The sequence below is a fragment of the Vanessa tameamea genome, chromosome 6 (genome assembly GCF_037043105.1).
Source record: "Vanessa tameamea isolate UH-Manoa-2023 chromosome 6, ilVanTame1 primary haplotype, whole genome shotgun sequence".
Taxonomy (NCBI): Eukaryota; Metazoa; Arthropoda; class Insecta; order Lepidoptera; family Nymphalidae; genus Vanessa; species Vanessa tameamea.
In genome coordinates this window covers 582964-727142 of record NC_087314.1, presented here as the reverse complement: position 1 = coordinate 727142, position 144179 = coordinate 582964, and the positions used below count along the sequence as shown (strand labels likewise).

The 144179-nt window shown below is 34.4% G+C and overlaps 1 protein-coding gene across 1 annotated transcript; it reads left to right on the top strand.

The window, feature by feature from the left end:
* The first annotated feature begins 70873 nt into the window (after nt 1-70873).
* On the top strand, nt 70874-122432 carry LOC113393465 (uncharacterized). Its single transcript, XM_026630353.2, has 6 exons — nt 70874-71103; nt 89587-89792; nt 106572-106707; nt 111654-111787; nt 117726-117930; nt 121787-122432. Exons 1-6 carry the CDS (start codon nt 71055-71057, stop codon nt 121879-121881), a joined length of 825 nt encoding a protein of 274 aa, XP_026486138.1. The 5' UTR covers nt 70874-71054; the 3' UTR covers nt 121882-122432.
* Nucleotides 122433-144179: the final 21747 nt, after the last annotated feature.

Sequence of the window (144179 nt, the reverse complement as noted above, 5' to 3'; positions counted from 1 at the left end):
TCTATGAACATTACTCGTCGGTATTTCTTGGATCTCATACGTGTGATTCGTTCTTGAGATATAGTAGACAAAAACTTACACACATACACACACATTTAAAAACGTGGAGACTCAATGAGAATTCGATTTTTGAAAAACGAGATGAGAGCAATTATTTTTCGTTCTTTCATCATCGATTTTCAAAATAAAAAAAAAACGTAAAACATTTTTATGGTAACGCCGTGTCCGACGGGCGATATTACGCAGAATGTGATCGTGAAAATCCTTTCGGCTTGGCTTGCTTCGTTCAGCTTTGTATGTCTTCTAGCTGAAATGATGGTAACCCCGTTTACTGCAAATTTTTTCTCTTGAATTTTACGTTCATAAATGGACGTGGAGACGAGAGGGACACCCAGTTGGAACGAAGTTGCTTTTGTTATATATTATGTATTAAATAATATAATTCAAAATTCAATAAATTAACAACATTTATTATTAAATAATAATAGCTATAAGCTTAAATATTATTATATAAGATAGAGAGATATAGAGGATGAGAAAGAACGGGTAAGGTTGCCAGGAAGGAGCATAACCTTTTTCTTCGAATTCATACTACAGTAAGCCGCGTAAAATAACTTCGTTTCAAAAATAAAAATGTTTTCAACGCAACATTATCATAATATACGAGTATAATAAAAGTTATTACCTTAATAGTCTGCTATAATCTTGAAATTTATTTCGTCTACAAAAATCGCTGATGTTCATTTCAGTTCTACCCATACAGAACATTCTTAGCCTACATTATAAATCAAGAAGCGTGTAGTAATTATTTTCAGCTTCATCAACGTTCAAAGGAAAAGATCAAACGTCAACTTTAACGTCTAGAATTTTTTTTTATAATTTATTACGATTTCTCTTGAGATACCGTCTTGTACGTATATGTTGAGCCGAGATGGCCCAGTGGTTAGAAGGCGTGCATCTTAACCGATGATTTCGGGTTCAAACCCAGGCAAAACTTAAAGGCGCTACTGGTTGGGTAAGTAGATTTTACCGAGAGTAATCGGCAAAAATCTTAGTAGTTACCATTTTCCACTATTTTAATAACAGAGTATAAACACTGCCTAGAAATCAATAAATACCTTAGTATTATGACTCATTCATCAATGTTTTTTTATAACATGAGCTTTAAATTTTTTAATAGGCCAGGTTAAAAATCACTGTGTGTGTTATTATAAAAACGATAATTGTGCCCCAGGAAGGCTGTTTACTTTGCAAAATCAGAAACTAGGTGTTATTATTTAACCTTTCCTCCTCATTTCTATACAATGAATGTCACCGTTTCTTACAAAAATATATTTATTATTGTGAATAAACATAATATTGTTGTAAATATTATTTTTTTATGTTATAGGGGGCAAACGAGCAGGAAGCTCACCTGATGGAAAGTGATTTAATTTTTACTATATTATTTTTAAAATATCAAGAAACTTTTTTTGTTTTGAGTATAAACCAAACTCGGTTGATTAAGTTACAATAAAAAAAAAAGATTTATTTAAAAAAAAAAAGAGTCTGCCCTATATATAAATATATATTAGTCATATTTATAATAAAATATTAAATTTTTAGAAGTGGTCGGGTTTTATGCAGACCTGTCTAGTACTCTGGTAGCACTCTAGGGGTTTTTCTATTGCCAAACAGAAATATTTTGTATAGCTGCGTCTTTCTCAGATCGCGTTTCTAATTATAACTAGTAACGCAAACATCGGTATGTGGTCTTATTTAAGTTACCTGAAGTCCAAACAAACGGATATTCTGATGAACCTTCCTTCTCAATCTATACTAATATTATAAATATGAAAGTACTCCGTCTATTTGTATGTCTGTTAGTTGCTCTTTCACGACCAAATCCCTGAACCGTATTTGATGAAATTTTGTTATGAAGCAAGCTTGAACTACAAGGAAAGACAGAGGCTAATCTTTATGCCTGACGTCCAACCTCTAAAACGCTAGGAAAGCCGCGGTCCACAAATAGGTTAAAATAATTATCACTATTAAGGCGATTTAGTTTGGAGATAATTCATACATAAAAATCCTTTGAATTTTTTCGTCTCGTACGTGTAAACTTGTTGAAATACGTGGGTTAAAAGACCCCGAATTGCGCTATTCCAGCCAACACTCAGCCAGTAGGGTAAGAGGGCGGCTTTAGTAAATGTTCCGTGTCGGACGACTGTCCGCATTTGGGCGACCATTACAGAAAGATTAATGGCGTCATCTTGTCCTCACAGACAATCACCGCTTTGAGCAATAACCACAATGGCAACTGACTACAACGAATTTAACCTCTGATTGTAATTTATAAGCCGAGTTTGCCCAGTGGTTAGAACATGTGTAACTCAACCGAAGATAGTGTGTTCAAGCCCGGGTTTGTCGCGAGGAAAGTTAATTTTCATATGCAAATGTAACAAAATCCATATTTTGGCAACTTGGCGGTAAAAACTCTGAACCATTTCCTCACTAGGAGTAAGCCTTTGACCAGCAATGAAACATTTAAAGGCAGTTCCAACTCTTTTTACACGTGTAATGTGTAATTTATACTCTTTCATAAATATATCAGTTAAATGTATGAACATACATAATATTTGTATTTTATATATTAATGACAAGCGTCAACAGCTTAAAAGCATAAGGGCTGCTTAGTGATATGTAATATTGACTTAAAGTGGCAATTTCCCGATTTTTTAACCCCGACGGCTGTTGCGATTCCCACTCAACATAAGCTTTGCGCTTAACTGGAGGAGAAAATGAGTAATTCTCGAGAAACAGACGTTGATATTATGCTTTTAAAGGAAATCACTACAGTTCCTTTTCGGCTTGCCCTTTATGGGATACGGCCAATTCCCATTTATTTAGGATTAATGTTTTCTGATGTTTGATTAGTGTTTTCCGTCTAACGATATTTATAACTTTTGTCATTTATAATCAGTTAGTTATGTATTTTTGAAGCCATCCCACACATAGAATTGTGTTTGTTTGAGTGTTGCACAAAGGTGAGGACCTCCGTGGTCGAGTAGTGTGTACATCGGTTTTCATGGTTACGCCATTCCGAGGTCCCGGGTTAGATTCCCGGCCGAGTCGATGTAGAAAAAGTTCATTAGTTTTCTATGTTGTCTTGGGTCTGGGTGTTTGTGGTACCGTCGTTACTTCTGATTTCCATAACACAAGTGCTTTAGCTACTTACATTGGGATCAGAGTAATGTATGTGATGTTGTACAATATTCATTATTTATTTATTATTTAAAGGTGCAAGCCCATGTAGGTAGATACCACCCGCTCATGAGATATGTTACAAACAGATATACTTAGTTATGCTGTATCCAGTTTGAAGAGCAGTTTAACTTAAAGCATAAAGGTCACATCGCGTTGATGAAGATGTTATGTATTCTTTTACCTGTATTTACTCATAAGACCTACCCGATTGATAACCTACATAACCTACCTAATGGATAACCGCTTTCTTTTTCTGAGGTTGTTTAAAAGGATATCATTTCTTACTCTAAATATCTTGGAACAGTTATATTTCGGTCGTTTATTAATTGCATGCCTCGTGTGCAATGTTTTAAAAGAAAAATACTCTTTAAATTTATCGTTATAAATTATGAAGTTTTTAGTTCTGTAACGGAATGATTTTTTTTTTTAAAACAGACTTAATTTACATTCAGAATAAGAAATGGTACTTTGAGTTCATGAAATTATGAATAAAATATCCGTGCACTTTCTTAGAGTAATATATAAGTATAATTTTATATACTTGGACTATGTGTTTCATATTAGAAAAAGAGTAATTACTGAGTTTATTGTTTGTTCTTCTGAGTAAATTAGTTTTCGAACCGGAGATTGTATTAAATTAAATCCTGTTATATGATGATGTAAAACGCGCTTGCTCTACTATTTGAAATAATAAAAACACAAAAAAACATATAGTTTACGCATAGCTTACTTGGTGGTAGGGCTTTGTGCTAGCCTGCTTAGGTAGGTACCACCCGCTTATCAGATATTCTACCGCCAAAGTAATTTTGTGTGCCGGTTTAAATGGTGAGTAAGCCAGTGTAACTACAGGTACGAGGGAGATAACATCATAGTTCCCAAGGTTGGTGGCGCATTAGCCATATAAGGAATAGTTATTATACTTACAGAGCCGTCGTCTATGGGTGGTGGTGACCACTTACCCATATCGTAAAAACAAATCTACATGGATCTAATCCATACAGATATTTATATTATAATATTTTAATTTACAAATAAATTATTTTGTGATACTAAACATTTTGTTTGCGTATTTTTTATTTTTGTGATAAATGATTTACTATTTGAAACTCAATGTACATACTACATATATTTCTTAATTTCCAGGCAGGATATTTATAAAATATGTAATATTACTTTATTGACATCTGTAAATAAGATGGTGAAGAAGAGTAACTACTGAACTTCCTGCCGGTTCTTGTCCGTAGAATCTATTTTCCCAACCGGTGATAGCTTTACTTTTTTTGAATAGTGTAACGTGACCATTCAAAAGTGATATTACAAGCCTATTTTTATAAAGAAAAATATTTTGTAGAACATATTTAAATGGAAATATTTACAATCAAAATTGAAATTTTAATACATAGTTACGTAAGTACAGCTTTTAATATTTTTATTAGGAGTTTAGTATAGTTTCATAAGGATTATAAATGTAAATTTGAAAGTTAAACCAGCGTTATATTTGGAGAATTTAAAATCCTTACTATTACATGAATAAGGAGTTAAATTGGTAAAATTTTATTCCACTTAAGTTTTCTCTGTGAGAATAATAGGCGTAAGACACACATTGCATTGAAAGCGAGCGGTTGGCGGGCCATTCCTAGAACTTCCCGCTATTTTCTAGCCCAAAGCCTTCGAAAATATAAGCATTTATCATTTTTAATATCTGAATATCATCAGACTAGCTCGAACGATTGACTTAAAAATCTAATCATATCTAAGTCTCTATGAACATTACTCGTCGGTATTTCTTGGATCTCATACGTGTGATTCGTTCTTGAGATATAGTAGACAAAAACTTACACACATACATATACATTTCAAAACGTGGAGATCCAATGAGAATTCGATTTTTGAAAAACGAGATGAGAGCAATTATTTTTCTTTCTTTCATCATCGATTTTCAAAACAAAAAAAAAACGTAAAACATTTTTATGGTAACGCCGTGTCCGACGGGCGATATTACGCAGAATGTGATCGTGAAAATCCTTTCGGCTTGGCTTGCTTCGTTCAGCTTTGTATGTCTTCTAGCTGAAATGATGGTAACCCCGTTTACTGCAAATTTTTTCTCTTGAATTTTACGTTCATAAATGGACGTGGAGACGAGAGGGACACCCAGTTGGAACGAAGTTGCTTTTGTTATATATTATGTATTAAATAATATAATTCAAAATTCAATAAATTAACAATATTTGTTATTAAATAATAATAGCTATAAGCTTAAATATTATTATATAAGATATAGAGATATAGAGGATGAGAAAGAGAGGATAAGGTTGCCAGGAAGGAGCATAACCTTTTTCTTCGAATTCATACTACAGTAAGCCGCGTAAAATAACTTCGTTTCAAAAATAAAAATGTTTTCAACGCAACATTATCATAATATACGAGTATAATAAAAGTTATTACCTTAATAGTCTGCTATAATCTTGAAATTTATTTCGTCTACAAAAATCGCTGATGTTCATTTCAGTTCTACCCATACAGAACATTCTTAGCCTACATTATAAATCAAGAAGCGTGTAGTAATTATTTTCAGCTTCATCAACGTTCAAAGGAAAAGATCAAACGTCAACTTTAACGTCTAGAATTTTTTTTTATAATTTATTACGATTTCTCTTGAGATACCGTCTTGTACGTATATGTTGAGCCGAGATGGCCCAGTGGTTAGAAGGCGTGCATCTTAACCGATGATTTCGGGTTCAAACCCAGGCAGGCACCACTGAGTTTCATGTGCTTAATTTGTGTTTATAATTCATCTCGTGCTCGGCGGTGAAGGAACACATCGTGAGGAAACCTACATGTGTCTAATTTCAACGAAATTCTGCCACATGTGTATTCCACCAACCCGCATTGGAGCAGCGTGGTGGAATATGCTCCATACTTCTCCTCAACGCGAGAGGAGGCCTTAGCCCAGCAGTGGGAAATTTACAGGCTGATTATGTTATTATGTTATGTTACGTATATGTTATTTTTAACGATTTTCGAATGGAATCTACCAATAAGACATTCAGGTAGAGATATAAAATAAGAACCCATTCCATCTCGTGAAAAGGAGAAAGAGATCATTGATCAACTCAACTCAGTTGAAAGTTTTCACACTGATATTTTACTTTCGCTCGATTCAATAAATACAGCAGACTTGAATCACACCGCTGGGCAAAATACTTTTTGCTCGTAAATAGTATTGAGTTTATTCCTCTCAAATACTTATAAATATGGGAGAATTTTTAAATCTTTATCGAATTATTATTTTACAAGCATTTTAAATCATATATCAGCATGATAAATAATATGTAGATGGCAAGAAACTTAATAATATTCAGTAATCTTAATCAATAATATGATTACACGTAATTATTTAAATATATGTAGGTACTAACCAACTCAACATATACTGTACCACCGAACAGTAATGCTCAGTATTATTGTGTTCCAGTTTTTAAGGATAAGTAATACAGAGTAAGTGCAGACACAATGAACATAACATCTTAGCAACGTTGTTTGGTGACGCATCGGTTATGTAAGAAATTGCTAAAATTACATATGGTGCAAATGTTTATGAGCAGTGGTGACCACTAAGCATCAGGTAGACTATTCAAACGCCCACCTACGGATGCCATAAAACAAATTGTAATATACACAAGACAGTGACGAATCCCCTAGTTCCTCACTGTCCTCTGTCCACAAATATTATTTCTTTAAATTTGTATTTTTTTTCTTTAAATTGATGTACATCGTGTACCATCTTTAACATCTCATTATATAATCAAGTGCGATGCTACTGAGATAAAAAAAACACACACACACAAAAAATGCCGAATTCATAAAAACCTTTGTTTTAATGGTTAATAATTTTCCGTTAATAAATGTATTAAAAACAAAATCAAAATATACTTTATTCAAGTAGGTTTTTACAAGCACTCTTGAATCGTCATTTAACAAACTATTTAAAGTAAAGCTACCTTAATAGCAAAAATTGTTTCTTAATAATAATAAATAATTAAATACTCCACTGCACCATTCCTCGAAGGACTCCTCTCCGGAAGGCGCTGCGTCCACGCACACAGGTTGCCTGAAGATCTTTCCTTCACATTGAAGTCACGATTGAATTACAATTAAACGAGTAAAAATTAAATGTGCCTTAATCGGGTTATGACTAGCGGTCTTCAATTGAAGTCCACGTGTTTTATCCACTGGTAAAATAAATAATACATAACTCTAATATTATTCGATTTACGGTTAAAAATCTTTTTTTTTTTAATATTCTTGCATAAATATACGTTCACGTGCGTTGCACTGAGTGCGCGCCTTGACGGTAATAAGAACGTTCCGGCGAAGGCCACTTAGTACACTGTTCCTTCCTTATACTTCGTAGATACAAACTGAGAAATTTACATAACAAGGAAGTGTTTTAAGCTTAAAAGTACTTTACTTAAACTTATGCAACTTCTAATATCGACAAAGATATAGCTCGGTTAAAAGAATAGTCTTTAAATAAAATAACTCTAAAAGTAGATATATTTATTCAAGAGACTTGATATATTTTATTAAATATAGCTCCGAGGAACATATAATGCAATGCACATGACATTCTATGATACATATTAAGTGTTCTAGGATACGCCTACGTCTTAAGGCATTATTACTATCCGGAATACTAACTTCGTCGCGTAGTATATGCTCAATGTTAAGATGAAGGGTTTCTTTGAGTCGAATTATTTGTAAGTTTTATTTAAATATTTAAATTGGTGGAAAAGATTTACGTACTATTTTGTTTCTTACCGGTTCTCCTCGGCTGAATTTACATTCTTTACCGCTTAAAGCATCACATTAATTTTAATACTAACATGAAAATTCAAAAACGCTTGTAAGACACCTTTGAAGTCGTAACTTACCAACAGAGCTATTCTATAAGAACCCTAAGAACACGATCGTGAAATATAATAAAGTTATATTCGACATTGATTATAATAATGATAAAACTTAAATGATACACACATCACAACAGACTCATCGAAGGCGGTTTCAAAAGTTTCACTAGTGAGACAATAATATGAGTTCTTGAATAACTGTAAAATTGCAATAAAATGCTGTCAGGCGCCCAAAGACAAAATCTTTCGGCTGAAATAGTACTAATAGATAGAATATTTTTATAACTCAACCCACGCTAAAGCAGCGAGTTGGAATAATCTCCAAGTCTTTCTTTAAGACTTATCATTTTTCGATGTTAACTTTTTTAAATTAACTATAACACTATGATATAACTAAGGAGACATGAAAAAGAATTTATCTAAGCATTTTGCTATTACTATTTCCAGCAAGTGGTCTCTACACTAACTTTGAATAAATAATACGCGTAAAAGCTTCGTAACCAAGATAGTATTACTCCATAATATATTATCCTCCTTGGCTGGCCATGTCTATGCTGTGGATGTTTTTTTCGTGTTTTCTAGCGAACATAACTGCTATTATGAAAATATATTTATGTCTTATAAATATAACTAGAATGCCGATGGTTCTGTCTTCCTTTATTTAAGCTTTTTATACGATATAGTAACATTTTCTATTCGTTTTAAAATAAAATAAAACACATTTTAAAATAATACAATGAATAATAAAAACAGTACAATACCTTTAATTCATTTCGCTACAAACTACTAAACGATCTAAGAACTTTAACCCTATTTTTAATAATAATTTATTTGACTACCTGCCTTGTTGATTTGCTTACATTTTAATAAATAGAGTCAAATGAAAATCATATTTACGAACAATGTATCTTACTTTTTTTAACATAACTTACAATAGGTACATAGGTGGCAAATGGGCAATGTAATGGTAAGTGGTCACCACCACTCATTAGCACTGTAAAATATTAACCCTCCCATGAGATATTATGTCCCTTATACCTGTAGTTACAAAAAAGGTAAGTATAGCTGTTTGGTGTTAGAATATCTGATGATTGGGTGGTGCTTACGTGGTACTTTATTCTCAATTTTAAATTTAAGCAAGACGTGTTTATTTTATTGGCTTAACAATGCGAAATGTAAAAAAAAAAAGTATTTACTATTATAGCTCATAAATACATCGCAAATAAGAAAAAAAATTGATCGAGCTCTTAAAAATTAACAACTTCGTTTGTGACTGTAAATCTGACTATAATTTTGAATCCTATCTCTCTGAATAATTTACTCGGATGTATTTTAGTAATGAGAAAATATACATATGGAATTTGAAACAGGAGTCTAGGAAAATTTAATTCTTTATTTTGTTATTTAATAATTATTGTAGGTTCTATAAAGTTAGACGGAAAGTACGGAAACTTGTTAAATAAAACTTCTGAAATTATGAACAAATAAAATTTATTGATCTGAGTAAACACTGAACGCTTTGGTCGCCTATGACGTCATCGACTGCCACTGACCAATGACCATGCAGATCGTTTAATCTGACTTTGATTAATTGCTTAAAAAACTGTACGTTAGATATTTACTGAGCACACATTGGTTGCCCATTGCGTCATTGCTACCGAACAATGACCATCGCATTATTTGATCGTATTTTATTTAAAAATTTACTAGATGTAAAGTGGTCACTACCAACGTATGAGTTTGGCGGTGAGATAAATATTAAAAAATTCTTACATTGTCAATACACCACACACCTTGGGATATATATTCATTATAGATTCACTTACCCTTTAAATCGGGTCACAAAAATAATAAGTTTTGTTGTCTGGCGGCAGAATATGTGAACAGTGTGTGTGTTTTTTTTTTGGAGGACGGGGAAATGGGCCACCTTTTGGTAAGTGGTTACCACCGCCCATAGATATTGACGCTGTAAGAAATAATAACCATTCCTTACATTGCACCAATGTGCCACCAACCTTAGGAGGTAAGATGTTATATCCCTTGAGCCAGAAGTTACACTGGCTCACTAACCCTACAAACCGGAACACAACAATACTAAATATTACTTTTTGACGGTAGAATATCTGATGATTGGGTTAACCGTAACTTTTTAGACCTAACTCTGATCTGACTTTGATTAGCGATTCAGAAACTGAAGGTTGGACTGTTAACACTTTCAATTTTTCTAAATTTACTTATATTTAAGTTACATATCAAAATAAATCGCTTTTTATATTTTATTTCTAATTTTGTAAGACACATAAATAAATTAATCTTTAGATATTTAATTTTTTCTGTTAGACTTTTTTTATTATTAATACTATTATATTTTATGTTATTTGTCATGATTTTAATACGAGTGATGTTTTAGAAATAACACACACTATGTGTGTGTTTGTGTGTGTGTAAATACTTAATACTTGTAAATACTTAATAAGATAATAAATTAATAAAGTACAGAGGCAGACTGATTTTAAAATAGGATGAAATAATTTTAATTTATATATATTTTATATGTGTTTATATTTATATGTGACAAATAAACAAATAAATATTAAAGTAATTAATATTTGTCGTGGTTTGCGGCGGCGTAAAACATCTTAAGACAACCTGCATGAATTGAATGAAATTTTACCACGTGTGCCCACCTCGAAGTGAGCTCCAAACCCTCACAAGATGAGAGGAATCTATTGCTCAAGAGGAGGATTTAGATAATGTTACTTCATTTTGTTAGGTAATATATTTTAAGAATAATTTCACTGAAAAGCAGCTAACATTAATCACGTTCCAAATATCACATAACATAATTCAAGTCGTTCGCAGAACGGAAAATTTATTTTTCCTGTTTAAGTTCGTAATGTCTTAATTAATTTGAAAAATTACATTGTTACCAAGAAAAAAATTGTTTGTGAAATGCTTCAATATGGACGGATTTATACAGAGCTGTTACAATTATATATCGACTTCAACAAAATATTCATATATTAGTACAGAACTTAGATAATAAACTTCAAAAAAACCCCAACTCGAAAATAATCCTCTAAAAATTTTTAATCAATCAATAAATTCCTTGAGACCATTGTAATGAGGTCGAGTAAGATACTCCTGCAATATCTAGGTGCGGAGAGGAGGAATTGAGTATTATAGATGATACCGCAGTTTCAGGTCAGGATTGCGTTTACAACAACTAGAAAATATCTTCAAATAGCAGATCAGATTTTCTAAATTAACGAATACTGTCGATCAGCTCTCAAACAAAAAGAACTAAATCAAAATCGACATATACAAATGCACACAGCCTATTCCAATGGAAGTAGGAAAAAAGATAAACAAACCATATATTTACGTTTTTCATACGATTTGCTAGTAACTCAGGTATATTGTGCACTGCTAAGAGTTTGTGATCAATATATTTTTATAATACAACACTATTACACTTTACTGTTTACTTCCACTTAAATTTCACTTCCAAAATTCCGATAACAGTTTCGCCGACGTTCAAAACGCCATTTTTTCGCAAATCCATATTTAATATCAAGCTCTCGACCAATGATATCGCGTCAATTTGCTGTCAAATGTTGTTATTTGGCTTTTTTCCTGTTATGACTGGAACAGAGTATAGATACACACATTAAACTTTTGATCCGTCTTTTTTCGCGACGAAGGTTACAAATAGTAAAGTTTATGAGTAATAATTGTTATATTTTGTTTGAAAGCGTTTTCTATCTGCATTGCATACACGTTTGGACATATAACCGTCGAAAATAAATAAGTAGAGTCGGTCAATATTTCACTCCCGACCAATATCCTAAAAGGATTTAAGTAGATGTTAAGATTTATCTCTGAAAATTTAACTATGGGTGTGTCTTTTAATATATATACGAAAAAGGTTGTAAATAATGATATTTATGTAATATTTTTGTGAACCGATTTGGTTCTGTAGAACACGCGAATCTAAACCGAAGATTGAGGGCTCAAACTCGGCTCCATTGATGTTTATAATAATAATTATATCATCAAATGATTACGATATAATGTAAATGTGACGATATCCTTAACTATAAATAATAATATAGCCGTACTATATACATATATAATAATAATAATATATACATATTTACGAAGTGTATTGGGTTTTAATTTCACTTATATTTAACGGTTTATAACATTTATTACAAAACTTTTTTAAGTCGGTGCCAAGTCCGATAGATAAAGAAAGATTTTTTACAAATTAACGCTTCATGTTCACGGATTATGGGTTTATGGCGAGGAAGTTAAATGGATGAGGACTTCGATCTTAATCAATTGGTTTAAAACCAAGCAAAAAGTGCTGCATATCATCTGCTTATTCATAGTTACTGTATATTAGTTTGTTAATGATCAACATCGTGAACTTGTGTCAAATAAAAGTCGACTACATTTATTTTATAAATTTTATAGGTTAAGATTTTTACAAGACATCGGTAATTACGAGTATAAGACTTCCATATTAAATAAATGGCTTTCTATTTACAAAATTTGTATAAAATTTTACGTCTTGCGTGTTCGCTAACCACAAACATAAATTTGAAGGTACTCAAAAAATCATAAGTGATTAACATAAAATCAGAAATAAATTTTCAACGGTACGAAACGATGAATTTCAAATATGTATTTTATATAAGAGCATCTCTCAAATAAAACACGATTACGCAGAGTAACCACGCGAGCGTTGCGACCCGGTTGTAAAAATTACAAAACGAAAAAAACGAAAGATACAAATCGTATACGAAGTTCGTATTAATGATGGTATCTCTCATTTTTATGATGTAACATTATTTTTATACGACGATACGGAGGCTTCTACATGCAATATTAATCGATTACCCTTGATTTAGGTCTTTGTATATCAAACCTTCGAATAATAAATTGGACTAGACATTTGTATAATGTTTAGCCGATGGAAAGATTATGTTTTTCGTGGTATATTATCGTATTTTAATTGGACTTAGACACACAGTGGTTAAAATACGTCAGTTTAACTAAAGATTGCAGGATCAAATGGAAGCTCTATGTATCGTGAGATTATTTCAGAAGCCGCACAAGTCGTTATCATATTTTTTGTGCTTTGATCTCTGTGATAGTTTTAAATACTTCTCGAAAGGTTTACGTACAAGTGGTTATAACTTTGCCCCGAGAAGATTGTATTGACTTTCCAGAGATGAAAACTTGTAGTTCGACGTCACCGACTTGAAAAATACGTTAACTACGTAAGTTTAATTCATTTAAGCAAATATTCGGATTAAAATTAATGAAAAAAATATGATAAGAAAATAATATTATGCAATTGAATTAATTGGCTTAGCGGTTTGATATTCGATACACGGCCATACCTTTTATAATTTACTTAGCACATAAGAATCAGTTGAGCATCTATACCACAAGTAAGGCTTCTCATAAACCATCTTTATTTTATATCATAAAAGGAATAAGTTGTAAGGTTGTGAGTACTTAAAAACATTTGTAAGGTGTCAATCTATCTTGTCACTCTTAGGTAATATATGCCTAATGTATTACACGATCAATGTTGTAACAAAATGTATGTTACAATAAATCCATTAACCCGCAACAAAGTGACTGGGCATCTACTTAGTGGTAGGGCTATGTGCAAGCCCGTCTGAGTAGGTACCACCCACTCATCAGATATTCTACCGCCAAATAACAGTACTCTGTATTGTTGTGTTCCGGTTAGAAGGGTGAGTGAGCCAGTGTAATCACAGGCACAAGGGACATAACATCTTAGTTCCCAAGGTTGGTGGCGCATAGGTGATGTAAGGAATGGTTAATATATCTTACAGCGCCTTTGTCTATGGGCGGTGGTGACCACTTACCATCAGGTGGCCCATATGCTCGTCCGCAAAAAAGGCTACTGACCTACATATGTAAAACAGTGAGGCAATTATTCCATCTATGGTGGGAACATTCGGTATCGACCCTTAATATAAATGGTTTAAGAAGATGAGAAGGTATATATCAACAGTGTTTATCTCAAATACATGGTAGCGTTTAAACTTTTTAAACCTTGTCTAAGTTGGTTTTTCTTTTTTATTAAAAACATCAGAGCCGATATAAAAATACAGTAATATTTATACTTACTATCTGTATGTACTAACTGTATGTAAATGCCTTTTTTATCCGCGTCTTAAATTCTAGTTAACATAATGAAACTTAATTAAGACTCTTTTAAGAGTATTTTTGCAGGAAACTCATTGTTTAATGTAGTTTTCATTAATTAATTATGTATTTTAATGATAATTACATTTATCGTGCACAGTACAATATTGTACGGTGTATTTTTGAAGATTGATTAATTTAGTTTGAATCTCGCCTTAATCAGACGTCAAGAATTCTTGTTCACCAGCATCTCTTGTTTTGCGGTCTTTACTGGGAGTTGGCAGCTGCGAGTGCACGATTAAACGTTTTTTGCAGCGATAAGATACTTTTTGCAATTTGTATGCAAGTTCCAGATACAGTATAAAAATGAGAAGCGAATAATAAATTAAATTTAACGTTGGAATCGCGATTTTCTTTTTCAGTATGAATCATGTCTGTGATTCTGTCCACGTAGACTTTAGGTGAAGTAACGTTCTTTTATGGTTGTTTGATTATTTCATTTCCAGGTATGAAATATATTTATTATGTTAATTACCAAGCCAAGTTTTCCTAACGGTGTTAAGCGGTCATTACGTACCGCGCTCTGCATTATTAAGCGATCATATTATCTAAAATCATCGACATAAAAATTTTTAATAAAATAAATCGACATTTTTATCTTTTTTTTTTTAAAGAATGTTTAATTAAGTATTAGAGTTTTATTTGTTATTTTCTGTTAACTTTTATTGGTGTGAGTTGATTGTATTGTCATTATAAACAGTGTGATTTGATTTGTACAAGTATTACGATGATGTTTCTAATACTAATAATTTAATAGATTTATATACCGCTAATCTCACTCGATGGCAAGGCTTTGTACGAGCCTTTCTCCCTTAAAATATTATATTTATAAAGAGTAATTGAGTAATCTACAAAATACTTAATATTGTTATATTTCGTTTGGTAAGCCAGTGTAACTACAGACATAAGGGGTATAACATCTTAGTTCTCAAGGTTGAGGGCGCATGGACGATGTAAGGAGTGGTTGAATTTTCTTAAAGTGTCTATGAGCGGTGGGGACTACTCATCATCAAATGCCCCATTTGTCCGTCGACCAAACTATTGCAAAAAGAAAAAAAAAATCTGTTGGTTAAATATATTATCGTTCAAGCGAACTATTCTTTGAACTTTACAGTTGTTTTTTTTAATAAAGTACATATTCCCTAACTCTGATATATCTATTGTTTCAAACAAGGTTTTCTTAGAAATACAAAATACTACTTAAAATTACAGCGTCGATACTCTGCTGAACTTTGGGTATAAGATATTTCCCTTCTATCTATGATAACACTTGCTCATTCACCCTTCAGATCTAATCAAAATAAAGAATAGGGGATCTTCCAAGCGCCACCAACCCACTTGACTTTTACTCCCGCAAAATTTTGAAACACCGGACCTCAGCACATTTGTCAATTACTTTCTGACATCATTTAGGTTTATTTAAATTCATTAAATTTAATTGACTTAACAAATAATAACAATTAAGAACACACATTTTTTTATATTCGTCCGATAAATCTGGAGCAACGGAAGAACGCAAGGAATCCTTGTGAAATTTTATCGAAGAAATTATGGAAAGCTTAAAAATATATCATCTATTCTAAGACATTTTATTAATCGAATACCGGCAAAGTAAATGTGATCGTATATAAAAAACGGAGTTTAAATCCTAAATTGCAATAATAGCTACCGTGAGCGGTTTTTAAGGTATTATAAAGGATTTATGCTTGATGCTTAAGCGAAAATAGCGACTAGTCCGCAGTGCAGTGTGTTCTTTTACCGTATAATCTCTGTCTTGTCTCGCATTCGTTCTCGTTATGATTTTTTTAAATTGTATTTAGGTAAACAAATAAATAAACCTGGCTATTTTCGCCTTTAAACAAAACACTACCTGTTGGTCACCGGAACGTTTCACCAGGATGAACTGGATAAATAAAACTTCTTTATCAAGTAGTTATCGAGACCAGTGGCTTCTGAGATGTTATAATAAGTTATTTATAATAATATATAAAAAGGTAATGTTTGTATGTTTCTTCTATGCATCCCTTTACCATTCGTCTGATTGTGATGAACTTTTATGAGTAATAACATACATATATAATTCTATTTAACGAACATGACTGTATTTTTAGATGTTGAAAAATAGTAACTACTGATTTTATCGCCGGTTCGTCTGGGTAGAATCTACATTCCGAACCGGCCGGTAGCTTTACTTAATATAGTTTGTTAAATGACGATTCAAAAGTGCTTGTAAAAACCTACTTGAATAAAGTATATTTTGATTTGATTTGATTTGAATTGTTCCGTGTACGCTCGGGAAGGTACTCCAAAAAGGTAGATTGTCTTTCTTGAAATAGAAACATTTTACCTAAGGTTATCTACTCGTACGAGTCTGAGATGGGTAAAATTATATAATATATTTTAGCTTAAAAAAAAACAACAATATTTTTATATTTCATAATAAAACTCTTTGGAGCTACTAGATGCAATTGTTATTTATCACGTCCTTAAAACTTTAGTATCGAAACATGGACAACAAGTTAGACCAAAGTCCAGCCTGTTTCATCTCGTTAATATTGAAACTTAATTGTGAACATTTTCGAACTATGCTTAAAAGTTTATAAGGTTTAGTTACATGATGTCGTTCTGACCGAATTTTGACTATAGCGTACATTTCAAAATAATAACGTGGGCAAATATATATGATATTATTATTCCTTTTTTTTATTGAATATAGGCAGATATTATATCTTAGTTCCCTATATTGGTGGTGCATTGGCGATGTAAGGAATGGCTAGTATTTCTTAGAGCACCAATGTCTACGCGCAGCGACGACCCTTACCAAAAGGTATCCGATTTGACAAAAAGTATTACAAAGACGAATATGTTTTATAGTTCCTAAGGTAACTATTAAATAGTTACTACAAGTATTTAAAACGGGATATCTACTGGGCCTTGTCCACGAGACGTCTCGTGAACGAGACATTCGAAGATAAAGTTCGAAGATAATGTTTCACCAAATAAAAATAAAAAACATGGTAAATATCTCGTTTTAAATACTTGTAGTTATAAAATTAAACATGTTAATTTAAAATCTAGTATTAAATAGTTGATTTAGTTTCTTCGCTACATAGTATAAAATAAAGTCGATACCCGCTGTCTGTCTGTTCTTCTTTATAAGCATACAGATCTTTAAAATACGCAACGGATTTTGATGCGGTTTTTTTATTAGATAGATTCATTCAAGAGGAATGTTTTTTTGTATAATACATGAATAATACAGAAACACTGATAATTTTAGAGGTATCTAATGTGATGTTGCAAGTAAACACTTTTTTGTGCTTACATTACAAACACTGGCTGAACCCTACAAGATAGATCATAATAATGTTGGCAAAGACATAGTAATTTTTAACTTTTTAACTTGTGGTCTCACTGGCTTTTTTTTATTACAGGCACATAGTTTTATATGTATTGTTGTTATCATTTTTTTTTTTTTTTTCCTTTTCTCAGTCTCTCTAATGTTATATGTGAGAACTGTTATTGGCCTAATAGTTATTAAGTATTTGTTATTTTTGTTTATCAACGGCTGTATGTTCTCAAATTAAATAAATAAATAAATAATTTACTACAGTATTGTACACCTTAAAACGGTCTACAAAAAAGTCTTGTGTGGTCTATCTCTTAGGCATAAGCCACAATCACAAACAATAAATAATAATAAGTAAATACAACGTAAATACGCCATTCTTTTTAAGAATGGCGTATTTACGAAATGATTTTAAGCAATACGATAGGGCCCTTTATAGCATGTAATTTAAATGAATATATTCGAAGATATTACAGAGTAAAATGAAGGACATGGCGGTTTATATTGTCTAATGACAACGTTGTGTATAAAGACTTTCTGCAGTTTATTTAGTATCAGCATTGCACCCGTGCGAAGCCGGGGCGGGTCGCTAGTTATTCATAAAAATAACGTAGTACAGTAAAGTCAAAAATGGATAAATATACGAGTCCATACAATACAAAAAAGGAAATTAGAAAGGCATGGCAAAATTTATTGAAATATAAATAGCACATTCCGTAACTATGTATGAGATGACGTGTCTATCAAAGAGTGTCTTGTCACTGGTACTCTAGCCGAGCATCGCGTCTCTGGTAGCGAGGCGGCCATTTTGATTAAGAGGAAATCGGAATGTCAACAGCGCGCCATGTCAGCGGTAATTCGATTTCTACTATTTAATTATTAGTAGTATTTAATATGTTTGTTAATCACTGTTACTTGGAGATTGTGGAAAATAATTAATTTTTACAGTTTTATTTATTGACCACACTCTACCCATGATAAGTTTTGGTTAAGGCTGTCCGGTGTCCTTATATACATTACTAGCTGAATCTGCGGTTTTGCCCGCGCGTAATTTATAAAACACAACTTGCAATCCCGTTTTACCCCCTTAGGGGTGGAGTTTCGTAAATTCCATTCTTAGCGGATCTCTACACCGTATAAGGCCTATCTGGCCTATGTACCAAATTTCAAGTTTGTAGGTTGTAGTTTCTGAAATTTCGTGATTAATCAGTGAGTGGTATTTCGCTATTATGTATATCTATAGATTAAATAAAATATATAAAACGAACACTATTTTTATTATATACAATATTTCTGTGTACATACATAAGTAATACTTATAAATTTATTTATATTCATATTGAAAATACCAGTACATTTATAAAGGGAGAAATTTTAGTATTCTTATTCCATTGTTTGTCTTTCATAAACATCGTAAGTGATTTATGTAATATCCAAGAAAATTTTTCAACGTCACGAATCCATGAATTTCTAACATGTTTTCGGATAAGGTTTTTTTTTTTATTTAAAACACGATTACGTAGAGTAACCACGCGATCGTGTTCCAATGAAAATTATAAAACGAAATAAAATAAATTTACATTAGACGTTCTACTGTGAGTAAACGACAGCTTATTATATTTAAAATTTTAAATTAGTTAAATAAACGACGTTTGTTATACTTGACATGAGAGAAAAACGGACAGCCTAAAATACTTTTAATTCAATCAAGAAAAGTATAAAATCTTGTTCAAAAATAAATACTTATTTTTTACTTGTAATATTATCTAGCTATATATTCCACTGGGCTAAGGATTCTCCTGTTGTGGAACTGTGGAAAAGCCAAACGCTTTGATGTGTTAAAATCATCCAACACAAGTAGGGTTCCCAGAAGACTCACGCGGACGTTAACGTGGGTGAACTCACGCGGACGAGTATATACTTAATTTATGCTTATAACTCATCTCGTGCTCGGTGGCGAAGGAAAATATTGTCAGGAAACCTGCATGTCATTTTCAATTTTATCACTGTCATTGTGTATGCAACATTCCGGATTGGAGCAGCGTGGTGGATTAAACCCTATAACATAGAGAAGAGGCTGGTGTCGATGTCGATGTTCCATAGAAGAATAGGCCTTACCTACCTACCGAGCTCAGCAGTGAGATTTAAATGCTGTCATTGGTATTTTTACTACTTATTTGTTAATTAGGAATTAGTACGTATAATACATTCTATTATTGGTTTAATTAGGTAAAGAGTATTTGAGTGAGATGTAAATTTGATTGCCGTCGCTATTGACTCGGAATATCATTATCCTTTACATACAGTTAAATTGATTTGAGTTAACCTTTTAGGTAGCTTTGTTTTCAAAGCCTTATTTACCCCTAATTTGAATGAACAGTTCTAAAATCTAAGAATCGATCACGTATACAAACATATTGAATTGTGGGGTTTGGCTTTTTAAAGCATGATTACAGTGTTCGTTTGCTTAATCCTACAGGCCTTCAAGGTCGAGTCTACACCAGCGCGAGCAGCTTGCTTCTCTTGGCGTTGGCGTAAGACAGATTACCCCTTTCCCTACATACGGTACTTAGAGGTACTGCTATATTTTTCGTCTAATAACTTCAGTATGAAAACACTTTATGCTAAGTACACTGACGATCCTTTAGAGTACCGTTTCCTTAGTTACACACAAAGCGTTATTTGAATTACCGTGTGATGCTTCCGAAGAATTTGAACAGTGAGTTGCAACCCATCGAACATTTTGTCACTTCGCTGTGCGGTATAATTGGATATCTTTTATAAATTGAATATCATAGGTAAGTGCTATTTTTTTTTCTATTTACTATGTTTATATCATTGCCTACATTTTTAAAAGCTGTTATAATATATTATCACTATATTTTATAAGAATATTTGATATAAACTGATACGGACTTAAAAGTACCATCAGGTGATTCTAGTCTAAAAAATATTGGGTTTTTATAATACACTTACTCGATGAAGTGGATATTTTGTTTTATCACAAACGAATGTTTTTTAATTTTTATTATTGTTCTAACCTATTTTCTTACTGTTTTACCCATTAAGATGGATATTACAAATACTGCTCTAATTGAAGCCCTTTCATTAGAAGAGCTTCCGGGCTAGGGTGGAAAATCTTCAAATACCCTCACCAAGAGCCTTCGAAGAGGCAACTGTGTCGCGTAAAAAAATGGGTCCAAGTTTGCCATTACATGCCTTGTAGCTGTCAAAGATTACAATAGTTATATGGGCGGCATAAATACAGCCGATCGTTTAAGAGTCCTTTAGTACATATATCGCACATCTCCAAGATGGTGGTACAGGTTGGTTTCGGTACAAATTGCGTGTCTATGCTGTTAATCGTTTAGGAGTTCCTTCTTTGGAGCTAATTCTGGACGTATAATCGAATCGTGCGTGACATATTCACTGTGCTATGTTATCGGGACTGAACTAACGTGTTAAAATTGAGCTGTGGACCATACGAGGACGTTGTTCGAACTCAGTTTGCAAGATTCAATATAAACACACAGGCAAGTTAGATAAAAGCTTATAAAACTGTGTGATCCTCACCTGAGTTTAGTACACATAATTAACACTAACTGTCAATCCCGACTGCGTACGGGTAAAATAAGGATTATTCTCGTGCTATTTTTATTTACCCATTGAAATATAAACATTTGAGAACCGATCTTTTCATCCGTACGGTGCTAATACTTTGATAACACATTCCGCGATTTTTTAAGCGTTTGTTCAAATACCTTTTATGTTTCTGAAAATACTGATCGAATTGCAAATTTTCAAAGACAATATTCATCTTCATTGTGTAGAATTAATATGTTTTAGTAAATTAACACTTTTGTTTTCTAAAATTGTATACAATTCAATATATTCATTTACGGTACAAATTATGATCGCGTCGAATGGAAGTAAAAATGGGGCAAAAAATTAACCAGACCCGTCACCAGTGGAGGCAATGATGTGAGGTGTTATACTTTAAATTAAATTAAATTTAAACTAATAACGACTTTTTCCGTGACCGGTTCTTAATACTGTTTATCTAATACGAGACTGAGCCAGTGCGGTTGCTGTTTCCAGGGAACAAAAGTCAGGCCATTAGGTTTATTGCCGACTAACCACAGAGCTGAACATAAAAATTAATTATTCTTGACAGTTAAATTAATCTAAAGTTGTCGTTATCTATATCCTATTTTTTAACCATAGAAATGGTTACTCTAATGTATCCAATATGGATTGGAGCATGTCGTTGGCTTTTTTAGACATCTACAAATCTCTTACACACAATATTTGTGTCGGTATCTGGGATAGTTTTGGTAGCCTTCTGTAGTATTTCTATATGATAATTTATATTTCAAAAAACATACATATGACATACATAATCCCATGCATTCTTCTATGTCATGTTATCCTATGTCATGTATTACATAGATTAATAAAACTAAACAAGGAGCAGGAACAGCCAAATAAATCCAAGATACTCTTGATTGAAACCGTTGTGAAAAACAAAATAATTATTTAATTAATTGTTTAACAAACGATGTTTCATGACACGAAAAGTCTCGTAATTATTCGTCAAACGAATCATTTGTACTTTTGTAGAACCAGTGGTTCGTGTAAGGATGAAAGCATGTTGCTTAATTTAGTCGAAAGTTGTTTGTAAATCGAAAAAATATTATTATTTTGTCAATCGACAGGATGTTTAGGTGATAATGACTTATTATTATTATTATTATATTTTATATTTCATTACATTACGTAACCTATATAATTAATACGCTAAGGCACCCCCCTCACCCCTCAACCCCTTCACCCCTTTTCGAGGAGAAAGCTTTAATGTTGCTTACACCTTTAAAGACGTATCACTTTGAATGTTACCCACATCAAATATTAATTTTAAGTGCTTAGTGATAAGTTAATGGTGTAACTTTTCCAATAAATAAATGATAAAAAATAATTAAATTATTTAATCAGGCATGACAATGCGGTCATTTACTTAAAAAAAAAATCATATTTTTTTTGTCAATTACAGATCCTTCACCATCGTTAACCAGTCTTTTGACCACAACTGAAGTTTATGAAAATTAAGTATTGATATATTAGTTTGAATCTCTCATATTGTATTCTAACTGTATCGGACAATGGATGAGTCCGACTGTTCACTGAACAGAAAACGTTCAACATAAACAACATACTAAATGTTTTTAAAACCGTAGTCCTTTTAATACAACTGCCACGTCCAGTCAAGGAAATGTTAGCTTTAATAGATAAATATATACACTAAGAGTAGAATATCTCCTCGAAACGTGCAAACTGCCACAAAGCTGTGTCCACAGCCACTATTGTCCTACCGGTTTACTGGTGACGATTTGTTTGCTCTCGCGTTGCGTTCAGTGGCTTGGTGGTTTCTCTTTGGAATCAGCATGGCGACAGTTACACACAAACTGCACTTCGATTTTAGCGACAAATTTGAGCTCAGCTGTTTTTACTAATGTTACTTATGTATTTCTACTATTACATTTATTCCAAATTCAAATTTAAAATCTTTATTCAATATAGAAGCGTTATACTTTGCTTTTGATTTTTAAATACCACCACCGGTTCGGATATATTTTATTAAAAGTCAACGACGAGGTGAATTGTAATAGCTCGGTTTTGTCAGATACGACATTTTGACAGTAAAATTAGATTTATGTTTAGAATAACAAAAAAATATAAATAGATAACCTCAAAATTATCGAAATACATAAAACATAAAACGTTACTTGTAAATATTTTATGTTAAACTAGTTGTCGCCAGCGGTCTTGCTAGAGTTATAGGAGTTTGTTGACCAGTTGTCTTGTTGTTTGTTAGGCATAAAAAAGTAGCCTTCTAGTCTTTCCTTCCTTGGAATTAAATCTTGATTCGTACAAAATTTCATCAAATTCGGTCGAGTGGTTTGGTCTTGAAAGAGCACCAGACAGACAGACTGACAGACTTACTTTCCCATTTATAATATAATCATAGATATTAGTATATATAATATTAGTATAGATTAAATGAATAGTAAACTTAGTAAACATCAATTATTATAAGACTATTAAATAATTAAGAGTATTGAAAACATTTAATTCTGTTGTGTATCTATGACAGCAATTACAAAAGACACTCGTGTAGAGCAATCATTGAAATGAAAAAGTGAACACTGCACAGGTCAACGTTTTCGTACGTGTAGTTAACAAAGTAGAGGAGAACAAGGCACCGGCTGCAATATGCTCCATTTCAGAGCATAAACAAGATAGAACACGAACCGGTTAACAAGTATCACTTGACATCTTTACCGTGTAGCCGCAGCCGAAGTATTCTGTTGGCGCTCTTTGTGTAAATAGGAAAAATGAATTCAACCAATTGTGAAGACATAAACGAGAGACATTTATGTAATTTTTTTTTTGTACTCTGCTCTGCATATTTGCAAATTTATTAAGTTTGTTTAGTGGAAATCGAAATAATAATGTACTTTATTCGAGTCGACTTTTGGATCGTCATTTTACGGAACTGTATGGAATTTAAAGGTACCAAATGATGTATGATTTGTAACCGATTTTTCATCAGTAATTTATTTCGCATTCAAAGGTCGATGATGATTGTTATTCAGAAGTGTTAAACGTTTCGAACGTGTCTTAAGGATATTTCTAAAATGATGTTTCTTAGGAAGCGGGTATGATTCTAATAAAATATTTTATTGAAGTAATATTTATTATATGTCTTGGAATATGTTACAGGATACGACGTCTTTGAGGAGGATGAGAGCCGTTATGGCCTTGCATTGTCGTATGTACTTACGCGGGGCGCGGAAATATTGACTTAAAGCTTCACGTTTGTACTAAAACTGACATAACTTCGAAAGTGATGTTTTTTATCAGGAAAATTCATAAAAATCTTAATATTATTACATCATTAATAATACCTTACTCAAAATATATTTGTATATAGTGAGTTTTTTGTTTCGGTAGGTATCTTATGGTATATTTTAATTAACACATCGAAAAGTATCAGTAGTATGTGTTTTTAATTTTTGAATTTTGAACACTTCTGAATAACAATCATCATCGACCTTTGAATGCGAAATAAATTGCTGATGAAAAATCGGTTACAAATCATACATCATTTGGTACCTTTAAATTCCATACAGTTCCGTAAAATGACGATCCAAAAGTCGACTCGAATAAAGTACATTATTATTTCGATTTCCACTAAACAAACTTAATAAATTTGCAAATATGCAGAGCAGAGTACAAAAAAAAAATTACATAAATGTCTCTCGTTTATGTTTTCACAATTGGTTGAATTCATTTTTCCTATTTACACAAAGAGCGCCAACAGAATACTTCGGCTGCGGCTACACGGTAAAGATGTCAAGTGATACTTGTTAACCGGTTCGTGTTCTATCTTGTTTATGCTCTGAAATGGAGCATATTGCAGCCGGTGCCTTGTTCTCCTCTACTTTGTTAACTACACGTACGAAAACGTTGACCTGTGCAGTGTTCACTTTTTCATTTCAATGATTGCTCTACACGAGTGTCTTTTGTAATCGCTGTCATAGATACACAACAGAATTAAATGTTTTCAATACTCTTAATTATTTAATAGTCTTATAATAATTGATGTTTACTAAGTTTACTATTCATTTAATCTATACTAATATTATATATACTAATATCTATGATTATATTATAAATGGGAAAGTAAGTCTGTCAGTCTGTCTGTCTGGTGCTCTTTCAAGACCAAACCACTCGACCGAATTTGATGAAATTTTGTACGAATCAAGATTTAATTCCAAGGAAGGAAAGACTAGAAGGCTACTTTTTTATGCCTAACAAACAACAAGACAACTGGTCAACAAACTCCTATAACTCTAGCAAGACCGCTGGCGACAACTAGTTTAACATAAAATATTTACAAGTAACGTTTTATGTTTTATGTATTTCGATAATTTTGAGGTTATCTATTTATATTTTTTTGTTATTCTAGACATAAATCTAATTTTACTGTCAAAATGTCGTATCTGACAAAACCGAGCTATTACATTTCACCTCGTCGTTGACATTTAACAAAATATATCCGAACCGGTGGTGGTATTTAAAAATCAATAGCAAAGTATAAAGCTTCCATATTCAATAAAGATTTTAAATTTGAATTTGGAATAAATTTAATAGTAGAAATACATAAGTAACATTAGTAAAAACTGCTGAGCTCAAATTTGTCGCTAAAATCGAAGTGCAGTTTGTGTGTAACTGTCGCCATGCTGATTCCAAAGAGAAACCACCAAGCCACTGAACGCAACGCGAGAGCAAACAAATCGTCACCAGTAAACCGGTAGGACAATAGTGGCTGTGGACACAGCTTTGTGGCAGTTTGCACGTTTCGAGGAGATATTCTACTCTTAGTGTATATATTTATCTATTAAAGCTAACATTTCCTTGACTGGACGTGGCAGTTTTATTAAAAGGGCTACGGTTTTAAAAACATTTAGTATGTTGTTTATGTTGAACGTTTTCTGTTCAGTGAACAGTCGGACTCATCCATTGTCCGATACAGTTAGAACACAATATGAGAGGTTCAAACTAATATATCAATACTTAATTTTCATAAACTTCAGTTGTGGTCAAAAGACTGGTTAACGATGGTGAAGGATCTGCATATGACAAAAAAAATTATGAATTTTTTTTAAGTAAATGACCGCATTGTAATGCCTGATTAAATAATTTAATTATTTATTTATTGAAAAAGTTACACCATTAACTTATCATTAAGCACTTAAAATTAATATTTGAAGTGGGTAACATTCAAAGTGATACGTCCTTAAAGGTGTAAACAACATTAAAGCTTTCTCCTGGAAAAGTGGTGAAGGGGTTGAGGGGTGAGGGGGGTGCCTTAGCGTATTAATTATATAGGTTACGTAATGTAATGAAATATAAAATATAATAATAATAAGTCATTATCACCAAAACATCCTGTCGATTGACTAAATAATAATATTTTTTCTATTTACAAACAACTTTCGACTAAATTAAGCGTCATGCTTTCATCCTTACACGAACCACTGGTTCTACAAAAGTACAAATGATTCGTTTGACGAATAATTACGAGACTTTTCGTGTCATGAAACATCGTTTGTTAAACAATTAATTAAATAATTATTTTGTTTTTCACAACCATTTCAGTCAAGAGTATCTTGAATTTATTTGGCTGTTCCTGCTCCTTGTTTAGTTTTATTAATCTATGTAATACATGACATAGGATAACATGACATAGAAGAATGCATGGGATTGTGTATGTCATATGTATGTTTTTTTAAATATAAATTATCATATAGAAATACTACAGAAGGCTACCAAAACTATGCCAGATACCGACACAAATATTGTGTGTAAGAGATTAAGAGAGAAAGGGCTTCAATTAGAGCAGTATTTGTAATATCCATCTCAATGGGTAAAACAGTAAGAAAATAGGTTAGAACATTGTAAACAGTATAGCATATTGAGTAATATGCGTTATTTATCAATGTATTATTACATGATATCTGATTAAGATTAATCTATTCACCCAACGCGCATTTGAGCATCCTTTGGAATCCAAGGTATTCGAGAAGAGAAGAAGTTCAGTAGTGGGCCAATGCATTCAGTAAATAGATGGTCTAAGATTAAAAAACCTAAGTTGGTTTTCTATTCCAAGACGCTGCTCATTGTATTAATTCGTTCTTGTTTTTCAAATGTCGCAAATAGAGATAAAAGTAAATTGGCTAAATATTTTTCTACTCGTTCCGCCTTAAGGACTGTGCAAGTTATTTAATAGAGTACACTGGAAACCGGTTAAGGAATATAATGAGAAACTAAGACTAAAGAAAAAGTATATTGTAACCGAAAAATAAACGACATTCGAATTTGTTTCGTGGCTTAGCTAATAATACTCTATGATATATTTTTTTTTTTTTTTTAAATCTAGTTACTGTAATATTTTGTGACATTCCTGAAACTAATAGACATTTAAGCTTCCTACCCACTGCTGGGCTAAAGTCTCTGCCTTTGAGGAGCAGGGTTTGTAGCGTATTCCACCTCGCACAAATTTAACACGAACTAGGCAGAATTTCATTTAAATTTCCACATGTAGGTTTCCTCACGATGTTTTCTATTCACAAGACCACCTCTGCTTTTAAGCTGACGATCGCGATTTCAAATCCGTTATATATAATTCATGAAGGCACGCCTCCACGATACATTAGTATCGGCGTACGTCATTAACCTTTGTGATTGAAAATATCTGTACTAAGTTATCATGTACACCTTTTGTTTAAGAGATGGTATGATGATCCTAGCCCAGCAGTGGGTTATTTATTTTTCTTCACGAAAAGCTTGGAGTCCAAACGCTGCTTAAATGCGCGTTTGATGAATAGATCAATTTTAATCAGACATAATGTCAAAAAAAAAATTATAAATAAGGCATATTACTCAATACAAGATTATATTTAAGATACGAAAGAGACTTGACGTGAACTTATTACGTATCAAATGATTTTAGAAAAAATATTGACATACTATGTTATTAAAATAGTAAATGGAGTTTCTTTCCGGTTCTTCTCAGAATCTACTTTCCAACTACTAGTTGGGAAAGTACATATACATTTAATTAAATACTGTAATATGACGACGACTGAAATAAAGAATAAATAAATAAATATTGTACAACATCACATACATTACTCTGATCCCAATGTAAGTATAGCACTTGTGTTATGGAAAATCAGAGGTAACGACGGTACTATAAACACCCAGACCCAAGACAACTTAGAAAACTAATGAACTTTTTTTACATCGACTCGGCCGGGAATCGAACCCGGGACATCGGAGTGGCGTACCCATGAAAACCGGTGTACACACTACTCGACAACGGAGGTCTTCACTATTTTGCTTTTGAATATAAATAATTCCAATTTAGATAATGCATACTCAGTGGTGCTTACCCGGCTAGAACCTAATATTCTTCGGTTGATGTTGTCACTTTTTAAACACTAGGCCATGTCTGATGGACTAGATGCATATCGTTGTGTAAACTGTGGAATTAATTTATGGTACGTGATGATTTAAAACGAAAACCATGAAACTGTTTGGGTCTATTGTATACATATTTCTTGATCTTTATAAACAAATCTTCTGTGTGTATGTAGCTTAATAATAAGATTGGACTCGGTAGGTGGCGCTGCGATCGGTAAGTAAATAAGGGCGCATTTTCATTGGTCGATAAGGCCCGCATTCGGGGTGCGGGAGATTTCTGTAACGCATGCCATAGGGCCCGCAAAGAGTTTATCGTTTTCACTGGTCGTCAGAGCCCGCATACGGGGTGCGGGTGATTTCTATAAGGCATGCGATAAGGCCCGCATGCGGGGAGCCATTTTCACTGGTCGTTAGAGCCCGCATTTGAAGTGCGAGAGAATTAGGTACCTACAGTTTGGCAGTGGGTTTTGAGATAAGCAGACGTACTCGCCATGGATCAACAATTATTGCTTTGTGGAGCAATTTTGACTGTTTGCGGTGTATTAAAAAAGAAATTAATAACTTTTAACTCTTTTCAATTTTTTTTAATTCTTGATAGTACGATGACCTTAAATTTTTAATTTTTTTTGGTATATCTTTGTCTGAGATGCCACTAATGTTTAACTTTTCCGCAATTTGTTTGTACGCACTTTGTCTTGCGTCATGATTTTTATACAAAGCACTCGTTACGTTCCACAAACATTCGTAGTCTCGATAGATCTCTATGAGTTTTAGCATTTGTGAATCCGAAAACCGTTCAGCCATTTTCTCCCACGCTGCGTAAATAAACAGCGTTAATAATATAAATAATGCGCGTAGTATTGATGACGTCTAATGAATGACTGAACGGAGGCGAGTCACCGCATGCTTTGTATCGACCGAGTTATCGACTGACTAGTTTCATTGGTCGTTATCCCGAATGCGGATATCACCCGCACACGTTTAATCGACCGAGTTATCGACCAGTCGATTTCATTGGTTGTTAGCTCGCATGCGGGTACTCCCCGCAATCGGGCTAACTACCGACTTATCGACCAATGAAAATGCGCCTTAAATTTCTTATTTTACCCGGAAGTCGAGAACGACTCTTATATAAATATATAATTCTGTACGGGTGCATATACGTTTTGGGTGTGTTTGACTCTGTTCCAGGGTGTTTAAAATGGACCAGGAGCCACGATTTTTTTTAATTGAAAAAAGTCATAATGTTCTTATTTTACCTGTACTAATTCTGGACGAGCTAGTATTTTATATATTTATAGTTGTGTGTGTGTATATTTGTATACATTTCCGAAATGTTGTTTGTGTGTAAGTAAAATTTTATTTTGCACACATTCAAACGTCATTCCTACATTTCCTAAGGTTGGTTGATAGAGAAAGCTTTTAGCATTACGGCCCGCCTTTAGTATAACGTACCTATTGTTTTTCGTACTGTGAAATAAAGTATTGTATATAAAATAGCAATTTGTGTGAAGCACCTTAAAGTAAATATTTTGGTTGAGATTATATAGAAAATTGTAAATACTGTTAGATTATTATAATTAATCTATCTTGTGCGATTGTAAACTTACAATAAAACGTATTAAATTTCGATTGTTTATTATTAAAAACATTAACAGCCTGTAAATTACCCACTGCTGGGCTAGGGCCTCCTCTCCTTTTGAGGAGAAGGTTTGGAGCATATTCCGCCACGCTGCTCCAATGCCGGTTGGTGGAATACACATGTGGCAGAATTTCGTTGAAATTAGACACATGCAGGTTTTCTCAAGATGTTTTCCTTCACCGCCGAGCACGAGATGAATTATAAACACAAATTAAGCACATGAAAATTCAGTGGTGCTTGCCTGTGTTTGAACCCGCAATCATCGGTTAAGATGCACGCGTTCTAACCACTGGGCCATCTCGGCTCTTTTCGATTTTTTATTATCTTTCTGTAAGCTTAGAGTTTTTATAATTAAACTGAAATTCGCTTCGATAGATAAAAATCTACCTAAAACTAATGCGTTAAAATTGAAGGAGTATATTACGTTTCAAAATATTCGTAATGACGTACCTAATAAACGCCACTAATTCATATTTTTAATCCTTTCAAAAGATGAGTGTGGATGACTTCAACATGACTGAAGCACAACTTCATAAATTCCAAAGAGTGCATCCGTTTTTTTTTTTTTTCATTTTATCTGCCAGCTCATTTTCATTTTTACAGACACCCCGGCTTCGCTAATTAGGATGGACCACATAATTAATTGAATTAAACATTGCATAATAGAGTGAGAGACGAGGAGTTTGAGATCTGTAGACTCAGAGGGCATTACGGAGGCGAAACGTCTATTGTCAGAGCGCTCGAAATTCTCAACAAGGTACTATTTTATGTATCTAGTTTATGCAAGTAAGGCTCCAGTTTCATCTTTATTTAAATAATTTAGGACTGAATATATTAAGAAGGTAAGTTTTATGTTGGAGCTGACACGTTAAATAATAATAAATTTAATACTACGATCGCTTGTTTGAAATTACAAGTAATACCTTCGGTTTTCTTTCGTTGAAACATTATTTAAGGCTTAAGGTTTCTCTAATTCTAATCGAATACATGCCATTCATTGCTAATAAAATGATATTTATTTAAATAATCATTAAACTGGTTGAAATTATAACGATTAAATATAAATTACTAATGGTCACAGCTTCACTTGCGTAGAATTTTGTTTATCGCGCCATAATTTTGTATCTGTCAAACTCTTCTCCTCAAACTCATAAGCCAAATATATAAAATTTAGTCCGTACAAAGATCCGAAATATCACTAATGAACACGTGAATTTTGATTGATAATTGCGAGTTCAGACCCGGACAGGGACCACTGAGTTTCCATGTTTGTAATATTCATCTCGTGTTATGTGTTGAAGGAAATCTTCTGACCGTTTCAAACGAAATTCTGCCACCGGTGTGTTTACAAACACGCTTTGGAACAGCGTGGTGAACTAAGCGTCAAATCCACTGACCAATAGGAAGAGACTTGGCTCTGTAGTCGGGCATTGCGCCAATGAGCCACCGACCTTGGGAACTAAGATGTTATGTCCCTTGTGCCTGTAATTACACTGGCTCACTCACCCTTCAAATCGGCACACAATAACGCCAAAGATTGCTGCTTTTCGATAGAATATCTGATGAGTGTGTCATATCTACGCCTAACCTATCACAAATAGTTCTTACATTTAAAGAAACTCATATTAAAAATACTGTCTCATTATACATCGGGTACGATTTTCGTTAATTACAGCCAGAAAATATAACCACGGCTTGCAACCACGGAACTCGCTAAAACACATTTTATGAAGTAATAAAACACTGACAGCGTTGTTTAAAGTTCAGGGAGCCATAATGAATTAAAATACTTTGGATGCCGGTCGTTTACGAAAAGTTCATGTACTTAAATAAATGCTTGCCCAAAACATGATCATATATTTAATGGTTTCTATAATGACCTCATAAAATAGGAACAGCAAAGCCTTTACATAAATACTTAAATGCCCTTTTCATGGGTCAGAAAATTCCATTTTTTTTTACTTGCTATGAATTATTTGTTTCTTTCCGCGGAATTGAGTTAAGCGGTGAGGATTTAATGAAAATTCGTTTATACCTTGAAATATATATTTTATTGAAATAAATAATTTCAGACTTACAGTATGTATGTATATTGTTAGTTACAAATATATATAACACAAGGGACATAACGTCTCAGTTCTCTAAGTTGGTGACGTATTGGTTATGTAAGAAATTATTTAAAAATACTTAATTCATATAATATACACTTTATGTATGAATAGTTTATATTTTTTCGTGCTTGTTATTCCTTCAAAACCAGACATCGCATTTGCCTACGGTTTTCAATTTAATTACGTCACCAGTGACATCATAATATATATTTAAACTCCACATATAACTTAATAACAGTAATGATGATTATTGTGAATAGAAATATTTAAAATAATATAAAATAAAAGGCAGATGAAGCGTGTGGAACATTATAGTTCAGCAATAAAAGCGAATACAAAATCAAGCGAACGAAAATCCCGGCAGTTTGTGAAACAATTAACAATTAGTTAATTAATACGTCAATAAGTAATAATTACCCTACTGACGTATTAAACAAAAAGATGCGTTTCGCTAAAATCGCTTATAATCCGAGATCAACCCATCGAACAAATCAAACACATCAGTAGCAGTAGCACCAACGATAATATTGTCTAAGTAATAATTACGTATACATTCAGAAATTACACGACCACAAAGACCGCGTCGACAACGACTATTTTGTTTACATAGTATACGGGGTTAAAATCATTACAGTATCTCATCATTTCCACTCGTAACGATCCACGAAACAGTTAATTAAAAATATAATAATCGCTTGATGTATTTATTAATTCAATTTCTTACAACGAAAAAACGCGAACTCTGAAATAATTAGTTCCGAAATTCAGGCGTAACAATGTGCTTTAAACTTTATCCAGTCCATATTGGCATTGTCTGAAACTGTTGACCTGCTTTTTAACCATGATATTAATGTATGAATATTTAATTTACAATATAACCCTTTCATGGCAATTTAAATCAACCCTCGTTTCTATAAATAGTTATATTTTTATTTATAGCCTCTCGTTAGACAGATACAGCGTTTGTGCATTTACCACAGACTATGATTAAGCAGATAATTGAAACAGGTCTAAGGGATCGACCCATTAATTCATCAGCTATGTTTAGTAACATTTTTTTTTTCGGTGATTTTCGGTAGAAACCGCTAGTAGATTTACATTTAATTTAATATTGTAAATAACGATTTTTTTTTTCTGTGATTGTAAATATTGATACTTTTTTATGCTTTTAGTTTTATTTATTGTATCGTATAATATATTTTTTTTTTACTTGAATAAAGTTTTTGTTACTTTCAAGTTTTTTTTTCTAATTTTATTTATTGATTTTAATATTAAATTAAAATTAAAAATAGGATAATTCCTGACCATGTAGAATGACGACAAGTGTGCCAGCCATTTGCCAGTTATTTTCGATTCCAAGATTTCGCCTCTGAGCCAAAAACGAGCCCATTTTTCGCCAGTGGAAGCTATAAGACGGGGTATTATATCTTTTATAAATTAATTTGCCCTATTACTTCGAAATCCAAGAATTACAGCTGTAAACAGCACTTAGGTATTATTTGGTCTTAAAGAATATTCGAGAACTTTTTTTGCTTCCGAATTTTCAACTGTGTCTCCTTGACATGAAATAGTGCCAAAGTTTCATAAGTGTTTGTGTGTGAGTGCAACGTTATTACACTGTATTGAATAAAAGATATCACATTTACTTATATCGATAATTCAATAAAGTTTTGATGATAAAACCAAATTGGAAAAACATTTAATTGAACAAAACAAAGTCCTATTAGATTCAAGATGTTATTTGCAAAAATAATATCAAGAATTTTATAACATTTACCAAAATATAATGAAGACAAATAAAGATAGTAAGTTCGAAATAAAAACTACGTAATACGAGTAATAAATGTACTTTAACAATCCAATACAGTGTACACAACCGCGAAACGATAATTACACCATAAATAACACTGATTAATGTTTCGATAAGGCCGGGACGAATGAACAGTAATAAAAATATCAGATGACTCCATAAGTTTTTATTAAATACTTTATTTACGGGATTACTTGAAAAGTAAACTTACTTCATGCATTTATACTGATATGGACGGACCAACGGCACAGTTGTTGTGAACGCGTTGTTTCCAGAAATTGTGACGTCGTACTGTAAACACCAAGAACAAGCTTGAACGTGTAATATCTATTACTCGATTACACAGATTGAATGACGAATTTTGTGGGTCAATGCACTTGTTTTTACAGCAGAATCTTAGGTTACAATAAAATATCAACTGGAAAATTTTAATTAATCAAAATGTTACAGAGTTAAATTCAACGTTAGAAGTTAAGGATATTCCAAAAGTAATAAATTTTTAGACGATTGCCTACCTCGGGAACGGAACGATTGCTTTCGGGCTATTTGTAATAAAAAACAATGTACTTTATTATTATTATTATTATTGTATTGAAACCCATCGTTGTTAAATATTTCGTTCGCCGGTTTGAGGTGTTTATTTTCTAACCAGTGGTAGAATTTTTGACTATCAATATGTGAATCACTGGCTTCTGTATCGAATAAAGATTTTGTTATTAACTTCGTTAGAACATGTGAATCTTAATCAATGATTCCAGGTTCAAATCGAGCACCAAATTGAAAGTTCTTACTATTGATTATAATATTTCTTGTTTAATTAATCATCTCTTGCTTATCAGTTAAAAGTATAGTGTGGAACTCTGTATGTGGTGTAAGGTCTAAACCTCCTCCTCAAAAGAAAAAAAATCTAAGATCAGACGTGGGTGGGACAGGTTGTCATTTCCCTTTTACTTTAATTTATACTGATAAAAAAATAACTATTAAACAGTAATTTATTTTGGTATAGTTTAATGTATAGAATGCATGTATTATGCTGGTTTAAATCTAGACGAGTTCCGATATTTCATTGATAGCGCGGGGTTAATGTCGAAGCTGTGATATTATAATTTCACTCGTGACGTTTACAATAGGACGGAACCTATCTATCGGTTCAATTCCATACAATATCACCGATCCCCTTCAGTTAAATTGAAAATTCAATGTCCATATTTATGTTACTTTTCCTGTTCGATGGCGAAAGAAACCTGCTTGTATAAAATAATTGCCAACCATTTCAATAAACAATAGAAGATGCTTTAGTCCTCTTGTGGGACGTTTCTAGGCTGGTTAATTACTGATGTAACCATATTTTAATGTAGTTAATAAGCATACTGTACAATAAAAATGATAACATGAAATAGTTGAGGTTAAAAGAATATCCCCATTCAATTGTAGCTCAAATTCTTGGGCGGAAAACTAATTTAACCTATCATACTTGTCACTAAATTTAACTAAATTTAAGGTTATTTTTTAACCATACGAAAGGTGTTGTATTTTATAACATTAGCTGTTACTTTGAAATTATTCGTATCAATTGCAAGGACTGGAAATATCAGTGACAAATGCGCGTACATAAGCCTGATACGTCCGGAGCACGAAAATCTGATACAACCGAATATAGTCCAAGACCCGTGAGTTAAACACTGTCAAATTCCCAACTCCGGTCTGATTTTAATAATTTTCCAATACAGAACACCAAATTTTTATGTAACCTGATGTTAAGTGATCACCAACGTCCATAGGCATTGGCACTGTTGGAAATATTAACAATACCCTACAACGCAAATGCGCCACCAACCTTGGGAACTAAAATGTTATGTCATTTGTACAGTCGGGGTAGGAAAAATGTTCGTCACCTTAAGATCTATTTTCGTTTGCTCAGTATGAGCGATAACCTGCTTTACCGATGGAGTATGACATATTGTGTCGCAATGTCATTATAAGTCGAATCTAGCAAAGAGTATATAAGCGTTTAAAAGCTATAATAATAATAAGGAGAAGCCGTCAATCGGTATGATAATTACCAACTTTTCACGAAACCTCATAATCCTTCATAAATGCTCGTGTAACATAGGAGATGAGGGTATTGTCTTGTCTCTTATAAAAGAGAGTGCATAGTACTATTCCTACTTCCTACTAATATTATAAACGCGAAAATTTGTGTGTATGGATCTGGCTGATTTCTCTGAGGTGTGGATGGATGTTTGTTACTCTTTCACGTAAAATTTACTAAACGGATTTGGATAAAACTTTGCACACAGATATAATATGTACTGGAATAACGTATTGGATACTTTTAAGGCCGGGAAAACATAAAATCTTTGGGAAGGCTGGTGAAACCGCAGGACGGAAGTAGTATATAAAATAGTAAAAATAAATAGTAATTATGGTAAAATTTATTAATTTAAACAAATCTTATTTATGTTATTAAAAACGAGTATATCCGCTATTCGTATCAATCACAGCTTGTAGTCGCTGTCGCATTGATCCAACAAGGCGAGAGTATATGTTGATTCCTCTGAAGCCCTCCCAGACACTTCGGCAATGTTCTACGACAGCTGATTTGGTTATATCGTTATTATTTATCCACCGCTGCATCATCAAACCCGATAGATTTTCGACAGGGTATATCCGCCGCTTTTGCAGGCCAAGGAATCACCACCACTTCCCGGTGCTGATGGAACCACTCATCACATGTCACGTCATTACATTAACCGTCACTTAAAATAGCGGCCGAATAATATTACAATCGTTTATATTCTAAGATTGCAAGATATTGCAAGAAAGTATATGACACTGACAGACTTTGACAATTGACAATTAAGATATCATATCTACAAAATAATTAAAATCTTCTAATCACTAATTAGGCCATAAAAAAGTTTTTATGTTGATATAACACTAGAGGTAGTCCAAAGATGTTACACTATTTTGAACCAAGTTATCATACTATGTTAGTTTAATTTTATATGCAGTTGTCTGTTTAGTGCTTTAGTTTCAAAAGGTACTAAGAGTTTTTGACTTGATAAAGGAATGAATTTGAAAACTGACGAAGGTTTTCTTACTCTGACTGTACATATGGTTACATTGGCTCACCCTTAAAACCGGAAGACAACAATACAAATAATTGCTCTTTGGCGGCAGAATGATGACGTGGCGGAATCTGATGAGTGGGTGGTGTCGGCCCAGACTTGCACAAAGTCCTACCACCAAGTAAAGTGTTTTATATTGTTTTCGAGGTTAATATAAATATATATTCTATGAGGTCATTAAACCAATGGCGCATATCCTCAGTAACAATGATCAATTTCGATTTTTTTTTTTTATGTCATAGGTGGCAAACGAGTAGGAGGCTCATCTGATAGAAAGTGACTACCACCGCACATGGACATCTGCAACACCGGGGGGCTTGCAGGTGCGTTGCCGGCCTTTCAGAAAAGAGTACGCTCTTTTCTTGAAGGTTCCCAAGTCGTATCGGTTCGGAAAAACCGTCGGCGAAAGCTGAAATATAATATCGAAATTATATAAGATTATATAATTAACTAGGGTATTCCTAGCATGGATGGCTAGTGTGAATATGGATATGCGTTCATTGGGTTAATATGGATAAGGAATGGAAAAAATATATTTGTTCACAAAAATATTTTTATACTTGAACAACAGACCGATCATAATTCAATTTCTTTGGTGTCGATGCGAAAATATTGTCGATTCATTGACTTAGAAATTGGCTTGCATCTTGGATGAATTGATCCATATTTTTAATTAAGAACGATTGGTTCAGCGAGTCTGGTTACATAAAACTTACTGATTTAAATTTACTTCTGTCAAGTACTTAGTGTTGTGTCCCGGTTTTAAGAGCGAAAGTCAGTATATCTAGGTGGTACAACATCTTAGTTCCTAAAGTTGATGATGTAAGGCATGGTTAACATTTATTACTTTTCTAATATCTATGAGTGAAGGTAATCTCTTACAATCAGCTGGATTAATTGTTAGTCTGCAAATATTAAATTAAAAAATACTTTATGTCCCTTCTAAAAATCTTTTTTTGTACAATTCTGGTAATTTACAATAACTTCACTACGGTGAGGACTTCGTGCAGGCTATGGGCTTTGTGCTGTAATGCCGGTTAGTAATCATTAGCATCGGTGTTCCAGTTGAACCGATGAATGAGGCCACTCAGGTGCTTAACTTGACTTAACTATATTGATGGTTCAGGCTATACTATAAATCTTTTAAAGTGGTAATGGATGAAAGGGACTATTTGACACACCATCGGATGGTCCATTAGCTCATCAGCCAAAAATTTCTTATAAATATTTTATGGATATTCTTTTCCGTCATGATATATTCGTTCTTTTTTGCAATAAATTGTTGATAATTCTAATACTGATAATTTCTCACCGATAACCTTGAATGATTAACATAAACTATGTTTACACACGCTATATCAATACAATTTGCATATTATCATTATTGATGTAATAGCAATGCGATATTGCACTTAATTACAAATTAACACTTTGGTAAAACATCTGAAGCGAATATAGATTTTGTTTGTTCGAATTAGATAAAGAGATATATATTGACATGTTATCATTTCAATAAAAATAAGACAATCTTGCTGACTGACATCGAAATTTTTAATGCATTTTCTGCCTCGTACAACTTACTCTGTGTAACTAGCTTTCGCCAGCGGTTTTTCCCGATCCGATTCGACTTGGGAAAGGAAAAGATCCTATTTATTCCTCAGAGGCCAGCAACGCAAGAACCCAGTGTTGCAGATGTCCATAGGTTGTAGTAGTCACATAAAAATGACTTTATTCATATACTAAATCCAAAAATATGATAGTTTTGTTACGCTCTCACGTCTTATCTACTCGACTGATCATCAAGAAATATTGAATACACGTTATGAGAGATATAAAAAATCGACAGGGATACGACATAGGGTACCTAACACTTGCCTATCCCCTTTCACGCAGGAGAAACTATGGACGGTAACTAGAAAAGAAATAGCATAAAAAAAACTGACTTTAAATTTAATTTAGCCGAAATGGTAAGTATTCCAAACAAAAAAATAATCCAAATAGTTTCATAAATTAAGGAGTTTTTTGAACATTAACATTAACAAACATTAGAAAAACCAATCAAAGCGATAACCTCCTTGTTTTTTTGAAGTCGTTTAATAAAAGGTGAAATATTAAAAGAATGTCTGAACTATGTAGTTTGAGATGTATGCAAATAGTTTAACCGCCCGCTGTCGTCCTAAGTAATTTAATTTTAAATGACAAACGTCACAAGAAATGTAATTAATGCACCCACAGAATACTCTGTCAAGTTACATTGCACATTGGAGGGGAACCTAAAAGTTCAACTTAAGGTTAAGTTGGATAATGTTTCCTTCCAGCGAGCTTCCCGTTGATTACTTTGGAACTAGTGATAGTCAAAGTGCAAAACTGTGAAATGTATACCGCAAACTTTTGTCATGTTACGGCCAAGTAAGAATACTTTGAAGACAACAGACTGTAGATATGTTGTGTTTATTTATTTCAAATCGGTAGGCAAACTGAAAAATTAACCTGATTATAGGTGCCCTGCTAATGCCCTGTAAGAAATATTCATCTAGTTTTTTTTTTTGTTATCTTTTAATGAAAGTATAATATTGAATATTAATTTTATGTTTACTGTCTTAGTTCATATACAGTACATACATCAAGTATGTTAATACAATAGTTTAATGAGAAGTTGTATTGCTTTGATTGGTTATAGCAAATATTATCACATCAAAAACATAAATGTAAAAATGAGAGCCAAGTCCAATATTATGATATATACCTTGGTCGTTGACTTCAACGACAAAAGAAGTGAGATCTAAATGGGTGCCAAGTTCAATGGTCCTTCCTGAAATGTATTTATAACTACATAAAATATCATTTCTTCTCATAACTTAGGACAATATATTGTAGCCTGAGATCTGTCTTGGCTAGTTCTTATATGTTCATAAAGACAAATTGTAGTTTGTGTTTATAATAACAAATTATAACCCAGGACATCTAAGAAGAATGGAGGACAGCTCAGTATTGCTTAGTTAGTATTAACGTACATTAAGAGCTGCGATGGTCCAGTCACTAGAAAACATGAATCTTAACCAGATATTGCGAGTTCATATCCAGAGAAGTACTATTGAATTTTTGCGTGCTTAATTTGTGTTTATAATTCATTTGTAACATGCTTAGAACTTGCGAAGGCTATAATATAATTCGCATATATACTCGCGAGTCTCAATATATGAACCAAATTTGACACGTTTTTGTCAGATAGTTTTTGAGTTATGAGGAGGTCAAAAGTGGCTCCAAATGGTTCGTGTAATATTACACACGGTGCTGCTCGCCAGTTCTGTTACTTGAACTTGGCTGACACGCTACCGCGTGTAGATTCCTTAGTTTATGTTAGTCTTAACATACATAATATTTTTAATTGGTGTAGCTTTTATGTAGTTATTAAATCAATATTAAATGAAAATTTGTAGTTATAACCGTTTATAAATGACCCAATAGACAAAGGTCAAATATTTTGGTTAAAAAAACTGTACAGCGCTCGTTCTACAGCTCTGTAACATTCACCAAAATGAATGTTACACCAAAAGTATAATTACACATTAAGTAGTGTGTAAGTTTGGTATATAACTATTTACTTCCCGTGGCTCCGTCTCTCTTTGTGAGGAGAGGCAGCTAAGTATCAGATATAATATATCTGACTCATCGAGACATGAACAATATTTGCGTTGTATAGCAATCATGGTATAAAATTTAAACACAAGCTAACGCAAAAAAACTTATAATGAGATTAGTGCTGACCCGAATTTAAAACAGCACTCTCTGATTAAGATCCACGTTATATCCGCTTTCCCAGCTCAGCTTACTTCGTAAATAGTATTAATAAGATGCTCTCCATAGAGGTTTTCCTCTAACGGTAAATAAGTTTTTGTAGTTCAATATTCGTTGTTGATTGTCGTGTCTGTAATTCCTCCAAATTATAATAATATTTTCACATTTCACTTGGTGGTAGGGCTTTGTGCAAGCCCGTCTGGGTAGGTACCACCCACTCATCAGATATTCTACCGCCAAATAACAGTACTCTGTATTGTTGTGTTCCGGTTAGAAGGGTGAGTGAGCCAGTGTAATCACATGCACAAGGGACATAACATCTTAGTTCCCGAGGTTGGTGGCGCATAGGTGATGTAAGGAATGGTTAATATTTCTTACAGCGCCTTTGTCGGCGGTGGTGTCCACTTACCATCAGGTGGCCCATATGCTCGTCCGCCAACCAATATCCATAAAAAATAAATGGCGTGTCATTTTTAAGTCATGTGACTTAAAATGACATTTACTTAATATTTAAATATGTATTTAAATATTAAGTGGTTCTACTTTAAGGAAAACTATTAACACGAACCATTCGAATTGATATTTATCATAATGACAACAAAAGGTGTTCCGTCTTGTTACAACTTTATAACGCAAACGGGACTGCGCAAGTAAGTCGTTGCGTGTAGCTGGACCATTAAACTTAACACCATTTATTCCGACACAACTCCAAACACTAGCCGCATGGAGACAAAGGATTAATACTCATACTACTCATTTTAGTCAAGTCACACTTAATCCCTTAAAATTAAAGTAGACTTAGTAAAAATTTAGTTCGTCAAATGCTCATTCACATCTCGTAACTCATACCCTGTTATTCAGACTTATGATTTAAGCAGGCTATGTATGTTTGTTTGTATTATAATCCTGTTCCCGTATATATTCTGGACTGCACTAAATTAAATCTGGCGTCATCTAGAGGACATCAAGTGAATTGAGAATATTTTTTGTATTGTGGGTGCATTGAATCTCAACTAAAATGGGTTAATCGGCACATTTGAAATAAAATTACAAGCGTTTGGTCGCTATTTTGATTGCATATAATCTATAATTGCATATTTCTTCGTGGGAGAGCTCTGTTACAAAGCCGTCTGAAGTTTTCCTCATCACATCAGGACGTCCGGCGTCCGTCCATCACCTTACAGCAATAGTTAGTATTGCTCTATTCCGATTTGAAGGCAGATTGAGACTTCGGCTCTTTACTTCCCGCGGTAAATTACACTGGTAACTACAGGCACAAGGGACATAATATCTCGGCTCCTAAGGTTGGTGGTGCATCGGAGTGATGTAAGGAATGGTTATTATTTTTTATAGCACTAATATCTATGGGTGGTGGTGTCCACCAGGTAGCTCATTTGCCCGTCTGCCTTACTATTACATAAAAAAACCTGACGAATATGATATAAATACGAATGTATGTTGGGGTAGCATGATCATAGTGAAATTTTGCATACATGTTGCAAGGACCATTGAGAAGTTCCTGACATATGGATCCCTCTTTGCGCTCGGAAACTTGTTGTGTATACTGATGATCGTTTAGGCTCTAAACGTGATGGATACAAGTTCTGACTATATATTTTATTTGAATTAAAATGACGTGGAAATATCACTCCGGTCAATAATTTAAGACCAATCCGTAACATAAGTTCGGTTTGTTTGCGGCCGCGCAGAGCGCCCATGGGAAATTAAAGTTCGATGGATGAAGGTCGCAGGCATACGGGAATTTCCTATTAACTGTACTCCATTGTTACCTAAAGAAATGTTTACCCTATTAAAGATGTACGCAAAGCGTCTTACTGAATTTTGTAGCACTTCAATCGCTTCAATTTGTTTTCTTCTCTCAAAAGTGTTTTTCTATTGTAAGGTGCAATCAATCAAAATTCGATGTAGGAATAATTATGTGATAGACTACTGATTTAAATCATCCTAGACGAATTATCAAAATAATGGTATAACTGTAATGTACAGGAAGGGCCAAGCCCAAAATGTAGAAAAACTGAATAATTATAATCAATATTCGCAGGAATAGTGGAAAAACCTTATTAAAGTATGACACCTTACCTTATTGTCTCCACTGGTGACAGGAGGGCTGGGTCATTGTTTGCCAAGAGGTTCGGAATTGCAATTCAACGAAATTACTGCTAGCGTTCTAATTTTAAATTAACTTTTTTATTAATATTTACAATGCACATATAAATAAATAAGCTGTTGAAAAGATTATGTATTTATACAAGTATAGAAAACCTGCATTATAAGTCGGTAGACATTTTGCCATTTGTATATTTAGCAATCGATGTTAGGCAGCGCAGAGACACGACAAATCTGTTACAATAACAAATATACTACTCGCTACATCACTAAGAAATAATATACTGGGTGTTAGGCGTTAGGTACCACCTTCTTATAATATATTCTAGCGCCAACGGCAATACTGTTGATAACATCTTAGTTCACAAGGTTGATGACGCATTGTTGATACAAGGAATGATTAATCTATCGGCACCACTTACCATTAGGTGGTCCGTATGCCAGTCCGTCTAATTACATGAAAAAAATAATATATTAGACTCTTTTAGAATTACTAAAATCGACATTTTAGAATATTAAATTAGATGTAAATCTACCCCCTGTTTAGAATGCAGATTCTACTGTAAAGAACCGGCTCGAAACTTAGTAGTTACTAAGTGCAATTGAATGTACATTTGTGTATAGAATGTTATATTTTATTTAGGGGTCAGTTTGTGGTCTCTTTATCTCTCCCAAGTGAACCTGACAGATGCCCTTGAATCTTTAATAGCTCAGCATACTTTAGTTACGCAGCATCCCACCTGTGTGCTTGCAGTAAATTTTATTAGCCTACATTATGTATAGCTGAAGAGAAAAACTACGTGCTTATTTCTAAATTTAATAATAGCATTATTTTTCTGTATATGTTGTAATTTATAAATTGACAACCAACACTGGAAATCTCAGCTCAGCTCCACCAAATAAAAATAAAAAACATGGTAAATATCCCGTTTTAAATACTGATAGGTACATATTGTTTATTATATTTTAGGTTTAAAGAAGTATTTCTATTATTTTGTTTTTGTATTTATATTAATGTTGATATTCTTGTAATATCTGTTTTGTGGTATGTTTAAAAATAAAAGATTATCATATAGTAGTCTTAGTATATTTATTATTATAGTATTAATATATTTTGTGTTTGTTATTATTGTACAATTCGAAGTAATAATTGTAATGTAATTTTTAGCTAATTTTAGCGATAGCGGATAATTTCAAGGACTAGCCAATGGGATGTAAGATATTTGAGTGCACGAGTGTGCGTGAACACAGATGTCCTCTCTATTGCGCCTCTCTTATTGTCCAATGGTAATTTAAGATACGTGAGCTTTACAGCCTGTGGCGTTTGCGAAGTGTCCAGGTCTGTTCACCACAACGTCTTATCTCACACCGATCAATTGAGAAAAGGAATACGTCACTATTTCCGCGTATCGACTATATAATGTCATGTAAATGTGATCGGTAATAATATTATATCAGATATTTTTTTCTAAATTAAGCTGAAGGTTCCTTTGCTGTTGTATTATTTTTAATGTCAACATCAAAAATAGCATCTTTCAATGGATAGCTCAGGAGCAAAAAGGGAATAACTACGAAAACATAGACTTTGCATATTTACATTTTTCTATTACTTTTAATTGCTATTATTAACATTAAAATTATTATAATATTTACTGATACTATCATTGCTGTTTAGCCGTTGAATAAATTATGTCAAGACTATAGATACATATTAAAAATTAAAAAACCATCAATTACCAGTATTCTCTAATAAGTGACAGTTAAAATATATACACAAAATTTAATACTTTATTTAAATAAGCCTTTGTAGGTATTTTTAGATCAAAATGTTACAAAATGTAAACTTACTACTGATTTCAATTGCAGATACTTCTTCCAAATTAGACCATAACGCAATCGAAGAATTTCTTCTTTTTTGTTTCTCTGTATTGTAACATTGTTCAGTTAGATTTATTTGTTTTAATTAAAGTCTATATAATAATTTAACGAATATTATTCTCCTTCGAACTCTTCGACTATGAGATGGCTGAATTAAATTGCTTATACCTTCTATTTTTTAATTTGTGTTTAATTTATCTTTTGTAGGTGTGATTTTGGAGATGAAGCTAAAAATTGATTGGTATGTGCCGTTTGAAAACAAAACGTTTCTGAAAAAACGTCACTCAGTAAACAACAAGTTTCTCAGTTCAAGCCTTAAGATTCCGGAAAGTTTACATAGAACTGACTTATCCTATATTATACCGCAAAACAGAAATACTAGGTATGGTTTTGTTTCATCCGAAGGGTGAGTGAGCGCCCAAGGTTGTTGGTGCATTGACTTAAAAGAAATGGTTGATTCACCTTACATTGACAATATAGGTGGGCTGAAAATACCACTTTGAATCAGGTGACTCATTTGCCAGTTCACCCTACTTGGAAAAAAAAGACAGTTATGTTCCTAGACCATAAATACTAAAATATACCGAGTCTTGATTTGCTTACCTAGAAATGTTAGTTTTATAAATCGAATAAAATTTTTAAGTTACTTATACCTTAAAATTAAACCGTCACATAATTTAAATTTACTCGCCATGTTTAACTTTATGAAATAAAAATATGGATTTTCATTACTTGGTGGTCACGCACTGGTTTGGTCTTTTTATTGCTTAAGAAATTCCTGTTCCTTTTATATTAATGTCGCTTTATCGTTTAGCATGCTACTAAACTCTCTTTCCTAGGCCACTAGAATAGAGATATTTAGAAAACTTCTAAAACAAAATCGAAGATTATTTCTACTATTAATAAGTAAGTCTTCACAAACTTTTGTCTTTGACTTTTTTGGAAAATTTTGTTATTGATTTTTTTTTTTTTATGTCATAGGTGGCAAACTTGCAGGAGGCTCACCTGATGGGAAGTGATTACCACCGCCCATGGACATCTGCAACACCGGGGGACTTGCAGGTGCGTTGCCGGCCTTTCAGGAAAGAGTACGCTCTTTTCTTGAAGGTTCCCAAGTCGTATCGGTTCGGAAAAACCGTCGGCGAAAGCTGGTTCCACAGAGCGGTTATGCGAGGCAGAAAATGTCTAAAATTTCGAATTCTAATCCTGCTAATATTATAAATGCGAAAGTTTTGGTGGATGGATGTTTGTTACTCAATCGTAGCAGAGCGGTTGAACGGATCTCAATGAAATTTGGCGCAGAGATAGATTACAGTCTGGAATAGCACAGATACTTTTTACCCCGACACCTTCCTCCCACACACGGGGGTGTAGCTGCGCGTGGAAACCATTATACGACTAATTCATTAAGTATTATCTGATGGAGTCATGAAAGATCAAACATTAAAAACGATACAAATGAAACTCAAAAAGGTATGAGCGCAAGAGTTTATAGCGAAAGAAATTTAATAAAAAAATATATGCCATGGCTAACATAATATACAGTAATAAAATAGTAGCAATTCTCAATTCAGCTAAGAGTGGGATGACAGTTGTGCTATTGACGCTCAATAATTATTTCAAACGTATATTACACCAATGTCAAAGTTTTATACAATAAAATATTATAAAACTTATAATTCCGGTCAAGTATTTGTATAAACTTTGTATTTAATTTAGCACCGTTAGTTACGAGTATCCTATACATAAGTCTAATTCTACGTGACACGAAATCTTAAATGATAGGATTCATATTGTTTGTACAAGATAAATTTTGTGTCAAATAAAAAAAAATACTTTACAGAAGTAAAACTTCTTTTCTTTTTGAATGGTTACATCTACAAAAGTTACACTCATGATTGACCTTGAAATTCCACTTCCAAGGCGTCCAAGCAATAATTTCTAATTTTATAAATATTTTTTTTTATGTTTATGTACTTAGGAATTAGGTTTTTTTGAAGGATATTATTTTTGTTCCTTCATGGCCCCATAGTGGCATATGTACAATTACTCTTGGCGGGGAAGGCGGTACATTTATTTGTCAGCAAAATCGCGCTCGCCATTACAGAACAGAAATCGTCAACACGCAATAGTTTTCACGACTTCGACAAAGTCGAGAGTGGCTTATGTTTATATTTCATACGATTTCGACGATAATATCGCTATGACCTTTTAAGTGGACAAATATTTTAATTTTAGGGACAAAGAACATCCGTATTTCTTTGTGAGTGAATATTTTTTGAACGGAGTCAAAGTTTATTTCATTTGAGTTTACCATCGATGTGAAATGTTGATTCAAAATAAAGAAGCGACGCGTTCTAAGTATGAACTTCTTACAAAATTACTTATTTAGATTTTATCGTTGATCGACTCACAACTATTTAATCGTCGACTCAGTAATGATCTAACGGTAGGTATTGTGGTTTACTAAATCTATTTTTAATCATTAAATTTAATATTGATAGCTCTAAGCTCTACCAGTCATGAGACTGTAGTTCGTGTTCGTTCAAATGAATATCATTAACTGTACTTCAATTTATAATTACTTAATAATAATTTTCTATTGTTATCCCAATTTGAATTACTATTAATTAAATAACCGAAGTTAAGTTCTAAAAAACCGAAGGTTTAATTATTAATATTAAAATAAATTTAATCATTATAATATATATTGTAAGAGTTTTTAACTTAGGAGCCCACTTATGCGCCAGGTCGCACTACAGATCTACGCGCGTTTTTGATACGCGACAAAATGCGGTGCCACAGAACTACATACGAAATTAAACCGCGCTCGACATGCAGCGCTAATAAATTATGCTACTAATACCAGAGTACATCTTACTAATCCTAATTCTAAATACATCATTAGCAGCCTGTAAATTTCCCACTGCTGGGCTAAAGGCCTCCTCTCCCTTTGAGGAGAAGGTTTGGAGCATATTCCACCACGCTGCTCCAATGCGGGTTGGCGGAATACACATGTGGCAGAATTTCGTTGAAATTAGACACATGCAGGTTTCCTCACGATGTTTTCCTTCACCGCCGAGCACGAGATGAATTATAAACACAAATTTAGCACATGAAAATTCAGTGGTGCCTGCCTGGGTTTGAACCCGAAATCATCGGTTAAGATGCACGCGTTCTAACCACTGGGCCATCTCGGCTCTTCAGGCCATCTCGGCTCTTCAAAATACATATTATATTCTAAATACATATTACGATATAAATTATATACCAAGTTTCAGCAGATATCACAACTGCCTGTGAAATTAATAAAACCTATATTTTGCATAACTATTGATAACCAAAGTGTTATTTGAGAACAATTAATTATTGTAAAATATTTTGCTATTATAGCTATTAATATTTATTAATTTCATAAAATTAAAATCAAAATATTCTTTATCAAGTAGGATCATAAAAGCGCTTTTGAATCGTATGTTACACTGTTGATTAAAATTTAAATTTGTTACAATAATACAAAAATAGCGACAAATTTTATTTTAATGGATGATTTTGATTGCTGAAATATTTTTTATTCATTATAACCAGATTGCCCAACTACGTAGTACAATTATATTGCATAAGCTTGTGCGCAAACACAGGTCTATTTAGTCTTTCTTAATCCGACCGAACGTCGAATCCGATGCAAACGGAAAGAGTTCAGGTACAGGACCAACGGCTTTACGTAATTTCCGAGGCAATGGAATGTACACACTTCCAACGACCAGACTTCAGGCTGCTGCTAAGATTTTTTCAACAGAAAACCCTAAATTTTAGTCGCCTGACCTGACGCTTACACCCAACACCTCAGGGTCAGCAGCATTTAGTCAGTAGACCAACGATGAAGTCAATATAAGGCACGAACATTATCATTAAGTACACTCTTTTTTCCTTCACCTTATAATCGGGACGCAATGTAATACGACCCGAATGACCTTGACCCGGGGGTTTGAACCCAGCACCTGTGGCCTAATAAGTTAGCCATTAACCAAACGAGGCGGTCTGAGAAATAGGACAAATCCTTTTATATTAGAACATTAAGTAAGTACTACAAAAAAGTAAATCATACCTTAGACTTTCATTACGTTCGTCACGCCATGTTTCGTTTTACGTTATTTTTACTTTTTGACATTATTTTCAATTTAATATTACGAAGTATCGAAATATTTAACATTGAATGGATTAGAAATTCTATTTGATCATATTTTGTAAGTGTGCAGAATATTACGATCTGTGGATATAATTATTATGAGCCTGAATCACGCTATTAATATTTTCTGTAACAATAGCTTCTTATACGTAAATCAACTGCTTCCTTTTGGAAGATTTTTTCGTATCATTTGTACTACTCTAATTGAATATTATATATTGGCGATATATTTATAATATATCCTCACATATTTTACCCCCCAAACATATTTACTTAGTATTACAATATATACAGTACATACAAGAAATATAACATCTTCCTTGTCAAAATTGGTGATGTAATGTGGTAACATTTCTTTCAGCTTAAATATATGGGCAATAGTCTGACCACTCATCATAAGATGGCCTACCCAAATGTGCAGGATAGTCTAATTCTTAGATGTTAGAATATGGGGGGGGTGGTAATCCAACACAACCGGACAGAGATTACGTGTGGCTTAAGGTGCTTATATTGAAAACTTCCTAACCTCCTAACAATCTGCTTTTGAGATTTTACGGAAAAACGTTTTTCCATTCTAACAAATACACGATGTTACATGTGAAAATATTTTTTTTATGATTAATTTATGAAGGCATCCTTCATAAATTAATCATAAAAAAAAATTGTGAACAAGTGCTATTTTTGCTTAAAATCAAAATTACAGTGATGCATTGTGATATTGCAATTGTCTGAAACAACAATTTTCAGTAATTAATAAATTGAACCGAGCGAAACTCGAATATCATTTGTGTACAGAAGTTACCACATCACTGCTCTCAAAATTCGTGTAACCTGCCATTTTTACACGCTCAGCAGTAATATGACCTGCATCTGTGTATGTGTTTATCTTGCAATTCATTTTTCACTGCTACGCTGGTCTTACCTTATGCAGGAGAAGATAGCGGAGCAGAATCAGCAAAAGGCCGATTGGTCTCGCCCCTCCCATACCTAGTAGTCAAAAGAAAACCCGAAGACATCTACACGTGAGTCATCCCTTTATAGGTGGCCCTAAGGAGGACGGCAGCTCTGACGGCACTCTGAACCCGATAACTTTTATCCGTTAAGAATAGCTGCTTTATTCGTCAATAGGACAGCGCCATATATAATAGGCATTTATATTTCAAATTAGAAAAACACATCTGAATATAATCTTTATAGATAGATTATGAATAGATATATAATAAGATTGGAGTGTCTGTTTGTAATATTAAAATAACGGCTGAAACGATTTCGACGGGACTTTCACTGGCAGATAGCTGATGTAATAAGGAGTAACATAGGCTACTTTTATATTAGAATTATATGTAAAATAATGATAAAGTCACGCTTTTTTATTAAATTCAACCGCGCACGAAGTCGCGGGCACAGCTAGTATAAAATAATTCCAATAAGTATAAAATATTTATATATAACAGTGACTTGCTCGAAGAGCGCGGTGTATTTGATACCAGTTGTTATTTCAAACTTTTTACAACAGCTATTTCTGTAGGTAAAGTCAAGGAAATGTAAGTAGAACGTATATTTTTACTCGACTACGGTAAAGACCCTAGGGGCCGTTAAATAATAACTTTAAATACGCTAAAGTGAATTGTTAAGTAGGCTAGGTGGCATGCGTCCCCTCTTAACATCACTACCTCAACGAATTATGTGTTAAATTCTTATTTATATTTTTTGTACATATTAGATGAATAAATAAATAAATAATTGAATATTCAGTAGAAATAATTACTGACAAAAACATTTTCTTGTTTCGTATTTTACAGCAATTTTTTGCTGTTTTTTTTTTTTTAATTATTCATGTGTCTTATTTCATATTCTAATTACATCCATAACAATGATGCAATTTATTATTTAAATATTAAACAAATTTTAACTAGAATAATGTATTAATCTAAATAATGGCACAAAATAAGTTTTAGAAATAGTTTTACCAATTTGCAAAATGTAAGTAAATTGCCAGCGGTGAAAAAATACACCCTAAAAAACCTTCATGTGTCTAATTTCAACAAAATTCTGTCACATGTGTATCCACCAATCCCCATTAGAGCAGTGAAATCCTCCTCAAAGTGAGAGGATGCCTTAGCCTCGCAGTGGGCCATTTACAGGCTTACTTTTATTTTTTTTAAGTACTTTTAAGCCATGATAATATATTAAAACGATATAGATACTTATAAAATACGAGTTTCTGCTATCTATATAAAATGAAGCCATCGTGATTATAGTACATCGCTGTTCTTTAGAATCTAGTACGCCGGTTACAATAATATAGTTTCTTTATTGTGGCGGTAGGTATTCTCTTGGGAAATTAGCGATAGATTGCAACGTCAAAAACTTGATCACATACTGTACTGATTCCAAGCATCGCTTACTCAATGTACATATTACTCGAGTAACTACATGATTAAATGTTATTATCAATATAGCCCGTAAATTTCCCATTGCTGGGCAAATATTTCTCCAATTGAGGAGGCGATTTAAAGAGTATTGGTAGGGAAAGATCATTTTTTACCATCAAACAACAGACTCATGAATTCGTTTAACGACTTGTCATCTAACGGCTCTTTCGTAATAATAAAACTAATTTTATTAAACATTCCAAAGATCTCATTGTTCGATCTCATACTTTATAAGTATTAATACTTTTTAAAATTTTCTTATTTCCTCAGTACAGTATTTTATCTTTGTTGTCTTAATTTCAATTATTAAATAGGTTAGGTTCGTTTGGTTTATATAAACTATATCAAAAATATTTTTGAATATCAATGTTGTTTACACCTTTAAATACGTATCACTTTGAATGTTACCCACATCAGATATTAATTTTAAGTGCATAGTGATAATTTGATGGTGTAACTTTTTCAATAAATAAAATAAATAAATACCTTATGTTAAGTGGCGTTATAGATATTGACGCTTTAATTTAAACTATTCTTTACAACGCTAATGCACCACCAATCTTGAGAGCTAGGATGTTATGTCCCTCATGCCTGTCAAGCTGTACTACTTGAGTAACCAACGCAAAATCTTTCCAATTTGTAATACGAATCAATATTTACGAGGTCTGTGGTTATTGACTAACTAGATCCTCGTAGTAGCGTTTCGTTGATTGTATTATAGGTATTCTGCAAGCTTTTATGTATCTTCATATGTTCGTATATGGGGAATAAATCTTTTAAATGAATAGTAAACTGGTCTGATCAATCCACTGAGCTGATATTTACTTTGAATTCATATTTGCAGCTGGTAATACTATTTGGTACATTTTTTATTTGACGTAGATTAAAAAAAAAGATTGCACTTTATAGTTTTTTAATTGAATTATTAGTCATAAGGTGCTAGGTATAAAAAAGAAGTCGATGTCCTTCTTTGCGGTTGAAGCTTGCTTAATACCAAATTTTATCTAATTTGGTTCAGCGGGTTGGCCGTGAAAGTGTAACAGACAGACACACAGAGTTTCACGTTTATAATATTCTTTCGATAATAATGTCGTATTAGAGCTGATTTGTATTTGGTCGACGTTTTTCGTTATGATAAATGTAACTGATGTAATTTTGAAGGACGCGATAAAGTTATCCGCTACGATATGTTTACTGGACATTTTATTACGATTTATACGCTGCATGAAAAGCCTTTTATTGGTAAAATAGTTGTCCATCCCGACTTCATACGGGTAAAATATCGTACAAAGTAAACAATCTCACCCCCTTAAAATTGAAATTTCCAAAGATTCGTTCGTTTCCTTAGTGAGCATCTTCGCTATGCTAAATTTCAAATCAATCGGACCAATAGTTTCAGAAAGGTCCTAATAAGTAATAAGCGATGTGTCTATCCCTATGCCGTCTAATGACACATTGTCGTAAAACATCTAGCTTACCTTCTATTAAACGGTTTTATTTAACTTGCCCTGTTTTTTCTTTGGGTTAAATTTATTATATAATTTGATATTTGGTACGCAACTTTAGTTTTGATGAATATCAATACGAATGAATATATTCCTTAATAAATAATAATAATTATTATAAATAATAATTTATATTTATATATATTTTGTTGGTGGTAGGGCTTTGTGCAAGCCCGTCTGAGTAGGTACCACCCACTCATCAGATATTCTACCGCCAAATAACAGTACTCTGTATTGTTGTGTTCCGGTTAGAAGGGTGAGTGAGCCAGTGTAATCACAGGCACAAGGGACATAACATCTTGGTTCCCAGGGTTGGTGGCGCATAGGTGGTGTAAGCAATGGCTAATATTTCTTACAGCGCCTTTATCTATGGGCGGTGGTGACCACTTACCATCAGGTGGCCCATATGCTCGTCCGCCAACCAACGCCATAAAAAAAAAATCCGTAGAAGATGGCTGTTGCACAAAATGACGGATTTCAATTTTGTCCCATAACCTCCACAATATGAGTACGAAATGAAAAATTGTGGGGCGTAGCATAACTTGAGCAAATGTACGCCCCACGATTTTATTTTTGAGTCTGATTAATGCTTAAATTCAATGAAAAGAAATACTAAGTGTGACGACTTGTATCAAGGACCTACCTCATTTTTTTGTAGCTCTTAATGCATCATCTACAGCATTATTACCTTTATTTTTAATAAAACCGCTTAAATTAATTATTTTTAAACATTTTAATAGCCTGGTCAAATCGTATGCAATATTTGTGCAGAGTAATATTTGTTCTTTATTTGTCGATAAAAGACCAAGCTTCATTTACGAACTCTGCCACACATTCGACTTCATTGAAGTTTGACTTTCAAGTTTGTTGTATTTGTGGCTTTGGAGTGATGTTCAGAACGACCGTTAACGTTATTCAACTTGTCCTTCCCTACATTAGACACAAATTCTGATACTAACAGTGTATCCAATCTACGTAATTATTAATTAATTATTATAAGAGGATCGTGTAATTTTCTCAAAAGTAATATTTAGGTAACTAATTTAAATAAATTTATAAACGAGTGAGTCTTGATTAAGGCATGGGATAAGTTCAATTTTTTAAATTCAATTTAAAGAACGCGTATAATTTTACGTTTTTTTTTTTATTACTTGGATTAGTCGCTTCTGTTAATCGAATTTCTTAATTAGGTACATTTTTTTAAATTGACTTTTATATATTTTATGAAACTGTTTAAAAATTTAAGCCGCTAATTTGAAGTAACATCAGATATATGCCTTCATTAGTCCATCTAGTAGTCTATTATATTGCCACTTTTAAACATAGGCCTACCCTAACTGGTACTGTTCCGGGGGCATCGCGGGCTTTTTCTAAGTTTTGATATGCTCTTAAAAATGTATGATTTAAAAGGCATTTACAAATATTATGTTTCATTATAAGAGACCATAAAAAAGTACATAAATATAAAATCAACGTAACGTTATAATAATTAATGAGACTTATTTAAATTCCTAACTCCAAAAATAAATTAAATATATTTAACATAATTACTTAACTTTACCTGTAAAGTCGGGAACCTACTTAATTTACCTTTAAGTTTCGCTTTTAGGGTGACAAGGAAACCTTTTCGTCTTCGCTCAGTAATAGGACAATGATACAAATTTAAACAGTGTTTTGCACTTAACCGGTGAAATTCGTTTGGAAAGGTAACATACTTTAGGAATTACTTCGTATATACGGAGTATTTTTAAGTTTAATTCTTTAATTATTTTGGAGAGCGCGCCAAATGCAATTGCCATCCATATTCTGCTTACAAAATTAAGGTTAAGATTTTGGTGTCGACGACGATTCGAACGACGAGAATTCTAGCATATATGTATGTGAAAATATGTACCACAGATAAGAAATGGTCTAGGCAATTTAAAAAAAAATATTTTTATGAATATAAATCTTAGTCTTTATTAAGATAAGGTACGTAATCAGGTTGAAATTACTAAACCTCAAAATAACGATGTCCAGGCTAAGAATAATTGAAATAATACTTTCACTCAGGGGAGCTTTGTACAAGCCCGTCTCGATAGGTTCTACCGACTCTGCTACGATATTAGACATTAGCGCGTTAGAAATATTAACCATTCCCCACTTCGCCAATGCACCACCAACCTTGGAAACTAAGATGTTATGTCTCTTGTGCCTGCGGTTACACTAGCTCACTCGCCCTTCAAACCGGAACATAACAATATGAAGCATTGACGCTTGGCGGTTGAATATCTGATGAGTGGGTGGTACCTACCTAGACGTACTACAAAGTCCTACCACCAAGTATGAAGTAAGAAAATTTTAAAATTGCAGTGGTGAATCAATTAGACACGTATTTGTGTATTTCTATAGAGCCGAGATGGCCCAGTGGTTAGAACGCGTGCATCTTAACCGATGATTTCGGGTTCAAACCCAGGCAGGCACCACTGAATTTTCATGTGCTTAATTTGTATTTATAATTCATCTCGTGCTCGGCGGTGAAGGAAAACATCGTGAGGAAACCTGCAGGTGTCTAATTTCAAAGAAATTCTGCCACATATGTATTCCACCAATCCGCATGGAGCAGCGTGGTGGAATATGCTCCATACCTTCTCCTCAAAAAGGAGAGGAAGCCTTAGCCCAGCAGTGGGAAATTTACAGGCTGTTTATGTATATGTTATGTTATGTATTTCTATAACAACTTTATTAAATAAAATTAACGAGATTAAAATCGACATAGTCCATGTTTGTACCATAGTAGCGTGTTGCCTTAAAATCAAGTCAGAAATGTATTTATAATTTACGCGAAAATATTTTTTTTAATGAATCAGACATTCTCTACTTTTATAATTAAGTGGAAAAAGTACCGATTGATATTCTTCACGATTTTAACCGGTTCGGAATATTCTGTATTAGACGAAAATTAATAATATTACACCTAAGCGACTCAGTTACATAAGTATCAAAAGTATACGAGTTGCGGTACTTTTAATAGAAAGCCATAATATACAACATTGTTGAGTAAATCTAAACGTCGACTTTTTATCGATTTTTCGTGTCGCGTTAAAAGGCCTCATTTGGTTTTATTGTATAAAATGGATCGGAGTGTAATTTGCATTGAGTCAGTGGTCACGCACGTAGAAGGGGACTACCTTTTTATTGTACGTCTATGCCTTTACCGTTCCTTTAATGTAGGGGTGGGCCAAACCCCACATGGAAGTTAAGGGTTATATCTGACAAAACACTTTTTGCGGTGAATATTTCACACCTTTGTCGTTGAAACCTGCTATTAAATTAACAAAGTGAATGTGAAATACGTGTTATTCGGGATACATTAGTTCTATATTTACTTACGGAATCACAATATTATAAGTTTTGTAGAAATTATCGATCTCACTATATATTCAGCTTACAAGAGAAGTAAAACAAAATAAACTAAAAATTTAATATTTAATTGCGGCGATATCATTGCTCGTGTTCTTTATTAATGATATTCATTGTAATAAATAAATAAATATAAATAAATATTGGACAACATCACATACATTACTCTGATCCCAATGTAAGTAGCTAAAGCACTTGTGTTATGGACATCAGAAGTAACGACGGTACCACAAATACCCAGACCCAAGACAACATAGAAAACTAATGAAGTTTTTCTACATCGACTCGGCCGGGAATCGAACCCGGGACCTCGGAGTGGCGTACCCATGAAAACCGGTGTACACACTACTCGACCACGGAGGTCGTCAATTAGGGATTCACGAAAATATATCGTTTTGAATATCGACGAAGTTGTTATCGGTACTTGGGAAGTCAAATTATAGCGGATATAAGGGTTGGAGTGGAATAGTGTTGTTATATGTAAAGATCAATAATCATGAACCATCTGTAGTGCATCATATAGCAGAGATTTTAGGAAATCGTTTAGAAGTAGCATCTCTACTACTTCGATGATTGGAAATATATATTTTTGTCTTAAGTAGACTTGCAGCTTATTTATAGCGCCGGTTCAAGGTGGTCATGGTAAAGCAAAGGTACTATTGGGCTAAGGCCACCTCTCCCTTTGAGGAGAAGGTTTGCGGTATTGAATGCAGGTTGGCGGATACCCCTGAAAATTATGCACATGCAGGTTTCCTCACGACGTTTCCTTTACCACGATATTGCTCTACATATTTAAGAGCCCATTGCTCATTGATGGGCATGGTATTTAAGTAGCGATAAATCCATCGATGCTTTCCGGTTTTGAAATATAGTCTTCAGTTAGAGGTCATCGTTGACCTGGCTTGATTGGTATTGATACCGATAAATGTACCGCACAGAATCTAGATATCTCCTGTGCCGGGGAAAAATGTCACAGGTCCGTTCAGCATAACGTCTCATCCCGTGCTGATTTATTAGGCTGATTTAAAAATATATTCAGCGAAAATAAACCGAAGGTTCCCGTAGTATTAAGTTACTTAATATTCCAATTTAAATTAAAAAAACAATCTTGTGATGGGTAGCCTAGGACAAGGAGCGAATAATTAAATAGGAAAGGAAACAAATGCTATATATGATTTACATATACGTCAACTTAATATATATGTTTTTATTTTCTCCGGTAAATATTACTGACAAAACCAGGATTAAATGTTGCTCAAATTAATCCATTACGTAAATCCACGCTTTAACTTCCGCATATGTACTCTACGAATTCGATGTATTTAACGTAATATTATTAATAAAATAATTTCACTTTAAAATGCTTTTTAAAATACGCCGAGTTTCCCCAGTAGCTAGAACACGTACATCTCAGCCAATCATTGAGGATTCAAACCCAGACAAGCACCACTATTTTTTGATATGCTTAATTTGTGTTTATAATATATCTCGTGCTTAGCGGTGAAGGAAAATATCACGAGGAAACCTGCATGTGTATAATTTCAGTGAAATTGTGCCACATGTATATCCACTGAACCGCATTGGAGCAGCGTGGTGAAATAAGCTCCAAAGCCTTCTCCATAAAGAGAGATGAGGCCTTAGCCCAGTCGTGGGACATTCTCTCTTACTATAAGGCAACGTATTTATTTACACATATGCTTGTTGTCGCTTAATGTATTTACATACTAATGTCATTTTATATGAATCAGCCCAATGCATGACAATGATAGATTCGAATATAACAAAAGAAATGAAAACTTTACCGTCTAAATCACGCTGAGCCGTACCTAATGGAGTTAATGCATACAAAACAGTGAACAATAGATTTTAATAACGGTTTATTGTATTTCAGACAGTCTTTATACTCTATTGTCATTTAACTGAATGTTACTTATTGCGAAATTATCATTTTAAAGGTCAATTTTACGGTAGATTTGCTTTAGATTTAAATATTTGACATATAATGATGTTTGGAAATGAATTGAAAAATGAATTGATTGGAATTGAATTGAACTTGAACTTATAAATACTTTAAAAGAAATAAGAACATCATGGAAAAATCTATTGGCGCACTTGGGGTGTAGGAGTGACTACACGAGTCGCTCCTACACCCCAGGTGCGCCGTCAAGCCTCTCTCCACCGTCTCTACCTCGTGTAGTGCGTACGCCTCTCTATTTGATTGCAGTTTATTTGTCGCATTCTAATATTTATTTTTAATATTTGAATTTATATTTATTAACCTTATTATTTCTAATTTAAATATCATATTTATTGGTTTCTTTCATTATTAATTCTTAAAATAACTATTAATTTCGACAACGAGTATGTCGAGCCGGGACATTTTATTTATATGTTAAGTCAGCCCAGTGGGTAGAATCAGAAAAAACAGCCCGGGCAAGCATTATCAACATAATTTTTAAGTTTCTGGTTGCTTTAATTATATCATGCAACCAAATTCATAAAGTTGCTTTTTTCATCTTTGATGGTAAATAGGTTTGCTGATGTCGTATTAAAATGTTTAAAAAAATAATAATTGATCAACCACAACGATTTATAAATGGCGAAGATATTAATGAGGATACTCAGAATAATTGTTAAATCGACTATCCTAAAGCATTTTAAGAGACTATTTGAATATATATATATATTTATTTTAATACCATCAAATAATATGAAGACGCGGCTTTACAATTTATAGTTAAAACAATATCCGGAATTTATCTTGCTAGTTAGAAGTTACAAAACAAATCTTTGTTGTCCGGAGATATTTCACCGATGTTTTAAAATATCTCAAATGCTTTATATATGGCCTGTGTAAAACACATCGAGGTACCAGGGGAGCATTATTTCAAAGAGTTGCTGAACACAGTCGTAAACCGCTAACGACTGCCCGGCCGCGATAATGAATTCACTCTACACTCAAACCGGCACCACAGTTGATTCTAACGAGGCTCAAAATATTTGAATACACACCCTGATACTAGCAGTAACATAAAATAAAATGAAAAACATCATTAAAAATAAAGATTGCGGGATCTAGTCGGAAATATATAATTTTTTATTTTAACCGACAGATATGTGAATATTTTAAAATTTCGCCTCGATGTTAGTTTTTATGGTTATAACAGAATATTTACGATGGAATAATTAAAAAATGTTCTCATCCGAAAGTTAATCGAATCAGCCGCTTCAGGACGCGATGAAATAAAATACATCGATACCTCTAACTCTGGAGATAAACTAATTTACACGTAGACCCTCGAAATTTCCGATAGCTCACGCTCAAAACATTTACGTCGACCCTTTTAACATAGCCATAAAATAACAGACCGAATACGGTAATTAGTACACCGGCTAATTAGTTCCCAGTCGTTTCACATCTGTACATACGACCTAGATTTTATTTGAGAGGTCTAATTACCCTAAACTAGTTGATGCTCCCTTTATATACTTATACCTCACTGGACCAGCAAAACGTCATTTCCATGACGTTTATCAAAAGGAAAAAAAAATTGATACGGGTCGCAACTTAGTGCCAATTATAATATGTTTGTAAATTTAATATTGAAACAGTGTTTAGAACACAATTCAGTCGTTAGCGTGTGGTTGGCAATATGCATATATAAAACCTCACAGGCAGCCTTGTAACTCCGTCACATAAGTACCCTGTACCACAAAATATGAAAGGCAACTGACTATATTTACTCACGTGCTCCGACTTATACGATTATTACTAATAGCAAGCACTGCCTTAGGTAAAATAATTTGCATAAAGCATTTTCCTGCTTTATAGCTCGCGTCACGGCATCTATAATAACTGAGGAGGTATTTTGCGACGCCTTTAGCTCCGTAATTAGAGGGTGCTATAAAAATTTAAAGTTCTCTCGAATGAGTAAAGAAGCTTGAATTTTGTTGCTCGTACTAATTTATCTTCGTATTATAATCAACTGTGTTTTAGCTCTATGAAATGAAAGGATTAAAGTCTGTGAGCATGGCACGGCTGGACTTAAACGTCTTTTGAATGTAGAGAAGGTTCCGATGTTATTCATATATATATATTTTTTTCAAACTCAAATACCTTTATTAATTATAGGAGCATTACACTTACTTATTTATAGTCCAATTAAATACTACCACCGGTTCGGAAAAGGAAACACCCTGACCCGAGATGAACCGGCGAAAGAAATTCAGCGGGTCTTTTTTTTGTCAAACTAATTGTCAAATTTAATTAAATACATATATTTAATATGAATAGAATTAGCCAGGATGCGGTAGTTTCATTCTCAAAGTGTGCTATCAACCAGAAACTCACTAATTGTATAGTGAACTTTCGCACACAAGCGTTCCTTAAGATTTTTTTTAAATTTGGCAACAGAAGCATTTTGAACGATTTCTGGGATCCTGTTGTACAATTTTATTCCACCAATACGCTTGTGGTGTAGATTTTTATCACTTGCAGGTTTCTTCACGGTGTTTTTGTTCACAGAGCACGAGATTAATTCAGTGAAAAAAAAAATCGGCGGTGCTTGCCTAGGCTTGAATCATCATTACTTATGATTCAGGCATTCTAACCATTAGGCTATCTCAGGTATTCTTTAGTTGACTTAGTTGAAACGGAATATGCTTATGATTCCCAACATTTTTTGTATCAAAATAAAAATAAGCGTATACGCAAGCGATACAGAGACTTTATAGTCAGCCGTCAATTATTAGTTTTAGTTAGAATTCCGGCATGCTCAGCACCGGTGAGGTCCACATACCTATCCTCAAATACGTTTTTCCACCTGAACACCAAAAAAATATATCGAGATGATGATTACCGTTTGGATACGATTCCATAATAAAGACTCGAGACAGCTAACTGTTATGTGACCCCAATTATTTCGATAACAATAGCTTTTTCGTAACGGATTCAGGAAGGCCCTTAAAATTTGCATGACATTGGCAAACACCAAACGCGATTTGTTTCCTGAATGCCCAAGTGAATTTAGACTTTAGCCTCTTATAATTTTATGTATGAATATTATGCGATTAACCAAACCAAAGCCACTTGACTGTGATCCACCAAAACAAAGCGGATAATTGGATGCGAGGTTAATTCCATCGATGCTCGTGTATTAACATATTAATTATTTAAAAAATATATCACTTGGTGGTAGGGCTTTGTGCAAGCCCGTCTGGGTAGGTACCACCCACTCATCAGATATTCTACCGACAAACAGCAGTACTAAGTATTGTTGTGTTCGGGTTTGAAGGGTGAGCGAGCCAGTGTAACTACAGGCACGAGGGACGTAACATCTTAGTTTCCAAGGTTGGTGGAGAAATGAGTAATATTTCTTATTGTCTTTGGGCAACTGTGACATATTACTGTGTGGTATATTTGCCAGACCGTCAACCTATAATAAATAAATATATATTAGTTTGCCAGTATTGTACTATTCATTTTTCTTAGAAAATGTGTTATTTAAAAAAAACCGTACGAAACGAACGTAAAAGTTCGCAATACCTAGCGTAGTTGTGTCATATTCAAATTTGACATAAAAATACGTGACTTTTTGCGACGATTTAATATTGACTAACGCGATTCTAACTAAAAGTCCATATCTCTGTTCACTACATAAATCATACGTAAATAAAGGACCTCATAAGCTGTCAACGTAATGCCATTCACGGCAGGTTGGGGTGCGTAATATCATAGAATAAATCACCTAGGTACTGGTAAAATATGCTGCTATACTTACTGTTGAATGTGAACTTTCGTTATAATAAAATAAATCATTATTATTCTTTACATAACAATGGGGCTTTTGTTAGAATAATTGCTAATTATCCTTTAAGCGTATGCGACGAAAGATGGCCTTCATTACAATTCACCATAGTCAAATCAAATCAAAATATTCTTTATTCAAATAGACTCACATATTTTTACACTTTTAAATTAAATTGAAAGCTACCACCGGCTAGAAAGTAAATTCTAACGAGAAGAACCGGCAAGAACTTCGACAGAGTATAACGATCTTCCAGTAACAGTTATTAACAAAATATTAAATGAATATTCTAATGATTAAATACAAATCAGCAAATTACCGCTGGCGTAACGAACTGGTGACCTTCCGATATCTTCTCAATCAAAAATGGCCGCCTCGCTACCATAGAGGCGTTTCTCCCCTAGAGTGCCAAGCAAGACGCTCTTTTCATGGACACGCCATCAAGTACCTACATATTTCATTTATGATAAACCCAGCGAATTTACTGACGACAAAATTTTTTTATTCAAATAGACTCATAAAAGAATATTTAAATAATCATACAACTGTATTTAATTATGTATCTCAATAATAATTTGGATAATTGTAATTGAAACAGTGACAAACATTGTATATGTATAAACACAAGAAGTAAATAAAAACTTATAACATCAGATTTCTATCTCAACAAATTCAGACTTCGTCGGACAAGATGTTCGATTTCATAGTAAAATTCCTCAAATATTTTTAGCATGGATAATAAATTGAAATAACATTTTAAGTCTTTAATTAATAAGGTACTTTTCTTCATTAAAGATTATATAGATGATACAAAATGTATAGTTAGCATTCGTTTTACTTAGTGGTAGGGCTTTGTGCAAGCCCGTCTGGGTAGGTACCACTCACTCATCAGATATTCTACCGCCAAACAACAGTACTCAGTATTGTTGTCTTCCGGTTTGAAGGGTGAGTAAGCCAGTGTAACTACAGGCACAAGTGATGTAACATCTTAGTTCCCAAGGTTGGTGGCGCATTGGCTATGTAAAGAATGGTTAATATTTATGATATACAATATTAGCTCTAGGACATCATTACGCGAAAAATTTAAAGAAATAGGTGTATTAACAGCTGCTTCACAATATATTTATGATAATATAATGTTTATACAGAAGAATATACAAAAGTATTCCATAAAAGCTGATATACATACTATTAATACAAGAAATAAGAATAAACTTGTAACCCCTACTTTCCGTTTGCAGGTACAGAGAACGTTTTTGGGCAATGGTATACGCATATATAATAAGATACCGGGAAATGTAACCAATTTACCATTTACGAAATTTAAAAAGTTTATTAAGACTAAATTAATAAATAAGTCTTATTATTCATTAAAAGAGTACTTTTTAGAAAAAAACGCCTGGATTTAGGCTCGCGTTCCATCACAGGACACTAATTATTGAAAAAAACAGCATTGTAAATCTGTTTATTTGAAAAGAGCAACTATGCGAGTTTCTTGCCGTTTCTTCTCGCTGGAGGCTGCTTTCCGAAACGGTGGTAGTATTTTAATATTGACGATTCAAAAACGCTTCATTGTGAAGCTTACTTGAATAAAATTGATTTGATTTGATTTGATAAAAAAAAAAATCGTTGTCTTTATTGCAGGAGCAGTAATAACTCGATTATTATATTTAATAATCTGTGAAATACTGAGTCTTCTGCCAGTTCTTCTTGGTAAAATAAACGAAGGTCGTGACTGTACGAAATTTAGATTAGAATTTTAGCTTTAAATTTGATACATTTGTGTAAAATCTTAGTTCAAAAAACTATATTTTGTTTTGAATAATAATTATACATACAAGATTGATTTCTAGTTATAGATCTATTCATTCACGTTACATTATCGGTATTTTAATAAAAGTAAATACCTATAAAAAATATAATCTAATTTATATTATTCTGATGTATTTACTCTTAAATTAAAATTATTTTTTATTTATTCAAGTAGTCTCCTTAAAACACTTTTGAACCGTCATGTTACAGTTGAATTAATTGTGAAAGTCCTACCGAAAAGTAGATTCTACCGAGAAGAACCGGCAAGAAAATCAGTAGTAATTTTTTCCACCATTTTAAGTACAGAGTAGGTCAGTAAAGTACATTTAATTTTTTATATATCCTGTCTAGATATAATCAAATACTAAGTCCACGATTTTTTATCTTTAGTATAATCTTGTATAGTAATATGTCTAATTTATAAATGTTTTTAATAAGAGATTTAATGTTTAAATAGAAAATAATTAATAAATATATCCGTCGCAAGAAGGCTCTAACGTAATGATAAACTTTGGGCTACGCGTCGTTTATAACAATAATTAAATAAACTTTATATGGTACACAAAAGGTGTGACGTATTTTTTTAAATTGCTACAAATTTACAAATACCGTTAAATTTGTGTTCTATACAAAGGATTCGAAATGAATTGTGGCTTTTTCGGCTTAACAACATAGCGCTTAGCGTACGCCATAACGGATTTCATGATGACGTATAGCCTTGTCAACCAAAGAATAAAACGTAATCCAACATAACCTTAATTACTACTAGGTAAAACTCCCTTTTATATTCGAACAATTATACGAACCAGTAAAATTAAAAAAACCACAAACAGTAACAGCCTGTAAATTTCTCACTGCTTGACTAAAGCCTCCTTACTCTTTGAGAAGGTTTGGAGCATATTCCACCACGCTGCACCATTGCAGATTGGTGGACACACATGTGACAAAATTTCTTTGAATTAAAACACATGGTTTCCCCCTACGATGTTTTCCTTCACCGCCGAGCTTGAGATGAATTATAAACACAAATTAAGCACATGAAAATTCAGTGGTGCTTGCCTGGGTTTGAACCCGCAATTATCGGTTAAGATGCACGCGTTCTATCCACTGGACATACTCATATATGTGAACGAGCCTGTGTGTAAGTACAGGTGCCCTCTCTATATCCTCACTATTATAATACGATGGGACGCAAATCCGACACGGCCGGAAAGGGTGCAGGAGCAACGTCTTTTGTGCTTTTCGAGGCTCGGGAGTGTACCTATTTCACTTCACTTCCGGGCTGTTTTTTTATCGGCCCGATACGCAGCTTGAACCAAGGACCTCGGACTCAGCGATCTTATATCTAGCCAATAGACCCACGAGGCATATAGATTGATAATTAGACAGGTAGACGCGTAGTAATTTTGCAAAAACAGTTTTGTTATATATAACGTAACTACCTGTAAATATATACATACATTAATTAAGGTATGAACTAAGACGAAAAAGATAATTATATCTTTCAACTTTTTAAATAAAAAGAGACTTGCTAGATGCTTGTTAGTTGGATATATACATATATTCCAGTATACTTTTATGTGCACCGATGGAAAAATAGGTTGTGGATTCAAACTCTGGCAAGCATCTTCATTGTGCTTATAATTCATCTCGTGCTCGGCGGTGAAGGAAAACATCGTGAGGAAACCTGCATGAGCCTAATTTCAACGAAATTCTGTCACATGTGTATTCCACCAACCCGCATTGGAGCAGCGTGGTTGAATATGCTCCAAACCTCCTCAAAGGGAGAGGAGGCCTTAGACCAGCAGTGGGAAATTTAGAGGCTGTTAATGTGTGATCAAGTTCGACAACTGGGCCAAAAGTATTAAATAATAATTCTACCTTCTTATATAATAGCTTTTCCATTAATTTGCGTTTTAAATAGAATGGCGTCTCATTGAATAAGAGCTGTTTGTAATTTTACAAATTCATATTTAATTATTAATATCACATTTCGTATTGTTACGTAAAATACATTAATTAATCGTAATATTGTAAGGACAAATTGGATTTTAATTATAATTACTGAATAAAGATATTTCTCAATGAATATTTTTACAGTGTGTTTAAAACGACGTAGCGGCCATTTTCATTTCCTACTTTTTTCTAATTATTTATTTATTATTATTACAATTAAAACTGTGAAATAGTAGCAATGTCCCATTTTAACGGATCAGTACTATTTCTATTAACCCCTCCAATTAAGCTTAAAGCTTAGATAAGAGTCCTCCGGTAAATATCAAGGACAATGAGATTTAGACGTAGACAATTTTTGCTATTCTTCACTAATTTGATATTTATCCGTAATTAATTTAAAATAGATAATATCCGTTAACATCAAAGTGTTGTACGAAATTAAAAATTCAATATTTTTGCGAAAAATGTTAACGTATTTCTTTGTTTAATTAAAACACGCTGCCATGTTAAACATAAGTTACAGCTCTAAAGTATTTCGCTAGGCTCCGTCCGTTACTTAGCAAGGTATTTGTACCAAGTGAAGCTGGCTGCTGGCCAATGGTGATGATATTATTTCTTGTTATGTAGGATACTTAGAAGACAGCTGAAAACCTACAAGTAATGAGCTATATTTAGACGCTATACATGTAAATAATATAGTTACATATAACACACACATACAAATCTCCTTACATGTATGCGTGTTCGTCCTACTTTCTAATGATCTATTATATTTATTTACTTTATTTCCTAAGCTTTTACTTGTATTTAAATTTGAGTCATATACATACAAATGAAATTTGAACTGCCTCTCTATCGCAGCGTATTGCTGTTTGAAACGTGAGTGAGCCAGTGTATTAAGAGGAAATTAGAAACAGATCTCGGTTCCCGTCAGTGATATGAAGTGGTTTATGGCTAACGTCAACCGTTTAGAAGGAGACAATCTACTCGTCTAAGCTTACAAATTAAAATATCCATATAAGATAAGCACCGACTTCAAAACTATGCTTACTTCCTGTATGTATGCATAACATAAAAGTATCGCTTTAAAGCGGTTTTGAATCAAGCTCAAAAATAATCATCAAAATTAGTTCACACAAAAAAAAGTTATACGCAAACATACATATAAAACAATATACATACATACGAAATGAGTATCTTTTTTTTAAAGTTTTTTCAATACTCCGTGGAAGGGCGTTGTGCAAGAGTGTCTAAGATCTAAGGGTAGATGCGTAGATAACCTACGAATTTATTAATTAAACAAAAAATATACTTTGTATTGAAAAAAATATATGAGAAATAAATAAAGGAAATAATATCACCCTGTAAATGTCCCACTAGAAGGCTGACCTCCTCTCGATTGAACCAATATTCATATTTTTAAATGGTAGTGAAGACTCTACAATACTACATCAGAAATATTTACGCTTATGTCAACAATATGAAACCTGGTCGACGTTTCAAGTCATTCGAATGATCAATGCGTAACGTACAAATATAAAACATAACAGATATACTGAGAAACATGCATTACTTTTTATATAAAGATAAATGCATAAGCTTACTTGAATTTCTTTATTGAAAATTAATAAAAAAAGAATATCATAACTCGAATTTTACGTTACGATACTTTCTCCCTCGTGAAAATCTCATAGATGTGGTCATAAATCGCTTCACTTGACATGACGGCGCGAAGGGCCTCGATTTATGCATGTTTGATTTAGAATGAACCAAATGCTATCATCATATGAACATTAAAGGGGCAATTCCAAAAATCAATTAAAATCTAAAACTAAATGTACTCTATAGATACAAGTTTTTTAAACATTTTATAATTTTCATTTCCGAGATATTATTTAATGTAAAGCTTCTCGTTCTTTTAGCTTGGATTATAAATTCTACTGTTTTATTGCATTAAATATATCTTTTCTTACTAATATTATGATTGCGAAAGTTTGGATGGAAGGATGTTTGATACTCAATCACGCCTGAATGACTGAAATGTTACATGATATTTGGCAGAGGGATAGTCTGGAATAGTACATAGGTTTCTTTTTATACCTAGCACATGACCGTGTCATCACACGCGTGCGGAACGGACGGAAACTAGACAATTATAAATAAATAAATTTCTTTAAATTAAGTATAACGATATGAATAGTTTCAAAAGATTTATTTAAATAAGACAATTCGTCCTTCTTAGCAGTCCTTAATGTTCAATAATTACTATTAAGCCAATTACTTCGTTAAGCTAGCTTTGATTTTTGATCGCCAACTTAAATTATGAGCTGGGCAATAGTTATTGAGCTTCTCTGTTAAGAATGTCAATCAATAGTGGCTGAAGATTTTATGTGGGCTGCTTTTATCGTAGACAACAAAAAAGCCGTAGGCTGTGCGCCTAATCTCTTGTCAAATCAGCTGGCCCATCCCATTAAGAGGAAGAGAATACAGAGCACATTTTTGAAAGTCTTAATTATCTTTCGTGTTCGATATTTGATCAGATTAATTTCTTTATTGAAAGGAACTTTATTACTTAGAAACTTAGATATGTTTTGCAGCAGGCCACATCGATCCATCACGGTGTTTTTTTTTATGTATTAAAGTCTTCTTAATAGAATACGAGGATCTTAACAAAGATCGTGAGTTTTTCTTTAAGGGAAGACTTCAACCAGTACTGTTTTTTTTTTACAGATTAACAACGTTTTTTACCAAATTACCATCTGACAATAGTGAAATAATTTTTTCCTTCTCGAAATTAAATATTTCAAAATTTTATTGTCGTATAAATAAAGCTTTAAAGATTACACAGTTCATTTATGAATACATATATTCTTCAAAGCGAATAAGAGAGAAAACAAAAGATTTTAGTAACATTCAATTGATCGAAAGCTAAAACGTTTAATAAGAATTTAGATATACGTATTTCCTCGACTCTAATAAAAATATCGTAAAACCAACAGTCACTTTATGTTTCTTTGTAATCGGAATTATTTATGTTATTCATTTTTGGGTTCAATTTCTTTTTCGGTTACTTTATATTCGTCGTGAGCTTGGGAAATTAATCATCCAATGATGATTTCGTTTTCGTGCACCCAAATGGGTTCTAGGCAATACAGGGTATCCGAAATTCAGGGCACGATTCAAATTAAGTGATAAAGCGCTGGGAGTTCTCCGCCTGCGCCCGGCTGTCACCGGGTAATGCGCAAAGACGCCACGTGCTGTTCTACGACTGTGTTATCAAACCGATCTAATGCAATTATGATTCTGTCTGTGAATTTGAAATGCTTTACCGTTGCAATAATTAACTGATATCACCATGAGTCTGAAACATTACCAGCTCGTGAATGACTCACATCTTGACAAATGGCAGGTTAAACGATTAAAGGGGAGACTTTGTGATGCGTCTCATATCTGACTCGGTTCAGTCAGATCTATTACGTTTATGCTCTAATAAAAGCCATCAAGTACCATATTTTCGTTGCAATTGAATACCATATCAGACTTCAGAACATACCGATCTATTTGTATGCGTGGCGTACCCTCAGGACTCCTGTTAGTTTTATGCTTAGATTCTTAAAATCGAACTAAATATGACATGAATACACTAAATATAAATCAATTTAACCAAAAGCGAAACGACGGAGCAACAAATGTAATACAATATTCCTTCAATTGTATTACGTTCTATCAAATAACGATTACGAAATTGGGACATTAAAGGTTAGGGTGAAGAATTTCTGAGAGATAAAAAGCTGTTTATGATTTTATGATACTCTTCTATTTCCCAATATGATATCATAACGACAAAGTGTTATGTCTTTCCCAACGTGGCGAGGATAAGGAAAAAATGTTACACGAACACACGTCTTAGATATAAAGGGTATAAGGGCTAATGATATTTACTTTAATAAGAGGAACATCGATGTTGACATCACACCTTAATAACGTGATAAAAGAAGATAGAAGATAAAAGAAGAAGATAAAGGAAAAGGGACGTTTGGTTATGTTAGTAAAGCCATACATTACGTTCTTATAAGGTATCTTAATTAAATTGATATTGCTCTGCGACATATATTAATATTTAATATCTCTAAGAAAAACACGTTCGGTTTCAAGTAATATAGTTATCCCTGAAAATTGTTACTTGAAATATAATAGGGCTACAATATTTTCCTCTTTTAATGGTATCCATGGATATTCGGATATATTCCAAAGATTATATTGTATACGTTAAAAAAAAATTTAATATCGCTCAAATATCCCTCATATAATGAATTGAAAATAACCAAGACGGCCCCGCAATACTCGTCTCTGATCAAACAATAAACTAAATCAACTTAACCTGTAAGATCATAAAAATGTAAAAGGCTCTTTGTGACCCAGGCTAGGTGCGGGGCGAGCGGTCGTGAACTTCGCCAAACGTGAGCGCTCAGTCGAGTAGGATCTGTCGTCGCGAGTAGACGTATTCGTTGCTGCATGTCGCTGAATTCGAGTTACGTGATGCTTTTGATGTTGATGTGTTATTAAATTTGCCTAATTGTGATTTGTGATAAAATCCCTACAATTAAAAGGGAAAATTGTGATATGTGATCGGACTGGTCGGGTGATGAAGAGGATGTTTGTTTTATTAGCGGTTCTCAGCTTACTTATAAAAGGTAATTAAGTTTTATTTTGAAATTATTATATAACACTTATATTATTTTAATTGATGTAACAATTGGCGCCCAACTTAATAATGTTGTTGGCCACAGTTGGGCGCCAATTTTAATAATGACTTTCATTTGAGACATAGTGTTATTAGTGATTCTGATTTGAAACGTGTCCTGTTTTTTTTTTTACCTTGTAATTATCTTAAAATATTGTATATAGCATAATAACCTAAATTCACATAAAGTGTTTAAAATCATTAAAATTTTTCATTCAGTTTTTATTTTTATATTAAGGAGTTACATAAGTATAAGCCTATGAACGTTATTTAAAACGAAAAGAAACGTAAATAAAAAAGTTATTCTAATTACTTCCTCGATAAGATACACTTCGATACTATTTTCTTTCAATTAACAATATCCACACACCCTGTTTATGAACCACGGTTACAATAATAGACGCTCCAGCGAGTCGCTATAAAAATATATAATATTGATAAGGTTTTATTTTTCTGAACACAACTTTGATCTTATGTAAATACAATGTTATGTAGACATCATTAATAGGGCATCGGTTATAATAATATTGTACTCTGTCCTCTGACTTTACTGACGTTAAAAATCAATTATAGTATAATCCTATTTTATAAATATCATATCAAATCAGTTATACCCAGAGTTTGTGAGGTTAGTTGAGGTTTATGAAAAAAGTGGTTTGAAAGTTGCTTATATAGGTGCGTTTAGCCAAACAAACATTTCAGTCTTAAAACACAATGAATTTTGAGTAACTTAAAAAAAAATTACAATTTACAATCTTAAACATATTATAAAGTCCTGTATTATTGCGACCACTGGTGCCAGGCACATGGTGTTTTGTGTGTGCTTATTTTGATTTTCGACTAGAGAATCAGAATTGCAATTCAACAGAGATATAGCTAGCTTTCATACACAGGTAATAAATTAGTAGTTATTATGTGTTTATAATTTTAAAAGTTTTTTTTTTTATTTTAATGATTCTTCTGGGATCTGTAGAGCAAAACGAATCTCACATAAATTATAAGTTAACTTTCTTGAATTTTGATACAAATATTTTTTTTTTTTTTTACTTTATTGCATAAGCTTTGATTAAACGAATTTAAACAATTTATATCCAACTTCACTTCAGTCAGTTTTTATTAAATATTTCAGAGGATGTAGTAAATAAATAAATTTTGTATCGTTTTTTAAATTACTTTTTCCGAATATTTCAACTGTATACATTCAAAGCATCTGCACTATTTATATGAATGTAAAAAATTACTTTATTTTATGTTTCTTTAAAATTCTCGTGTTTTGTGTGTGCTTATTTTTAGAAGCTTATTAAATCAACGTTAAAATCATAAATCAAAACGATAACGTATACAGGTTGATGAAAATAGAAAGAATCAGTTTCAAAACTTTTACTTGTTGAAAATTTAAAATTAACGTTATATTATTTCGTAGAAATATAATTATATCTTTACCTTTAATACTCGTAGAAAATTAAAATAAATGAAAGTACGTTATTTAAGTAGTCCTATAAACAATTTTAAGTCATTTTACAAGATTGAGTTTAATATAAGGGTACCAAAAAAGCCTGTAAGATTGTATATGATACTTAACTATGACAATAAAATAACAATTCTATTGCCTCCACCGATGACAGAAGTGCTGGATGCATTTATGCCCAGAGGATTGGAATTCGATTCAATGGGGAAATGTTGCTAGCATTCTTGCCACCATTCAAAACGGTCATAATTTATACAGTAACTATTTTTAATTCTTATTTATAAATAACTATATAGAAATATTACTACGATAATATCTATTAATATATTTATAATAAACATTTTTTTATTTTAAGACGTTAACATTTTTTCAGTTAACCCGCGTAATAAATTAAATTATAATTATTTAGATCAAAACAAGTAGTTATGCTATAGAATCATGTATTGTATTGGTTATCGTTTAAAATACGTCGACCTGTGACGACATTGGATTGAATTACGAAACGCTTAATAGAAATATATCCCCTAATTTATCCAGAGACCGTATAACATGATACTTTATAACGAGAATCACTAGCCGTTTGATGAGATTAAATTATCGTTCACAATAATTAGTGTCTGTAAACACAGATGCATTCTATTGCTTCACGCTAATTGTCCGATACGACAGCTAAACGACATCACCGGAATGAGTCAACGCGTATACATGTTTCCCGATGCATTGGTAAGCATTACCGACTGTGTAACTTCTGGCTTCTGGAGAGAATCTCTTGAAAGAATGCCACAATAATCGCATATAATATTTTTTATAAAATTGTTGTCATTCGTTGCGTTGTGACTTGTTAGTTTATACACACAAATAATAATTACCAGCCGCTATGTAAAACTATTATCTTAATTACGTAATAAATTTGTTTCAAATTATTACCTACTGACAGTATTTAAAACGTAAACACTGGTTACCACTACCACTGTCCACTGGTAACCAGTGTTTACGCAGCAAACGTACGAGAAAGGAGGTAGTCCGATATGGACACTTCTAATTCCGTCAACATCTACCCGCAAACGTCAGTCTCGTGAACAAGACATTCGTAGATAATGTCGAAATATCGAGCTCAACCAAATAAAAATAAAAAACATGGTTAATATCCCGTTTTAAATACTTATAGTAATAAAAATAACCATGTTAATTTAAAATCTTATATTACCTACTGATCACAATTTACACCACCAAACAGAAATACTTAGTATTTTTGTGGGCTGCGTAGTGGACGAGTGAGTCAGTCTAACTGCAGACACAAGGGATATAACATCTTAGTTCCTGAGATTATCGCACTTTCAATATAAAGAATGTATAATATTACTTGCTGCGCCAATTTCTGTGTTGGTGATCACTTTCCACTAAGCAGCCCATATTCTACCCACATTAAAAATGTTTCTTATATAGGATAGCTTGGTACGGTGAAAAGTAATTTATCATTCACGTCCACATGGCAGTAATGCCTACGGCTATTTATATGATAACCACTTTAATACGACCCTTAAGTTACGATCAATAATTATTCATTAAGAAGCCTGGATGGAAAATTATGATATTCCAATTATTTTAATTCGCAATGCAACCAGCATTGCAGACAGTTTTAATGTGAGTGATTTTGCCACATACATAGATATATATAACTTAGATCTAACTTCATTAAGTTATAATAAAGTCTTTAGTTACTTAAGTTTCTCTTCAAGTGAACAATGTGAAGTTCTTTGAGAATTAAATTTATTTGAATCTAGTCAGGTGAACTGTCGAAAAATTGTGACCGTCGCATCATATTTTTAAAAAAAACTATCACACGAATTTAAGCTACCATAAATATGTATGTTAAAAGTAACCGGTTATTACAATTTTATGTTAACCTTGATTCCCAAATTAGCGTTAGCTATAAGTACCAGTTCCTTCCCAAAACTTTACGATATAAATATTTATATATTATTATATCAAGGTAGAATAAATAATATAATTAATAAATATATTATTTAAAATTAAATAATAACAAGTTTTATATATGGAAGTGACTGCACGCGTGTGTAGAATAAGTGTGTGTCTGTATATGTGCGTTTGTGGGCCACGTGGTGGGCCTTCCTGCCAACCACTCAAAATTCTACTGGAAAGCTGGAATATTTAGGATTTTTGTATTCCAGTGTGAAGGACGAGTGATAACTACAGGCACAAGAGACATAACATCTTAGTTCCTAATGTTAGTGGCGCATTGGCGTTGTAGGAAATGGTTAATATGTCTTACAGCACCAATATCTATGGGGCATACTGATCCCGTCGGGCAAAGCACCACCAACCTTGGGAACTAAGATGTAATGACACTTGTACCTGGTAGTTACACTGGCTCATTCACCCAACAAACCGTTGCAAAAAATACGAAATTTTGCTATTTGCAGAATACCTGATGAATGGGTGGTACCTACCTAGACGGACTTGCACAAAGCCTACCAAGTAACATATTTATACAAAAAGCTTTATATAATATTATCGAAACACGTACAGTTAAAATAATACTTTTTTTTAGTATTAAAACATAGTTAAAAATAATTTACCAAAAAATTCGGGTAGAGTCTAGATGAATTATAATGAGTTGTCTAAGCTTTTTACCGCGCATGTGAGTTCGAATGTGATTTCGATTCTTATAATCATAATAAAAATTAGTGTAGACCACACGAGTGTTCGTGACTATTCGTGCATATTCCGGACCCTAAGTGAGATCGTTGTAAAGCATTTTATTTCACGCTTTTACTTAATAAACTACTCCAACTGTTTCAATAACATGTGGGTCAATTCTTGCAACTGAATTTCAAACCACACCGTTTGAGGTAAAATTTTGCACACCGTTGCTGCATTAGTATACTAAATATAATACGTTTTAGTAAATGAATTTAGTAATACTTTGTTTTTAATAACGCACTGTGGGTAAGATCGTGTGCTGTGACGGCAAACAGCACTCTCTCTCCGGAAATATATCTTTATATGAAACGAAGACGAATGAGAAAAATATACTTATTACTCAATCAATTTGAATCGGTTATTTGTTTTCTTTTATTAATCATTATTTTTATTAGCAATGCGGGCGTTTAGTGTCGTGTTTTTTGTATATTATAATAATCATGTTTTTATATATTATAATAATCATGTTTTTATCTTTAAACTATCAACCGTTGGCAAGTTTCTTTTCCAACTGTTTTTATGAAATTATTCTTTTATTAGTGTACGTAAAATTACAAAACAATTTGTTTTACATCATACCGTATTAAATGGAAACATTTTCATGAATCGAGGAGATGTTTAATTTAATATTCTACCTGTCGCGAATTAATTAACCATATTTTTTGTGTCCTATAGCTTGCTTGCGCAAATGGGCAACCCGATGGAGCGGTGTGTCGAATCTGCCCATAGACATTGTTTCTATTGAATGTGTTAAATTTAAAAAATGTGTTAAATACTTCAGTAGGTATTCGACCGTTAGCCGACCGACAGCAATGCGTAGTATTGTTTGGTGGTGCGTTGGCGATGTAAGGAACGTTAATATAATATGTCTATATATATATGTCACCTATTTTAGGCCTTAATTTGTACTTCTATACTTAATATTATAAATGTGAAAGTAACTCTGTCTGTCTGTCGCTCTTTAACTACCAAACCAATGAAACGAATTTGACGAAATGCGGTATGAAGCAAACTTGAGCTCCGAGGAAGGACATAGGCTACTTTTTTTGCTTAAAACATGAAAACCAACCCCCTAAAACGAGCCAAGCCGCGGGCGACAACTAGTTATACTATAAAAAATAAAAGTAACCAAAAACCTTATTAACCATATAACAGTAGCAATGTTTTTTTTATGATATCGGTAGGCGAACGAGCATACCTCCTGGCCACTGAGCAAAACCTGGGCCACCTGATGGTAAGTGGTCACCACCGCCCATAGACAATGGAGTTATAAGAAATATTAACCATTCCTTACATCACCAATGCACCACCAACCTTGGGAACTAAGATGTTACGTCCCTTGTGCCTGTAGTTACACTGGCTCACTCGCCCTTCAAACCGGAACACAACAATACTGAGTACTGCTGTTTGGCGGTAGAATATCTGATGAGTGGGTGTTACCTACCCAGACAGGCTTGCACAAAGGCCAACCACCAAGTAAATGTTTGAAGGGGTAAAGCAGTGCGGATTTATTAGTATAATAAAGGTTGTACACAAAGGCGAATTGTCGCTTCATTGATAACACATTCCACGAACTGATGTGTTAGCTTTGTGTAGAATATAGAAATTCATAGAATCGTTGGATATAATGTCGTATAAATGATTTGTTATTTATTTTATACCTATAAATTTCTGTAAAAAGTTGTAACATAACATATATTTTTAACACAAACAAAATAAAGATTTTCGTTGAAGATTTATTTAATTTGTTGTATCTCCTAACGTAGCAAGCATTTTTGTATCGTTACAGAACTGTATTAAGCATAAAGCTACCACTTATATAATATATCCTGTATGAAAATCAAGTAGTATTAGCGCCACGTGATCTTATCATCTTTATTATAAACATAGTATGTTGAACAGTACGCCTTATTTATTAATATTATTTTAACAAACGAGTTAGATTTATGAATCGGCGAAGTTAAAAATATCAGCGGAATTTTATTATAGAAACCAGCACCAAGAATTTATTGACTTTGCGGAGTCGGAAACTTGGCTTTACTTTATTATTATAAATAATTTAAATAAATATTTTGACGGTATCTACAAATTTATTTACAAATTCTAATTGCTTCATATTTTAAGATATCTGGGAGGAATGTTGCTATAGAGATTCAATTTGTCTTATTATATATTCATAAACAAATGATTGGAATAAACAATTTAAAAAAAATTAAGTTATTTTAAATTGCAATAAAGTCAGTTATAACACGACGGTGAGTGAGGGTAATGATGTTTTATAAAATTGAATTTATTCAGATAGCCGTTGGCTACAAATTGGTACGATGATCGTGCCGGCCTTAAAAGCAGGACGATAGTTTAAAATCCTATATTTTATAAGCACTGTATATGCAATGTATATACTCGTAAACACATACATATATATTCGAAATTGCTTCATTGTAATATATCTCGAAAAAATGAGCTTTTTCATTAATAATGACCTTTTAATTATATAAACAAGCTACCTTTTTAGCTACAAACAGCTTTACTTTGTTTTATAGCATGTAAAGGTACTTTAGTTAACGTGTTTGAATATCTGATATAACATGAAGATATTAACTATATTTGTTTCTGTAGCATATTTCAACAAGAGGACAAAAGCCAAATAAACAACATTTGACATCGAATTGATGCAATATCATTGGTCGAGAGCTTGCATTAACTATGATATTAATTATGGATTCGCGAAAACATGGCGTTTTGAACGACGATTCGACTCGATCGACTGTTATTGGAATTTTGGGAGAGTCATTAAAGTACGTTAAGTTAAGTTTAACAGTATTTTGTTATTAACTAGCGACCCGCCCTGGCTTCGCACGGATGCAATGCTGATACTAAATATACTATACAACGTTGAACAGGTTCTTTGTCATTAGACAATACAAACCGCTATGTTTTTAAATATGTAATATCTTCGAAAATATTTATGTAAATAACACGCTGTACACGGTCATATTGATCTATATTAAATGCACAATATATATAAGGTACTTTATTGGATATGGATTGATGCTGTGTTGCTTAAATTGCTTCGTAAACAAGCCATTGTTTCTCGTAAAAAGTACAAAATAAAAAATGATTATTGTGGGTTGTCCCTAAGAGACAGACATTTACTTTTTAGGGTGTACAATACTGTTCTACATTATTTTGATCTATCTCGTTTGTTTTAGCCAGCGTTTGCAATGTAAGCTCAAAAAATGTGTTTATCTACGACATCACATTAGGAATCTCTAAAATTATCAGTGTTTCTCTACTATATTGTGCATGTATTATACATATAAATCTTCCTCTAGAATCACTCTATCTATTAAAAATACCACTTTGTTATTTTAAAGATCTAAGCAAACACAGGGACAGACAGTGGTAAGCGACTTTGTTATATACATACTATGTGATGATAAAAATATTTTAATGAAATATTGTTAGTAGTGCAGAGTATAGCTTAGCTTTTAGCAAATTGCACGCACTTCATATAATAAAGGATTGTTTCTTAATTTTTCTTCGATTGGAACAGGCAGTTGTCAGTTGTCTTTCGAAAACGTAAAATGGTTACTACAGTTAATTCTATACTAATTCTGATAATTATACTATGGTTTTCATGCCTTAAAAACGAGTTCTAGTCGAATTAATTTATGCAATGAGAAAATAATTAAAATGTTAGCTTTAAACTCAATCTCAATATAAATATTTTTCTCTATAATGATGTTATCTAAAATTGAATTATTTTCCATCATGGAAAATAATATTATTCAACGAATCGTTCGTTTAATTTATATTCTATGATTATTTTGTAACTGTTTTGTATTATTTCGATCATTTAATACATCTTTGAAGATCTGTATAGGCTGTGTTATTAAATAAATTATTATTTATAATGAGGGGAGCCACTAACCTTTTGGGTTGAACACGTGTATCTTAATATGAGTTCGTGCTTATAAGGCCAGTCATAAATCAGCTTAATTTCTGTTGTTTAATCATCTCGTGTTCGGTGTTAAATATAAAGATTGTGAGGTAACCTGCATATTGTGTTTTACGGAATGTAACAATTTTGTTTTTACCCGCAGAGCTGAAATAAACTTCAATCCTTCAAACCTCAAGCAGAACCTTAAGAATTAATATCTATTAGTCGAGTAAGAATTTCACTCGCTATTGTTTATTAAAAAATATAAATAATCCCAATCGTCAGTTCCAAATGAGCTTAAGATCGAGTTCATAAAAGATTCTACTGTTAATTTATCATAAAAATTCTTTAAGCGACCTAATAAAAGGGTAATTAAGTTCCTATGCTTATTACGATTGAATATTTGATCAGTAATTGATATTACCTAATAAACTTAACTATACGTTTTATTAACTATGTATTGTTGTGTTCACGTTTAACGTGTATTTTAAAAACTGGGCAATAATAGCCAATGTCGGTTGCTCTATTTGGGCATAAACGATGACGATAAAAATTAAAAAAAATAATAATGCATTTATAATATTAAACGGGAATTAGGGATGTCCTCAATTCATATAAAACTATAAGATAGTGTACATATATATAATTGTTCTTAATAATACATAACCCAACATGATACGGATATAATTCGATTTCCCCTGCGAAAATAGATCTCTCTTAATGGTTATCACTTATACCGAAATTCCGATGCATATACATTTATTGAATATTTTATTAATTTCGGTAATTAATTATTATTATTGTTACATAGTTTTTATTTATTATCCAAACATTGCAAGTTATTTTAATATTAATATTTATAATGTTTTTCATCGTAATAGAATAAAACATCTCTATTTTTGTTTTTTGTTTTTATTTTCTGTTTTCCTGTGGAAGGCCTTGTATAAAGTTTTCTATTCTTTTCTTTTCTGTGTTTTTGTAACATTATATTATTATTATACTGCATTTTTTGTCACCTCTATATGCGTGCCCAGTCCACTTTACTTAAGATATTTAATTGTTGGCTTATCTTGTACTACGTGTAATACTTAAATTAAAGTTATTCATATATCCCAATTTTTAAACATCAAAACGTATAATATATCTGTTTTCGTCTATCAGTTTTGTCAACGTTCTCTTCATATAAATAATATTATAAATAAACTATACACGTATGTCTAATGTCCATCTTGAAATTATAACTTAGCTATAATTAGTCTTGTTGTGTTCCGGTTTGAAGGGTAAGTGAGCTAATGTTATTACAGGCACAAGGGGCATTGGTGCATTGGTATATCTAAGGAATGATTAATATTTTTAAAAAAAAGCTACAAAGCTTTCGCCGGCAGTTTTTCCAAAACAATACAACTTGGGAACCTTCAAGAAAAGGATGTACTCATTCCTTAAAGGCCGGCAACGCACCTGCAAGCCTCCCGGTGTTGCAAATGTCCATGGGCGGTGGTAATCACTTCCATAAGGTGAGCCTCCTACTCATTTGCCAAATATAAAAAAAAACCAAGGTCTGTGTGTGGTGGTGATCACTCATCACCAGGTAGCGCATTTGCCCATCATACATACATACCTGAACCCTGAAAAATACATCTCTCACAGCAATCGGAATAATAATTAATAATCATATTTTTATTCAAATGTATATTACTACAAAAACAATAATATTATAAACATTTTTAAGTTCTAGAAATTGTCCCAAGAAAATTTGATCATAATTATTTTAACGTCTTGATACCTTCAAGTTTGTATTTCAAATATTAAATTGTAAGACTTTATTATGAGTTAGTCGGTTCTTACGCCTGTGTTTACTTACTTTAAATGACTACTGGGTCCGACCCACAGTACCTCAGGGGAAATAAACGAGAATAGAAATATTTACCGACAGGTCTCTCTATCATGAGCTTGAAACTACGTTCATTTATTATAATATGATATATTCGTCGCGCTGTTTTCGTCCTGACATTTTCACTCGTAAGGGAGACGTAGAACACGAAAGCCAGACTAATACTGTAAGCGTTTCAGTTATATTAAAAGTGTAAAATGTTATTCGTTGTCATATATTATGTAGGTACATTTTGACACGATAAAATACTTTGGGAATTAAATATTGAGATAATTTCAAGTAAAAATATAGTATGATTCATTTTATGTAAGAAAATTAAATAATCACGTTGACTTTGTTTCGTCCAGCAGCAGATTTTTCGTAGACAATTTACAGGTACCTAAGTGTTACGTTAACTATAATAAAGAATTACTTAACTTGCGTACACGTACCTGGATAAGTAATATGGATGATATTTTTAGATAGATGGCTTAATATATTTCACTACTGAACCAAAAATCATAGGGTCATACGCGAACCGAGTTTTCACATGATTAATTTGTGCTTAAATAACATAACATAACAAAACATAAACAGCCTGTAAATTTCCCACTGCTGGGCTAAGGCCTCCTCTCCCGTTGAGGAGAAGGTATGGAGCATAATCCACCACGCTGCTCCAATGCGGGTTGGTGGAATACACATGTGGCAGAATTTCGTTGAAATTAGACACATGCAGGTTTCCTCACGATGTTTTCCTTCACCGCCGAGCACGAGATGAATTATAAACAAATTAAGCACATGTAAATTCAGTGGTGCCTGCCTGGGTTTGAACCCGAAATCATCGGTTAAGATGCACGCGTTCTAACCACTGGGCCATCTCGGCTCAGATATATCGTGCTTAAATAAGCGTGGTTGAATCATATTTTATAATATCGATAATAGAAGATCGTTATTGGACTTGGTCTTTGACTAGTTAGTGTATAAAGGTGCAAATTGAGATCTCGGTACAAATTATGCGTCACTAATAAAAGTTTTTCTGTCAGAAATTTCCAAAAGTCGGCCTTTATTTAAATTACATGAGCTGACGGACGGTCACCCTAAGCGATCTGGTGATAAGTGGTCATCCCTGCCCATATATTTTGGCACTGTAAGAAATTAACATAAACATAACATAATCAGTCTGTAAATTTCCCACTGCTGGGCTAAGGCCTCCTCTCCCGTTGAGGAGAAGGTATGGAGCATATTCCACCACGCTGCTCCAATGCGGGTTGGTGGAATACACATATGGCAGAATTTCGTTGAAATTAGACACATGTAGGTTTCCTCACGATGTTTTCCTTCACCGCCGAGCACGAGATGAATTATAAACACAAATTAAGCACATGAAAACTCAGTGGTGCCTGCCTGGGTTTGAACCCGAAATCATCGGTTAAGATGCACGCGTTCTAACCACTGGGCCATCTCGGCTCTAGAAATTAACCATACCTTATATCGCCAGTGCGCCACCAACCTTGGAAACTAAGATGCCCTTTGTGCCTGTACTTATACTGGCTCACTTACTACTTGGCGGTAGTAAATAATATGCTGACTGGGTGGTACGTAGCCAGAGTTTGCACAGTTCTACGATTTAGTAAAAAGTAGTCTACAGGCAGTTGGTTGTGCTAAAACTGGTGCTTCGGAAAGCAATCGTAGCTATTGATGTCTGAGTTTTCTTCAGTATTATAAGTATATCGTCTTATTTGATCACAAGTGTAACAGCATAACGAGTTTCTGCTAGAATCCGTTCAGAATGTCAACTTTGGTCCCCATCAGTCAGAAAGATTCCATTATCAACATTTAAAAGAAATCTATGCGTATTTTTGTTATAAAACTCTCATGAAGCTATGCCTTAAAGTATTTGTATGTTTTTCTTGAATGTAGTTATATTACTTGAAAGGAGAAGCCTATTCCCAATATAGCCATTTCATGGCCATTCAACAGTTACAACTTATATTTGAGTCACTTTTTTATATTGCTGAAAGGGTTTTCAAAGATAAGCTTAAAGTGAAAGTGAACGATCACGAACAATGTAAAGCTTTTTCATTTTATAAAGTCGAACTGGGGCCCACTTTTCCCGTAAAGAGAAGGTTTGGAGCTTATTCCACTACGCTTCTCAAATAAACATTGGTGGATACGTGTTTGATAAATTATTTATTATTTGGCAAAAGTAAGTTCCTCACGATGTCTCCCCTTTGCCAATGGGCACAAGATGTATTACAATCTCAAAATATAGTCACATATTCTAATCACATCTGTAAGCTCGTGGAAATATTTATAACCATACAATTTATATATTCTTTCAAATATCAATTTGTTTATTATAAATACATATATTAAAATATTAAAAAGTTTCTTTAAAGATATATATTAAGACCCAATGATAAAAAATTCCAAACCTTCCTATTTACTCCTCAATTTAAGCTTAAAGTCTGTGTTAGGAGTGGAGTCGACAATAGCCCTAAGGGTCAGGATCGATCCTGGGGCTTTTAACATCGCTAGGGGGCCGATAAACTAATACGCTATTGACACTTTTGACGTTTGTTTGAACATGCTTATTTTAGAAATTGCCAATCCAATTTAAAAACAAAATATAGTGTAAAATGTAGACGCTAAAAATCAAAGTAGGCTTCGCCATGAATGACTAGCTAAATAATCCAAATTTGTATAAGTGTTACTAGAGTTCGCGAACAATATATTATTTGCAAAGGATTGTTTTTTTGAAAAAGAATACAATGATACTGATACACACAAGTGTATCAGTCACCACGCGTACACTTTTCCTCCTCCTCACACGTCTAAACTCACACTTTTAGACAGCTCTTTACGACCGGAGAGACATCAGCCGGAAGATCAACTTTCTAACTCTACCCTGTGACTTAGAATTTTTCGGCAGGAAAGCCTAATAAATTTTATTGGCTCGACCCAGGACGGCGCGCCGCCGCATAAGACCAGCCATTACACCAAGTCGGCAGTAAATAAAGTTAGGGTAACTTACATTACTTTTATTCTTCACGAGTGTATAAAAAATGATAACATAGACGGTATTATTATAAACATCTCATAAGACTAGAGGGTTGAATAGTATATTTTATCTTCCAGTGAGTTCCTATTTAATGCTTTTGGATGTACTTCAAAGACGTCCTAAAATAATAAACATATAATCCTGGAATGTTCATGTAAGGCAAGACTGAGGTTTAAGTATTTTTTTTCAAGCAAATTATAAGGAAACACTACTGTTATTATAATATTTTATATGCAAACAATCTTTAGTTCATATAGTTTCGATAATATTTATTCTAAAATCATCAATATTCGCCTCAATATTTTTTTACGCTTGCTTTTAAATGTTGACTTAATAATATAATCTCAATAATGGCTGCAGGTCTGTCCACTGACCATCAGTACTTGGCATTCGTTATCTGAAATCACGGCTCACCTTATCCTGCGCCAAGTTCTAGTCTTTGGACCATACATTGGACGTATGTTATCGTCAGATATTTTTCCTGTAAGTTGAAATATATAATGAAAATATAATTAAGGGATTAATTTAATTTGACGATCTTTAAGTGACAATGACTTAAAAAAGAAAACGGCCAAATAAATCTCAATGTAATGTTAAAATACCTCATACTTCAATAAATGCAATAAAATGAAACATTATTAGGAAATGTTTGTTTGACGCAACTAAGGGAGTATATATTTTTTTAAATTTCAATATTCATATTTTAACTTGGGTTGTCTATATTTCTAATTTTATTAATATGTGGCATATGACAATATATACAATATATCCCTACATAATATAAAACATAGCTTCCCATCGTCTGTACGTTTAGATGTATTGAACTACGCAACGGAAGTTAACGCAGTTTTTTTCAATAAATTGAGTGAATTAAGAGGAAGGTATATATATATATTTACATAAATGAATGTTGTAGTTCAGAAAATCTGCGATTATTAACTATCCTATTAAAAAATAATAATAAGAAAAATAATTTATATTTAGCTTCATATTTATTGCACCCCTTTGAAGCTAGGACGCCTAAATAAAATTATATCTTTAAGAGTAATTAATATTTCTGGGTCCGAATGAAGATTTCATCGAAATAGACTAACAAGAAACTCGATCGTTTTTGCTTTAATCAGACTCTGACGACATTAGATTGTAATGGAAGATTCATTAGACAATCATCAAGAAATTATAATACTGCTGTGCTATTGAAGTTGATATGTATCATTTGAAACCATCAAATTATTTGTCATCAAAAAATTATGTTCGACAATGTCTTTCGCTGTTATAGAAAAGAATATAATTATTACAAGAAGAATAAAATAATAAAAATACTAGACACCACAAATTACTTGATTGGGTTTTGTGCAAGTCTGTCTGGGTACCACCCCACTTATCAACTCTACCACCGAGCAGGAATGTTTAGTATTGTTATGTTTCGGTATGAAGGATGAGTGAGCCAATCTAACTACAGACACTACATTGTGGCGTGAAGAAATGATTAATATTTCCTGCAGCGCCAATGTCTATGGCGCTTGTAAGCACTTACCATCAGATAAACCATTAGACATACTATAAAAAATACCAAGTACAAGTTTATTTTTAGAGGAATATGTGTATATTGCTAATATTTGTGCGATACGGTGCTATGCTCACCCAGTTAATAAAGATTCTTCTTCGTTCCGAAGAAGTTCCATTAGTAAGAAGTAACTTACAACCGTAGCAATCTTCGTCGGAGGTAATCTGATAAAAATTGACAAAGGAACCGACGCGGAAAATAATTATATCGTACTGGCAAGCCTTCACCATAGCAGAAATATATTCTTCTTTTAGCAGAATGTATTTAGCTGTTAAATTATCATTCACCAATTTATGTCATTATATTTGAATAAATCATTCGTTTTACCAACGACAATAATTCATATTGAATTATTGTTGTTTATCGTCTGGGATCTTTACTATGAATGAAATTTGAGCACGGCTGAATATGATGTGTGCTCAACGAGCGAGTTACGCACGTTTACAGCTGCCGTAACGCATAATGCTCGTTACGGTTGCTCCGTTACGATAATACTATGTTAATTAATTTCTTACATTTTCAGATTTTATACTCAATTTAAATTATGAAATCAATTCATTTAAGTTAATTATGAACTTTCCGCTGGGAATAACTTTGCAAAATCGATAAAGTTAGCCATCTATGTCAGCTGTGCTAATTATTACAAAGTTCACTCACGATTCCAACTATTCCCAGTAATTTGGTTTGGCTTATCTTGCAAAAAGTTGGCCATTTCTGTAGTCGTGCATATTCAGACATTAATCATTTTGCATTATTATATGCGTCATTTAAAATTATTGAGGAATGAATTTGGTCTGATCTAAATCTGATTTGGACTATAATTAGTCTCCAAAGTCAGTTAATTTCCGCCGATGTCTCTAAATAGTCGTCTGATTAAAACGTTAGGTCCGATATCTGGGTTGTAGGCTGTTTGCGATGATGTTCATTTTACAGGAAGAGGAAACTCTTTGCAAAATATAATTACTATTTTGCCGAGTATACATATTTAGCAAAATTTTATAAAATCATTACGACCATGTAGTGCGTTGAAAAAATATTTCTTCACAAACAATTTAAAACGTATTGTTACCTTTTTACTGTGGGTATGGATTTGAAGAAAACAGTTTTGTTATATAACCATTTAATTGTAGAAACCAAAATTTATAAATCTTACAATAAGTTTAGTTACAGCTTTTGTCCTATAGATAATTAAAAAAAATATGCCAGCTAGACTCAGCGTGGGTCACTTGGGATAAAAGGATTTTTTGAAAATTCAATGCATTATAATTTATCTTATTAAACATTAAAATGTAGGCGCCACTGACGATTCAAAGATTGTATGTTTATTTATTTAGTACACCGTTCGCCAGGCCGGTGTAACTAAGTTTGTATAAAAAATTAAAGTGGGTACATCACCAAATTTCCAGCTACACGTGGATATTGTTTATATCTAAGGGAACAGGCATGCCATCCTTGGAGTTGCACCAGCAGCTATCTGGACATACTCAACCAGGAAACTGCAGCCGTCCACACTTAATATTTCAAATCCACATGGTGGGTAAAAAAAAAACCTCCTTCTGGAGGTTCAAAGTCCTGCTTACTTAAAATGATGATTTCAACTCCGGAGAATCATTCCAATGGGTCGAAAATCAATTTTTTTAAGGTCGGTAGAAATATGTTGTATAAAGTTTTATCAAACTTCAAAACTCCATTATTAATATATTCGATATATTCAGTATATCGAATTTGAAGTTTGAATTCGGTGTTAAACCGAAGATGTAAAAATGTAAAAAGCACGAAATCGAAAGTTCTTGAAATTTTTAAAAGTGCGGATGTGTGGCCAGTATCACCACCAGAAATAAATAGGAATCATATCCATATTTAAATCAAAGAAATAATTATGAAATAGTTATTTTATTTAATAAAAGCCAATTATAAGGCAAAATAAATCTGTCATAATAAATGCCGGCATTTCCATACAAATACTAACCGTTTATTGGATGACAGCTAATAAATTAATCTGAAACGATGCAAAATCACTTCCACCAAATACAACAAACGAATTAGATAATAAAATCTAATTTTAATAATTATTTCACTGCACTGATAATATAAATATAATTTATTTTATTATTTAAATTCGAAGAAAATGCCAAAATTATGTGTTGGGCTAGCAATACCGATAAATGGGAAGTGGGAAATGAGTTAACGGCACGGATTTTAGCGAATTGAGACTTTTGTGACGTTTTATATAATTAAAAAAAAGTTAAAATTATAAAAATAATTTTGTATGTAACAGTATTATTATTCCGTTGTAAAATTTAATGAATTTGAAGACAATAAATATATGAATAAATATCTTGGAGGTAATTTTATTAAGCCTATTAAAAATTTATAAATATGATAAATTTTGACAAAATTACTTACTTAGTTTCTTTATCCGGTTGTTCTCTGATCTGGGATTACTATTTTCTGGACCTATGGTAGTTTCTACTAGTTGTAGCATTTGACGATTCCATAAAATTAATGAAGAGCTAGAATTTAAAATTATTCATATTATTAAGACTTAATGTGAAAGACGATATGGCTAGAAATAATGTTACTTGTGAGATGACGTCTGACAGAGAAGTATAACAGAAGAAGACATGCTGCGCCGACCCCAAATAAAATTGGGATGAGGGCAGGAGGATGAAGATGATATAAATTAATTATGGTTAAAAAATATTTTATTCATTTATCTATATGAGTTTACATTTTACATACTCACTCTTAAAGTACCATTGCTTCAGGTATTGCACAATACTCTTAAATAATTACAACTATTGTTAGAACAATGTAAGAAGAGGCTTTACGAAGATAGTTGAATACTACTTAACCATAACATCATGTGACTTTTATCACTAGCATCACATTCAAAGAGTTTCTCTTTGGATTTGATGCGAGTCAATTTTCAATGTCTCATTTGATTTAAATAATTCTATTTATACGTTTACATTAAAAAAAATTAGAATGGAATAGGTTTTTATTATGCCAAAGTTATGTACTTTTAGTCTAGCGCTTTAAGTATTTTAATTTTCGATTGACTGGTTTTTTACGTGGCTGATCTGCCTAATGAGATTTTCATAAATGGAACTCTTTTGTGTATACATTTAAAAAAAAAGATATATTCTTGTGGCTTTAGAAACTATGTGGTTTAATATGAACGTATGTAAAATATTTATATAATTTTCCTACTATACTTTTGGTCTTGACGATCCGAAATGAGACTGCAGATTCTGGGATCAAATCCAGAATCGGTTCAGTAGAATAGCAAAATTCTAATAAACTTGTCATGTAACACGATTATCACAAAATATCTCTGAAAGGATCTTGTGACTCCCCCCAGGCCTCAAATTATATATTTGACGAGCTCAACGTCGGTCTCGGTTGTGAAGCGACCCCTTGTAAAACGAAAAAGTTGTAAATATTGTCATATAATATTGCAAGATATTTTAATAAACATATAAGAGTAAAACATGTAGGGTCTTCGGTTAGATGTATTAGCACATGAGGTATAGATGGATGAATCATTGTGTTCTTTGGTGATTGAGTTGGGAGTGGGAACGATATTCGGGATTAAACCTGGGACTACTATGCTTTTCGTTTAGCGTTAAACTATTGAGGCTCATTCGGTCAAAAAACAACTTATTTTTATGAACGACCCACCGAGTCGAGCCGAATTCACTTGATTTACCGCAGACACTAATACTACCCACATATAATAAATGATCTAAAAATAATGACCAGTAAAATCCTTAAGAAGATTAATTTTCTTGTTACAGAATCCTTATTACTAAGGATAGTTCGTGTCTCGATCCCTTCACATCGATTGAGGGGTCAGCCAGCGCAGTTGGATTGTGATTACGAGCTGGGAGATGACACGCTGTATTCGGTAAAATGGTACAGAGATAATGAAGAGTTCTATCGATTCATGCCGAAATATGACCCTCCTAAGCATTCATACAAACTTGAAGGGATCAAAGTCGACGTAAGTGCCTTCTTTTAATCATTTTAAGCGAAGAATGCTTTTCGATATAAGTAGGGTAGTTGAATATAAGGTCATTTCAACGATTTATTGATTGTAATTTATGCTAAATTTAGCATACCACTGTATACATTATCGAAATTACTCATGTAATATGTTTACTTGAGTTATTTTCTGCTTTTCAATTCTATTTAGAGCTTGTTTATAAATAATAATAAGTAATATTGTATTTATTGATGTGAAACGCGAAGGTTGAACTCTTACGTTTCTATTGTATGTTAAATTTGTGTTAAGCCCTTTTGAAAGTAATCGGTTTTTGTAACAGAAAAATACATTTTCTTAAGCTAATCTGAAAATGTTTTTGAGAGAAAAATAAATATTGTATGCGCGAGAGAAAAGTGGACTGTAGTTAAGGAAAAAGGGGAGTCGTTACCTCAAAACTGTTAGCTCTGACTTATGAAGACACGTTCTTCTTGGGAGCGCTCCCTTGGTCTTCATACACTCGAAGAACACACCCAAGGGATGGGTGACATTACAGGAGAAGGATAAGTCCGTTACACAAGCTAATTCCAAAAGCGCGGCGCACTCACACAACACACGTTACCGCGGCTCACACGAGAAGGGAAGAGAAAAAGGAAGTACGTCATACGTCAAATCATTCCATAGACAAATATTGACGTTTCAATGTACGCATAAACCTAAATACGCTACATACCGCCCGCCTTAGAGTCACTCTCTAATATAAACACTCGAACGTTTTCTACACTACACTATAACTAAACTATAATATTATTGACTAAAATACAAAAATACATTATTCACTATCCGGGAGCGGACACACTTTAACAACTGCACGCTTGCAAACACCTTGTGCAGTGCGCACAGAAACCACTCGAACCACACCATCCTTGCCGGGATGCGTATTCTGAATAACACCGAGACGCCATAGCAAGGGTGGTAAATTTTTCGCTTACCAATATTCCTCGAAACATTTGTTACAAAAACTGTCTCATGTAATCTAAACCTCAAAAGAATAGTTTCAATATCCTTCTGAAGCTTAGGCCCCACCAACAAACATTCATTAAGCGACACACCATTACCCGACTTCGCAGAACCATCGAAGACAACGCGTAGCTTAGTCGTTGAACTAGACTCTTTTATAACATGATGTGGAATGTAGTTAGGCCTAAAACTAACATCCAAATTATTTTTAACCAATTCCATGTGACCCGAATCCAAATAATCCTTCATAAAATCACTATATGCCCTTTTCAATAATTCATTTTTGTTTCGTTTCTTTCCTTGTAAAGCTAATAAACGCCGCAAAGCGATATCCCGCGTATTACCTAAGTCCGGTCGACCAGTTTTAAAAGGCAATCTAATTCTATATCTCCCATTCTTTTCACGAGAATGAGTTGAAACAAAATGATCTTCACAGCGCCTCTCCTTCAGGCTTAAAAAAGAACCAACAACTGGTTCGGATTCAATCTCCCAGAACCTTTTCAAAATTGAATCGAGGTTTTCATCAGATATAAAATTAGACATAGATACCTTCTGCAGGTTCTTTAGATTTTTATTTCTCATCTCTCCCATAACCAACCAACCAAACAGACTGTTGATAGCATAGGGACCCCCACACGCACCTACGACACGATCGTCTCTTATGATAGAGGGAAACACCTCAGCGCCCAACAAAATATCACCCTAGATGGAATATTAAATTTTGAATCGGCAAGCATTAATGGTTTTAAATGATCCCACTGTTCGATAGGAACATACACATTAGGTATAAAGTTCGTAATTTTATTTAACACTAAACATGACATAATCTGAGAATTATTATCACTATTCTCAGGTAGTATCTCACACGACACGACACCATTCGCCTTACACACATTAGACATACTGAGACCACACACTGGCACACACACCTGCCGAATCGGTAAGCCTAATCGACGAATGAAACTAGAGGTTACGAAAGACGACTGTGAACAGGGATCCATCAACACGCGAGCCATCTCGCAGGAGCCGTCACGTCGCCTCACTCGAACCACGGCAGTGGACAACAAAACTGTTCCCGAGCTCGCACACACAGAGCCTTTAAGGGACACCACAGCCTGTTCTCCGCTGGCATTCACACACTCGCCAGACACTCGCCGTACACCACTTTCGTTTTCACGAACACGAGAACACTCTTTCTCATTCACACTATCTTGCTTAAAGTGCAAGAGTTTATTATGTGACATACACACTTGTCACATTTGAAGTTTGATTTACACTCAGAAGCAACATGATTACCTGATAAACACAAAAAATGCAATTTATTTCGCTTTACCACTTTCGATCTATTATACGGAGACAAATGCAAAAACTTGGGACATTTATCCAACTCATGATTAGAATAACACATTACACACTCATTATTATTTTTAAATCCGGTTGTAAAAGAAGAAACATACTTATTCCCTCTTAACACTCAACACCCTACGCATCGATCCTTGACTCGACGCTTCACAAGCACGTATTTGCTTATCTAAAAAATTTAGAAGTTGAACATATGTCGGATATTCGCGATCATTTTCTAAGGACAATTCAAAGCGACGTCTCGACTCACTATCTAATTTTTTTAACACTAAGTGAAGCAACAATAAACTCCATACACCGATAGGAAAACCTAAAGCCTTCAATGCACTTAAATTTTCTACCAAATTATTTCTTAAACGTTTCATACCTTCGACGTCTATGTCACTACGCAACGAAGTTAAATTCAACAATTCATCCATATATTTATTTGCAATACGACGTTTATCGGAGTAACTTTCTACAAGGGAATTCCAGCCTACAGAAAAGTTATCGGATGTTAATGATAATCATTTAATTAAATTATATGCTTCACCTTTTAAACTTCCACGTAAATATTGAAACTTTTGTATTTCCGATAAACTATTATTACCGATTATGGTTGAATTAAAGAAATCAAAATAACTACACCATTCTGAATACTCACCGGAAAACGTTAACAACGGCAGCTTAGGTAACCTAATACTTGTACTCGGAGCACTACACTTTCCACAATCAGATTTACGCTCAGAATTATTATCACTAAAACTACGCTCAATAATTGACTTACGCTTTAAGAATTTATTATATTTTGCACGAATTTCGATCACTTTGTCCATAAAATTTACACGGATTTCCTCCTGTTCGGATTCTACAAATATTTTTTGAGATATTAAAGTTGATTCGATTTTAGTCTGCGTTTCTTCAAACTGAGAACGAAGTAAGTCTAAATCACCATAACTCGCGTCGAACTCATCAATTAAATCCGAACTTTCGTAATGCAACATACGGTCTAATTGCTTAACGAGAAATGTTCTATGAAATAATAATTGATTTAAATCCATATTTAACACAATACAATTATTATTTTACAAAACACGAGACTAGCTAAGGAATAAGATTTATATTAAATTCAAACTGAAAAACAAGTTGTCCTAAGTAAACAAACACAATTATTATGACACTAAATATAATACTAAACCTTTTAACTCGACTGCGTTATAACACGACGCGTCCGGTCTATATTGTGCGGTTGCGCATCGACCGACAATATCACAAAATATGAAGGTACTTCGAAAAATAATCGACTAAATTATTTTTATGTAAAATAACTACACTTTTCTACAATGCAAATAATACGTAATTAATATAAATTACGTAACGTTGTAAAGCGAAATATAAATTAACACTATTTTAAATTACACATTAGCTCCTAACGAAAGTATTATCCGTTTCTCCATGGAATGATTTTGAAGTATTAACACGCGATTTAAAACACACAAAATCGCCGATTAACACTAAATTTTAAATCTTAAATTTGGCTACGAAGGACCAAAATGTACGCGCGAGAGAAAACTGGACTGTAGTTAAGGAAAAAGGGAAGTTGTTACCTCAAAACTGGGCTCTGACTTATGAAGACACGTTCTTCTTGGGAGCGCTCCCTTGGTCTTCATACACTCGAACAACACACCCAAGGGATGGGTGTGTTTTTTTTTTTTTTTTTTTAAAAATTAACTACATCCACGGGCTCGCATTTGCCCGTGCCTTTTTTTACAGTTTCATATTATATTGCGACAATTTTTTCATATTATAATGCGTACTGGGATTTACAGTAGTTACTATTCTAACAATGCTAGCTTATTAACTACTGTAGATCGAAGAGCTGCGAAGATCTTCTCCGCCTCCGATGTCTTCTTGCCGGAGGCTCTCGCCCGTACTGACTTTATGATTCTTTTTTTTTTTGTTTTTTTTTTTTTTTTTTTTTTATTTATTATTGTTATTTTTATACTTATATTTATAATTATTATAGTGATATTTTTTAGCCTATTATTGTGTTGTGTTTTCCTTAACAGTAAGTGATTAACATTATTTGTACAGTAAATTATCGTTACACCTTATTATTAATTAAATCTACTTAATTTTATGCAGAACATTTTGACAATTTATTTTTATTTGGTACTTAATTTAAAACTATATGCTATGGAACAGCGGACCCTGCCCCATCACGAATCAGGTTGAGCACAGCCTCAGCGATGGTGTTGTTACGCTGGTGTATTGCCATTTTTAAGCTGTGCTCTAATAATGTTTTGGTTGAGACCCCGATCGTTCGGCTGATGAAGTTGCCGATTGCGTCGTCACAGTCATCCGTGTAATAGACACAGGTGTTGGTGTGTCTAGTGATGGCTACCACGGCGTGAGGCACGCTTTGATGTACTGTGAGCCTCACACTTTTGGTTCGGACAATGATGACTTCCTCGTAGGTCTGTCCCTGTGCCTCATGGATGGTCATGACGCGAGAACCTTCACCGTTGCCATATCCCTGGTCCATCAGAAGTTTCTTTTCCTCCTGCGTGTGGACCAGGTATAGGGTTCTGGTTAGGTTGGATGGTATTTTCGCGCCAGTGAACCTCTCCATTTTTAGGGAGTGGACGACGGGGTTCGCTGAGTAAATGGCTCTGTAGACGTCGCTGATGGCGTATGCGACGTCCATGGGGCATCGGTATGTGCAAGACAACTCACATGTGATGGTGGTGGTCAGGTTTGGCCGGCAATACCTCATCTCGAACAGATTTTCTCTGTCGATGTAAGGCAGCTGGTTGATGTCTCCGACGAGTATCACTTCCTTCGCCTCTGTTATGCGAGCCGCCATAACTATGGCTCCAAAATGGTTCATGAGGGCTTCGTCGACCGTTAGGCGGTCGCACCTAGTGCCTTCATGAAGACCATTAACTAGGATTGAAGCCATAGTTCGTACCCTTGATTTGACTTTGGGGCCAAAACGGTGTATTAGATGTTGACGGAGATCTTTGGCGGACTCTAGAGTGGTGGTGGCTATGATGTCAGTGTTCTCGTCGAAGTTCCCGACGATGTGAGTTGTTTTTCCGCATCCCGGTACCCCATTGATCCAAGATAATCGCGGTAGTACCCAGTCCACAAGGGGTGCTTCGACTTCAGAACCTATTGAGATGGACTTGGTCATCCCCAGTATCCTGTCATCTAGCATTATCCTCGTGCATCTGGCGACCACCACGATTGGGTCTTCAGGTGGTGTGAGGAACTTGATGGGGGGGTCTCCTCGCCCGTCTGCCTCGACCAGGCCCACGAAACCACAGGCAGCGCTGTAAGCGGCCATGTACCACCCCGACATCTTCCCTTTGATGACCTGGGATGTGTCGTTGTTGTATATGGCCGCCTCTGCTTCATTGAGCTCCACCTCCAGCAACTTATCGTTTGATCGCTGGTAGGTCTGCATGATCTTCTTGCAGGTGGCTAAGTGTATGTCGCGATTCGCCCTTACTATAGCCTGGAACTCTATGAATGCATTCACTGCGTGGTCCCGTGGGTTTGACGCTGGTCTCAGCTTTGGTGGTGAAATTTGTCCCCGGTCTGCCCTTGTCGACCCTGAGCGTGTCGTTTTGGGTTTTCCCAAGTCGTCGGACTTAAGGAATTCCCTGATCGCCAGCGCTTTTTGGTCTGTTGAGGTCGACGGCCCGGGGGCAAGTTGGGGCGATTTTGACCCTTTGTTCCTCGGTGAGACCAGATCTCGGATAGTTTTGATCAGAGCCATTTCTCGTACGGGGGGGCACGGCTCTCTGCGGGTGTGTAAGGTTTGGGCAGGTTTCTGCGCCGCCATCTTCTGCTGTAGTCGCTCGGATCCACTTAGAGGGGACTCCATGGTTGTCGGCTCCGCAGGGGGGAGAGATGGTGTGGCCTTAGGTTTTAAGAATCCTAGGTCTTCCCCCCTGTCTTCGTATATGACCATCTCGTGTATTTGAGATGCTTTCAGGCAGCCGAAGCGGACTGCTACGTCGCCTTTTTCAGAGCCAACTCTCATGGCGTCCACACTTATCCGACGTGGGGTACCATCCCGGGCCCGCCCTCTGAGTTCCAAGAGCTGTGAACATGCCAATGCAAATGAGGTTTCCCTTTCCCATTCGAAAAGTGCGACCACTTTGTTTTGTGATCGCACCAGTCGGCAGGTCAGGGCTCCCGGCATCTGCATGGTAAGCGCTTCGATGGTGGTGCGCTTAATGCTCACTTTTGAAGTGCTCCCTTTGATCAGCAGGGCCAGTCCAGGCGACACCGTCACGCGGTCCGAGCTTTCGTGGCGGCAGAAACTGATGCCCATCCTTTCTGTGTCGTCGCTCATGAAGAGGGCCACGCCTTTTACTATAATCCCTGGGACGCCACATTCTCCTACGTCTTGGAGTACTTCTGCAAATGTGGCGTAGTGGGTGGTTTGTAAAGGCGCGGTAGGATGGTGTCTCTTCATGAGTATTCCCCGCATGGTGGAGGAGAGAGTTCGTATCCCCCGGCTTAGGCTGGTCTGCGTGGGTATTTGCGTCGGTTGAGTCTGCTGTGTGGTTTGTATTTGGGTCGTGTTAGGTTGATGTGTTCTGTCAGTGTTGGTTGGTGTGTGTGTGGTGCTAAGTGGTATGTTGGGATGGTGCTGGGATGGGGGAATTGTGGTTGAAGCAGATGGTTGAGCATTTGAGCTGTTTCTTTTTGCGGCCACTTGTACGGCTTTTCTCGCGAATGCGATGAAGGGTGTTCTAAGATCCTCCTTCTCCATGATGACGTGGAGCGAGGACTGGGTGAGGGTGATATTTGTTCGAGTTTCGAACTCCAGTCTATCTCTGCCGAATCTTGGGCATGCCAGGATTAGGTGGAGGATCGTTTCATCGCATTCGGGATCGCAGACACACGAAGGACTGTCTTTTAATTTGAAGCGATGGAGGTACGCCGCGAACCCCCCGTGGCCGGTCAGTAACTGGGTGTCGGTGGGTGTTAGTACCGACGTTCTTACCACTTTTTTTGCTATTTTGACGTCGGGTAAGAACGCTCTTGTCACTGAACCGGTTTCTGAGGAGCTGTAACGCGCCTGCCATGCCTCGACTGTGGTTTCGCGTATCCGCCTCCTGACATACGATATCGGAACTTTATCGTAGTCAGGTGCCGTTTTTTTCGTGAGGGCCGCTTTTTTCGCTAGCTCATCCGCTCTTTCATTGCCCGGTGTTCCTACGTGGGCCCTTAACCAAAAGAACCGCACGCTTCCGCCCTCTTCTCCGATCTGTCGAATGCACTCCTTCATCTCCAGAGCCAATGGATGAGTGACTAAAGGGCTCCGAAGCAGATCAAGAGAGGATCTCGAGTCGCTCAAGATGTTAGCGGAGCGATGTTTCGATTTCCTCACCATCTTGATAGCTCTGAGGAGTGCATACATTTCGGATTGGAAGACAGTATTGTGCGGCTCTAGGCGGAACGTGGATTTTCTGGTTTCCCTCCCTTGATCCCACCATGTTAGGGCAGCTCCGACTTTCCCCTCTATTTTGCTGCCGTCGGTGAATATTAGGGGGCCGACAATATGGTGTTCTACAAGGGTTTGTGGGTCCAGATTTTCTAAGCATGCATACTCTGTTGTTATGAGTTGCGATGGATGTGGGTTTTGTAGAGGTCCCACTCTTTGCTCTATTTCACGTCCGGGGGGTATAAGGTCCACGCAGTAGCCTTTCTTGATCTTAAAAAGGGTGGCAGCCTCTTTGACACGGAGGTCGAGGGGGAGTTGGCCTGATAGGATGAGTGCCGATGTCAGAGATACCGTCCTGTGCGCCTTGCAGATCTTTTGAGCGAAGCCTCGTTGCAGCGAGTTAAGCTTACTTTTAATCATAAGCTTCTCCGCTGCAGGAGACCAAACGCTTGCTGCGTATAGAACGATAGGCTCTATCACCGCCACATATATTGTCCTGACGATTTCTCCGTTTAGACCCCAAGTCACCTTCGCCGCGCACGCGAGTTGTTTATATATGTCCGCGGCCTTTTTACAAGTTGCGGACACATGCGCATTGAAAGTTAGTTTAGAGTCTATAATGAGACCCAGTAATTTGATCTCAGTCACTAGGCTAAGCGGAGTACCGCACATATGAATAACAGGGGCATCGTACTTGAGCTTCTTAGTTAGCACCATCGCATTTGTCTTGTGCGGTGCGAAGCTCAGTTTGTTTTCGATGCCCCATTCTTGTACGGTAGCTAGGGTGGATTCCGCTGTTGCCTGTAACTGGCTGGTATGATGGTTGGAGAAAACCAGGACCACGTCATCCGCAAAGGCCTGGCAATAGATCCCCTTAGTTGCCATTTCGTGAAGTAGCGAGTCCAGGATGAGGTTCCAGAAGGTCGGTCCACCGATTGAGCCCTGGACGCATCCCTTCGTGGTTCCCTTTTCGCTGGTCGCTCTGGCATAGTTCACTATGACTCTCCGGTCTTGGAGGTATGATGCCACCAAGGCGTATAAGTTCCTCGGGCAATGTTTGTGAACCAACTGCTTTTTAAGGGCAGGCCACCATGCGTTATCGAAGGCGCCCTCTATGTCAAGCGATACCAGAAGTACTATTTTTTTGGATCTTATTTCCTTCTGGATATGCCCAACCAAGTCGTAGAGAGCGTCTTCTGTTCCGCGCTGTGGCATGAATCCGTACTGGCTGGAATGCAGGGTCGGGAGAAGATGGTATTGAAGCCTACCCACCAAGAGTTTCTCCACTATCTTGCCGAGAATTGATAGAAGTCCTATCGGCCTGTAAGATTTCGGGTGGGTGTAGTCCTCTTTGGCTGGTTTCCGGAGGATGCACACGTGGGCGACCTTCCACTGATTGGGGAAGTACGACAGCGACAAGCATTTATTTGCCAACGCCAAAAATACCACCCTGTCACAGTTTATAGCCGCAGTGCATATGTCGGACGTCAGTCCATCCGGGCCTGGAGCTTTCTTCGGATTCAGGTTCAAAAGGACCATTTCTAGTTCCGCGGCGGTGAAAGGTGGATCGTCGTCCGACAGGTCTTGAATTTCCTCTGGTGTTTTGTTCTCAGCGATCGCTCTTATTGATCGCTGTTTGTCGTTTTCGGTTTCTACAGAGTCGTCGGGGTAAAACGTACGCGCTAGAAGTTCAGCTGACTTTTCAGGTGGTAGTGTTTCGCCAGCTGAATCTCTTAGGAGTAGGTCTTCGCTCCTTTTCGACGTTTTCCTTATTACCCTGTATACACCGTCCCAGACACTTTCACGGTCCTGGGTCGAACAAAACTCTTTCCAGCTTTGAGTGACAGCTTCGATCTCTCGCCCTTTGTAGTTTTCCCTTGCCTGTACGTACTCTTGGATCGCGCAATGCCTTCGGCAGGGTGCAGCATTCCGGATTCGGCGTTTTTTCCTAAGCACATCCTTTCTTAGATCTTCTAGGATGGCGGACCACCATGGTGGCCTAGGATCGCCTTTCCACGCCTTCATTTTGGGGATCGTGCTTTCGCAGGATCCATGGATGATTGATGTGTAGGTGTTAAACATCTCCTCCAGCTCCTCGGATGTTGTGAGGGCTGAGACGCGTTCCAGCGTTATTCCACTGTCGACGAGCTTTGTCCTGAAGTTGGTGGAGAAGTCAGACCACTTTGCCTTCTTGGTGTTGTATTTGCGCGTAGAGATGGGCTTCAAGGGTTCTAAAGCCCTCTCTAAGCGCACGCTGAAGGTAATGGCGTTGTGGTCAGATGTTATGAGACTCCTATCCACTCTCCAGCCTTCCACTCTGCCCAACAGAGACTCGCTGGTCAACGTCACGTCCACGCAGCTGGCGTACAGCCTATCCCCTCGATAAGTTTCGAAGGTCGGCACGCTGCCGGTGTTTAAGATGTGGAGGTCCATTTCGGTAATGAAGGCGTGGTATTCCGCTCCGCGATGGTCCTCGGAGTTGCTGCCCCACCAGTGGCTCCAGGCATTCACGTCTCCTGCCACCAGCAAGTTGTTGGTTGGAACTTTGTGTATGGCTGCCCTTATCTGATGCAGGTAGGGGAGGAGGTCTTGGTCTCCCTCGAAGTACACGGACAGCAGGCATAGCCTCAACTGACCCGCTCGCAGGAAGACAGCCGCAACATTCTCGGTGACAATCTGGGGGTCGTGAATGACTTCCAGCCTATCACCGAAGACGACAATAGCTGCCTTCACCGGTTTTTGACGGCTCAGGGTGCACTGGATGACTTGTGTGCCTGGGTGTTGCTTCATCACACCTGTCCTTCCTACGTAGGGTTCTTGGACGAGTGCGACTGTTATTCCCTTATCTCGAGCCGTCTGGAGCAGCTCAGCTGTGGCCAGCCTTGAGCGTTGCAGGTTTACCTGTATAAATGATAGCCTGCCCGCCCTGCCGTCCGCGCACTGAGGTAAGACCGGTGTAGGGGGTAGGAGGGAGCCCTTAGCAATATTGGATCCTGGATCTCGCTATGTGGTCCCATTTCTGTCTTTCCTGGCACTCTTCGCTGTAAGCCGTGTGTGCCAGGTCAGAGGCGTCCCTTTTGGCACGGACACAGTTCGCGCAACGCGGTGCTTCGGCTTTTGCCCTGACGGGACAGTCCTTCCCTACGTGGTCGCCGCTGCAGAAGCCACATGTTTCTGTTGTGGCCTTGCAGAGATGTCGGGTGTGCCCGTAACCCAGGCACTTGGCGCATTGGATAAGGGGAGACTGATCCTCTACCGAGCATCTGCCGAAGCCCACGTAGATTTTGGACGTCTGCGTGAACCGCCGCCACACTTCCGGGGACACCTCCAGGACTGGGTGACATTCGTGGGGGTTTCGGGCACGCTTCCTGTAGCGTACCCTCATCTTGAGGTCTGCTTCACCAACGCCTTGCAGGAGGTGTTTGTTCTGCGATTTTGTGTATTCTATAATCTCTTCGTTGGTGAAGCAGGCCAAGACTCCCCGCACACAGACGAGTGGGTTCCGATTTGCCGGCTCCTTGATGTTTAGGTCCTTGTTGGTTTGGACCCGGCTCCTCACTAGGTTTAAGTCCTCTCTTGTTGCGCACCTGAGGACAACCTTCTGGTCCCTGGCTTTTCGGACCCTGTCCACTCTCGCCCCGGTGGTTTTCAGATCCAGGGCGGTTCTGATCTTAGTGATCACAGCTTCACTGGTCTCTTCCGGATTTTTGGAAGAGATGATCAGCGTGTGATTGGGGGCTTGAGCGGGCTTTGGTGGTTTAGCAGCCGCTTGTGCGAAAGTGAGCGGGCCGGTTGTCGGCTTTTCGCTCAGCTCTGTAACCCCCTTTTTAATGGTGGCCAGGGTCTGCTTCACCTCCTGTACCGCCAGTTCAGTCTCTAAGGACGGTCTCGGAGGCGAAGCGGACTTGGGTTTGGTTTCTTTCAGGGTGCGCAGGTCTGAGGACATTGTTGTCAATGTTTTTTTCAAGTCCTGTAAGTGGGGAGTCGGGTCTTGCGGTGGAGTATGTGGCTTATTCTTGTCTAGTTGGGATTGTATTGCTGTGAGTTTTTGTTGTAGTATTGTCATGTTTTCTTTGAGGCTGCTGTCGACCTCAGGAGGGGATGGGGGGACGACTATTTGTGGCGTAGACGGGAGGTCTGCGACAAGGCATTTGGTCTTCTCCGCCTCCTGTCGCAGGGCATCGAGCTGGTTACTTAGGGAACCGATACATCGTTGGATCCCTATGATGCCGGCCTCCATCTTCTCCCATCTCTTTTCGTTTTTTGTGGTGGTGGTGATGGGAGTTTGGGTTAATAGTCGTCCCTCCATCCTCCCCTGCACCTCTCGGATCATTTTGATGTTGGCGAAAGGCTCTGCGGTCTCGTATCCCAGCCAGCTTCGGACCGCCTGGGTTTCCTTCAAGACCTCTTTAATAGCCTTCCTGGTCTCTAGTAATTCTTCCGCCACAGATGCTGCTTCGGCCTGGAACAGTTTGATTTGTTTGTTGTGCGCCCTCTCGGCCTGCACCAGTTCTCTAGCGTGCCGGGAGCGCTCCTGTTCCAGGTTATTTTTGTGGCGGTTTCTAGAGTCCGAGAGGGAGAGTACGGTCTCATACAGCCCCTGCAGACAATCGTGGACGGCTATTTTTGCCTCCTTTTTCATTGTAACTGCAATTTCCAGTGCCTCCTTGCCCTTTCGCAGGAATTCATTAGCTGCTCCCGTAACCATGTCCATTTCGACTCCGGTGCCTCTCCTCGGAGTTGTATATAGGAGACTTACTCTCCTTTTGTAAGCAGAGGCACCCGAACCGACTGAGGAAGTCTCCATATCCTCGCCAAGGTCCGATTCTACTTGCTGTAACCGGTCCTCTAGATGGTGTGTGAGGTCGATTTCTGCCACGTTTGGCTGTGACGGTTGTGGCTGATCGGAGGTTGGTCTTGATGGCTGCGAGGATGCTTTTTTGACTTTGGTGAGGACCTTTTGTCTTAGTGTCCTTTTTTCTGGGGCAGCGTCCGCAGTTTTGCGTTGGTTGATAATATCAGACTTGGATGACATTTTTTCTTATTTTAATATACTACAATATAAGGCTATTTTTAAAACTATTAATTTGGTTGTTTTGGTATTACGTGTTTATTTATTTATTTATTTTTATTTATTTATTTATTTATTTTTTTTTTTTTTTTTTTTCAATATGTCAGTACGGGCTCACCTTTTATTGAAGTTGTCTTCGAGATGACCCGCTGAGTACGCCGAAAAAATTAAAAAAATCGCCGCGTATGGTTGTTCGCGTGACTTGCTCGTGATCCAATCCGGAAATCCGTTGGGGCCAGATGATAGGGTACGTCTTCCTGGTTCTAACGAGCCCAAGCTCGGTATGCCTAGGTGGCTCCGTTCCCGAGTTATGGCTCGCGGGGGTGAGGTAGTCCAACCTTGGAGGGGGGGGGGGGGGGCGAAGGTCTCGTGTGTCACACGAATATAGGATAAAAATTTTAAGAGGAGAAAAGTGGGGGTGGGGTGGGGGTGGTTTGTTGGGGGTGGCAAATAAGGGTTACTTTTGGAAGGGGCTCCTCACGCCGGTTCAAACGAGCCGTCGCAAGAGGGGTTAGGGTGCTGGGAAGGTTGGATTCTTCTGATCCTCACCTGCCGGCCTGTTCTGGTCGTTGAGAAACTGCTCCTCCGATGGGGCGAAGTCTTAACACTGTCTCGGGTCTGCAGCGGCGTCCTACGCGGTGACAGCGCTTGAGCACGTGTGCCGCTTGATTGAGGTTATGTTTGCAGACCGCGTGGTTTTAAGGTTATATTACTAAGATTTATAACCTTAATATCTTCGCCAGATGTTACCCGATCTTCTCGTGGAGGGTGTCGCCGGAAAGGTCTTGTTGTCCTCTACTTGGGGATGATTTTTGTTGTTGTTTTCAGGACACCTCCTGGGAGCAGTTCAGAGCCAACTTTGATGTCCTGTGACTCGGGAATCCTTGATCCTAGGATGCTGCCAACGATAATCCTCACGAATCAGACACTTACTATTCACGCGAACACTTTTTTGTTGCGATCGGCTCAAAATTCAAATTTTTAGCGAATTTTTTCGCGGAGCCGATGTGTTTATTACAGATGTTAGGCGTGTACTTGGGGATGGGTGTGTTGAACATTACAGGAGAAGGATAAGTCCGTTACACAAGCTAATTTCAAAAGCGCGGCGCACTCACACAACACACGTTACCGCGGCTCACACGAGAAGGGAAGAGAAAAAAGAAGTAGGTACGTCATACGTCAAATCATTCCATAGACAAATATTGACGTTTCAATGTACGCATAAACACGCACACACACACGAGTTAACCCAAATACGCTACAAATATATATATTTTGTTATTATTTTATTCAATTTACGCCTGTCACGTCAATAGTCTAAATTTAAATCGGGTATAACTCGGAGGCGCAGCTATTGATATACTGATATATCTTCTAGCACAAATTTTGTTTGTATTACTTATGTGATTCTTTCGGTTTCACATAACATAAATCGCCTCCTCATTTATTTATATAGATTCAGATATCATTATATAGATTTATTTCTACAACAGTTAAACATAATATAAGCCAGGGCTATTTTCCAATATGTTATTATTATTCCTATTCCTCCTTCGTTTAATTGATTAACGTTTAATACTCTGGGTAAAATAGCCTGAGGGGTAGGGGATATAAAGGCAGCGTTACCCTTAATATTAAAACTTTCCGTTACATTTTTATGACTTCATTGAGTTGTTATTAATATTTATTTAGACATTTGATCAAGTAACAAATGATTTTCATTATAATTTGTATTTGAAAAATATGTTTATTGTTGTTTTATATATTTTATTTTTCAAATAATTTATTTACGTGTTTTGTAAAGTAATTGTGATACATTCGGTTATAATATGAAATATATATAATTAGTTATTACATAATCTTTATTTTGGATAAATTATATAATATTTGTCTTGCCGTGATAAAAAAAGTATTAATATTTTCCATTTAAATGACTCAATGGAATGAAGTTGATTTTTTTAATGCAGCGCTCCAATATTTAGCAAGATAAATATCCTACAAAGACTTATTAGAGTGATTCTATAGTATTTTTTTATTGTAGTTTAAGTTCTACATTATTATTCTACCTATATCACAATAAGAACACGTTTGCGAGGATTGAAGAAATCGAGTTAGAATTTCGTACTCTCCCTAGGTACATTTACAGGATTGAAATGCCTATCTTACAAGAAGATCAGTCTGTCAATTGTTTGATATCACAATCGAGTTTCCTACAGTTTTGAAAGACTGCTCTATCACCCTAATATAGAGTTCCGTTTTCATATCGAAATAACAACTAAATTAATAAAGTTGACAATATGCTACACAACGCCCAAAAGATCCAGTGGCTTGGTTACGTGACCTTTAACAGTAGATCACCGGTTCCAACTCAGGTAAATCCTCTCTTCTCTGATTTTAGTGGTCAATGCGTGTTTATGATTCATCTTATGCTTGAAGAAAAACATCGTGAGGAAACAGGAATAGATCAAGTTATCCAGCAATGGACCAATTTATACTGTTACTTTTATTTTCTCCTGTTAAATGTCGGGTGATATCAGTTTAGTTTCAATGTCACCATTTACTCCCAACATATACAAAGAGATGTATTTAGAAATGAGATATAATGTGTTTTAAAAATATAAAAACAAATTATTGGGCACCACACAAATTGTGTTTTTGTTAAGGTTTCCTATTCAAAAAACCGTAACCACAATACAATAACTACCAATCGAAATAGTAAATACTTTCGGTTTTTGTATCGACATGCAAGGGATGTGAAGAAATCGTACAAAAGTCAGTTAGACCGTAGCGAGGGTTCCGTACTATTCTGTATCCTTGAGGGAATTTAAGGGCAGGATATTTAAATTGCTTGTGCAAAGTGTGAGGGAGCGTAAAATATGTATATTTGTTTATCTAATTATTCGACAGACGGGTAGAAGGGCCACCTGATGGTGAGTGATCATCACCGTCCAAAGATATTGCCGCTGTACGAAATATTAACCATTCCCTCTATTGCCAATGCACCACCAATCTTGGGAGCTAATGTTATGGCCCTTGTGCCTGTAGGAACATTTGCTCACTCACCCTTCAAAACGGAACAAAATATACTAATTATTTATTACTGTTTAGCGGTCAATCTACCCAGCTGAGTTTGCATAAAGCCCTACTACAATGTAAATAGTTTATATATAATTTATTTTTTATATAGTACATTAACAACCTGTAAATTTCCCACTGCTGGGCTAAGGCCTCCTCTCTCTTTGAGGAGAAGGTTTGGACCCTATTTGACCACGCTGCTCATTGCCGGTTGGTGGATACACGTTTGGCAGAATTTCGTTGAAATTAGACACATGCAGGTTTCCTCACGATGTTTTCCTTTACCGCCGAGCACGAGATGAATTATGAACACAAATTAAGCACATCAAAATTCAGTAGTTTTTGCCGGGGTTGGAACCCGCAATCATCGTTTAAGATGCACACGATCTAATGACTGTGCCATCTCAGCTCTTTTTAAATTAATAAAAAAAAATATTTTCTCTTTATTTTATTTGGAAAAATCGCATAATAGCCCTTTCTTTTGACACGTCACATAATGGACTAGTATTTCCCGCAAAAAAAACTACTTCCAAAGATCAGAACTTCTTTTGTTTCCAGTGCATTCGTTCGTGTTTAACTTCATATGTTATGAGTTTAAAAATTCAACTTTTTTGGTGTCTATAAATCTTTAGAAAATGAGCTGTGCCAGACTCACAGCCAATCAGATAGACATACACAAGATAAGGACTTTTTACAGATGTATAAAGTCCTTAAAGATTGCTGGCTCGGCTGTCTTACAGATTATTTTTTTACTATATTAGTTACATATAAAAGTTTTGTTTTATGGGTATAGTTTTTACACTCATTTAAAAGCCAATTTTTTCGGCAGCTTTCAAAATCTGATGACAAAAAAGTCGTCCTGCATCCGGTGACGTTGAAATCATCAGGCTTATACCGATGTGAAGTATCAGCTGAAGCGCCAAGTTTCGCATCAGCAGCTGGAGAAAGCAAAATGGAAGTTATATGTAAGTGACTTTTTATATTTCTTTGAACCGGTAAGCATATATTGTGTGGTTCCTAGCAAAGTACAATAGAACATCATTTTAATCCCACTAAGGATATTTTTGTGAATATCATGCACTGTTCTTGAATCGTGAACCCAAAATTGATATCAGAAAGAGTAGTTGGTGTCAAGCAGGCATCTCGTTGTAAATTACCTACTTTGAGCTTAATTATTTTCATGGGGCTAATAAATGCTATTACTTTTATACGAATTTATAATATTTATACTAATATTGATACTGGTAATCACACAGTCTAATTATCTCTTCAAACCGCAACATAGCAATACAAAATATTAATATTTAACGATAGATAAACCAATAGAACTGATGAGTGGGTAATATCTAGGTGAACTATCTTAAAGCCCTGCGATCGGTAAATGATATAGACACGACCGAACCTTCTAGATTCAACAAACTTGCTACAAAGTTCATCAACCCAATCGGAATCCTGAGTAGTATTTATCCAATACAAACATTAGTGTTACTTGAAGTTATAAGGCACAACTAAGGTTTGTGTGTGCATCGAATAGGTCTTTAAGCCAATTTAATTTATAGGAGATAGTGTTTGTGTTACGAAATGTCTACAATTTATTGTAATTGATCTAATGATTGAAAAATGATTCGAAACAGAATTTTTAACTTACTGAATAGATTATACAATCGATCGCATGTTCCGCGGTGAAGAAAATTGGATGTAATGCCATATGCGTATCAACATATCCGGACTTAAGAATCGTCATGAATAAGTTCCAAATTCCAATATATGATGGTAGAGCAATATATTTTTCCGGTCAGTTGGATTTATAGACTGATACTGGATATGGACGTAAAATGGGTATTACTCCGTAAAACTTAATAACTTTTCAGATTCGCATTAAAGTAATCAAAGTTGACTTAGGTGAATGCCACAATATGAACCTTACGTTAAAGTCTGTTACAGAAACGCGTTTCTTAGAAGTTGCAGAAATGTATACCGAATATAAAATATTATAATCAAAGAAAAAGCTTTGTCATTATTATGATAGAAGAACCAAAAAAAAAGGAAAATTCCATATTTTATTTTATTCAACTCTACTTATGTTACAATAATTGTAATTAATCATTTTTATTTATTTTTTTATGATATTGGTTGACAGACGAGCAACTGATGGTAAGTTGTCACCACCCATAGACAATGGCGCTGTAAGAATTATTATCTATTCCTTACATATCCAATGAGCTACCATCCTTGGGAACTACGATGTTATTTTCCCTGTGCCTGTAGTTACACTGGCTATTTATTTATCGAAGTCCCAAATTTAACAAATAACTTTTTAAATATAAAGACAAACATGATCAATGAAAATATTTAAAAGAAGCAATTTTCATATTAGATGTTGAAAGAGAGTAACTACTGAGTTTCTTCCCGGTTCTTCTCGGTAGAATCTACATTCCGAACCGGTGGTAGCTTTACTTTAAATAGTTTGTTAAATGACGATTCAAAAGTGCTTGTAAAAGTCTACTTGAATAAAGTATATTTTTATTTGATTTGATTGTTTGTTAGTAATGTGTATTTTTTTTAGTAATGTTAGTAGTTCATTGTTAATTAGATTTCATTGTTATAATACGACAGGTCTCGCTCTACATTCAACATTTTCAAGTAATTAACAAAAATAATAAACGTTGAACGTAATTACCTAAAAATTTTACTTAGTGGTGCCCTACCACTAAGTAAAATTTTGTGCAAGCCCATCTGAGTAGTTAGCACAAACATCAAATCTTAGTATTGTTGTGTTAAAGTTTGAGGGGTGTTTGAGCCAGTGTAACTACAGGCACAATGAAAATGTTATTCCCAAGTTAGTGGCGCATTAGCTATGGGCCATTGACCTAAGAAGCTGAGAACACTTATTTCATAAGCTGTGTGACGTCAATATAAACTCAATATGACACCCACTAGAGGATAAAATGACCAGTATTTAAAAAAAAAATTAAATATTATTTTTTATACGATGCTCTTAAATCCTTATATCCTCATTTGAACCCATGATGATGATGTGTTCAAATAAAATGTTTCGGTAAGTTATCTATTTTTAGCTGATACAAATTGAATAGTTTATAGACAGACAAAAATATTTTCTTGTTTCGTTTTGTTTTTCAGAACACGATCAGGGATTTTCCGTAGTTGAAAACTGTCTTATACAGGGTTATTGGTAATTCGACGTATTCCCGTTAGGAGGTGATAGGGTTAATTATTTGCAATAATTTTAACCCCCATATGCAAAAGTGAACCATTTTTGAGTTATCGCGTTTTTTAGATTTTTTCAAAATAGTCAATATGGCCCTTTACAGCATATGATTTAAATGAATATTTTCGAAGATATTACAGATTTAAAAATTGCGGAACGTAGCGTTTGTGGTGGTACCGACCGGCCGGGGCGGCGGGAGCGTGCTATAGGCCCGTCGGAGGCCGCGGTTTTCCCTGTAGCACTTTGAATTAGCAGCGATCGGACGCGGTTCCTATCGGAGCTCTCTAGCGAGGGAAATAACAATCCATACTTCCATACTAATATTATAAATGCGAAAGTAACTGTGTCTGTCTGTCTCACTTTCACGCCAAAACTACTGCACCGATTTAAATGAAATTTGGTACACAAATAGTCTAGAGCCTGAGAAAGGACATAGGTTACTTTTTATTTGGAAAAAAGTGCTGTAAAGGGTTGAAAAGGAGGATGAAAGATTGTAAGTTGTTAAAAGTATTGTCATATTTAGAATTTTTAGAACTAGAAGCATAAAACTTATATTTTAGGCTGTACATTTATAAAATAACATATCATGACACCCTCTCAGGAGGGAATTTTGGATATTCTACCCCTAAATGGGTGAAATAGGGGTTGAACGTTCGTATGGATTTTTTTAAGTTAGAAACATGAAATTTTATTTTTGGGGTACTGATTAAAAAGGAGTAGATACTTATTTAAGTGTTTCTGCATATTCTACCCCTACGGGGGTGATATAAGGGTTGAAAGTTTGTATAGAAGTCCGTCATTTTTAAGATAGAAACATGAAACTTTATTTTTGGGCTACTGATTAAAAATGAGTAGATACGTATTTAAGCGTTTCTTGATATTTTAGGCCTAAAGGGAAAAATAGGTGTTAACATTTCATATTCAGGCGAGTCTGGAAGACTGTCATTTTGAAGTTAGAAGGTCGAAATTTTATTTTTGGGCTACCGATTAAAAATGAGTTGATTCGCATTTAAGCGTTTCTGGATATTCTACCAAGGGCTGAAATACACACCAATGTGGTTTACAAAGAGGTATTTATTACATTAACGTAACATAGTTAATTTGTAAATATATTCATATTCTACGCGGGCCAAGCCGCGGGTAACAGCTAGTTTGTATATATAGCTTATATTATGCTCGGGGTGGGTGAAGGAAAATCGTGAGTAAGCCTGCATTTTTCGAATGATAATATGCTACGTGTATACACGAACCGCATTGGAGCAGCGTGGTGTTCACTTCAAAGCTTCTCTCCAAATTGTAAGAAAACTAGTGGTGGAATATTATCCTTATTTTTACTTTTTTTTAATGTATTATTCGTATTAAACAAGCGATATTTTAAATAAAACATGTAGAAGTTTTTGCTTTCAAGATCAACCTTCAGCTCTAACTCACTAACTCACTAAGTACATACGAGAACAGTTTTTTTTTTACACCCAGTTAACATGTGATTGATAAGGGTTTCCATAATTCAATCGAGAAAATTATTAAATATTTCTTATGTTATACAGCTGTGTCTGAAAGTCGGGTATGTTTTAGCGGGAATCCCCTGACGTCTCTGAGAGAAAAAGTAAGACTTAGCTCATTGATTGGGTTTTTCAAACATTTAATTATCTGAGCGCTAATCAAGTCACGAAATTGAATTGTCTGCAAGCAAAAAGTAATTAAAACTATGGTTGGAGTATTTCAATGTACAATGTACAACTGAAAGAAGAATTATTTCTTATATTTATATCGTACCATAGACATTTGGATCCCTGTTTTCAATGGTATTTTTTTAAAACATACGTGGTAAGCGAATGGGCAAATAGGCCACTCGATGGTGCGTGGTTAATGTCCATGGACCACCAAACATGGAAACTGAAATGTTTGTTTTATCCCTTGTGCGGTTTGAAAGTGGGTGATCCAATAAAATCACCTACTTTCAAACCGGAATGTAAAAAAACTGAGTTTTGCTGTATCATAATGAGTGGGTGGTACCTAACAAGACGGGCCTGCAGAAAGCCGCACTACCTAGCATTTAACAGTAATAAGTTCAAACGCAGTTTTTTTAAAATCTTTAATAGAAAAATAAACTTAAAAAATATATATATAGACAATTAATTATTATATTATACAGACGATAATTATAAAAAATACACGCCGTCCAAAAGATTGTCCTTTGGTATCCCAAGGGCGCTGACTATTACCGTTCTGAATCGCAAGGCTTAGTCTCTAAGCAAAGTACATAAGTGGCAGCTCGTGAATTACCAGATGTGGACAAATTTATTAGAAATAAACTATAAATAATGTTTTATTTTTTATTGATAAATGTTCACCGTATTTAAACTCAAGGTGCACCAATAACAAATCCCTATATACTTTTACAATCCTTTTTTTTCAGTGCAGAATATTGTAAATAAATCAGATTTACGTCCCGGTCCCTCTCGGTGAATGTATATCTTTTAATATTACATGTTATTTAATATATGTTTTCTACTTTAACAATTCTTCAGAATGTTACCAACAATTACTTACCAGTTAATTGATATTATTGACGCTTGATTATCATGATAGATTTTGTTACCAACCTGTGTCGTCAACACAAGTACCAGTGTGACGTAGGACTAGAACCTATATAAGTTATATTTTTATTTTTCTGTGCAGACTTACCTCGGGAAGGCCCGAGAATAACAGGCAACGAACAAGAGAACCGACGCGGGGATTCCCTTTTCTTGAACTGTACGTCAGGACGGTCATACCCGGCGACAGTGCTCAGTTGGGACATTGACGGTGAAAAGGTATTTATTTAAGTTGCTTACTAAAACGGTACGATCTAATAATAGACTAGTTGATTCTTTAGCTGTTAACTTATAAGACAAACCTGAGATCCTGAGCTTGTATAGATTTGGGACACTAAAAAAGTATTGATTTTCAATGTCACGAATAGATAAAATCAATACTTTTTTAATGTTGTTGTACTGTTGTAGTACTGTCTGGGGGAAATGAACATTTTTCCATACAGAGAGAAGCTTTTCCTCGGATAGTATGAAAACCTCTCGGTTCAATCAATCTCAGGTTGCATTGACAATCCTAATTTGCTATCGGGCGAGATCGGGACAAAGAAGGGGTAGACTGTAAACTCGTTTTTATATAACAATGATCGTCGGATAGGCAATTAGGCCACCAGATGGTAAGTAGTCACTACCACCCATAGACATTAGCGCCGTAAGTAATTTTAACCATACCTTAGCCAATGCAACGCCAACCTTGGGAACCAAACGATATTATAGAATAGATAAATCATCTTTGGAAGGAAGCGATCGACTTCTACTTGTTGTTATCATAATGTATTGAATATTGTAAAAAAAAAATGCGTTTTTTAGCGAAAAAAATGGTACCACTTACTCATCAGATATTATACTTAGTATTGTGTTACGGTCTGGAGGGTGAGTGAGACAGTGTGACTAAAGTCACAGGGGACATAATATCCTAGTTGAAAGTTGGATACATGAAGGAGGTGCATTGGAGATGTAACGGATGATGTATATTTCTTATAAAATCAATGTCTATGGACGATGGTGACCACTTACCATCAGATGTTTTCTTGCCCATCTACCTACAATCTACATATATAATAAAAAATATAAAGATATTAATATATAAACTGTTCATTGTGATGCATATAAACGCAGACGATATTAATAAAATATGATTTTGTCATTCATACGTTAAATTAAATAAACAACGAATTCTATGAACAATCGTGAACACAAATAAATATTTAATTCATATCTAAAAACCATGTATATCTACAAAATATATATTTGATTAATACGACTATATAGTAAAACTTTATTAATATTTATATAATTCGCTCTGATAAAACATTTTTCTATTATATATATTATAATTTGTACGCGGTCTCACAATTTACTTATATCATATTTTGAGAGTTTTTTATGATAATGGTGTGGAAAAGCAATTAATAATAATTTAATAAATTGCAATCAAGAATCCTCTTGATTTTTCTGCACAACAACGGCTGGAGCTCTTCAAAATGAGACCATAACTAACTTTTATGTGCAGTTATCGTCCCATAATCACTGGGACAAAAATCGGCTCACGCTATTAATATATAAGATATTTTAGACATTAAATAAATATACTTAAAATACAAACAGCTTGTGTATAACTAAAATAGGCAGATTTTCATCCAACACATGCTGGTTTGCTCGCGAAATTCCCCTTACCGCCAACCACGAAATATATCATAAGAAAACAGCGGTGCCGTGGGTTTAAACCCACGAACATCTGTTAAGATTCACATGATTCAATCTCTGGGCCGCCATTGTTCAATTCGAATTAAATTTTGTATCAGATTCTTGTTTCGAATATTATATCGGTTGTAATTAAAAACATGACCTGATGACGTCATTATTGATTTCTGTATAACAAATTAAAAAAAAAAAATACAGCACAAAAATTCAATATTTCAATATAAAAGCTAGACACACATAATACAGACGTAAAATTCATTAATTTGATTAATGAACTAGCAAAGGTCAAATTCAAACATGCTTTTCCATCAAACCTTTTTGATATATTGATATTTTGTCCTACTAATATTATAATGGTTTTATTTTATATTAACACAAAAACTACTAATACGATTGATACCGATGTACCATTTTTTATAAGCTTGTACTTTAAGGACACACAAAAGATACAATTTAGGATTATTGAGAAAAAGTTTAATAAATATAATATTTTCTCATTTTTTTTGGACCTATTATTTCCATATTTAATAAAAATGGACAAAATATGAACGAATTAAACTATTATTAATAAAAGTGACATTGAGCCTTAGCAATTTTTAATTAGTAGTTTTGAATATGATATTAATATTTGAGAAAAAATATACCGGAGTTAGTGACTATGCGTAAAAGTGTAATTTTTTTATAACATATGTTGGCGGATTATAAATTTAAACCATATCTTACAACACCCGTGCGCCACCAACCTTGGGAAATAAGAAGTTATGACCCTTGTGCCTGTAGTTACACTGGCTCATTCACCCTTCAAACAGCAACACAATAAAATTAAGAATTGTTATTTGGCGGTAGAATATATTATGTGTGGGTGGTACCTACTCAGATGGGTTTGAACTAAGCCATCAAGTAATTAAATAGCACTTGGCATACATTGTATCTATACTAATATTATAAAGAGGAAAACTTAGTTTGTTTGGTAATGAATAGGGTCAAAAACTACTGGATGGATTTTAAAAAAAATGTTCACCATGGAAAGCTATATTATCCACGGGTAACAGGCTAAATCTTATTTTGAAAAAAATAGGGTTCCGTAAGATATTTGGGTTTTTCGGATTCAAGGTGTAAAAAATCAAACAAAAAAGTTACTTATTTTGCGTACGCTGCCTAAACTATAAAAGATAGAACCATAAAATGTTCAAATTAATTGTAGATCTTATAAATATCTACAAAAAATTCCGCGACACACTATACCTATCTATGTCGAGGCACAACAATCACTTTTTTTATTTAAAAATCTTGAATTTTTTTTGGACTACATTTAAACGCATTTATTTTACTCATGCTATTAATCCTTATCAAAATAATTTCTCCCAGGAATGAAACAGTCAACGAAATAAACAATTTAATTATGCAGAAAGTACCGGGTGAAGTTAAGTGCTATAAATCCATAGACACCCTCACTAGCATCGAGGACACAGTGCACTACCCCCAGGAATTTTTAAATTCTCTTAACCCCGCTGGGCTACCACCTCATGAACTATCGTTAAAAGTTGGCACGCCGATAATGCTTCTCAGAAATTTAAGCCCCCCCAACATGTGTAATGGCACGAGACTTCTTATAAAGGAGCTAAAAGATAATTTAATAGTAGCGAATATTATTATCACCGACTGTTGGCTGGCAGCTGGTGAATTAGCTCATATACCAAGAATACCCATGATTCCTACTGATTTGCCTATACCCTTCAAAAGGCTCCAATTTCCAGTAAAAATTTCTTTCGCACTAACGATAAAAAATCCCAGGGCCAAATATTCAAATTAGTAGGAATTGATTTACGAAAAGAATGTTTTACGCATGGGCAACTTTACGTTGCCCTATCACGGGCCGGGGCTCCCGACCCTAATTTTAATTACCTAAAAACAATTTAACATCAAATGTTGTGTATAGAGAAGCTCTACAATAATCGCTTTAGTTATCTATCCTAAAACAACGGGTTGCACTCCGGGACTGCCGGCAGAAGTGAAAACTTAGTATTAATTACATTTAAATATGTTCATCATTAACAACTTTAACATCCACATAAAGACAATCTATGCACATTACATTACATTAACAGCCTGCCCACTGCTGGGCTAAGGCCTCTCCCTTCGAGGAGAAGGTATGGAGCATATTCCACCACGCTGGTCCAATACGGGTTGGTGGAATACACATGTGGCAGAATTTCGTTGAAATTAGATACATGCAAGTTTCCTCACGATGTTTTCCTTCACCGCCGAGCACGAGATGAATTATAAAGACAAATTAAACACATGAAAGTTCAGTGGTGCTTGCCTGTTCTAACCACTGGGCCATCTCGGCTCATTTATGCAGCCTGCGGATAATGACTGCATCGTCGATGTTAGTGTCGGTGTCTGTGAATTGACCTGGGAATCATTTTGCTGACCGTGTCTTTCCTGGGTAGGCTTTTTGCAGCGGTAACCGACATCCACGGGCGGAGCCGCGGGCGACCGCTATTAAACATATAAACATATAAGAAGCTTTGAATTTTCAAAAAATATTTAATGTACACCTACGGATTCGGTCGATTTACTCCTTAATTATATGTATAGATAAAAATTGTCGGTAAATAAGTTTACAAAATCAAAAATCAAGTCATAATATAACTATTTACATCGCATCCATGATCTGTATAGTGCTATAAAGTTTTCATAATTTTCGCAAAGTTTAAAAAAAACATCTTCTTACTTCTGTTTATTTAAAAAAAATATATTTTGTATCTCTATGGGTTATTTTGATTTCCGTTTGAGATACGCAATCCTGTCACAAATCCGAAATCTACGCGGACGAAGTCGCCGGCAGAAGCTAGTCATAGTACAAAGACGAGACGAGACTAGATATATATATTTTCTCGTAAAGTCAAGTTAGATGGGCTAGTAATATGATATTCCGTTGATAGAATGGATTAAAAGTAAGATTCTACTTATATGACATTCTTCCATAAGTGAAAAGAAAAAATGGTCTCAGAAAGATATCTCAACAAATAGCTTAGGAAATTATGAGGTAACGACTCGAAAAACGGGCTGCGGCGAAGATAATTTAGATTTTTTTCTTGGGTTTAACTTTTAAAAAGTTTTGAATACTTTTCTGATTAACAATCTGATAATGGCTATAATCTTTCCAAAGTTCTATTGTTCGCGGAGCCTGTACGACCTTTCGGCTCTTATTAAACTTTGGAGTTTGATAAATTCTTTTGTTATGTAAATGGGTAAAATATTTTACGTCTGGATAAACGAGTATTATACATAATACAAGTAACATTTTAAGCAGAAGTCTTTACATATATATTTATTATATTTAATACGTTTCTAATTGAAGACTGAAAATTACGTTCTTCTAACTTTGCTTTACCGAAACTTAAATTGCTGCTTGCGGATGATACAAAATGAAGGCACATTAAAATAATATGCAAACAAATTAAAGTTCACAGTACCTCGACAGTACCTGTCTGATCTAACTAAGATATCAAGCTCCATGTGCCTGTACTCAAACTAGTTCAATCACCCTTTGAATTGAAACACAAAAATATCTGATTACGATGAACCGGGTTTGCACAAATCATCATCAAAGTCATGAATTATTCTTTGTACGAAGACATTGATAATATCTTCCAACTTCCAATTCGTACCAATTCCGAGCCTGGCAGAATTTTTAACAGATAATGACTAGCTGCGTAGAACATGTTATTAAAATGCACAATTTATTTTCCTCGCGATCTTAATAATTGTAATGAAATGGCAAATACGATTGAACTGTCTTCAATCGTCATTCAGAAGTATAACCAACAGTTTTTCGTATATTTTAGGGTACAGGAATGTAAAAACGGACTCTTAAAAGCTCAGAGTTGGTATTAACATAAAAACCTAAATATTTTTTTACCTGAACCCGTATTTTAAAACAGTAATCGCAGCCTTTTAAGCTGCACAATTTAGTTAAGAATAATATTATGTATTATTCAGAAATATACTTAGATAAATTAATTGTATTTGTACGTATACTAATAACTTAATTCACAGACTAAACAAATTTTTCTTTATAATGTCTGGGAATATTTTCTTCTACACATTTGATAAGAATAATACAACAAAGATACTATATTGTTTTCGATACAATAAATTTAAAGTCCCTGTAAACTTTAATATTATTTTATAAACATTTCTTTTGTAATAATACAAACAGAACTACAATGACATAATAAATATTGAAACGCCATTAAAATTTAAAATAACGCATCCTGAACAGAATCTCCCTTCCAACAATACAATCATTATACTCATATCAGTTCAATCGAGGCAGTCGGGCGAATTGATATCCTTCTCGTTTATTCATATCTATTAAAAAATTATAAACTATTGTAAAATTTTGCTGTCAACTAGTGGTTAACTTGATTTGTTTTTTATTGCATCACAGGTTACAGACCCGAGGCTGCTGGTGGAATATCCACCAATACAACACGCGCATGGTTTGCTATCGACTGCGCTCGGCTTACGTGTGCCGACCGGAAGAACTATGCAAGTACGTTGTACAGCTCGAGTCGCCCTCGCGTGGCGAGAAGGCAGCGAAGCTGTCGTTGGCAACAGTCAACTTGCTGATAGCAAAGAGGCAATGTTATTGGGTAAGTTAACATATATGTAAAATTTTAAAAAATTATAATTAGTAGATTTCTCGCTGTTGCTGGACTTTTTCCGTTTTGAGGGGAAAATTTGGAGCTTTTTCTACACCATTTTTATGGAAGATGCGTTTAACAACATTTTATACAACACAAGCAGTGGTCCTCATAATTCCATGCTTTGTAAGTCGACCATATTAGCTGCTTGTATATATTATATAATATGACTAGATTAAAGTATGTTCAACACAGTCTATGTATTCGAAATTAAACACACATTTTTAAAATAGTAAAATTGCTCTTTGGCTATTAAATTTGGATCTATTTTTTAAGATTTCACTTCAAAAATTAAAACTCCAAAACGATCATTCAGTCATCATAAACGGAATTGCTCATGGCAAAGTTATTTTCGAGATTTAGATTTAGATATTGCGTAAATATGATTTAAACCGATAGCGTCGTCCAAAGTTTAGATGATAACCAACATTGGCTAACTATTATATTTAAAGATTATTGTGCAAGACACAACGTATAAAAATGACAAACTTGGAGTAAAATATCTAATATAACATGGCTGTGTTCTTTCTTGAAAGGAGGAGTTTTAATTATTATTTTAAAACTATCGTAATTGAAAACACAATGTTATGAAAAATTCTTTAGACGTCGTACAGTTACATCGTATTACTGTAAGACTTGTGTTCATATAACGAATAAGTCGTTATCTTTCTCGGAGGATCGTTTTGACATCGATCGACAAAGCATTTTTAACTCTTCTGACAAAATTAACAAGATAAAAAAAGACACTATACTTTTTCGCTTATTTATTTTTGTATAAGACACAATATTAACCAGAAATTTAACTACGTGTTAGTAGAAATGACAATACCAGAATCTATATAGAATTTCGATTCTCTTTTGATTGACGACGAAATTATTTTCTTATATAAGTTTAGTATATCATTTATTTAGTTTAAGTAGTTTTATTTTTTTATTTTCCCATTTCAACACGATCAAACATCCACCTTCGACTTGTAAGTTTTCTTAAGATAATGAAGATGATTTCCTCAATCCGGTATTAGATGAATGTACCGTGGATACATTAAGCGTGTGAAATGTCTCTAGTGATTGCCCGAAACCAACCCGCGATCGTCATTTCAAATGTCCTTCTTCTATCCACTCAGCCATTTCATAAATTTTATGTTTCAATTTTATAAATTGCTGCGTTTTATGTGGCTTCATACCTCTCACATCGATTTATCAAATCGTTTTCTGAAGTTTCTTAATCTTCTTCGAGAAATATCCGAGTATAATACTTTTATTGAAGCTATAGAAATATTGTTATCTAACTCATATGTTCTTTGTGTGAATGAGATGGCGTTTATCGTTTGAACATATTCAGGGAGTATGTGAAACTAGATCCGACTATATTACGTTACTGGTAACTCAGTCAAACGGCATTCGGCTTAGAAATGAACTGTATTATTTATTACATATGCTAAACAAATAATTTACTTTCTTGGTAGAAGACTTTTTGCGGGCGAATCTGGGCTGGTACCACCCACATGGTACTTATTATATTGCCAAACAGCTATAGGTATTATTGTTGTGTTTCTGATTTGAAGGATAAGTGTGACAATGGAACTTCTGGTACGAGGGATGTGACGCCTTATTTCACAAGGTTGGTGGCGCATTGACGATGTAAGGAATAGTTGGTACTGGTGGTAGGGCTTTGTGAAAGACCGTCTGGGTAGGTACCACCCACTCATCAGATATTCTACCGCCAAATAACAGTACTCCGTATCGTTGTGTTCCGGTTAGAAGGGTGAGTGAGCCTGTGTAATCACAGGCACAAGGACATAACATCTTGGTTCCCAGGGTTGGTGGCGCATAGGTGATGTAAGGAATGGTTAATATTTCTTACAGCGCATGTCTATGGACAGTGGTGACCACTTACCATCAGTTGGCCCATATGCTCGTCCGCCAACCAATGCCATAAATAATAATAATAGTTAATATTTCCCACAGTGCCAGTGATGGTACGTGGTCACCACCACTAAGCACTAAGAAATACCACCAAATGATATAGACGGATCAAAACTGAACCTGATGTAATGACAATACTTAGCCAAAATTAATAACTACTGCGGTTCTTTAAAGTTTTTGGTTTGAAAGGGATTTGTGTCAGAGTCGCAGTATTCATATTATCAACACTTCGTAGCGCCCGCCTTTTATAAAGACGATATTCAACGCTGCTTAGAAATGTATAGCTATTACATTGCAAAGTTAAAAAGATGCTATTAAAAGTTAAGGACGATATTACACTCAACTCATTTTTAAATATACGATATTATATTTTCGTTAATTTCTCTACTGACTGACAGCTTCATTTAGATCTCGTTGTATTGATTGCTAGATTGTAAGGAAAAAGATCAGTAAGTCCCAATAAAATCTTATTATATTTTTTGTCGAGAAATTCTTCATTACAATAAAAACATATTAGGTTCTCCTATTGAGAAACTCTTTGTTACATCTCAGTGTATGGATGCTGGCAGTGTGAGATAAGGAGAACCTACGTCACGGAAAGCATGTAACGGATGCATCTGGAACTCATTGTTGTGTAAAATTTGCCGTTCCTTCGCATTATGTGAAAGACACTCACAGAACACGACTCCATCACATCATCTTTAATTTCTTAAATAATGTATTTGTAAGAAGTTTTATCTACTGTTTTAATCGCACAATCGAACATTTTTAACTTTGCCGTTTCATAGATTCAAGTCATTTGTTGAAAATACACTGGTAAAGAAGGCATATTATTAACTGACATAACATACATATATAATTGTATTTAACTAACATGACTGTATTTTTGGATGTTGAAAAAGAGTAACTAATGAGTTTCTTGCCGGTTCTTCTCAGTAGAATCTACATTCCAAACCGTTGTGGTCTTTTCGAACTGATTGAGCCATCTCCATTCCTTTATCGGACTACTAGGCGCAGGCAAAAGTTTCATCCATACGTTGTTGGCATACCCAAAAGTCGAACTAAACGGTTTGACAGCACGTTTTTGGTGAGAGTCGCCAAGATTTGGTACGACCTGCCTGGGTCTTATTTTTCCTGATGAGTTGAACTCTGGAGCCTTTAAGAGTAGAGTGAACAGGTTTCTTTTGAATGGGCGTGTACCACCTTCGTCTTCATCTACACTTTCCATCAGGTGAGATGGAAGACAAACGCTTATTCCATAACAAAAAAAAAAAATAGTTTGTTAAAATTTGTTGTTGTGACGATTCAAAAGTGCTCGTAAAAGCCTATTTGAATAAAGTATATTTTGATTTTGATATAGAAACTACAGTCTCTATGCCAAAAAAACACAAATTTGATTCTAATTTTGATTACGAGCTTCACAAATTCAAATTCAAATGCTCGCATTGGAGATTCTACCGAAATATCCTCCTCTACGACATAAATTATCTCGATGCATAAAGGCGAATCGTTTTGTTTCTTCAGTTCCGCTTGAAAGGACAAACCAACGTCAAATATTCGCATTTATAATCTGAGAACTAGTTCCCATTCTGAACGACAAATTGAGATATTTGTGCTTTTTTTTTAATTCATAACTTTATTTATTTTATTTAGCTAATAATACGCATACGATTACAAAGTTAACATTCAAAACATCTGTTGTTAGTAAAATTTTATCCAAAGATAACGTTCAACTTATTAGCTTCAACAAACTCTTAACGTGTAAACTTATTGAAATTTAAAGAGGCCACGAAAACAAAGTTTTGAAAGCAGCTATTACTATTATATTCTCCAAAAGTACGCCCATTAACGTTAATAATAATTGTCTTATTTGTTTCAGTGCGGAGCTCAAGTGCGGCATCTACATTAAGTATAATATTATTAACACTTTCTGTTTTCCGAGTTTTTAGTTCTCTTGTGATAACGCAAACGTGATAAATTATGTTATTTCTTATTATTAACTTCGTTACAACACTGTCAGAATCACTCATCCCTTGAAGGACAACGTTTACGCACGTCGGCTAGTTACGTTAGTAATTACTTAGGTTAAGTTAATTTCTCCAGAAGACTCAAGTGTTTCTATCCAGTAACATAGATAGCTAATCAGGGATTTTTTTTTTTAATGTAAAGTTGTCATATCGAACACATATCTTGGTGTAAGTCATCGATGCTTATATATAATCATGTAAAATAGTTTATTTTAATAAAGATTTTGATTAGAAAATGAAAAAGTCAATTGTTAAGTTTTGTAATTCGGTCAGTAAGCTTTTGACTATGTCTTGTGGTTGTACATAATACATCTTTAGAAACGCCTTTTTAGATATTACTATGAATGTTGTAAATAAAATATGTAGATGGAGTTCTTTTGTATTATTATTGCAATATATTAGTCGATAACTTTACGTATATATTTATTGGAAATGTTGACGTAATTTTCATATGTGTTTGATCTTTATTATTTTATTAAATATGATGAAATAAGACTATGATTTCGTTTTAATGAATTCCTTTTTATTATGTATAAAGATGGTATACATCAATTAGCGTGTTTTAACGGTCCCCACGTAAAAAGGGACGTTTCTGTTTATGCGGGATAAAGTGTGATTTAATTAAATATTAATTATTTCAGACAGAAAAATTTAGCATAATTTCTTAAAAAAAAATTACCAGTTCGGTCTGATATATGTTTTCGTACGTTGGATAAAATAAAATATTTCACATTACACAGAATGCTCCGTAATGTTACCAATATTAAAATAGTCGACTGCGTCGCTTGTTTGGGGACTGGCTCATAAAGCTAGGACCAAAATAGCTATTTGATTTTTCAGCCGAGAAATTCTCAATAGCAGCATGGAATCTGGAAGCTGGCTGTATTTAGACTCCTAGACCAAGAAAGCCCGTAAAGGCATTGGTCTTGCGACTGAACTATTTTCAATTGTGCCGTCTTATCGGTTTAGGCGAGGTAATAAAGATGACGTCTATAGCGCAATGGTTAACGGGCCGCCTAGCGATGTAATAAGTGCAGGATCGATCCTGACCCCTTGGGCTATTGTCGTACCCACTCCTAACACAAGTGATAAGCTTAAAAGGAGGGGTAAATAGGAATGTTAGTAATTCCTTAATTAGTTTGGGGCATTGTTAGTATTATTTCTCTTTTTTTTAAAGTTTGCTCACACAATTGTACATAATAATATGTCATGTGTTATATAGTCACTGTTGAGAACCGTTGCCGTCATAAGTGAGCCAGGTGAGAAAGTTACTCTTTATATAATAAATGTTTCGTAAAACCGCTAATTTATTTAAGCGTGTGAAGTATTAATTATATTCACGTGAAACGATTGTCGTACTTATATTTTATAACAAAACGTGATATTATATCGATGTCCGCAAATACGACATCAATTATTCAAATTAACGATACTCGTTTCTGTATACGTTTTGTAAATCCAATGGAATTTGTTTTAATTGGAAATATATAAATGGAGATATTATGCGTTATGAACGGTATTTAAAATTTTCGTTTTTTTATTACATTACATTAGCGGCTTGTAAATTTCCCACTGCTGGGCTAAGGCCTCCTCTCCCTTTGAGGAGAAGGTTTGGACCATATTCCACCACGCTGCTCCAATGCGGGTTAGTAGAATACACATGTGGCAGAATTTCGTTGAAATTAGACACATGCAGGTCGACGATGTTTTTCTCCATCGGTGAGCACGAAATGAATTATAAATATAAATTAAGCACGTGAAAATTCAGTGGTGCTTGCCTGGGTTTGAACCCACAATCATCGGTTAAGATGCACGCGTTCTAACCACTAGGCCACCTCGGCTCGGCTTTTTTTATTAAATTGTCGGTAATTTATGATGAAACGGTAATATTAACTACATTAGGCGGTGTAGTGTAATGTAAATGATTTACAAAAAGTACAGTCGGCAAAATAAACGGTAATTTTCAACAAGACTATTTCATACTGGTGTGTATGATAGTCTTGTTGAATAAGATACGGGATGTGCTGCGTATATTCGCGCCTTGACAAATTACTCTTTCTACGAAGGCATCGTCGATTGTTATGTAAACTAAGTTTGTATTTCCTGGATCTTCATAAAAGGGAGGCTTTGTTGTGTATATTTTTGTAGACAATGGCATTTTAAGAATAAGTTTTACTTTGTTTTTTTTTTGGAAACTAAGATGTTATATCTCTTGTGCCTGCAGTTACACTGGCTCACTCACACTTAACCAGAACACACCAATACTAAATATCGACGTTTGGCGGTAGAATATCAGATGAGTGGGTGGTACCCTCCCGGATATGCTTGGACAAAGCCCTACCACAGGTAAATATGTATAAAATATATATATAAATTACAACCTGTTTTTAGTGTGTATGTAGTTAGCTGCGATCTATGATTTTGTATAACTTCTGCTAGTAATAACACTGACTCACAAACAAACCCTTGCCATTTTGCAGTCAAAAGATTGTAGAATATCAATTTAAGAAAAATCTGCTTTTGTATTTTGTAAGTCGTTATATTTTTCTAATCAGCGATATTAGATCCAAAACTTTGTGTACAGATACAATGCATTATATGCAAAGTATTAGGTTAGTTTAAGTTAAACATAAATGTACAAAATAAGCTACATTCAAGTTAAACATCATTAAAGTGCCTTCAGTCACGCAAAGCATTAGCTCTATTAAAATATCTTGATGTAAATATAGTATATACTATTTTATAGATGAAGCTGATAAGATTCTATTGGATTACTTTGAATTATTTTAAATAAGTTGTTGGCTGTTTCTTGTACATTAAGTTATAAAATAGTTGTTATTATTGCTTTTAAAAATATATTTTCTTGCGTGTTCTATAATACCTTTATATTTGTTATTAACGAAATGAGTTTTAGGTATAAATAAACCTACGAAATTAATTTTAACTCATTGAATATCGTATTTTAAACATGTGTGATTTGGATGACGATAAATATTCTTCGAGAAATTTCTTCGATTCCGGGTTTTATTAAATAAAAGCGATTTTCCAAATATATCTACTTTATTAAAAAGTATTACACAAGGATTAAACTATTCTTAGATGTTAATAAAACTAAACTGTCTCGCTTAATGCCTAGTTTATAAGAACGCTCGGGTCCGTAGGTCAAGATCTGAACTGTTTTTTGTATCTTTATCATGAAGTAATTTAATGTTGAACTTTTGTATTCGTTTTAAAAAAATATATGTGTATGGTTATAATGGGTATATGGTATTTCAAACTGTTGACAATATTTCGAACAAACAAAAACGACATTAAACCAACTATATTAACCACAATAGAAAAACTAAGTAATTTTTATTCATTTTATAACTTTTAATGTCATATTAATGGCAGTTAGAATGGTAAATATGAGCCTAAATGGTCACCACTTCCTATAAACATCGGTAACGTAAGAAATATCTGGCATTCCTGATATCACCAATGCCATCAACCGTGGGAACTAAGATGTTATGTTCCTTGTGTCTGTAGTTACACTGACTCACCCTGCAAACCGAAACAGCAATACTAAGTATAGCTAGACGGTCTTCCAAAAAATCTACCTACTATATTACAAAAATACCATAATATATCAAAATCAAAATATACTTTATTCAAGTAGGTTTTTACAAGCTATTTTTAATCGTCATTTTACAAACCATATTAAGTAAAGCTTCCATCGGTTCGAAATGTAGATTCTATCAAGAAGAACCGTCAAGAATATGTTATAGTGCTTCTATAATTACACTCACTGACAAAATCGATTCAATTTTAATTCGGATTGATAAGTTCGTTCGTAGCTTGAAACCTCACAAAGACAAAAGATATTAAAAAAAAATGATTGCAGTCTTATTATTCAAACATTAGATTAACCAAGCATTTCGGTTATAAAACATCAAACGGGCGAGTAATCCTCTGTTATATTTCCTGTGTGCTAATTGACATAATAGTTATGATGTTTCAATTGTTAATCAAAATGGAAACATTGATTCATTATTTTTATTCATAATTGTTGGAAACCGACGAACAAAACTTAAGTTGCCTTCGCTATGCAATATATTTATATTTTAGTGTATTCAGACGTCTAAGCTTTCTTATTAAATGAAACTAGAATATTTATTTCTATGTAATGACTGTGAATGATCGCGATAGAATCGGGGTCAATATTTTAAAATTATTGATTTAGGAATTTAGGAAATTTTATGTAGTCCGCGGAAACCATTTGGCAAGTAATTCCAGTATATCTGTCCAGTACGACGACAATAGTTAAATTAAAGTGGAAAATAGAGTGCAGGGTGACGGTCGCCACTGGGACTCCGAGCCGGCTCTTATTTTCGAAACGCCACTAACCTTCACGTATCTTGACCATCATGGAGTTCCATATCCACGCAGACTATCCACAATCATTATTTTGAATATGCTTTAATGTAACGTATCATGTAAAATGGCAATTTAAGTGTTTGTAAACCGATTAAAAACACTACAGAACTGCCTACTATCATCACATCGCTCAATTGCAGATTTTTCTAAATCGAAAATAATTTTTAATTTACTTTGTGGTAAGGCTTTGTGCAAGCCCGTCTGGGTAGGTACCACCCACTAATCAGATATTCTACCGCCAAACAGCAGTACTCAGTATTGTTGTGTTCCGGTTTGAAGGGTGAGTGAGCCAGTGTAACTACAGGGACAAGGGACGTAACACCTTAGTTCCCAAGGTTGGTAGCGCATTGGTGATGTATGGAATGGTTAATATTTCTTACAACGTTATTGTCTATGGGCGGTGGCGACCACTTACCATCCGGTGGCCCATTTGCTCGTCCGCCTACCGATATTATTAAAAAAAAAAAACTATGTTAATTATAATATGACCCTTACGTCCTCGCCAATCCAAACAAATTTTCAACTGAAATACCAACATGCTTATTTGAATTACTATAGTCCAGAATATCATATAAAACGCAATTAAAACACACTTTTTTTTTAATTTACGTAAAGTTACTAAATGTACTCGGAGCTACATAATAAGATTTGTTCAGTTTGAAGTTAGAATCTCGTTTAAAATTATATTAAACTTTAGCTTTCAGTTCATTACTTTATATCGGATCATGACCTACTCTCGCCAGAACCGGTAAAATATATATTGAACTATTATTTATATCAACATAAGTTATTCCGTAAATCTGTTCATTAATTTAACTATAATTGCTTAATTTATTTAATTACATTTTGCGCCTCATCAAATTATGTGTAACCACAATGTTTAATTAATAACATATATTAATATAATTTATTATTTCATTTTATTCATATATATATATACAATGTTATTAATAATTAATTATCTTTTAAAGTAAATATAATATTTTCTCTTTAAAGTCAGAGAAAACATATTATTTGTACGATACATAATATTCTGATGAATACAATTTAATTTTATAATTGATATCGTCGAATAACATTTACTCAGTGGTGAAGCTTTGTCTGAGCAGGTACCACCCGATCATCACATATTCTACCATCGAATGGTAACAGTTAAGTCTGTTTATCCCAAGCTGATATACGAACATCTATTTTTATATATACTTTATATATATTTTATGAATAAAATAACTTTTGAGAACCCAACGTTTCCTTGTCAAAATTTTAACGATAAAAATTCCTTATAGGATTTCTTTGTTTGCTTTTGCAATTCTAAGTTTAAAAATGATACGAATTTTCTTATGATTTTTCCATTCAAACTCGAACACCTCTTTTTGCGCTTTAAGGAGTTAAAATATTCAGCATGCATTATTCAGAATTTCGAGGAGAATTCGTGTAAAGTTCATACGAATTGGTCTTGTGGTTTCTTATATTAACTTACGAACCAATTTGAAAGGCTTCATCAAAATGAAATTTAGGTTTTGCGAAAATAAATAATAAAATTATATTATGAAGTTTATAAAGAATAATATTATTATTATGTTAAATAATAATATTTGGACACGAAAGGCCGAGAAGAAGGAACATTTGCGGACTGTGGGTAATGCAATCCTACAAGCGAATATCGATTGGTTGTTCTAAAAAAAACATGCGTGTTAGTACGCGCGTGAGAAGTTCTACTACTTGGGCGTAATTAAAAATAGTTTCGAATTGCAAGCAAAAAATTTAGTACAATAATAATAATAATATACTTATTAATAATAAAATAATAATATTATATAAAGGCCGGCAACGCACCTGAAAGCCCCCCCGGTGTTGCAGAAGTCCATTGGCTGTGGTATCATTTTCCATCAGGTGAGCCTACTATATACATTCAATAATTCTGGTTTTTTGTCAGATTATTCTACAAGCAATATACTAGTTTACCATTGTGTCGCTTTTTTAATAAAATCAATATTATTTTTTTTTAAATCAGATATTTACTGAGAGTTCAAGCCTAGGCAGGCACCACTGAATTTTCATGTGCTTAATTTGTATTTATAATACATCTCGTGCTCGGCGGTGAAGGAAAACATCGTGAGGAAACCTGCATGTGTCTAATTTCAACGAAATTCTGCCACATGTGTATTCCACCAACCCGCATTGGAGCAGCGTGGTGGAATATACTTCAAACCTTCTCCTCAAAGGGAGAGGAGGTCTTAGCCCAGCAGTGGGAAATTTACAGGCTGCTAATGTAAGTCTACTGCTCGATGGCTAGCATAAAAAAAATATATAATAAAAGTAATTTCTTATTTCACCACTATTATAACATCTACTAACAAAGTTCAAAATTCTCAATTTTTATTTGCAATAAAAGTTGTATATTCCGACGCGACTTGATACTTGATTGGCGACCACCTTCATCATGTACTTTTCACCCTGAACGCATTATAAAAATGTACTCTCATCATTTTATGCCGCGCCAAAAAGCTTCAAAAATATAAAAAAAAAACCGTAGTTGAAAATTCGAAATTCGGTTACTAAGTGAACACCTTTATTTTGAGGCGAATCCTCCTACTCCTTACTCTACCATTTGAGGAAAAGGCTTGGAGTTTATTCCTCCAATCTTCTTCATCGCGGTTTGCTGAGGAGAAAGACATTTTAAAAACAAGACGAAACATACTTTCAGTGTACATACGACGATCAAATGTGTGTACTCAGTATATAAATGAATATACGATTAAGTACGCGTTCTGCTCGTTAAACGTACTTAAAGTATTAGAACTTAATATACTTGCGACGAAAATATTTTGCAATTCCAGCTCCTCATTAGTAAATAATTTTAAAGCTGAAATGTTTAAATTAATAATTTATGTATTAAAAATATATTTTATTTATCAAAGCGTCGCCTACAATTTTTTTTATATTTCAAAAAACTAAATATTTTGTAAACAAAGAATTTGCCAGATTCATACGGTAGGGCGACCTCATGAAAATCTTCCTCTTGGAAAATCTATCGCATATAAGATGATTTCTGCGTGGTTTGAGATGGGGTAACCCAATTCAATTCTTTCGGAAACCACACATAATAATAATATTTTTTGATAACTAACTGCAACGCGCTGTATTCTATTGCAATTAAAACACTAGGACCTTGGAGTAATTCCTGGTGACGGGAGAGCTGGTTCATTTGGCATTCTTGCCACCATTCCACGTGGTCATGATTTGTAATGTAACTATTTAAAATTTTTATTTGTGTATAATTAACGTCTTAATGTTAATAATTCTTATTTAAGTAAATGTTATATATATTATATTTAAAATTAGCCTTTTTTGTTTCAAAAATTAATTTATTATTATTTTATTATTTGTTATTATTTACGTATATACGTCGAAAACTTCCTTTAACAAAATTTAATAAATTTCCCATATTTATTTCTTAAAGAACTTAAACTCGGTCTGTAATTTTTGTAGTTTACAGTTATCTGTTTTTCAGTGTGACTTCCATGGACTAATAAACATAAGATACTAAATAGAAATAATCTATTATTATAACAATAAAACTAAAAAGTTATATACAAAAAAAAAAAAACAATGCTAGCATTTGCGTACAAAAGCAACACTGAAATGACATTTACAATATAATTATATGTGTGATTCTTTGACAAAGTAGTAAAATGCCGGGTAGGGCCAGTTAGAACAGTAATAACAACTCCCCTCGACAAGTCGACCGTCCCTTTTAAGTGACGTGTCAGGGTCGTATTGCGTGACAAAACACGTCTAGCTCATAATCAAATTGTATGATCATTTGGTCTTCTCGCCCATACACAATTGTTACCATTTCTCTTTATATTAAGCTTTATTTTTATTTATTCGAATCGAACACTTAGTGTTACCAATTCAAAAAAAATCGAAATATTACCATTGCATTGGTCTGCGAATTCGACCACCGATTAAACACAAGTTAAAGTTTATCCATCGCCATTTTAAGTAGCTCTTCTATATGTTTATTATTGTATATAATTTGTTAATTTTGATATATAGGTTTAAGAAAGAAGATTAAGATATATATTATTATAAATCAATTACGAACGTACTCTTCTCCAGCACCGAGTAAATAAGCGCGTAATGAGCCCGGGATTGATGACTAAGATGTTTTAAGGGACACTTTGAGCCTGTAGTTACACTGGTTCACTCCCCCATCAAATCGGAACAAACCAATATTTAGTATTGCGGTAGAATTTATTATGAAGAATTACTCACTACGGTATAAAAATAAATAAGACGAAATATTTTTTATCGGCTCAAGTAAAGATTCGAATCTGGTACTCCATGATTAGCAGCAGAATTTACATATCAGTTGACAAGCGAGATGACTCGCATTTTTAAGTAAACATCAAAACTAAAATGAATCAAAAGTATAAAACCAAAGTTTGAATACATCCACCGTACTTTATATAACCAACCCGCATTGGAGCAGCGTGGTGGAATATGCTCCATACCTTCTCCTCAACGGGAGAGAAGGCCTTAGCCCAGGAGTGGGAAATTTACAGGCTGATTATGTTTATGTTTATACTTTATATAAAATTGTACAATATATAAAGTAACCCGAAGTATTATTTAACTTATTTATATCAAGTTTAATACGTACTTAAATATTAAATACTGTTTACATATCAAATTTTAAAACTCGAATGCTGTTTAAAGCTAACACCAGCGTTAATACCATTTAAACTTTTAAGGGAGTTACCGTTATCTTAATAAAACATAATTATTCACGCATTTAACACATAGAAATGACTACCCTTTGCGTGTCGGTGGTTATTAGCTCACAATCCGTGTTGTAAGACCGTATTAATTTGACCCCTCACGCTCATCAGAGCCGGTTGTAAGTTACGACGTAACTATAAAGTAGAAGGATCAACAGAAGTGGTTCTTTAATTAAATTATTCTGATGACTCCCGTGGCACCTATGTTACTTTGGTACGCGTAAAAGATTTTTCGCGTGTCGACTTGAATCGACGTTTCTAGCATTTATCGCATTAATTGCCTCATGGAGTTTTGTTTGGAGTTTGTTTCATAAAGTATGACTGATTAATTTAGTTTTGTATACAAATTAAATTTTAAATCTAATTAGGTACTTAGGAGATTTTGTATGATAAAATATTATATCTTATAATATATATTTGTCTTTGAAACTATAGTATAAAGTTATTATTTTCTTATAAATATGTACAGTACAAGCTAACCGTCTCGTCTTCGTATGGGCAAAATAAGTATCGTATACCCACTCCATATAAAGATTCGTCGACCGATCTGTTCGTCCATAGTGTGCTAATACTTTTAACACACCCTTCTCGTACTTTTTTTTATGGCATTAGTTGGGGGACGAGCATATGGGCACCTGATGGTAAGTGGTCACCACTGTCCATAGACAAAGGCGCTGTAAGATGTATTAACTATTCCTTACATCACCTATGCGCCACCAACCTTGGGAACTAAGATGTTATGTCCCTTGAGTCTGTGATTACACTGGCTCACTCATCCTTATAACCGGAACAACAATACAGAGTACTTTTATTTGGCGGTAGAATATCTGATGAGTGGGTGCTACCTACCCAGACGGACTTACACAAAACCCTACCACCAAGTACCTTATATTATTTTATTTCTTAAAGTTGTCGTTGTATTACTGAAACTGCCAATCAATAAATTGCAATGTAAACAAGGTGATCTACATAATATACATTATAAAGGCCTACAAATCGTCCATTAATAGTTCGTGTGTGTCTGCTATAGTTTTGGCACCTCGACGGTCTAAACGGTTAAAAGCGTTTAACCGTTTAGACCGTCAAGTTTTTTGCCAACTATGTCATCATTAAGCAAGCTATGTTTCAAGAATATGCAACATATTATAGATAAAAAGATAGACGTGGGTATAATAGTATTTTTACCTATTCCCGACCTAAAGTGTTAACTGGAATAATATGAAAGTTTAATATGAAATGGCTTAGCCGTTCTCTGGAAAACGGCAAAACAAACAAATATAACTTATCTCTTCCACTTCACCCGATCGAAATTTTTAAACTTTATGGCACATAAAATTTCACCTCTATACCCCCTCCAGGGGTCAATTAAAAATATCCTATGTCCTTTGTTGGGGCTGTATGTTCAGTGGCTTAGTGGATGACCAGACAAACACAGTAACTTTTGCATTTATAATATTAGTAGTGTATTTAGTAATGAATATACTACAAATTAATCTCTCACTGTATAAACAAACTGTAGTTACGATATACAAAAGTCGTTGAAAAATCACCTTCTAATTAAGCTGATTAAACCTGATCAAAAATCGTTAAATTATAATAAAAATATTTAGTTCTATATTCCTTACTTAAGATATAATTGATTACCCATACAAACTTCCACCCCCTTATACCCTTTAGGGTTAATTTCCACGATAAAAATCCAAATCCCTCTTTGCGATTGAAACTATCTCCATCTAAATCGTACATTTAAGAAAAGAGAATAGGCAACAGACACTTACTTTCGCATTTATAACATGAGTAGATTAAGGCGAGAAGGTTATTCAAAGGCGTGAACAATAAATCTTCTGCTATATATATAAAATAAAATACCACTCACTGATTAATCACGAAATCTCAGAAACTACAGCACCTACAAACTTGAAATTACCAGGTAGGTTCCTTATTGGGTGTAGACATTCCTTAAGAACGAATTTTACGAAACTCCACCCCTAAGGGGCTTATAAATTTCGCGCGGGTAAAGGGGCAGATTCAGCTAGGAGTTAATATAAAAGAAAGTGATCCGTATATTTCATCGGAGTAACTTCTCATAATAAAGAGACGATTACCGTTTTCCTTATTGTAGGTTTCCGTATAATATTCAAATGTTCTGTTCACCGACGAAGAATGAATAAAAAACTATCAGAATATCAGCTTATGGTTTGGCAACGAGAGCAAATGAACTTTAGCTTCCAGTCATATAGTATTTATTAGATAACCGTTGTATAATTTTCCCTTAATTTTTAACATTAGTTCGAGGTTTTTGGCTCCGTTCCACGGGATCGGGACAGAGTACAGTCATAAGCAAATATTATAGAGCAGTTGTGTGAAAGTATCGTTGTGGAGAGAAATAAAAAGCTGGTGCAATTTTAATTTCCATTGTATGACAATACTTTGTATTGTATCTGGTTTGATATATGAGTGAGCCATGATGATGATAATGATGTCTTCATGATCGGTTTTCATAGCGGCCATTATTAATACAGTTAAGCTAACTGGACAGGAATTATTACATAATATAATTCAATTTATATACTTAACCTTTCGAATTTATAATTTAATTTAATTACACTTCATGACTGTTTCTCATCGAAACATCCAGTTTCGTGTTATCTTCCATGAACACGAAAAGCGTAGGGTTTCTGAAGTCAAATCGCGTCTCCGTGTTTAACGTTGTGATGTAGTTATAATTTGTGCACAAACAAAAGTAAACTTTCTACTAATGCAATGGAATGAGTCGATGACTGGTTTGGGCTCAGGAGTGACGTCTTTACCGAGTTACTTGAATATATAATAATGTTGCCAACCGCTAACCCCCGGGCTGTTATTGCGAGTTTATTGCTATAAATACCATAAAACCTCTAGTCTAATACGAACGCGACATGAATTGAAAAAAAAGACAAAATTTGTATTCAAATTCAAGGTCTTTTAATGTCCGCTCCGAAAGATCACGCTTTATATATTTAAAGAAATACTTTAAGCCGTATATACTAATATTGCGGGTACTATTTAATACGACAAGTCAATGAATTATAGGTTTACATAAAAACGAAATAGAGAGGAAAAGTGATTTATCTACGAGGACAAAACAATTCTTTGAACTAAAATAAGTACCAGACTGTAAATTTTCCACTGCTAAGGGTAAGGCCTTCTCCCCTTTTTAAGGAGAAGCTTATTTCATCACTTTGCTCCAATGTGAGATGGTTGATACATGCAGGTTTGCTCACGATGTTTTCCTTAACTGCCGAGCAAGAAACGCAAATTAATCACATGTAAATTCAGTGGTGCTCGCTGGTGTTCGAATCCACAACCATCAATTAAGATGCACGGACTAAATGCAGCTTTTAAATAAAAAATAACACATTCAATTATAATGATAAAGGAAACAATCATGACTTGCTCTTATATAATTTGACGGTTAGCCGAACTTGATAAGTTTTAGAATTGATGAGATGTCTGTGGAGCGTTACATCAAAATGATTACCAAAATAATTACTATACGACCTCATGTTTTAATTTTGGCAATAACCCAATACGAACTCAGGCCAAATAATCTTTCCTCGATCCTCTATACTCGCAGATAAGCTGAGCGAAATGTTTTCATTGAAATTGTTGCTACACGCTTATATAATTAAAATAGAAATCTGTTCATTTGATTAAATAAAACATAACACACACATATACATAAAAAAACGTTTAAGCGCTTCATAAAACATTCATTGCGGCTTTGCTCGCAAAAATTATTATTTTATTATCTAAAAACGAATGCTATGGTGACGTTGTAAGCCGAGTTGGCCCACACGTTACAAAACCGGAATCTTACTGAAAGATTCTGGGTTTAAAATTCCAGGTACACATATTCCTGGCGCATTGGTATGGGCATGTTATGCGGAGGAATGAGGACCATGTTGTGAGAAAGGTTTTGAGAATGGATGTGTATGGATATAAAGGTAGGGGACGACCCAAGAAACGATGGATGGATTGTGTGAAAGACGATATGGTTTGAAAGAATGTTACTTGTGAGATGACGTCTGACGGAGAAGTATGGAAGAAGAAGACATGCTGCGCCGACCCCAAGTAAAATTGGGATGAGGGCAGGAGGATGATGACTGGCGCATTGGCGATGTAAGGAATGGCTAAAATTTCTTATGGGCAGTGGTGTCCACGTACATCAGGTAGTCCATTGGCGCTTTGACGCATTCTATAAAATAAAATATAAATTAAAACAATAGTGAACTTAACTCCGAAAATTCCCCTCTTGGGGGCGTAACAGGAGTCCCAATCTGTAGCCCACCTTACTATCTACCTACCTGCCTCCCTGTATCTGCAAGTATTGTTATACTTATTCCATACGTTTATTCTATTATCTCGTAGTATATTTCCATATCTAAATACAGAACGTATATGGCAAATTTTAATTGCATATTGCATATTTGCACACAAAATTGATTTAATTTGATGAGATATTTTGGGTATACTATATGTATAACACATTTTATATATGTACAATGTAATATATATTAGATATATGCCGAACGGAAAATAAACCGAAAAAAAAATATTTATGCAGAAGTGTTACATTTGCTTATTGATGGTCAAAAATCTATCATAGATTCGTAAATGAACACTTTTGACCTGAGATGAACCGGGGAAAGAAACTCAGCGGGTCATTTTTTTTTGTCATATTTTACAATTATTGTTTTCATTATTTCATCATTATATTTGAATATTTTTAAATGTTTTCAAATATATACGTTTATAAAGTTAAAGTAAAGTTTGTATAAAACTTTTAAACCCTATTCAGTATTGGTGTAAAAAAATTTTATTAGCCGTGACAGCACCCTAAAATAATATTTTACCTACATGATTACCAAACATAGAAATGTATCTATCATAGTCCAATTAAACACGAAAGTATTGTAAACTTGCCTTGCCAAAAATATTATGATTTCAAATCCAATGCATAGTTCAGAAGTTGGGCAAAAAACGGACAGAAGTAAAAAATCGAATCTTATACCTATAAATAAATATTGTACAAAATGGAAGGTGTACATGCAAGGTTCATTTGGGTAGGTTCCGTTGTAAAAGAGGTTAACCTCGCAGGAATTGTGGTAAACTTATACAACATACGCCGAAGTTCTCAAATCAAACCGGGTCGGGCTATTAAAAAGTTAACTTTGATCAAGTAGACTCGTATAACTTTTGATTCGTTTTGTTACAGCATTAAATTAAATGTAAATTTACCACCGTTTTCGAATGAAGATTCTATCGAAAAACTTAATAGTTGTTCTATTTCTTAAATGAAATACATAGTCAATTATATAGAATTAAAATAGTTTTTACTATTGTTTCATATAAAAAGTCATTTAATACTCAAAGTTAGTTTCCCAAAATCTACTCCCAGAGAAGATGAAAAGATAGATGTATATTATCCCAAAATACTGTGGGCACCTTATTTGTAACGAATACATACTTATGTATTAATATACAGACCCTTTTAATAGAGAAACGTTGTCGATAATTAAGCAAGATACAAATTACGTCCGGCGAAAAGATCAGGTGAGCCTTCGTTCATTATAATAGATAATTAAATTTAAATTAAATTAAAAATTATTATTATTAATTAAAAATTTCATCCGACATCAATAAAGAATGTTCTATTGACCATTTTATTTATTAATTTAAATATGAATGTTCAAAAGATATGTCGGTTTTACGGTATTTCATGGTTATACATTTTTTTTATTAACTATACATCGAATTTTGCATTCATCATTACAAATTATATCATAATTTACGTACAGTAAAGGCAACCGTTCAATTCATGTGAAGCTTTAGTATGATCATTTATGTCTACTTAAGATATAAATTGATCATACTAGTACGTTTTGTTATTCACTAACACCGAAGTATTGTTAATATGTAAACAAATGTAATTATAAAAAAATTATAAGAAAAAGTTTATAATCTTCCCTGTAGGCGGGTCCATTGTATTTCCATTTCATATAGCTTTCTCACTGCGGTAACTAAGGACGTAGGAAATCGAATAAAACAGTATTATGCACTGCTCAATATTTTGTGGGGTCATAACGGAACATGATCGTTCAGGGGTTCGAAGGGCGTTAAAATGTATAATAAATTTATTTTTGATTTTGATGATTACTGGTTCAAACCCAGGCAAGCACCACTGAAATTTAATGTGCTTAATTTGTGTCTATAACTTTCATTTCGTGGTCGGTTGCGAAGGAAAACATCGTGAAGAAACCTGCATATGTCTAATTTCAACTAAATTCTGCCACACCAGAATCCAACCCGCATTAAAGCAGTGTGGTGGAATATGCTTCAAACCTCAAAGGGAGAAGAGGTCTTAGCCCAGCAGTAATAAAATTACAGGCTGTTATTGTACTAACATCCTAAAAAAAAATAACTCAACAGATTTTCGTATGTGATAATTTTTTTCTCGTATTTATGAATAACTTTTATTTAGTACCCTGTATTCATTGATCACCAAAAACGCATGTCAATGAGTTATGTAAATAGAATATCACTATTGTTATTCGAAATCCGACTATTACGTCTTTGATTAAGGTACAAAGCAATTAATAATGTTCATGCTAAGTGACTGCGAGCGTTGTAATTAAATTTAATTGCTGATTCCATCTCAATTAAACAACAAATTATAGTATATTGTTAGCAGGATATAATAGAATAGTTGATAATATTAGAAAGTTACTCAGATGTGAGGCCGTATGACTTGGTTAGTTTGCGTAGATCATAAGTCATTCTATTATCAAACAAATACTTTGTATTACTTCGCTCTGGGGACTGTATTCTGCTTTGAAGTGTGAGAGGCTCAAGGAATATCTCTGGGCAGTGTTACCACTTAACATTTGGCGTACTAGCTCGTCTGACATGAAAAATTAAAGCATATATTGATACATGAATATCGATTGGGTTTGTTGTACATTTTTTTAGATTGCAAATTCTTCTGCTTCATCAAGTGGTCACGGTTGACAAAATATGTCCAAGAAACGATTACCTTGCCTAAGGGAGGTTGTATTGAGTGCGGAGTCGAAAAAGTATTTTAAGTAATTTTTTTCTCTTCTTTATACAATGAATGCCTTTTATTACAAAGTTATCTACTTAACTAGTAAAGGGAAGGTGGGGTAGCAAATATGCCACCTGATTATAGGTTGACCAGTGTCTATAGATATATTAATCAGTCTTCACATCACCAATGTTTCACCAACCTTGGGAACAAAGATATTACTTCCTCTGTGAATGTTGTTCCACTGGCTCAATGACCCTTTAAATCAGATCACAACAATAATAAGTATCGGACATCCAGAGTCTTACACAAAGCCCTACCATCAAGTACTTTCCCAGGTTTGAACCCACGATCTTCAGCTAAGATTTAGGTAACAAGATGATGAAGTCATCATCTCGGTATTCCAAACCTACTTCAGATGTATAATAATTTTAATGTATAGTAGATTTTTCTGTAAGAATAGTTTTCAATTTATTTTATAAATCTCATCTAATACAGACTCAAATGCATCTGCTCTCTCAAGCTTAGTCGTGGACGCAATTTTTTCTCTCTAAAGGTACTTCAGACGCTTTCACAGTTCATGGCACGCCATTTTTTAATTAAATTACTATTACATTTTCTTGTATTAAATTAAAAATAAATAAACATTTGAATTGTTCTGTTATTCTTAAATTTTATGTAGGAAAAATATTAAGTTCCATTGTAGTATCGTATTGTGTATCAGTTTTTGTTAAAGCCTATTTTAGGAAGATGTTTGGGATTTTCTTTTTCGTTTTGAGATACTCTAGTAATGTGTGGTTTTTTATTTTATTATACAGGATACACGTATAATACACAGACTCAATTACACGTTCGATATTTATAGAAAAGTTCATTTTATTTCTTAATTCATACAAGCTTTAATATTAAGTAAGGATTTTTAAGTGTGCGCTATTTTGTAATACGTTGACTTTTGCAAGGAAACAATATTTAATTTTAGCATATATTAAAAGCAAGCTCGTAGCATAACGACACAATGATAATAGTCTTCTTTGTCATTCCTTTGCTACCAATAACAGGATTTATTTCGAAATTCAATCCGATGTCTCAAGTCTTATTACCGAGAAAGTCGTTGAGTTAAAAGAGTAAATCTCTCTAAGGTTCACAAAGAACATTTTTATCCTGACTATCTCGTACAAATCGCTGAAGCTCTGTCTCTTCGGTTTCTTTGTCAGCAATCTTGCACACTTGCGTAGATTCTGTATGTTACACTTCATCGACTAACATCATTTTATTATATAAATATTTAATATTTTATCTTTGTCATTGCATTTATTGTACGTTAACCTATGTGATATTACGTTATCATTGAAGCAATGCATAGCTACACTAATGACGTTTTTAATACGATTTTTTTAATCCAAACCGTTTTGAGTTCGTGATTTAAATTTTCGTTGTGTTGCGTTAAATTACACGCCATTCATTGTGAATCTATTTTATCATTGAATAGCTCAGGGAAATCACAGTTTAATTATAACTAACTCAAACCTAACTCGAGAGATTATAATGAAACTATTAACATTTGAATGTCTAATGCTCATAATATTTCTTCAATTTATTACGATATTAGATTTATTAAATATCAATAAAAGTATCTTCTTAATTTCATATTGCAAATCTCACTATGTTGATTTCTTTCTGTTCTATATATTTATAAATCACATTATTTTATTTACTAACGCAACTTATAGTACTACTAATGCATACCTACAGATTGTAATTTAATAAAAAAGGAGTAATTAATGAGATTCTGCGAAACAGAGTATCATTATTTAAAACCGCATCTGTTTTCAATACATCAAGATAATTAAAATATGTCTGATAAAATAAAATGAAAAGAATATATATATTTTTTAATATTTATTTAAAATGAATGTACACTAAACTTTCAAGCTAACTCGAAAGTCACTTAGAAGAGTTTCATTTGTGTACCATCACAATTCACTTTTATTGAATATAATGCGCACAGACTATAGGGTACTAAGGCAATCAGATCGCGCGGACGTTGTTCGAGGTACTTCAATTTTATGAAATTTATACTAACAGTATGAACGCGCGTTATTGTAAGATATTTATGTGTCTCTCTTTTATTCGCAACGCGCACTAAAATTCAGTGTGACCACGACAGTTGCACTTCCGATGAAACCACAGGCAAACTAAAAAAGATCTCGGTAAAATCCCGATTGTGATGGTGGTGAGCTGGCTCTGGCGACTAGCCACCTGAGTCTTCGGCACATGACCAACGATTTAAAGCGCTTTTGAAGAATAGCAGACCTCAAAACTTCAAATATCTCATTGACCTGGATTTTCTAAGACGTTGGCGTCAGTCTTGTGAGGTGGCTGCTAGAATTACGAAGCAAAACCCGATTCTTCTATTCCCTGCCCAGAGTCAGATCCCAATATATTTGGGGTCGGCGTAACATGCATTATCCTTCCATTCTCCTCTATTATTCGCCATCTGATCGTCTGCATCCATCTCTCCCTCAGGAGGGATATCCCTCGTTACACACGCCATTTATGTCTTCTTATGTCGTCTTCCCCTCCCTCCCCCTACGTTCATACTCATGAAGCAAAACTCGTTTACAACATAAAAGTCTATGTAGATTAAAACGCTGCCTATAATCAAAAGTATAATTAACGTAATGTTATACATATACTAGCTGTTGCCCGAGGATTTGCTCGCGTGAAAGTTGAATATATTTACAAATTAATTTAAAATATTACGTTAATTTAAGACCTCTTTGTATACCATATTGGTGTGTACTTCACCCTATTAGTGGTAGAAGTCCAAAAATGCCTTCTTCAGTGGGTGTCTTCTCAATAAAACGCCCTTATTCACCAAATTTAATGGCCCTAACTTTAATAGTTCACGCTTGGCGATGACGAGTCAGTCAGTCAGGACATGTTATTTTATAATTATCAATAACAATAAAAAAAACCTTATTCTACAAAACAAAGGTGTAATACCATAACATAAATGAAATACAAAATCTCATAACAATATATTAAAATGAAAATAATTTTATAACACAAAATAAAACAGCCGAATTGATATTTTACTCGCATTTTCCTACGATCCGGAAGTGAACGCATTCGATCGTAATGTAAGCGGGAAAGTTTAGTACTTTCGGAGCTGTGATAGCGGACGAGTTCGGTAGCCAAATGGCTAGATAATCAGATTACAAGCTTGTTGTGTCTTGTCACGCAATATGCGACGTGACAGTGAATAAAATACTTTTGTTGACCGTTTTTATGTCTTACAGGTTTTATGTTATGAGGAGAGTTATCTTGACTTCCTAAATTTGATGACGTCGAGCTGGCAGATCGGTTTTAAATTAATTCACTTATGGCGACGAGCATATGGATTGCCTGATGGTAAGTGGTCACGACCGCCTACAGACAATGACACTGTAAGGAAATATTAACCATTCCTTACCACGGCTAAGCGCCGCGAACCTTGGGAATTAAGGTGTTATGTCACTTGTGCCTGTAGTTATACTGGCTAACTCACCATTTAAACTGGAACACAGAAATAATAAGTACTGCTACTTGGATATCTGATTAATAAGTGGTACCTACCCAGCCCTGCCACAAAGTATATATACAGTCAGGCGTATCCCTGTTATGCCTATATATAATATATTTTGTAATAATATTCGCAAACCAGATACGGATATAATTATTTTTTTTATTAATTAACATATTATTTTAACAAACTTATTAAAAGTAATATTGTTGTGTTGACAATATCATTTTTTTTTAATTATGTAAACCATGGTCAACTAAATTATTATTTGTTAAAACAAATTTTATTTTTGCAAGGAATGTGATAACCTTGAATTTCAGAAAATGTTTTAATTGTTTGAAAGATTTGTCAAATTTTGTATCGTTGCCACCATTACAATATAGAAATTGTAAACAAATTTTAGTATTTCCAATGACGGGCCCGAAATTTTTTTGTATTACTATTCAAAAGATTGACATTTTTGAATACAGCGAATGCTTATGTGGTAGCACCCCATCCGGCGGCCGATGTGACCGTCTGTCCCAACATATTCTACTATAACCACTACTATTACACTATTAAATAATAATATTTATAACACATTCAACGGAATTAGAAAATTCTCAGTAGCATCTCGGATACAGGACGTTGGCAGCTTCACACTCTCGTCCCTCGCAACATACGTGAAGTCGTCCTGTTCGCACTTGTCACGTTGGAACGCTGTTCGTTTGTTGTACTATGAAAATGTATCCTCTTGCGCGCAAATTTGTACTTTAATATTATATTATTACGTACTCGAATTGTCTCCGTTACAGCCCCTGTGGGTGATATTAGGCCAAGAGGACATTAAGTATACTTTCCTCCATTTCAATTAGTCTAACTTATTATTGAATTATTATTAGGTAGACACTAATAAGTTTTAATGTGTTTATAATTCATCTCGTGTTTTGAAACCTGCACATCATGTCGGATAAAAATTGTCTTATGTGCATCCACCGACCCGGTTTCAACCCGCTTGATGGAAAAAGCTTTAAACGCTTATACTAATATAAAACAAAGACTAGCCTTGGTTGATAACGTTATACAACGCAGCACAACATTATTAACTTCAATTAGATTCTTTGATACTAAGCACACTAATTGCACAGCGAGACTTGTGTCGTATATGTTAACAAGCTTTCTCAGTAGCTCTGACAACTATAAGTTCAGGCAATGAATCTAAAGTCTTAACGACACTGAACTGAGCGAAAAGCGTCTTATTGGCACAAGACTTTAAGTAGGGGAGGATGGGGGAATTGCGGACGCTGAAGGGAAATAACGCACAACATTCGTACTATTAGTAATAATCAGTCTGTCTTTATTAATTATTAATCTTTAGTTATACATCTACAAAAACAATTACACTTATTAAACGAGATCAATCAACAAATAGAATATTTTTAGCAAAAACAAAACCTTGTCTGTCCGTAATTACACGTAACGCTCGGGGTAAATTCGGACTGACCCTGGGTTAATTACGGACAGCATGGGGTATTTACGGACTAGGTCCAAATCATAGACAAAAATCACAAGTAAAGCCTTTAGAAGAACTTCCTGCAGTGCAGTTCTCATGAGCCCACTTGTTACACTTTGAACACATAATCCAGTCTTCGGCTTGTGGATCACTGTACTTGTCAAACGAGCAGGAGGCTCACCTGATGGAAAGTGACTACCACCGCCCATGGACATCTGCAACACCGGGGGGCTTGCAGGTGCGTTGCCGGCCTTTCAGGAAAGAGTACGCTCTTTTCTTGAAGGTTCCCAAGTCGTATCGGTTCGGAAAAACCGTCGGCGAAAGCTGGTTCCACAGAGTGGTTGTGCGAGGCAGAAAATGTCTTAAAAATCGCGCTGTTGTGGATTTTCGGACATCTGGGTGGTGCGGGTGATATTTGGAATTTTGACGAGATGTCCGAAGGTGAAATTCAGCAGCCGGGATTATTTCGAACAATTCCTCGGAACATTGCCCGTGATAAATTCTGTAGAAGATGCAGAGCGATCCAACATCTCTACGCAAAGCCAAAGGATCAAGCAGATCGGAAAGGGCTTGATCGTCGATAATTCGAGCCGCTCTACGTTGGATACGGTCAAATGGAAGGAGTTGGTACTGGGGAGCACCCGCCCAGAGGTGAGAGCAGTATTCCACGTGAGGCCGAATTTGCGCCTTGAATAGTCTTAGACGATGGGCCGACGTGAAATACTGTCTTGCCTTGCTGAGCACACCGAGCTTTTTTGATGCCAATTTGGCTTTGCCTTCCAATTGACCGCTAGACTAGAAGATCACCGGCTGAGCGACCCCGATGGAAACCGTACTGGCGGTCGCTAATCAGCTGGTACTCCTCTAGGTACCGCAGGAGCTGGCAGTTTATAATGGACTC

Excerpts from the sequence above, each read along its gene's own strand:
- LOC113393465 (XM_026630353.2), top strand. The coding sequence starts at position 71,055 with ATGAAGAGGATGTTTGTTTTATTAGCGGTTCTCAGCTTACTTATAAAA. Across the intron at positions 89,793-106,571 it reads TTGAAGGGATCAAAGTCGAC|CTTTCAAAATCTGATGACAA; the intron begins GTAAGTGCCTTC and ends TTTTTTCGGCAG. Across the intron at positions 117,931-121,786 it reads CAAAGAGGCAATGTTATTGG|TGCGGAGCTCAAGTGCGGCA; the intron begins GTAAGTTAACAT and ends TATTTGTTTCAG.